Source organism: Colius striatus, chromosome 1 (genome assembly GCF_028858725.1).
Source record: "Colius striatus isolate bColStr4 chromosome 1, bColStr4.1.hap1, whole genome shotgun sequence".
NCBI lineage: Eukaryota > Metazoa > Chordata > Aves > Coliiformes > Coliidae > Colius > Colius striatus.
The window spans coordinates 91,526,619-91,659,538 of NC_084759.1; the positions used below are offsets into that span (position 1 = coordinate 91,526,619).

General features: G+C 40.4%; 2 protein-coding genes and 1 long non-coding RNA gene across 3 annotated transcripts; 1 reads left to right on the top strand and 2 right to left on the bottom strand.

Annotated features, from left to right (window-relative positions):
* Nucleotides 1-45,283: 45,283 nt before the first annotated feature.
* LOC133624680 (uncharacterized) lies at nucleotides 45,284-50,321 on the bottom strand. The gene is made up of 3 exons (XR_009818042.1): nucleotides 50,232-50,321; nucleotides 49,471-49,791; nucleotides 45,284-45,471 (listed from the first exon to the last, which is right to left on the bottom strand). It is a non-coding gene; the product is annotated as an uncharacterized LOC133624680 (long non-coding RNA).
* Nucleotides 50,322-50,386: 65 nt separating this feature from the next.
* TMPRSS2 (transmembrane serine protease 2) lies at nucleotides 50,387-71,922 on the top strand. The gene is made up of 15 exons (XM_062000915.1): nucleotides 50,387-50,499; nucleotides 56,804-56,959; nucleotides 58,196-58,266; nucleotides 59,161-59,356; nucleotides 59,667-59,750; nucleotides 61,144-61,263; nucleotides 62,464-62,593; nucleotides 63,694-63,804; nucleotides 64,622-64,665; nucleotides 65,575-65,749; nucleotides 67,503-67,678; nucleotides 68,685-68,780; nucleotides 69,672-69,814; nucleotides 70,342-70,494; nucleotides 70,686-71,922. The coding sequence occupies exons 3-15, from the start codon at nucleotides 58,252-58,254 to the stop codon at nucleotides 70,695-70,697; spliced, it is 1,455 nt and encodes a 484-aa protein (XP_061856899.1). The 5' UTR covers nucleotides 50,387-50,499; nucleotides 56,804-56,959; nucleotides 58,196-58,251; the 3' UTR covers nucleotides 70,698-71,922.
* Nucleotides 71,923-72,918: 996 nt separating this feature from the next.
* LOC104550336 (interferon-induced GTP-binding protein Mx) lies at nucleotides 72,919-91,392 on the bottom strand. The gene is made up of 14 exons (XM_062005556.1): nucleotides 91,180-91,392; nucleotides 89,392-89,587; nucleotides 88,354-88,491; nucleotides 87,219-87,373; nucleotides 85,456-85,594; nucleotides 84,780-84,978; nucleotides 83,940-84,018; nucleotides 82,229-82,351; nucleotides 81,345-81,486; nucleotides 79,533-79,691; nucleotides 78,578-78,654; nucleotides 76,857-77,099; nucleotides 74,129-74,355; nucleotides 72,919-73,030 (listed from the first exon to the last, which is right to left on the bottom strand). The coding sequence occupies exons 1-14, from the start codon at nucleotides 91,390-91,392 to the stop codon at nucleotides 72,919-72,921; spliced, it is 2,202 nt and encodes a 733-aa protein (XP_061861540.1).
* Between the last annotated feature and the right edge of the window lie 41,528 nt (nucleotides 91,393-132,920).

Genomic DNA, 132,920 nt, shown 5'->3' on the forward strand with positions numbered 1-132,920 from the left:
AAAAATTACTCCCTGAACAGGAAAAGCTGGACGCGGCACATATTTCTCTCCATGATCTAGCTTTGTAACAGTAAAAGGAACCACTAGCATTAGCTAACTGAATGTACTTGGGCTGTAAAAGTGCTACAAAACCAGAAGAGTGCAGCTGAATCTGAGGACTTTGCTAATTATGTGAATTTTGTTTCAAATGACCCCCTCATGTACCAAGACTGCACAAAGGCCAATACATTAGCACTGCTCAGGGACTCTGTGAATATTTGACTGCATCATACATGTCTCAGAGCAGACTCAGACATCAGGCTGCTTTTGTTTATAATTCAGAGCACCCTACAAAGCAGCATACTTTTTGTAACCAGGTTAGCAAACAAACAGCAGTGTATCAATTGGTCTAATCTTGATTTTAATGCTTTTTTTGCATTCCTGTGGAAGTGAAACATTTGAAATACAATGTGCTGGAATCTCAAAACACAAACAAACCCAGAGAGCCCATAGAGGAGGCACAAGCCTCTTCAGATACGGGCCATTCTTGCTGAAGGCTACATTTGCATTGCAACTGGACAGACGTTCTTTGTACTCTGTTCACAACTGGATCCTTCTGTTCCACTGCTGCCAAGGAGCTATTCCTTGCGCTTGAGTCTGTGCCATATCCTGAAGCAGCAGCTCACCTGTCTGTACTGAACACCTCTTGAAGGTCCACAAGGCATTTCAGACAAGGCTTTCCAGCTGACTGCTACACCAGGAAAGTCTACCAGCATGTTCTGGGTATAGCATCTTATGGCCTGTCATCCTTTTTTACCCTTTGGACTTTTGTCCCAGATAGTAACTGACCAGCTCCATACCATTCCTGAAATCCATGATTCTTATCGTAGTGACTTGGCTTATTTTTTGCTCAGTCAATTAACTCCCACTTTTGAATTGTTAAATCAGTTTCTATCAGCCAGGACAGGTACTGAAATAGCCAGTCCATTATTAGCTGCCTCCCATTTCTGAGTCGAGTTGTTTGCATCATGTTGGAGGAACCTGGCTGGCCAACTGCTTCTCCAACGGACCTTTCGGAGAGTGCTTAGCACAAGGTCTCATCCCTCAGACAGGCATGACAGCCATCTTTTGCAAAGAAAAAAAATAAAGTGTAAATGATCACATTCATCCCTTCCCATATCTCCTATCACATTTTCTTGTTTTTCTCTTTTATAATTGGAGGGTTTGTGTGCACGATGGCTTGTAAGGAACCCAGTGAGACAGTTTCTTCACAGCCACCCACCACCTAGGTATCAGGCACATTTGTACACAAGTCTCCAGAACAAATCGAACTCTATAGGAGGGATCTAGTTTTGAACACCGGATCTGACATTTCCAGCAGCTGTTAGTGATGGCACAGGGACCTGCTGGACAGGAGAGAATGGAAGTATGAACAGAGAACAGAAATTTACATTAGGGCAAAGACTGAACCATGAGCAGGTGTAGAATTAACAAAAAACACATCGAAACAGCAGGTGGATGGTCTGCTCCCCAACCAGCAGAGAGAAAGCTGTCTCTCGGCCTTTTTCCCCTCATAGGGTCTTCCCTTGTGTACGCTTCTCCCATTAGAGCTTATGCTTCCCTTACACCCCAGCCAGGCTTCCAACTTGTGTCCTTATGCAGCTCCGATTTCCTTGGAAAATGGGTCAGGAAACCTACCTAAACAGACTGTGACTGCCTCAGCACTTGTTGCTGCTGAGTCAGTAACACCAAAGGCAGTGCCCACAGCACAGGCTGAAAGGGAACGACTGTGGCCTGGGAAGCCACAGCTCTGGCACTGGCGGTGGCCTGTGTCCCTCAGTGCAGCATTGGCAGTCTTCCACCCTCCCAGGCAAGGCTTGTGACATGTTGTTTTACCTTTTATTGCCATTGCATCAGGACTGGCGGCAGGCACTTGAAACCTCAGCTGGTTACTTCTCCTTTCTAGGGTGTCAAGTGGAAGGGGAAACATAAAAGAAGATAGGCTCTGAATTTTATCCTCTAGGAGAAATCAGAAATTAAATTCTGGGTTAACAAACGTGTATTTCAGCTAATCTGGCCCCCCAAAGTAAGGCTAAAGGCAACAAGCTCTCCCTACTACATCCACATGGCTTGGCTGGCTGCTGTCCTGCCAGAGAACATGGGCTCCTCCAAGTCAATGTATTTCTTCATATTTGGTATCATCTTTTCCAGGTTATGTCCCCTCTGGCAGGATGACACAACTATCATTTTGCAACACATTGCTTGTATGCACACTAGCGTGGACCTTCCTCCCCTCCTGCCATAAACCCTCTCCAAACTGATGAGCTTTCCTTCTACCACAACCAGAGCTGCTGTTTTTCACCAGGGAAGGTACCTGTGCACACAAAGCTCCCATTGCACTGGGCTGGAGCTGAACTCTTTCCTTGCTAGGTTGATCGTGAAATCTGACTCTTAGCATATAGTTGCAAATCCTTCACCCTGATAACAACTTTCTTGGCATAGCCTGGTGCCCTATGAAGTCCTGAACCTCTGTTCCCCATCCCTTCTACTGAGCTTTGTCCAGTCTCTCTTTCCACCCCTTTGCCCCAAAGGATGCTCTGGGACTCCCACTTCCCAGCTCCATACAGGTCAGTGCCTGGCTTGAGGCAGCTCAGTGCTGTGTAGGGGCTATGGCATGCCCTGGACTCAGCAAGTTGATAAAACTGGTGCTGTGGGGTGGGCAAGAAAGGGCACACATGTCACTGGCTGTAGCTGTGTTCATATCTCAGGTCTGTGGGCATTGTACAGGATCTGGGTGATAAACAAACATGGACTGGTATGTACTATGGCAAGAGCCACTGATATGGTTCCTGAGAGCCCTCTGTGGCCCCAAGTAAGAAAAAGGTTTCTCAGACCACTCTAATCAAACAGAAGCCCTTCCCCTCCACTTTAGTTTCTGCACTTCACATATTTAATCTTCAGTATTAAACCCCAGCTTAATCTTCACTGCACCCACATACAGTATTTAGCCATGTTATTACACCTTTGTAGACTGCAGCAGACACACACTTCATTATATGAAAAATATAGGAATGAATGTAGTTGTTTTTAAACATGGCAGAGCCTCTAGCATCAATTAAATACTCAAAGGTACACATGGGAGATAATGCTAGGAGCATGAAAATGGCACTGGGCAAACAGCTGTTAAGGAACATGAACTTCTGGTTAAGAAAAAATGAAAAAAGCAAGAAGGCATACATAAAAAAATTTTCCATTACAGGAAAAATGTTCAAAATAATTTGTGTAAATTAATATAATAGAGATAGATTGGAGGACTTAAACTCCTAAATATTCCTTATTTTTTTCATTTGAATAGCATGTTTTGAAACATATGTCAAATATTTGTATCCTGAAAAACCTTAAGTAAACAAATTGGCTGATCAGATTCTGGAAATTAAGAGTGAAAAGAAAAGAGTGGAAAAATAGAAGGGAGCATTAAAGAGAAGATATTTCTCTTTGCCAATACACAAAGCACGATGTATTAAAAGTGCCAATTAAAAGTGAAATAGGAATGAGGATTTCTTTTTTGTGAAATGTATATTAACCTAAATAGAAATTCTAAGCAAATTAAAAGTTTTGCTCAAAAAACAACCACCTCAAACCCTTTGCAAAAAATATAAAGCCCAGCTCCTTGCATTTTCCTCAGTACTTTTGCTATTCCTCCCCAGCAATCGTGTGTAGGAGAACCTGAGCTTCCTGGCTACAAGAGACATGGGTAGTATTTTAAAGGTTTGAGGAAGCTCAACAGGAGATTCAGTTCTGATGGAAAGAGGAATAAGAGAGGTGAGAAGACAGGAAACTGTATTCCTTAAGGGAAAAAACTCTGTTAAAGTAGGAATAGAAAGCACTGGGGAACAGGAAGCTGAACAGCCTATGAGCAATGATGAACATTTCCAAAGCCTGACGCTTGGAGTAGTGAGTTGACACTCAGCTTTCACCCCAGCGTCTGTCTGCCAAGCTGAAAAAATGAGTTGGCTGATAACCTGAACATTTCCTGTACAGTTCACTTGAGAGCAGCATCGTTTACTTCACATCACAAGCTTTATTTAGACACCGAGTAATGAGCATGTCACATAAAGCAGGTCAAAGGCACTATTTGAAACACTAGTATTGATCCCAAGATATCCCCTCCATAAAATGTGACAGTTAAATATTGACATATAGGAAAGAATCTACATCTGGGACATTTTTCATTCTATAAGCTGCACCCAATTATTTTCATTATTGTATCACTTTCTGTCATTGATTGTTTTTTCTTTCTTTTGCCTTAAAAGACAGCTTTTGCCTGCTCACGTGTTGGCTGAACGCAGCCCTCCATATACTGTCCTCTGTTCCCTGCATCCACTGACTAGCAGATGATAAAAATAATTTTCCCATGAACTGCAACCAGGCAAGGAACAGGCTGTGAACTCAGTAACAGAGCAGAATGACTGGGCTCCTCTGCAAATAAACAACCTGGATTGAGAGGAAGGGAAGAAAAGAGGAGGAAAGGGGGAGGAAAGGGAGAGGAAAGGGAGAGGAAAGGGAGAGGAAAGGGAGAGGAAAGGGAGAGGAAAGGGAGAGGAAAGGGGAGGGGGAGGAGAGAGGAAGAAACAGCTATTGTGAGGACAGAACATAATGGCATGTAGAGAAGGTGTTTTATTTCAAACTTTTGCAGCATGGGGCCACCTTGGGTGCCAAGCTCTCTGAAGCAAAGGTCAGCTTTGAAGGAACTCACTTCACAGAGCCAAGTATGAGGGAGGGAGGAGGATTAGGGGGAAAGAGGAGTCCTGAATTGCATCAGAAATCCACAACACTGACAGAACCTCAAAAAAATCCCTTAATACTGGCAGTAAGATCTCCAAGTCCCACCTTGCTCATTGCTGGGTGGGAATGGCACCAGTGGGTAGCCTTGATGTCTCCGCGTGCTTCCATGCATGCACACACATATACACACACACGCTGATTCGTCATCAAATGTGTGAGCAGTTGTCACCAAGGACAGCTTATCATCAAGAGAGCTATGAGAAAATGATAAAGGCCAATATAATTATACCTGCTTGTCTCATCACTAGGCAAATATTGTGGGACTCATACTGAGGAGTGCTGAGTCCCTTAAAATTCATCTGAAGCCACCCTGCACCTCTCAGGATCTGAGACACTGGACACTCACGTGCTAAATAAAATGGATCAAAATATCGGAGGGGAAAGATTCCTAATAAAAGTTGGTTTAAATAGAATTAAAATGTTTTGCAGAATTGGTCTAAGTGTTTTCAAGAAAGGAAGAGACTAAACAGTTTTTTTCAGATTAACAAGATGGAACGAGAAAACTGTTCTGACACAGTGATTTTTTTAACTCTGTTGTCTCTATTAAAATATATTTACCTGTATAACAGTAGGGTGTAAGATGTCCATACTATCAAAATGAATGGTTTCTGAGAAATTTTCATTAGGAATAACTGGGTTTTATTTTGCAAGAAACATGAACTTTATTCCCACACAGTATTTCAATGGCAACGCTGGACTTCAGAACAGAAGTACTATCTTCTTGGCAGCTCCACTACTAAAAACATGTTTCTCCCGACTAAGTTTTGTGGTAATTCCTGTAATAAAGGCAGGAAACAGACAAAGATGCTTTTGATCAAGGAGAGGCGGAAACCTCTGTAACACATACTTGCTTGGAAAAGAGTTACAGTTAATATATCTATACATTGGCATATTCCTTATATGGACAGAGATTGGACAGAATTCATTGGGGGAAAAAAAAACAAACCCACAAAGAAAAACCATGTAGCACACACCAAGCACAATTAATTTCTCACTTTCCCACAGAGAAAATTGGCCACTGGGCGTTTTCAATCTTCACATCTCCAAGTCATTACACCCCAACCACTCACAGGATGAAGTTCAGCTAATTAGATCACAGACTCCTAGGTTTTAATCCTTGAATATCATTTATGCTTTATACCATCAGACCAAAAGCTCCTTGAGACCGACAGTTTCATTTGCTATCATTGATTGCCCCACTGCCACATTAACCAGATGGGCTGTAGAGTCAGAGACCCACTGAATTAGCTACCTGTGGTGTAATCTTGGGTGCGTAATACTGAGTTTTGTATTAATAAAGGCTGATATCACCATGATGCACTCCTGAGGCAGATAGGAGATGCTGAAATGAGTGGAGTAATGAGAAACCCCACCCTTTCCATATATACTTGTTAATAACCGGTTTCCCTTAATAAGGCTCTTCTAAAGGACAGGCCTTTTCCTCCCCAGCAGCCATACATATTACCCACATAAGCATAAATGGAGATGTTTCTTCCAAAGGACTGCTCTTACGCAACGTCAAAAAGTTTATCTCCATCAAGGCAGGGGCACCTAAAAAGAAAACCAATATTAAGCACAAGAAAGTGAAGTCAAAGTGGGAGGTTTCCTGTCTGTGAATAAGCCCTGTAGTCAAGGTATTACCTTCCCACATACCCCACACTCTTTTTCCAAGGGTATCTCTTCACAGAAGACGGGCCAGAAAATGGCTTACGCCCACCCTGGGTTCACAAGATCTTGGTGCAACCTTGTCAGCATTACTGATTTCAGGAAGTGGGCTGGACAATGCAGAGCAGCAGCTGGGATGTACCTGCCTCTAGCAGGCAGGCAGAGCACAGAAAGGGACAAACAGCCACAGCTACCTCTCCCAGAGCTCATCTGTCACTGTCCTTGGTCTTCTGCCTATTACACACAAGCAACACAAGAATCAAAGCCAAAAGTTGCACACTATGTTTTCGTGAGTAATTTCATGCTAACTGGCCTAGCAGTCCACCATGCAGCCTGCTTTTGCTGTAAAATCAAATCTTTTTTCCTCTTTGTCCTTTGCTGTTGCCACAGAGGACGACATCTTCTCTCAAGCCCTCCTAAGACTCCCCCTCCTTCTTGCTGTGCTAGCTTGCATTTAAGCTAATTGGAAAGAGATCATCAGCCAAGTGAAGTAAGGTCTGAACACAGCTGTGTGTCATATCTCTCCCTCTGTCTGTAAGATAAAGCTGGGTGGAGCCCAGAGAGGAAAAGAGAGCAGAGGGGAGCTGCTGTGAGAGATCCAGGAGGAAAACCCAGGAGGAAGCAAGATGCACAGAGTTCCTTGCCCCCTGCAGTGAATGGGAAGCAATGAGAGGATGATGAGGGCCCCTGGTATTTAAGTTAGGTATGCAATCCATCCATGCATTGGGATGGCAGAGTGGAGGGAGAGTGATGAAGGGAAGTGATTTGAGTAGAGGTGTGTGAAAGGTCTGATACATCCTCACAGACCAGAGGCAAATGCTTAGAGCTGGAAAGCGTGGGCCTGGGCACTGAGAAGTGTCTCTCCACACAAAGAAAAGCATCCAAGAAAATCACAGCTCTTTCATTACCAGTCTTGAGGGAACACAGAAGGAGCCCCAGGTACACGAGCCCAAATCCTGTACAAATGGAACAAGCACGTGCACCTGCCTCCAGGAAACTATGTGATGTGATGTGGGGGACTGAGGTAGCAGGTGGCTACGGCAAGGCTGGTGACAAGCACCCCAATACCAGCTGGGCCTGTGCCCATGTACTAGCCTTCCCCCCCCTTGCTGCCCAGCATGGGGAAAAAGCCCAGCAGGGCTTTTGGGGAACAGTGTGTAGAGGACATGGCCCCAGCTGCCTCCAGTTAGTCTGCTCATGAGTATGGAAAGGCAGGGGAAGACAAAATGAAGGAATAATGAGAACAAGTGGGCTGTGATCACTCAGATATGCAGCAATTTCCACATAGCATTACCTAGTCGCTGTGGTAATTTCTGTAACATGGTGCAGTGATGGAGGGGCTTGCAAGCAGACAACATGAAGACGCCTACGAGGTTTTGTCTCCTCTTGGAGAGGATGGGTGACAGCCAGGTGCTGTGCCAAGCCCTGCCTTGACTCAGCAAAGCTGTGCAAGACACGCACCCAACTGAGATCAGAAAGTACCTTGTGCTTGTCACATGGAAAGCACTATGACAACTGGAGGGGAACACAGGAGGAACAGAGGTGATTACTCTGACCTTACTCAGTGGGAATTTTGCCTGAACAACAACTGAGTAATGACTTTGCGTGTTGGCACACACATGACACGCCATCACACTTTATATGGGAGTTGTCTAGATTTGTAATTAGTTTGCACTTGTCCTGGTTGTATTTTGACAAAACAGTACTAGACAAGCCTATTTTGTTCTCTCCCCTCCTATATTTAAATAGCATCTATGATACACCTAGAAAAAGCCTCCATCAGGCGTGAGCACTGTTGTGTGAGGATGGACCTTACCCACCACCTCCTGTCCTGTAAAGTGCTGCAACTATGCCAACTGCATGCAGAGGTGTGATTCTTTGCAGTCTTTGCTTAAGGCTATGAGGACAGATGTGGTTTGTAGGACAAGCAAAGCCCTTGAACACCATCTGGTCACCCCGATTCCAGCTCTGTCCACAAGCAGACATTTATCACCTAAAGCCTAGGTCCCGAAGCACTTCTTTATTCAGCTCTCAGGACAACCCTCCTCAGCACTGCCGACAGATTGACCAACTTTAACATGTTTTAATGCTTCTCCACCACCACCACCACATTTGGGAAGAAATCCTAAAGCAGCAGTGTCTCTGATATGACTCTGCTCCCAGAGTTGGAGGCTGACCGACCTCCTCCCCACTGTAAGCAGGTGCACACCCCAATGCAGATCTGACCTGGGATGACTATTCTCCCCAGCCCGATTTCCTGGTCAAAGTTCTCTGACTCCTCTGAGCACACACTTAAGTTATATAATAACACTTGCTAAGTGCTGTAAAGTGTTTCAGCATCACTGAAATGTTTTTGAAGATGAAAAATAAAACCCCATCACCCCCACAGACCTCTGTCACCAAAAGTTATTGCAGAAGTCATTCCAGTCGAGGCTGAAGGGAGAACACTGCAAGTTTTACAAGACAGCTTTTATTTCTTTCAATAGACAGAAAGAGATTCCTCTTGCAGGCACCTGCAATTTTATTTATAAACTCTAAGGAAGATACCTGTGTATAATTATGCAGGAACGTGCTTTCAGTCAGGGATTTAATAGTAAGATACAGAAAAGAAAAACATCATGTGTGTCAAACTAAATATTGTCCTTATGAAACATGGTGATAACAATAGATCAAACCAAAGACCAGAGTGCAACACATACTCCAAACAGCCCCAAAAGTCACATCACCCCGTACAGTGGGTGAGCTTGTGTTCCTCCCACAGCCTCACTGAAGCTGATGGGAGTATGAAAAGCATCTGAGCCTGATGTTACTGTTCAGTCTGAAACCTCCCCCTGTTGTGACAAGTGTGTTGTTATAGGAGATATACTGCAAGCATTTGTCACCTTTAAAATCTATTTTGATCTTCAGATAAGATCAGTTTACTGAAACGATCTCAGAAATTGCAAAGGTCTCCTTACCGGCTTAAAGGAGAGCAGTTCCAGAAATGCTTTCAAGGGCATGGGTCAAGCATGCAATGCCAAGTTTAATAGCAGCAATTTAGGATGCTGTTACCTGTTAAGCTGTCTGTAACCCAGGCCTTTGCACTGCATGGCCAGCCACCTGCGAGGCTATAAACCAGATCACATGCTAGCACCTCAACCTTGCCAGGGCTGAGCTCGCAGACTAGCTCAGGCCCTGTTACAGGCAACCACTTGTAACAAAAACAGCCAAAACACAAGTCTGTGATCTCTCTGCCATTAAAGGCAGACTTCTGCTCCTGAAAGCCAGTTTGCCCTTAAACCACTGTGGCCATTTCTGCTCTTAATACATATAATCTCATTTTATTGAGCAACTGGTACAATTAGCAGCTAGAAATAAACACAGAAGCAGACTGGCACATAACAGCTGAGGGGTTCCTTTCCAAAATGTGGACCTCAAAACTGAGTCAATGACTTGAACTTCAGACTCTTGCTAACTTTGAGCCGTGGCCAAGGTTCCTATCCAGCTCGAATGCATGGTAACAGCCCTCCAATCTCATAAAATATATTTTTTTGGCATCACTATTGGTCTCATTGAACTTGCTCTGTAATCTGGCATTTTATAGAATAAGTATGTGGACATGTATAACTCTCCTTGACTGGCAAGGAAGTTCACACTGAATCTATTTCTGAAGTTACCACACAAGGCAACTCAGCCACATTGCAACAGGATGTATAAATCCCTGCATACATAAACCCTTAGGAAAAAAAAACCCCATTACTCACTTGAGTATTGTCATTGTTTGACTGCTTTACAGACTACATGCAGGAGGCAACAAGCATACGTGCACAGTTACACAAAGAAAAAAGTCTCTGCCATTTTCATACACAATAAAAAGGCATACAAGCTTGGGTTTCCTGACAAAAACATTTTTGGATGAAAAATTACTCTGACCAAAGAGTTTAAATTTTTTTATTTTTATTTTGCACAGTTTCAGGTTTTTCTGGGCAGCTTCATACCACCTTTCTAAGGTCAATAGCACAGTACAGAAATCGAGGTATTCCATGCCCATATTATTTTCTGCCAAGCTGTACTTCTTCCAGCAGTTAGATTTTTATGACGTATTTTCTATCCATCCAAGCCATACAGTATTTCCCCAATGGAGATGTTTTTGAACGTAGACCTTGATCCTAAAAGAAGAAAGGACATGATGTGCCCTAATTTCAGTTCTGGCTGAATACCTGAAATTCCAGTAGCAGCAACTGACAGGCTCCAATCTGAAGCATTTCTGGACCGAATTGTTGTTGTTTGTATGATTTTTGTTTTTATTTTTAAAAAAGTTTTATATTCAGCACAAGAACAAATAAACTTCTCAAACAGATGGGAGTTCACCTGTAAATGTCTACTTATCTGTTAATATCTGTAGAGATACAGAACAGTCACCTTTCCTAATCGTTGACCCCTGTACTTATTCTCAAGACATTCCTGTGCTGACAGTAAACTTGTGCTTATATGAAAGGCTTCCTTTGTTTCATGCTTTTATAACAATCCAACACTGCTGATAATAAAACACTATGATAAAAAAAAATACGAGTCTCCTGTCCCCTGAAAAATCCCAAGTATTTTAAGTGTGGATGAGTACTTTGTGTGAGAAGGAGGAAGACAATGTGTCAACAGACAAGTTGCCATCCAAAAGCATTAATGTTTAGGGCAGAAAAACAGATGTGGCAATAGAAGCGTTTCGAGGGCAGTTCGTTCTCGAAATTAAACTGAGACACTCGTCAATCGATGGATCTGCTTAGTGTAGGTAGTCTCCCTCTCCTGAAGAATTTCAGCATGAAGAAGAAAAAAAGCATAGTAGAATGTAATTAAATGATCCCTTAAAACCACACCCCACAATAGCATTTCCTTCCTTTGCTAGTTGAAAAGTGCCCTGCTACATATTTCTCAGCTTTACTTTTTTTTACATATACTTTTTTTTACCTTCATTGTGGATTAGCACTGAAGTAAATAATTTCTCTGGAGAGAGGTTTAGGAAACAATGGTGAGAAGGAGTGGCTTGTTTGGAAACATAATGACATAGCTGGACACACTGAATGTCAACAGAGATTTCAATGCACTTGCACAAGAAGATATTACGGGAGAGGTCTGCACTGCAACTGGGTGAAATACTTCTGCTTCTATCAATAATGTATCATCATTACAGTGAGAATTGGTCTGTATCAGGTTCTGCCTCATGGCACCGGGACAGACATTCATTATGAAGCTATCCTTGGTCATGAGAAACAAGAGGTCACTTCTTTCAGCACCCCATTAGTGACTTGTCTACAAATACTTGAACTCTCAGCTCCAGCACACAGCTGGCATAACAGCCTTAGAGAGGATTACTTCATTTAAGAAACAAAAGTAAGCTATGCCTATTAAATAGAATTCTGTATTGAAAGATATCATTTTAAAGTCTATGAACTTCTTGCAAGTTACTGAAAGTTCTTGACAGACTCACATTGTGTGTGTATATAGATATAAATATATATCTCTCTGAAAAAAAACCACACACATACATGCATATGTAGAAGCAGGGTTTGTCCTCTTTCCCCCACTCCCCATAAAAAACCCATCACACCACAACAAACCCCAAAAATGTTATTGAAATAATTGTCGTGCTTCCCCCACTGGGAAACCTGGTATTTGGAAAATGATTTTTGTAATGAAGGTATTTCAAATCATATGCTGAAACCAAAGCAAGAAGCCTCAAGAAGAAGACATGGACTATTTCAGATTATAAATACTAATTGTCAGTGTTTGTGAAGGTCATTTACATCGTCTCGTTAACTCAAGAAATTAATTAATACATTTTTAATTGGCCTTCATTTCTTTGCTTTTCCTCTTTGGTCTCCACATTACTGTCCTCCCAGGCTGTTCTCTTGCCCTCCCCACAAACAGCTTATCATAGAATTTTTTTGGGGCACAGACTGGAGGGTTGTCACCTGCTCCACCAGGCCAAAGACCAACATCTCCTCCCAGATCTTTCTGTGCAGCCCAGGGTCATGCCTCAGCCTCAGCTCCGTCCAATGTCAGGGTGACTGCTGCCTCTGCCCTTGCTCTGCCCTTCACACTCCTTGCCCTGCTCCAAGGCAGGAGTTCATGTCAAGGCTCAGTAACTTGTTGCTATCAAAAGTGGATGCTCCAGCTCTCCTCTCTTCTTCCTCCTCTCTCCACCCACCCCATGGCAGGTATCCAGGCACAGGACACCCTGACTATTGGGGTGTGCAGAGGAAGGGTAAAGGAGGGCAACCAGGGTTTGGCCTGTGGGCAGTCACCTCTTCCCTTGCTTGCTTAATACACGCCTGGTCTATACTCTGCTCTTTCTTTGTATGAGAAGCCCAACAGTCATACACAACTTCTGGTATTATTTAAGCACCGTGTTCATCTTTGTGGAAATCAATCTTGCTGCTGACTCTTGGTGGGAGTTGACTCAAGTGCACCATTTGCATAAATAAGTTGGTTTAATGCTATATTCGAAATATCCTCAAAACAAGTGTACCTCAACTTCTTGCTCATGCTCCCTACTTGCATAACTAAAGCCATGAGTGGACTTTTTTTCTCTAGAATCCACCTGGTATGCAAGCAATCCTAAACTTTATGGAAACCTAGAGCCTTTCCATGGATATTAAGATTTGGCTGGCCATCTAAATATCAGTCTCAGGGCTACTTCTGAGTGTAGGCCCAATCTACTCTTCACAACAGCAGAAGAGAAGCTCCAGAAATCTCAGGACCTGAGAAAGGAAGCGGAGCATGCAGTTTGTAAGCTTACTTTGGTCTGGGTAGAAATCCACGTGCTGTGTTAGAGGGTTGCTTAGTTTTTCTTTGTCTTTTAACTGACAATACTCTAGTCCACATTTGTCAGAGGGGAGGCCTGCCAAAAAGAGAACCAAATAGTCGCACATGCCCAAGCTTGCAGAGGTCTCCAAACACTGACTCAGCGACCAGACCTCTCTTGGCCATGTCACAGCAACCTTGGCACAGCAGAGTAACAGCAATGACAGTTCAATGTCAATATTAGTTCTTTAACAGTTGGTCTTTTCTGTAGGTTAAGCTAAGACTGTGGTAGGTGTGAAGATCATAAAGAGGTATGAAACTCCACAGAGAGGGAAGTGCAACAAAAGGAGAAGAAAAAGACATGAAAATGGAAATGAGAGGGCCAGGGCATGGAAGGAGGGAGAGACAGGAGGCGACAGCAGAGTCAGACAAATCAGCAATAGTAGCGACCTAAAGGGCTAGCTTGTGAAGAAGCCATTAAAAATCCCACTAATTAAAGACTGGAGAAAAAGAAAATCCTTGCTCCCTCTAGGCAAGCTACTTCACGATAACAAGGATTCTTCTACAAGGACAGACCAAACAATGACCTGACCTTACATCTAGCTATTCCTATAAAGGAACTACAAATAAATGTACTGTCTGCAAACCAGAGAGATGAGACTCTGGGCTGAGCCCCCCTGAACAGTTGAAAGAGAGCAGCCATAGCACACCGTTGTATTCCCAAAGAGCAAGTGCCTTGGACAGAGCACATCTTTTGGAGGTAGATGATGTGCCAGCTTCCTCTGTCAGTGCAATTAGCTGTGAGCCACTGCAGGTGTGCCTGCCTCCCAGCAGGAATCATAGCTAAGCTTTCTGCTCCAACCTGATGTTTGCCGGAGACTTTCAAAACATCCAGAAATGTGATAAATAATTTATCTTTCTCTAACACAGGTCAGCTCTCCTCCTACCTCACAATACCTCAAGGGCACAATTAAAGCCTTTCTGGATAACAGAAACACTCCCTGGAGTGCTAATCACACTAGAAAGATTGTTGGAGCATTTAGAAACCTAAAGCTTATCTTCTGTACCATACAAAAGGAGATCTGCTTCTGCAGACATACTAATCTGCTGGATTCTATTTAAATTTCAGCTGATTCCACGTCCCACACTAGGAGAAAGAAAAGACTGATTAGAAGTTGGCTGAATCAATATGTGCTGAATGGCCTAGAGAAGTAGGAACATTCACTTTGGCACTAATAAAACTGGGAAAGCTGTGGGTGGATGACTAAAAGGAACAAAGGGCTGCTTAACAGCATTGAGCTGGGGTAAAAAGGCCAGGAAGAGAAGCACTCATAAAACTTTATGACTAAGATTAGAATGAGATGAGAAATACACTGGAAGATGTGTTGGATCAGGAAATGCGCCACTCAAAGCCTACAGTGAGTCATGTTGTGTCCTGCCTTTTAGAACAGGAGGTCTGCCTTGCTGAAAGGGTCCAGTTCCCCTCTTCTATACTCCAATGAAATGTCTGGCTTCCTTCAGTGAACTCATGCGACCACTCAAGGCAGGTCTAAACTCACATTTCAAAGCAAGATAAGCACAAAGGCGCCAGAGCTGCTGGTTATTCAGAGTTATATACATTAAGAACATCAATATTAAGAAGAGGGGGAAAAATTACCTAGAGGAGGTTACAGGGCAACAGCTGTGCCCTGAAGGACAGCTTCAGCCATAGGAAATAGAGACCTAGCTGGAAACAGGACGACCTGGGGCCAATGTTAAAGCACTTTGTCAGGGCCTGTGTTTCGTCTGCCTTTGCTTTATTTGCCCTGTGGCTATATGGAGAACTTTCTCCTGCAAAGTTGTCGATTTGCAAGTCTCATGAGTGTTTAACTCGGTTAATAATCTGGGTTTTTGCTAATGTGTATTTTGAGATGCAGTCTCTCTTCATTAAAAACAATTTTCTTCTAGAAGTATAGAAGTGTTTCATTTATTTTGAAACAGCAACAGATGAGGCCTCATGTTTAGCTTGTGTTCAGGCTTATTAAAAAGATGTCTGAAACATCCAAGTAAGATTGTTCTCTTATTATATTTCAGAAGCAGTATTTAGTATTAAAAAAACCCCCACAGCACTTTGATAGATACTCAAAGGCACTTGGTTTTGTGCCTTGAGTGCCTTCTGATGGTTTTGCCTTCTCCCTCCTGCCCCTCCCCACCCAAACCTACAACCCAACAACCTTTGGTACTGATGTGTAGTAGACCAGAAACATCAAGCACAGATGTGTGATTCCGGGCTCTGTCATAAGGTCACTGTGCCCCTTACAGAGCTTCAGTTCAGATTTTTATTACCTTTAAAGATTTTTTTCACAAAACTCAATAGGAACGTTAGCACAAAGTTTCTGAAACTATATAGAAAACAATCAGTATGACTTTTAGAGTTTTATTTTTCAGTTGTTTGTATTTAGCAAGGCTAATTTTGGGTGTCAAGGCACTCTGAACCATAGCCCTTGTCAACATGTTCATTTTCTGCCTGAAATACTTCAAACCCCTTTGCTTTCTACAGAGATTTTAACCTTCTGCTATCAACACAACACAAAAGTCAATGAACAGGATGAAATATCTTCAGTGAAGCCAAGATGTACTTTGGAGTGCTCTGTACACTCCCCACCAGCTCCAGCAAAGCAAAGGGCAAGAAGCTGAAAACAGCAAAACTACTGTCTCACCAGACAGTAGCAGGAAAGCAGTACTTGGAGTATTCCTAATCCTACAGTAGAAAATGAAGCAAAAGACTCAGAAGAAAGACTCTGATTTCCAGATGATCTGCATTGACTCAAAAGGTTTTGCAAGTTCAGGTGAAGTCCAGTTGCACACACAAGCAATTGCGTTTTTTCAAACTAATGGTGATAAATACTGAGATTCCTTGATTGTTCATGTTCATTGATTATTGGAGACTTATTTGTGCTGTCAATGAACATGAGATTCTTCAAATCTACTCTTTCATCTGGCCTTTAGGATGAACAGAAGGATCCACGTGCTTGTAAGCAGACAACACATCTATGGTGTATGTCAAGACGTGTTCAGAAGAACATTCTCTTATATTTAAAGGCATCTCATCGAAGCATGGAAACAGCAATGAGTGCTTTGTTACTGACACAGGTATGCTCTCAGGGCTAGAACCGACTCTCACTGCTGTTTTGCAGGCATGTGGAGGAGGAGGAAAGCCACAGCCTTCCAAACCGCAAAAGGCTGCTCTGGCTTTATTTCCCACACCTCAGACTACAACTCTATGAGAAATTGTAACTTCTCAGGTTAAATTACTGGCTGAGGACACCTAGTGGGGCTTTGCTCAAACATCACCACCACAAAAAATGTCTCTCGGAGACTGTTTTCTTAAAAGCCATAATTAGCATTAAATCTTCCTTAAAAAAAAAAAAAAAAGTGCTTGTTTTCTTTTAATGTAAAACTCAGTCACTGATGCTACAGAAAAAAAAAAATCCAATCTACTTTGCCAAATGTTTTCCAAGCTTGGTCACACCACTGTGTGCTGCTCTACTTCCCATCCCTTTCCACATTCTTCGCTCAGACCGGTGTTTCTCAGAGTTTGAGGTCAACAGATTGCTGACATATTTTGAAAGTGTTTCACGAACCTAAACCCATCGGTGGAGTAAATCAGCATTAGCAAGCTCATCAGCATTAATGGTTAGAAGGGCTCCATGGCTTCAAACTATCAGCAGAGTCCCAAACTGCAGGACAGCAACCAATAATTTAAACTGGAGAGCGAGAGAACTTTTCATTTTTATCCATTTGTAATGACTAGAGTATTATCCTGTCAACAGCAAAACAAATAAATACTTGCCCCAGTCTCTTACTATTGAATCACTAATATATTTGAGAGCAAATACGTTATTGGTGCAGATGGCTGAGTTTTTACAGAGGATGCTGTAAAAATCAGTTCACAAGTTGGTTTTTTTTTTGGAGTAGGAATAAGAAGATGAAGACATTTTAGGATGTAATCTGATTGTTGACTGTTTGGGGGGCGGGCGGCTTTTTTTGTGGGCTAAAGCACTTCTATCCTTTGAATTTATCTAAGCTGAGCACTTTTGGATTGGATTACTGCAGCTGCGTGAGAAGTTTTCAAAAAAGCCCAAGTCAAATAATGAGTACCACTTTATGATTCTTAGTGCATCTTCTGCTTTAGTCCTGGAACTGAGCTTTTATTAGATCAGAGCTCTGGAAAAGCCATTTCCTATTCTCAGCTCCTCAAGAGTATTGATTTAGAGCAGTATCTGAAACCGTAAGACATGAGCAGGTGAACTAATGACTTTATCTATTTTATTGCAGATTTAGTAAAAAAAAAAAAAACACAAACAAAAAACAATTAAGTCCCCAGACAGCCCCTCTTGAATACCCGAGGGACATATGCTGAGTACCCACACTGTTCTTTCACCTCTCCAAGTAGATCATGTAATGATTGATAACTCAGCCTGTGCTTGAGCCTGCCCCTTAATTGCCTTAAATACCTGTTTCATCATTTTCCCTCTGCTGGCTCCCAGGTTTGAGAGGCCAACGAAGGCAGGCAATGAAGAGGTTTCACAGCTTCAAAGTAAAATAGAGGCAAACAGAGACAGGAGAACTTCTTCCCACCCCTCCCAATCAAGGATAAACATACTTCTGAAACATACTTTAGTTAGGAGTGGATTGGCTGAGGAGGGTCATTGCTCTTCCTCTCCCTGGTGGGAGTACAAGGCAAGCACCAGCCTGAAATGGGTAAGAACATCTAATGGGGGAAGATAAACGATGAGGCAGCCCTAATACAAGTCTAATGTCAGAATTCACAATAGAAAAAAGAAGGGGGAAAAAAAGCTTAATTTCAGATCTCTGTCTAGTATGAAAAATTATGGGAAATTAATAAATAATAACCCAACAGCCATTTAGTCTCTGGGTAAATTCACCTGACCATGCAGGATAATTCACTAGTACAAGACAGTACCGTGAGATTTTTATTGTGCAAAAATCAAATTGCCTTTCATTTTAAGTGTCAAGTATAGAGAGGGAACAAGAGTGAGCATACATGCATACTGAACACGGCAGTATGAGGAAAAGAATGAGGAGATGGGATGAGCCACCATGATGACTTGCACACTGAAGCCCTATGGCTAAAAAGCAGAGTCATGTCCCTGGCTACAAAGCAAGCTTGAGATAAGGACACTGCTCCTTTTGGGAGCTGAAGGATGATGCACTTTCCATTCACTTGGGTGCTAGGTCAGCCTTTCTAAAGGAGATGATTTTCCTTCTGCCCACACTGTGTTTGTAGCTGTCTTACTAAATGACCTTTCATTATCAGGTACTGATAAGAGTAGGATACAGGCTTCATCATTAGCCCAATTCTTCATGTTTTACAGAGAGATTTGTGCTAACATTAACTGAGCATGAAGTTCATGCTAGGAGAACAACACTCTCTGGCCACTCATGCCAAGTAACAAGCTGTGACATTCAGAACCTTGATATGAAAAGCAGACGTAAGACAAGCTCATCAGAGCATGAATTAATACCTCTCAATGCTGTTGAATACTGTGAACACCAAGCATGATATCGTTTCTCTGACTAGGCATGCCTGTTCACAAGATGTGAGCTTCTGTGATAAATCAAGAGTCACAGCAGCAAGGCATCATCATTTTTTCCCCAGCACTCAGGAACATGGTGGTCAGCCATGTGACAGTAATGCTCACCTATAATTATACTACAACAGAAAACCAGAGACATGCTGGCTTATCTCCTTTTCAGATTTAGCACAGCCAATAGTTTGCTAAGACTTTGTTCAGTGCTATCTAAAATACCTCTGAGAGCTTTTCCACCATGCTCAGCAGTGTTAGGCATGAGGATCCTTCCAAGAAAAAGAACAAGACTTGCCCAGTTCCTTGTTCTGAGCAAGTAATGAATCACCATTTAAACAATACAGCCTGATAAACAGACTATCATGGTCTCAACTTTTGCCTTAAGCCTTGTGGATTCTCCCTAAGCATGTGCTTGGCACATGGTAGAGTCTGTGCCAGCATCACCCTTGCCCTGAAAAGTATGTGCACTTCTAATTTGTATCATGATAAGGAAAGCTTATCAATAGATAAGAAGCTGGTGATTGAGAAGGATTAGCCTAGTAAAGAGCATGAATAAAAGGCTTTCTCAATTGTTTAAGATTCATATTTTCTTGTGCTTGCAATAAGTATAGGTGACCTAAAATCTCCCCTCTGCATCCTCTTACTGCAGCTGGCCATCTGTAATCCCACGGGGTTTCATCATCAGGAAAGTCCCCACACAAGTTATTCGCATCCCCTCAGCAACTCTTCCCTAGCTGGCTTCAAAATTCAGATGTGTTGCCAGTTCTTATGATTCTATCACAATTGTCCCATGTTGTTGTTGTTTAATTAAAATCTGAACTCCCAAAGGCAAGCAATTATGCAGGAATCTCAAGTTTCATTAAAAAAATTTCCAGACCTCAGAAATGCTAAGAATAAACTTGAAAATGAAAACATTAAATTCTAAAGGTTAAAAATGTAGAACAAGACACAGAAACTTACACTTTTAAAACATGAAATCAAGACTATCAATTTTTAAAACTTTTTTTTTTTTAAGTCAAAGAATTTTTCCCTCACCTGGAGTGACTAGGGGATGAAACTTGAATGCGTTTTGACTGCGTGGGATTACTAATACTGAATTTTACAATTAATTTGACAAAATTTGATTAAAGAGGTCAAATAATCTCACATGCAAAGAGGAAGGACAATTCTGAAACTTGTTTATTGTTCTAATCCCTGTTATGAATGCCTCAGTTTAATTGAAAATTAATTCTGCTTTGTTTTTGCTATTGTTTACACAGCACTAAGAGAACATCAGACACTTTATGAATGCTGGAGGCTGACTTAAATAACTGAAATATGAATACATATCCTTTATATGAGGGGTGGAAGCTGAGCATTCTTTAATTATGTTCTCTGACTGATCCCAGGCTGTACCTTTTGCTCAGCTGAATAGCATTAAAGATATAAAATGCGTGCTTTGTGGAGCACTGGCACCAGAGGAAAATAAGCAGATTCAGGTCCACAATAGCTTTTCTGTTCCTACAGAACAGCTAGTGCCTTCACTAGCAAACTGCTTAAATATCATCAATTCCTTGCGTGTGTCTTTGCTCTGTTACAGTTATATAAACTCAAACAAATGCATCACTGGGATTACTTCACCTGATGGACTCTTTCAAAGAGTTTATTTATTGTGACCCTACAAAAGCACTACAAACCTTTGGGTGAGGACATCACTATACAAGGCATCAATCTAAACAATCAGCACAAAGACATGCTCTTCCACAGAGGACCTGAAGTACACAGCCTCAAATTTGGGTGACAATATCCCAGGCGAGAAAGTGGACAAACAGGACTAGGTGGAGAGTAAGTTCACACACTGGTCTAGACATAGTAGCCACTAAGGAGTTTGGAATTTTATTTATTTATGTATTTAATTAATAAGATCCACATTTGCAAACTACCACAAGACCTGAACTCCTTCAGCTCTGTAGCAATGCCATTCACTATTTCAATGCATAACACTCAAAGAAGCAAACACAAAGCTAGTCAGATCAGAATCAGACTTTCATAATGAGACTCAGTCAAGTGAATTCTCATCCAAGAGCTCTCTAAACAAGGTACAGTTAGAAACCTCAACGTTGTATTTATTGGGGATGTGGTGGTTGCAATATTCCACCTCCTTGTTAAGCAGTTCTGTAATAATATGTGAATGCCAGATAATGACAAAAGTACACAGAAAGCATGTGACATGCGGATTCCCATGATCCCTGCTGCAGCTTTTTCTTAATCTTCTCCAATCTATGCAATTTAAAGTTAAAAAGTGAAAAAAAATTGCTTTGCATCCAGACTCTGCACCACTATTTGTTCCAGTGTCCCAAATAGGACTACTCCAACACAGCAGCACTGGAGCCCCTGAGATGGTGGCCAGTGTTTTTTACCACATCTCCCTTCACACAGGATGAGCTCTGGAAAGCCCGTAAACAGCACTGAAGTCTATACAAGGCAAAAGTGCTTTTCTTGTAGCTTAGAATCTTGACTAGGGACTTGCATGTACCACTCAGGGAAAAAATTTAAAAAGACCCTAAAGGAGGTAGAAGTTTCCTCCATACAGCATAATGGCAGGCAACGATGCTTTTGTCATAGTTGCGCAGGGACTCTCCAATTTCCACTGCACCCTGTGCCCCACAGCGCAGCACCTCCAGCAGCGAGTCCCCAAGGGCAAGACTCTCTGTGCTTCCATCAGATCCACTTCAGGAGAAAGGCCCATGAATGGAAGCCACACACACACATCCCCCAAATAGCTGCAGAACGTGTGGCACATAGCTCACCCTTTCCTGCCCATCGAGCTGCCCAGAGCCCCTCATGGTGTGGCTTTTTCCTCAGGGAGTGGAGCGGCAGCTCTGCTTTCCTGCCCAGGTTGCCCTGCTATCACACACACAGGCCACCTATTGTAGCCCCTCATGGCCAGCCCAGGTGATCTCAAGGCAACAAAGGCAGACAGAAATTAACGCAGACAGAAATACAAATAGGAAGTGTGTTTGTTGAGGTTGCTTTGTTTGTTTGGGCTTTGCTTTTTTTTACACTTGTTTCATCTTTCACGCCCGATCGTTTTGATGACACGGTTCCTCCAACCCTCCCCCGCCAGGGGGCGGGCAGGGGCACCAGCCCCTCAGGTTGGTGCGGGAGAGCATGGGCGTCAGGCCGCGGCCGGGCCGGTCAGGGCGCTGTTACCGCCCGCCACAGCCCCATGGCCGGGCCGGCGGCGCCCTCTGCTGGCCGCACCGGCCGAGGGCCGGAGGACTGCGCCGCAGGCAGCGGCGCGGCCATGGGGGACGGCCGAGAGGCAGCTGACCGCTCACAGGGCGGGCCACACAGGTGGGGACATCCCCACCTCACCACTCTTAAAATCCGACGTAGTCAGTAGTAAGGAGGCGTCTCCTTTTCACCCTACAATGCTATTCCTAGGAAACAGAGATTCCTCGTAGAGCCACAGGCTGGAGGGAGCTTATAGGAACCCTGTCAGACGCCCTGCCAGGGACTCACCTTTACAAATCAAGTGACGCCAAAATAACTGGTCAAGGCTTGAACGTCAAGTGTATCTGCATAGAGCAGTTCTGTGTAGAAGTGCAACACTTCCCTTTGATTCATACTAGTTTGAGAATTGATTGACTGTTGCACTTCTCACAACATGTTAACTCATGGCGATGCCACAGCAGAGAGGCAGAGTACTTTGCAGAGCACCCGAAACCCACCTGCTCACCTTCTGCTTCAGCATCCCCCTTCCTGCAGCCACCAACAGGCCGGATCACTGAAAACAAGACATTTCCTTTTACTAAAGCAAAACACAACCCTTTCACCATTCCTTTATTTTGAAAGCAGGGTGTTTCACAATGAAAAGACAAAAGGCAAGATCTATCAAACAAGAAAGAGAATAACCTTAAGCAGTTTTCTTTTCCACCTGCTGTCCTGTGAACTACTCCTCGGAGGATGAGACCTCTCCCGATAATACCACAATGTGGTACTTCCATCTTGTAGCCCAAAAGACACGTTGACATTTGTAAAAGGCAGCATTGTGCTACAAGCTCAACCAAAAACAGCAAAAGAGAAACTCCCTGAAACCTGCTCATTCCTCACCTTACACTAATTCTGTAAATATTGAAAAGAAAATACAAAGCACTTGGGAAGCCCTTAAAAATCACAGCTGTGGGGAAGTTCCTCATGTGATTGATCTATAAAGGTCTGGCTCTGGAGAAGAAAGGGCTTTCAAATGTTTTTCAAGTTTAGGGCAAGTCACAAAGTTGAATACAGGGTTGCATCACAATTTTGTTTTTCTGCAGTGACCTGGATGGGCCTCTTGCAATAGGCAAACAAGGCAAGATGGTTTTCAGGGTTGTCAAAATTAGCATGTAGAGATACAGTATGTGTCTCCTCTGTGCATGCACATCCAGTGCGTGCTCTCCCTTGATCCAGAAATTAATGGCATTTGGCACAAAAAGAGAAAGCAGCTGCTAGGAACTTTCTGTAACAGACAACTGGTGTGATGTGGTACTACAGCCTGCCCTGCATGTATTTTAAAGTGAGAGGGGTGTGATTTCTTCCAGATGAGCTGAAACGTTGTCCAAAGTGAAAACAACAATACGAGGTGAATGTCCCAGAACAGCAGATGTCATCATAACAGTCTATAAAATGTTGCAGTAGTTTGGGGTATTTTTTTTGTCTAGCTAAAGACTGGGGTCAATTATGCTTGATAGAGTATTTGGTCTGTAACCTTTAGATACTGATAGGTCAAATACCTCTCTCATTTGAGAAGTTTACAGCCCTACTGTGGGCAGTGGCTTAATTTTCAGTCTCTTGTTCTAGCCCTCCTTCTTTGCATCACTTCACAGACACCTTGTTTTGTGTATGGATCCTTTTCCAGTTTCTGTCTCCTTTAAAGCATCTCCCGTTCAATTCACATGCCACTTCCCCACACAAACACCTTACACACAACTTTGTTCTCATTGAACATTTCTCCTGCCCTGCAGATGAAACTTGCTACATGCTCCTTTACTTCCTTCTACCACCTCTGTGGTTTCAAGACTCTCAGTCTCCAATTTCCATCCTCTCCTTCTCTCTCTGCAGTACCTGTGGAATTGAAATACATGAGGCATAAGTTATTTAATTCTGAGATTAAGGGTACGCCACAGTTTCAGACATCAGATAAGTGTATTTTAGTCAGATGAGGGCAGTGTTACAAAACATGTTGGTTCCCAGTACCAGGTTTCACTGCTCCTCCTCCCAGTACAACTACTTAGGTCTCAGATTTGCATTCTAAAGTGATCTAGACTAAGAAGAAACAAGTTAAAAAATAAAAAAAAGAAAATAAAAGAAAAAGAAAAAGTGAGATGCCAATTAATTTAAGAGATCCAGGTTACAACAGGACCACACTGACATTTTTGCACAGGAGGCAGCAAATACTGTGTCCTGGGAGTGGGTAGCCAAAGATAGGAGACGTTTCTCAAGCAGAAATTCTCTGCCAAAGGCAACGTGTTGCTGCAGCCAAATATTTCTGCACTTCTTTTTAATCCTGAAATTTGAAATGGAGTTGATTTGGCCCCTACTGCACACTAGAGATACTTTGTGTGTACATCACTCTTTTATCTCTAGCCCCTTTCCCTTTTTTCTCCCAAACTGGCTGCCACAAATCCTTGTGTCTTCCATAGAATGGTAACTTCTTTCTTTGAAAGTGACAGAGATGACAGTTCCTACCTCAGCACACAACAGATGCCAACTTGGGAAGGAGAGGGATCATGTCAATGGAAATTCCCTTCATCAAATCTATCTGAAAGCACACTTTGTCAAGGTAGAAGGAAAGTCCTGTGCATTTTCTGAGCCATTTCTTTTTAAAAAGTCCATTTATGACTTAGAGTTCATTTTCAGTGCAATATGCCAAGAAGCAGCCATGGAATTCCCAGTGTCAGTAATATAAATGTTGTAGCTAATTGCATTGGAAAAGAATTTCTTTCCCAGGTTAATTCAGGCTGCATATCTTTAATTCTGCCAGTCTAGGTCTCAGGGGCTTTTTCTACACATAAGGAATTAAAAAGTAGTAAGAACTGCTCCCAAAAACAACGAGTAGCTGGAATATAAAGTAAGCAGACAGCTCAAACATCTAGCATTTCATGCAATGGACTGACTACAAGATGGATTAGTAGAGGCCATGGCTGAAGAAGGATCGCATGAATGATCTGGATTGTAAAGGCTGAGTCTATAGGTCAAGGCTTTACCAGAAGCTGAAGAGGAGTCCCTAATCACAATCTTCACACACATGAGTACAGAGAACATGATGTTCCTTCCAGTAACCAAGCAAAATCACCAACAAACAACTTGTCACAGGTTTTCAGGGACGTAGATTGTTTACGCAATTCTATATGGAGATGGGTATTGAAACTTAGGCACTGCCTTGGAGATATTTTGGCCTACTGCTTACAGATGTGCCCACAGAGCACTTCACAATCCACTACAGTGTAATATCTCCAAAGGCAGTGCCTAAGTCTCCTATTTTTTGAGATATTTTTAGGATAGGAAAGCCTTATTAACTTTGTTTTACAAAACAGTAAGCAGAACAACTTGGTGGCAGAGAAGAGAGCAGCACTGAAGAAGAGGTGAACTGCTCTCTGTTGCAGTTAGACTCACAGGAAGGGCAGAGCACAGCTTTGTCACCTGTTGGGAGCACTAAGCATCAATGTGGCTTAGTCCATAATAGTTATTAGTTGGGCTGGTATGTCATGATCAACTGATTTAACAAATACCCAGGCCCCTTACATAAAGCCCTTGCTCTTCCACTTTCTCCCTTTTGCATCTATGCATAACACTGTGTTTCAAAATACAGTCCCAAGTCAGGGAAGCAAAATCAGTGCTTGAGTTTTTACCAGTTGTTCAATTAGTTTATCTTAATGTCAAACTTCATCTCCATATGCTTTTTCTTACACAGTAGCAGCTACTAAATGTTATCTCCCTGGAATTCAGATACTGTAACATAAATAATGTATATGATTAATACTGACACAAATATGGAATAAAATAACGGAGTTGTTAATTGGAGGAATTTTTACTGAATAGTTTACCCACAGGCAGAAAGTAATATCTATAAATTACAAATATACTGTCGGTTAAGAATATTGCCTCCTTGAAATATCATACAGAGATAATTTCTCCATCATTGGTCAGGTACTGGCCTATTTGCGCTGGTGGTGGCTCCAAAGGGTGTACATTGCCTCTGCAGTTGCTAAGTAACAACTCCATAGTTCAGAGGAGTGCAGCCCTCCCCATTGTTCTGTTGTCACTCACCGGCAGGGTGACATAGTGACATCATCTGAGGTTTATAAACATTTATGCAGTTTGTGTGCTTTCAGAAAAAACAATTACTGTTTGAATACTGTTTGGTCTGCAGATTATCTCCAGGGTATGTATGTCAAAGAAATAAAAATGAAAGGATGCAAAATCCTAAAGTGGTGCTAAAACTACTACACCTTCCAGCTTCTATGCACATGTAGAATTTATACTCCTTGACTACTTCTACTTTAAGCTGAACAATAGTACAGTATTTCCTTAGAAGTCCTGGGTAGGAGGCTTTTGCTGACAATTCTTCCTGCTACTCTCCTCTGGGCTTTTTTTAAATGTACTCTATCTGTTCCTGAGATATTGCACACGAAATTTCAGCCTCACAAATGATAAAGCATAGCATTGCTGACTGATGCTTAGCTTTTGAACTCCTGTAGACTTAGAAGCCTTTTCTACAGAATTGGCAAACATTTTGGTAGTGAAACACTGAAAATTGCTCTTGGGGCACAGTACAGCAGATCAAGCCAGTTTTCACTCACACTCTGCTGCAACAGATTTTCCAAGATTTAAATATTTTACTGACTTATCTATAGAAATGTAATCAAATAAATGGCTAAAAATAAGGCAAATATAGAATCACAGAATGGTAGGGTTTGGAAGGGACCTCTAGAGATCATCTAGTCCAACCTCCCTCCTGAAGCAGGTCCACCTAGATCAGGTCACACAGGAACATGTCCAGGAGGGTTTTGAAGACCTCCAGAGAAGGAGACTCCACACTCTCGCTGGGCAGCCTGGGCCAGGGCTCCCTCAGCCTCACAGTAAAATAGTTTTTTCTTATTTTTAGATAGAACTTTTTGTGTTCAAGCTTCATCTCATTATCCCTCATCCTTTAACTAGATACCATAGAAAAAAGGGATGTCCCAACATCCTGACATCTATTATTTACATACTTATAAATATTAATGAGCTCTTCCCTCAATCTCCTCTTCCCTAGACTAAACAGCCCCATGTCACTCAGCCTTTCCTCATAAAGAAGGTGCTCCAGTTCCCTGATCATCTTGGTGGCCCTGTGCTGGACTCTCTCCAGAGGTTCCCTGTCCCTCTTGAGCTGGGGAGTCCAGAACTGGACACAGGACTCCAGATGAGGCCTCACCAGGGCAGAGAAGAGGGGGAGGAGAACTCTCAACCTGCTGGCCACACTCTTCTTGATGCATTCATATGACATGAAATTAAATTGTTACAATAAAGCAATGCTGTATCTGCTACTCTAAAGCAGGATGTGACCCTTGAAAGCGAAGAAGACTGTAACCTTCAAAACTGAATCCAAAAGCCTTACTCAGGTGAGGACAGAATGCCAAAAATAGAGAATCGGCCCCAAATGCAAGTGTCTTAAGCTCATATTATTGACTAAGACTGCATTATATAATGAGCAGTTTTAGGAGGGAAGCTTACCTCACATGAAGTCATCAGCACTTCAGGAACTTAAATTTAGGTATCTGTACCTGGAATCACATCCTACCCCTGTCATTCTTTCTATCTATCTATCTATCTATCTATCTATCTATCTATCTATCTATCTATCTCTGCCTACTTTGTCTCTACAAAGCCTTTTCCTCAATCACAGAGGGAAATGAGACTTGATTTGTCATGCAGAAGATCTCAGACTTTTAGAGTTGAAAGGTGGACTTCTCTTTCCTAAAATCCAACCCCTAAAATCCAATCCCTGAGAATGCCAGGCATAACTAAGCCAGCATCAAGATGGAAAAAGCTCAAAATCAGCAACAGAAACACTATGAGCTGACATCTTTTTTTATTTATATGCATACCATCTCCATTCTTCTCCCTGAAGACCCTTCATGCAAATCTGCAGCAATCTCCAATGCAGATGCAAAGGAATGCAGTGTGAAGGCAGGGTAGAAGGTGGAAAAAAAAGTAAATCCCCAGTTAACCCTCTTCTCTGACTAGTGTTACTGGCAAGAGGGAGAAGGGGGAGGGAAAAGGCCATGTAGCTGGAAGCAGGATTTATCACCTCAGCTAGAACTAATTCCATTAACCATTAGCTAAGGGGAGAATTCAGGTGCCTCCCTTGGCTATAGGAGCTCTCCAGAGTCATAGAAAGAGGAAACAATGTGGGCCCTAACACAGTTATGTCTCCAAAGTGCATGGATATGGCTCCACACACAGCTAGGCAGATGGGAGAAAAATAATGGCATTTTGAAAAATGTATAGGACTTTTTTCTTCCCCTAATATTTCTATGTTATTATATATTTATAGTTAATATTTTCTACTATTTTTATACCTAACCTGCAGTTTAAGATAACATGTTTTATTATTCTTATGCTTCAGAGATTATTAACCATGCTACTTGTTCTCCCAGTTTTGACCAGAAAATTGAGCAACACGGAAGGAAAGGCAGAAAGATGAAGCAGATCCAAAAAAGACTAATGCTAACAGTGAAAATGCTTGTGATAAATTATAATAAGATATCTCTAAGCTTTTTTACCCATTCTCCTACACATCAATTTAGATTAAAACGTGGGGGGGAACAACACTTGGTAGATCTACCATCTTCTTGAAGGAGAGGGAGCACTGCCTGTACAGCATTTCTCGATCAGAGGTGCTGACACACATCCCATGGATCAATAACTGCTTGGTGGCAGATTGGCTGGGTTGGTGCAATGCAACACCACTGCAGATTTGTGTTACAAGCATGTTGTTAGGCCAGGTGAAGCTAAATTTCTCCACTCCCTATCTTTCCTTTTATTTTTTGCTAGTATACCCATCTGTTCCTTATTTGTATAATAATACCTTGATCTATTTGTATATCAAGTATTTGTATATTTGCTGTTTATTTATGTATCGAGTATTTGTATATTTCATATCTTATTTGTGTAATAATACCTTGACAATCTACTTTCCCCATCTTGGTGTATGGATGCTGTATTTGTTGCATTTATTCTCACAAAACCAGGCAGGCAATTGTTTTCTGCTCGCATTTAGTAGTTGAGAGAAGGAAGCCAAGAAAAAGTGAGGTCAAGTCTCATAGTGCCAAAGTACTCAAATACAAATTTCCAATACTGCTGAAGCCCCTCCAGGTCCCCATCAGCTGACATATATCTCTCTGTACCTCTTAGCTGTGTGACTCGGAGCCCTCAGTCATGCTGAACTGCAGAGAAAGCCAGGGCCTGTCCCTTACCAGTTTCCCATACCCTGACGTGCTCTCTGGATCAACCTCCACTCTTACACATGATCAGATCCAGAGAACAGATACCCTTAATCAGTGGGATGGGCTGCAGGTTGAGAAATAGGGAAGAATTTAGTTCTCCTCCCATCTGATCTTTGAATCTTGAATGTGGATCTTCCCTATGCCAGGATGGTGATTGCTCCACAGGTGTGAAGGGTGCCCATCTCCATATTAATAACCTTCCCTGGGGCCATCTTTACCCTCATGCTTAGTGGTGCTTTCCTTGAGATTCCAGCAGTTCAGAAGACTCCTGGTACTTACCTTCTTTCCTGGTTTCCTGTTAAAATGAAGACAAGTGATAAGATGACAAAGCTCAGGCTATACTTTACACCCTTATGATGGAGTACCTTAGCACACACATCAACTCCTAGGGATATCTCCAAATATACAATCCCATGTTTTCCGCTTATGGTTGTATAGTCTATTTGAATACATTGTCTCCTCCTAATAATGACTTCCACGAGCTCTTTGTCAAAATGCTTGTTGCACATTAAATTTGTTCTATGTAACTTGAACTCCTGAGAGTTCCAAAACCCAGCACTTCATAGGCACAGTTGAGTGGGAACATGCCAGGAAGAAACAGAGTTATGCAACTACTAATTATAGGATTATAAAATAATAGCACTCTATTAGCAGAACAGCCCAACAGAAATGTTACTGTTCAAAGTTTTGACTTATATTACGAGGCATCAAAAGGCACCTTCAACTCATCCCTATATTCAACTGTTAATATCCTTTATCATGTGATTGTAATTCTTGAGGCAACCAAACAGATGTGAAAAACATATTCTCTTCCTTAAGACTGATGGTGAAATTATGTGCTTTAACATCAAACTTCAAACAAAATTACAATAATGCTTATGTAAGTTAATATGCAAAATAATTCTGCTGCAATTAGGTTTTTGTTTAACCTTGTGGCAAAACCAACTGCTAGGTGTATTGCCTTCTTCATTAAATTAATTTGGACAGAAAACTGAATGGAAAGCAAAGCTCCAGAGCTTTTCAGAGCTTGCTAAAACAAGATCTGCTTGGATCCTAAAGAAAATCCCAAATAAACAAAGGAAACATGGAGAAATAAACCTAATACTCTTCTCAAAACTCAGGTTAGGTTTTCTTGTTCTTATGACACCCCATAAATATGTCTTTGCACCACACTTTGCAAATTACTCCTTCCCAGGCCTTTGATGATTTTTCCTCTTGCCTTAAGAGTCCCAGCTCCCTCTACCTATTCTTATATGCCCTCTGACCATTTTGGTGGCCCTGTGCTAAGACTTGCTCCTGTAAATTCACATGTTTCTTGTACTGGCAGCCCCAACCTGGACACAGCACTCAAGATGTGGCCTCATTAGTGTTGAACAGAGAGGATCACCACCCTTGACTTGCTGGCTACACCCTTGACAAGTTCCATCTGAGCAGCAGCCCTACCCTCCAGTGTATCCACTCCTCCTGCAGTCGAAACTTGCAGTGCCCTCTGCCTTGTTGCCTTGGTCACTAATAAAGGCATAAAACACCACTGGTCCTAGTGTTGATCCCTGAGTCACACAGTTGGCAACTGGTTGCCAGTTGGACTTTGTACCACTGATGGATTATAAATAACCCTCCTAGCCCTGCAGTCCAGCCAGTTTTCCATCCACCTTATCATCCACCTATCCAATCCAGATCTCACCAGTTTGGCAATAAAGATATTGAAGAAAACAGTGTCAAAGGCCTTGCTGAAGTCTAGGAACATGGTGTCTGCTTCTCTCTCATTATCCAGCAGAGCCAGTAGTATCAGCATAGAAAGCAGTCCAGCTGGAAGGGCACAGTTTGCCCTTGTTAAATCCATGTTGGCTGTTACAAACCAACTTCTTCTTGTTTGTGTGTTTGGAAATGGTTTGTGAGAGATTTGCTGTATGAGCTCCCCAGGGAATGAGCTGCGGTTGACCAGCCTCTAGCTCCCTTCTTGCCTTTCTTAGGGATGGGTGTGACATTTGCCTTTTTCCAGTTGTCAAGATCCTCACTGTGACTGATGACAGAGGGTGGCCTTGCAGTGACATAGCCCAGTTTCCCTAAACTATCTAGATGCGTCCCACTTGGTCCCACAGACTTGTCTATGGCTAATTAGCCCAGGCACTCAAACTCTGTCTCCCTGTGAGTCTCTTTTCACTTTCACAGACTCCACTAGTGGTTCAGACATCTCAGAGACCAGAGAGCAAACCTGACCAGTAATAAACAGGGAAAAAAAGGCATTGAGCATCTCAGTCCGTTTTTTACTTAGCATTAAGTCCTCAACCCTACCAAACATCAGGTCCACATTTTTCTTAGCGTTCATTTTACTGCAAATATAGAAACCTTCCTGTATGTACTTCACATCCTTTACTAGATCCACCTTGAGATGAGTTTTGGTTTCGCTAACTCCATTCTTGCATGCCCAGACAACACCTCCATATGCCTCCCAGGTAGCCCATCCCTGCTTTGTCCTTCTGTGTACTTCCTTTTCATTTCTAGAGTCTCCTGAATTAAGACCACTATACTAATAGTTAGAGCTTTAGGCTATCTTACACAGGCATCCCACTGCAAGTTCTTACAGTCAACAGACCCTTTTGATCCTAAATTCCTTTAGAAGTTTTCTGATTTTTTTTCCATTCCATTTCTTATTACCTCCCATCTTAATTTAATTCTATGATTTTCAGCTCATGTCTTCATTTTCTCTAAGTCTCTTAATGTGGCCTCACCCCTGATATCACACCACCACCAAATTAAAAATTCACAAAAGTTTTTTTTAAAGTAACATCCATATATTCCCTTGAACCTATGTTGAACCAATGTAATTACAAGGGACTGAAAATATGTATGCATATGATGCTCCAACGAAATCCTTGGATAATTCCATTGTCTTTAATTGATTATGCCTAGGGTTCTTTTCGTCTAGTGTCCAACAATATGAACTTGCCACGTTTAACTGCATAAATCAATATTAACAAATATCTATTTTTAAAAGCTTGTGATGCAGCCAATCTGACGAGTCTTTACCAGCTGCATCTTACTATGTAGTAAAGGTTCTTGGGAGAAGGCACAGAGGTCTGTATTTTCACATATCATCAAGCTAATGAATGAGATTTTCTTCATTCTGCCTTTTAAACCACAAAGAATACCAGGTGGCTATACCATTTATTCTCCTTTACTTGGAGTTAATGAAGTGATTAACAGATTTGGCTAAGTTTCTCAGGAAGTAACCCCAAACAGTGGGTAGCTACTCAGAATCTGTTTTTCAGGTGAGCCAAACCATCTCAATCTCCACTGAGACTATGTGGGCCTTTATACTTCCAGTACCTTTGGAGGGGAGGAACCTGGTCCAACTTGGCACATAAGCAGAAGAGCAATGCCTAGTGCAGGATGGACTCTGGGGAATTCAGTAGTATTACTCAGCATAGTTACTCATGTATATCAAGGTTTGCAGTTTCAGCCTTATAATCCTATTAAGTTTCTGATCACGTTACAAAATGCAGGTCTGGGGAGAAGAAGGAAGTCCAGGTTAGACCTCCTCCTCCCAAAGTTCCATTTCTCTCTTCTCTCACACACCCATAAGCAAAAGCAAACTATCCTTCTAACATTGCCCATAGTTTTTATTATTGTGATTCATTCTGCTTAATCATGCAGCAGCGTGCATGTGCATGTGGAATGTAAATGTACTAATCTTAAAAAAACTATCACTTGATAATTCAAGGACTTATGGCCAAATAAAGGATCTCCAACAATACAATTGGTAATATGTACTGTTTTCTGTGCACGTGGTTCCACTTTCAAATAACCCTAAATAGTGTAGGTACCAATTAAAGTAAAACTAAATAATTAATAAGAAAATTCACACCTCTTGCCATAATTTTGATCATTCATTTCTGCTTACTATCAGAAGAGAGGTGGAGGCAAACCCACATATTTCATCCTTCCAATTTTCTTTAGCAGAATACCAGCTTTAACAAGGCATACAGTACAAAGTATGAAGTACAAGGTATACAGTACAAGATACGTACAGTACAATTATGTGTATTTTTTTCACCTTTGTGCAGGAAAGCTCTTTCACTATGGAATATTGAGCAATTAGAATAGCAGTAAGTTTAGCACTAATACCCCTCCACACACACTTCTTTTCATCAAAAACATGAATCTGTCTATGTTTGTATGTATCTAACTATTTTGGAGTAAAAATGCAGGTCTTTTGTCCTCTCTACAGCATTTTTTCATATTCAGCAAAACCAATTTATTTCTCTTCACTTTTTTAAAAATAGCTTTTCAATTCCTCCTCCCCACGAATCATTTTTAAAAACCTTTTTCACCTTAGGTAAATCTTGGTACTGATAAATCCAACAACCACAAATTAAATTTTAGGGAGGAAAATATGAAGAAAATCTCATGGTGTTTATTTGAGTATTTAGGAATGAGGTATTAAATTAATTCTATTTTTTTAAAAAAGAATACATTTCCCAAATATCTGGTTGGCTTTTGGATTAAAGGGAGAAAAAGAGGGGGAAAATTTGACTTTCTGAAATTCTCGTTTCTGAAAGCTGAATCAATCTTAAGGTTTTTGGCCAGAAAACAATGAGAAGGTGGGAAAAGTTAAACAAAAATGAAGCTTTGTAAAATCATGCTCTTCCTTGTAGCAACTGAGTCAAAACACTTTTCTGAAGAACAAATAGATATTGTAAATAGCCATAATTTTTGTTAATTTGTCTTTAATTAGGCCATGTCCCCCCAGATCATTAATCTAACCTCTTAAACGCCCAGCTCTACTTTGAGTCAAGCCTTTTAGCAGTCATTCATTGTGTCTTTGATGGTGATTTTTGTTTGGATTTTTGCATATGCTCATGATATGCAAAGCAATGGCCACCCATCTGCTACACATCACCTATCCAAAGCTTATCATAACCTGGAGCAGTGCAGTGCTGGTACCATCCCATCATGCCTGGAAGGTGTCCTAGCTCTAGGCAGAGGAATGTCTGGGACCTTATCTTATACTATGAAAAAATGCCTGAGGTTAGAAAGCAGAGGTCTCTCCAGGTTCAGTTTATTGCCCTCGACATTCCCCACCCACCACAGAAGCAGCTCTCACTGCAGCAAAAGTTGTTGAAGTCAAGCACTCCTTGGGGGCAGCACCCCCAGCAAGGGGCCCTCGCCTCAGAGCCTCTGTTTGCTCTTAGAAATCTCTGTTCTTAAAACCAATAGTCAGGGCCACGTTGCAGGTATTAACTGTGTTGCAATCGAGGTCAAAAATGCACCTCTGCAATCTTAAACTTGTGCTTTTAAGCAAGATGTTCCACCAGATTAACTGCAAGAGGAAACAGTCTGTTATAAACTTTGCACACTTGTCCACACTGAGCTATTTAAGAGCAGTCTTTGTTGATGGAGATGAAGGTGCATGGTATTCCTTTAAAAATGGGGTACCTTGCTTAGCAGTATGATGAAGAAACAAAATGGATTTTGATGGAGCTGGCAATTGCTCTTTATTTTCTATGTATTATTTTTTGTAGTTTCAGTACAGCCTATGAGAAGCTGAGTGCTTATTGTGGTTATATATTATCATACAAATAGTCTCTAAGATCTACTATTAAAATGATTTAATATAAAAGTGGATTTGGCAAAAGTGCAAGTGCAGTGGGTTCTGAAACCCTCTCTCTTGTGGACAACACACTCAGAGAGATTTCCCCTTCCTCTTTTGTTAATGGGTGGGCTTTTGTTATGGAAGTATATTTTCAGAAAGGCCGGAATGGAGCAATATGACAGTCTTGGAAAGTTAATATAAGGAAAAAAAGACAGGAAGAGAAAGAACTAGTGCAAGAGAGGAGGAAATGGGAGAGGTCATCTATGTTGGTTTTGTTGGAAAAGCAAAAGATGGATGTGGATCACACAGACAGGCAAATGTGAAAGAGAGGCAGGCCTAGATGGTCAGCAAGTAGCTCATGTCACACCTAGGCAAGTCCTGCTGACATATCTCAACCTCTGTTACTGTGACCAAACAGCTGCCAGGCTGCTCTTTTCAACAGCATAAGAAGGAAAAGAAAGCTGCCAAGGGACACCTCTACACTTATTTGCTGCCTAGATCCATGTAACAACAATGCTCCATCAAGCACACTCCCTCTCACACAAGTGAGGTTAAAAAGATGGTCCTCTGCAGTCACCTTGCAGGGTGGGGAAAAAAACCTGAAGGAAAAAAATGAAGTGAATTGCAGTTTACCTTCATGGAGCTGAACAGAACAAATAGAGATATGCCAGCTACACCGCTTTTATGATACACAAACCATGCAGGGCTATGTCACTTTAAGTATTATAGGTTAAATCCTGGTTTTATTGTAGCCTTCACCGAAATAAATTTTCAGAATTGATTTAAGGATACTTTAAATTGTGTAAAGAAAGAAGGGAAGAGGAAGGCAGAAAGACAGTCTCAAACAGCATACCAAGTCGGATCCTTGGGTGAATGAAGAGCTGTAGCATACACCCATTGACTGTTACAATATATCAGTACTTTTCCCAAGGCCGTAACTTCTCACTTTATATGACTTCTTCACTTTATATGTGACACTCTGCTCACTTCACCTGCTTGCATGGCCCTGAAGGCCCCAAAGCATGGAGAAATTCCTGTGTTTTCTTAAAAAACCCCACCTTTGTAGCCCAAATTTTAGCTCTTTTATTATCCAGGGGAGGTCTCAATCTGCAACCTGTGTAAAGCTCGTCAGTCCAGTGTTTCTTAGTGGCTTAAAAGAACTGCTGACCATGAGGCCTGATGCTCAGGTTAGCTCCAGGCTTTTTTCTCTTCTGTGACAGACTTTGCAAAGAGAACAGCCAACAATGAGAGCTGCCCTTCTTCTACCATAGGCTTCCACAGGAAATCCTGCCATGCCTGATGTAAATTCAGTTAGGAATAAGTGAACACTACTCACAGTGTAGTATATTTTAGAGATAAAAATTTATGTACATATTATTTCAACTTGGATAACAGACGCAGTCAACAGTGAGACATGAAGAGGATTTAGTGTACTACAGCTACTTAGATGTGTGAAATTCTATGTTAGACATGAGTTTTTCTAGTTGCTGCTAAGGGACGGATGACACTAAAAACGAAAAAAACAAAAAATGTGTGCAGGCACAAGTGATACATGTTGTCTTAGCATCTCACACCTCAGACAAAAGTGTCTGAGGGAAACCTATGGAAAAACGTGTCCTACAAGCTTGACTTACGTTTAGCAGGTTGGGTAAGACATGCACTAGTTTCTGAAGCGCAAAAGAGCACGTGCTAGCTTTAGTCTCGCTAACTTGCATGACAAAAATTCTATTGTGTGACAAAAAATATCTTTCTTTCTGTTTGTTTCCCACACAGCTCTACTGAAACAAGTCTTTCAAGTCATCTTGTGGCAGACTGTTTTATGCAATACTCCTTTAAATGTTTTTCAGTTGGGGGTTGTTTCTACATCCTTGTTTTTTTCTGAAGTTAGTGCACTCGTAGGGTGAAAAGCCTGTTCCAACTGTCTGCCCCTTTGAAGCTGATAGAGCCAGGCTGCCTTCCCAAGAGGACATCTGTCCATCAGTCAGTCTCTGGAGAACGTGGAAGATTTTTTGTAGCGAACTCTTTATCTTCCATCTGTCAAACCATCCTGCAGGAGCTCTATTCCCTAATTTCACCCTTGTATGTTGCTTTGAGTTCAGATAGTCTGGGACAAAGCCAAACAGAGCACACACAGAGCAGGCAGTGTCACGGAGTCAGCAGGGCTCTTCCCTGAAAAAAAATTCTTTTTATTCATCATCCCAGGACAAAGTCAGTCCCCTGAGCAGGTCACAATGCAGCAGTTCAAAGAGACTTGAGAAACAGATAAACAGCCTCCAAGCTCTGAAGTGTAGGGATCTGCTCTAATACCCCTCAGACCCCTTCTCATTGATAGCTGCTGTTGCTGCTCTGCTGCAGAGTGGGATGTCGGAAAGTGGGTTGACAGTTTGTCAGCAATGAGAATGGCCTACCATTAGTTGGGATCTGAGACAGGTATTGAAAGACCTTTCACCTCTCAGCTCAGCAATAGTAGAGAATTACTTCCTTCGAAAGGATGACAGCACTCAGGTGAGTCTTCCCAATCCAGTCATGACATTTCTAGATTCAGCTGTGTGTGTTTTAAAGACCCACGTACAGCTCTGACTCCTGTGCACTTCACTGGTATATTTAGCACACTTGATGCATGTGAGGTCCATTCTGGATCATCTCCATATACCTCCTGAGAGAAAAACAGATTCTCCCTTCCAAAACATTCATTTTTTTTTGCATATCAGGATTGGTCTTTACTGGAGAGACACCAATTTTTCCTTCAAAAACTTGAATGCCTTTTTTCGTTTGTTTCATCATAGTGATATCCTTCATGGAGCCTGTCACTGCAGCCATGGAAGGCAGAGTAATATGAGATGGTCCATCTGTAAATGCCCATGGGGGAAAAAAAAAAGAACATACTTGCCTCTTTATCCTGAGTAAGTGAGCTTTGAGACAAAGACAACTGCTGCTTTGACAAATGCCAAGCTGGACTTGACAGTCTCCTTCAGGAGAGCTTTGACCTTGGCTAGTAGTGCACTTGAGCAGTCTGAAGCCCTTATTTTGCACTGAATGCAGATTGGGAGCTACAGGTAGGACTCACAGTGCCTTTGGTGACCACATAAATACATGAAGGAATACTAAGAACAAGGTGTCAGGATGAGGTACATTTATGTTAGACTTAGATGTGGACATTTATACACTGAATAGTACCTGTGAGGACAAGAATTTCGGAATGATCTCTTCATTAAGACTGGGATCATAATGTACCTGACCTTTCACAGACATTTTAGTAACTTCTTAAGACAGGCCTGAGTAAATGTTAAACTGGTATTGACATTCCTGAAGAAAATGGATAAGGAAGCCCAAGGATTAGTGGAGATGCCAGCTCTGCACTTGTCCTCAGACTGAACATAGCTCTTCATTTATGGCAATGCTTCTCAAAAAGCCTCAGGGGCTTTACAGTCTACATCTCATCTTAGCTCAGAGGTTTTCTGAGTGCAGTAATGAAAATATTGGTAAAGGTTTCACACAAATACACCGAGAGCTCTGTCTGCACCAGGAAAGAGAACCAGGTCCTTCTTCTTTTGTCATAGATTTGTAGTCCTGGAAACTTGTCTGTTTTGTTTTTCTCCAGGCAAGGTCACAAAAGATATTGACAGGGTTCTTTTATGCTCTTTTATGAGCTGGCAAAAGCCTGCATAGACCACATGAGGTAAAGAAGGGTTGGGAAAAGCTCTTGACTTCAGGTTTAAAGTCTAGCCTACTCTAAGCTCTCCCATAACATTTCCATTGGCTAAAATAGGCCTTTTACAGATCTGCCGTGCCTATCTACCAGCCTTTGAACCTAAGATGGAACATATTTGAATACATTTTGGTGTCTTAAATAGAAACATCTATTATAGGTCTGTTTTTCTTAGGGACAAATATTCCTAGGATAGAGTGGGGGGAAATCCCATCAAGGCCTGCCTGTGACGTTTCCTAGGATGATTAGCAGCAGTTAGTACCGTTGCTCTACGCTGTTGTACCTCTTCTTTCAGCATATATTTTACAGTTCAGTCAAAATGCCATACAAGCCTAGAACCCTGGGTGGCTCAGCCAGCAGGCTTTTGTGTGTTTAATCCAAAAGCCAGATGTGAAAATCATGTTTCTGATTCACAATCCCACTAGACAATAGCCTCAACAGAAGGTAATTTGCAACTGCTTTGCTTCCAAGGGATAGAAATACTGCCCTGGGAACAGTATGTGCTGTTAGGTCTTACACATAACCAAAGCTACACTTCAAGCACTCACTCATTGGAACAACGTTCCTTCCAGTTGCTTCAGTGCATACTCACAATTATGAGGTAGCTTCTGACTTGGACAGTCTAGAAAGAGTAACCTAAAAAGCTTCAATGTTCTTGTGGGCACCTAACCAGTGTTGTGATTTAACTCCAGCCAGCAACTAAGCACTTCGCAGCTGCTCTCTCACTCTTCCTCTCCACCCTTTGGGATGGGGAGGAGAATCAGGAAAAAAAAAAAAGAAGTAAAGCTTGTGGGTTGAGATAAGAACAGTTTGCTAACTAAAATGAAATAAAATATAACAATAGTGATAAAATATTTAAAATAATAACAATAATGAAAAGGATTATAACTAAATGGAGAGAGAAATGATTCTCAAGAAAAAAACAAGTGGCACAAGGTGCAATTGCTCACCACTGACTGACTAATGCCTGTGCAGCGATTGACCCCTTCCCAACACCACCCTCAGTTTGCATAATGGCCATGACATTGCATGGTATGGGATATCCCTGTGGCTAGTCTGGGTCAGCTGTCTTGTCCACTCTCCCTCCCAGCTCCTTGTGTCCCTCCAGCCCACTCTCTGGCAGGGCAGGGTGAAAGGCAGAAAAGGCCTTGATGATGTGCAAGTCCTGCTTGGGAACAGCCAAAATATTCCTGTGCACAAATCCAAACTGTAGCCCTGTACAAGCTACTAGGAAGAAAATGAACTCTACCTCAGCTGAAACCAGGACAACCAGGAAAAAAAAAAAAAGAGACCCTAAAAAGGATCAGAGACAAAACAAGGTCCTTCAATTTTCCTTTTTTTTTTGTTCCTACAGTCTAGTGACTTGTACAGTGACTTCACTGCTCTGAAGGCCCTGTAGAGCACAGCCATGAAAGCTGTTTCACGCTATGCAACCAGTTTGCTGTGAAGCCGGCTGAGATGCTTTTATTTTGTGTGTCACAGCAACCTTTTTCTAACCTTCCACTAAAGAGATTATCTTCTTGCAGGTTTTAAACCAATCTGTGGGCAAGAGTGCGTCTACAGCTCCTGCTGTTAAGGAAGTAAAACTTTCAGGCATCTATGAGAGAGGTGCATAGCTTTTCTCTTGTCTTCTCTTTTATGCTCGCTTTCCTTTTATTTAGGTGCTAGGCAAGCAATTGGGACATCCCTCAGTTTCATAGTATTAGGGATGCTTAGTATTTGTATTATTGCCAGTATTAGGGATGTTATCCCATAACAGGAGTGACAGGCTACCTGCATGCTACTTTGTGGTTTTAGCTTTGGATGTATAGCTATGAGCACAACAGCATCTACAAAAAAAAACCTCTGACACGTTATTTCAGGGATGCCACTCAGGACATCTGGATATGAAAATTTCCTAGCTGAAAAGAGAGACTGTTGCTCCTGGGAAGGAAAGACTGGTTTGGCGATATAGATCTAACCTTTAAAGAGATTTTCAAGGTTGCTTTCCTCTCTGAATTACCAAATCTTTCTGGATCACTGTGCTTGCATGCAGCATCTGACAACAAGACATTCTACACTGTTAATAGGTACTGGAACTATCAACCTACACCTGTTTTTGTTGATACTACATTTCACAGCAGCATAGTCCCTGTGGGCACTACTCTGACCCAGGAGGAGCAGACTAAGATCTCCATCCTCAGCCTATGGGTCACATTTTCTACTTACCTCTGGACAACCTACATTTAGATTTATCATGATAGTCTGCTGATGCAGATGGACAGATACACAATCCTAACTTACTGGGCTTGCACCACAAGTCTTTCCTGTCTGTAAAGGTTGACTTGTGTGCTTATGTCCTCCAGGGACATGTCATTGCCCCTCCTTCACAAGACAAGAGGGCTAACCTCAGCCAACTGAAATTTTGCTAGCCTACTTTCTTCATCCAGAAGCAAGCATCTGAAGAAGCTGTTAAAGAATTATTGTCGGTCTTTCTGGGACCCCTTTGAGGATAATGATGAAGTTACTCCATGATGAAATACTGTCATTAGGCTCCTCCTGTTCACATGCAAATATGTGAAACCTCAGCAGGGTCAAAACCTGCCGTTCTTGCCCCATTTGAAGCCTGACAAAATAGCCTGGGAATCTCATCTAGGTAGTATTCTAGGCAAAAAGCTCTACTGTCCAAAAGGTTATTAGGACAGGATTGTCTCCCTCTATGGAACAGGAAATAGACATTTGTAGCCCCATCACGTAGTGCCAGGATTTTTTGTGTTATTGCAGACAGGTTGCATTCAAGATACAGACAATCTACTTATTCTGGGTGCACAGGACACAGTGAACCCTGTGGAGTCCTTGAAGTCTTTTTTTTTAAGTGAATAACCAAATGGTTGAAGGTCAACCAGATTGTACTGAATAAAATGACTAATGGTCATCTGGACCAATTTGTCACCTTTAGCATATCTAAGGCAAAAATTCCAAGTTTTCTCTGATAGGACTCAAAGGAGTGATATTTTCTGAAGTATGTTAATAGCTAGCTCCATACCTGCCCTTCTGAGGCATGTAATAGGCTGCTAAAGGTCTGGCTATTTTGTGGATTCTTTGCCTTAAGGTCATCTAACAGTTCCCAACAATTAAAGGGTAAATTCCTCTACTAATCTCAACTCTAATCTCTGCAAGGATACCAGGAAAATAATATTTTCTGTGTGGAATCCCACAGTTCTTGTTTTGAGTGTAGTCTAAAGTTAAAAGATTGTGTATTGACTAGGATTTTATAACAAATCTCACTAGTATCAGGACACACAAACATAAGCAGGATAACTTTATAAATTTAAGATTTTTTTTGTTTTATAAGCCATTGGAAAAAAATATTTTAACCTCTACATGTTATCTAGTCCACTCAAGTGTTGCCAACATCTAAGACATGCACTATGGTGAAGTGTCCACCTCGGCTTTTTCTGCTGCTCTTCAACAGTTAATCAGGCTACCCAGCCCCATTGGAATTAGTTTCCAGTGTCTGAAACTTGCTGTGTTAAACAGTTGATCCTCCAGCTTCTGTGCTGGCACTCTCTTGATAAACCAGTCTCCCTGGTGAAAGAAGCCGGAGAGCTCAGGAAGCAGCAGGATACAAAAGGACCAAGCTCTTGCATCACTTCTGAAGAACTCCATCTGCAATCTGAATTATAACTCTCTTTTGCTTAAGCACAACCTGTTTAAGAAGAGGTTATCTCCTTGTTTTCATACAACGGGCACCTTGCAGCACTCAGGTTGTGTTTAAATCTGTGAAAATCTTCATTATCAGTCTTGCAGTAGTTCAGTACAACTACCAGAACACTGGAAACAGAGCAGAGGTTTGTTTTATCTTGAAGATGTAGCAATAGAAGAAGAGAAAATAAAACAAGGTTGTGTTTTTCAGGTATTGTTTAGTTAATATTAACTAATATACATAGACACTAGTAGAAACAAAACAAAACCAGAACCATTAATAAAGGAGATTCCTTTTTTTTAAAGATAATTAAATATTTACAATTGCCTCCCACAAAATTTGAATAATCTGAGAATGGTCTTGAAGTAGACTTTAAAAAATAAAACAGGAAATACAACTCCCCTAAAACAATTACAGTGTACTGGCTCAGACATTTGTTATCTATGGGATTAGATAACAACAAAAATATTAATCCAATCCAGATACAGGGTCACCTTGTACCACAGACAATATTTTTATTCCTCAAGGAAATGTTCTTGCAATATTCTGTGCATTCCTGGGTACTGCAGTACCTATATCTCTGCAGGGACAGCTATGCAGTCAATAGCAACACAAGCTTTATGAAGGCTGGAGCAATACATTAACACTATTAGAGGAGGGATGCTTTTCATACAGTAGGACTAATTGAACATAATCGTGTGAAAACTGAAATCTGCTTACAAATATGTGAAGGGGGAAAATATCTGTGTGAATGATAGAAAAAGATTGGAAGAAAGGGAAAATTACTCGAGCATAACAGGCACATAAGCAAAATGGTAGAAACAAATCTGGGAACATGGAAGATTGTCCCCAACAGGATTTTTTCATGGTAAATAGGCTAAGTAACTAATTTTTCATGCTCTTTTTCTCCATAACTTTCCTGCAGATAATAAGAATATGTAGTCTGAAACGTTGTTTAGTAAAACTACATAAGGAGCTACTATAAAACAAAACAACTGCTAACTTTTAAATTTTTCACCACAAAAATATTACAGGAAAATATGGGTTGGTGGGAAGCAAGTAAGATTTCAAATAGCTGTAGCTGCAGGAAAACAGTTCCAAAGTAACCTGGATTTTGATTAGTAAATTATTGCAAAGATATTTACTTCGTACTTGAAGGGAAAAAAAAAAAAAGACAGGCAGGAAAGTTTTATTTCCAAGTACCTCAAATATTTACCAGTTCCTGCAGCTTGTATAGTTTTCTGAAACAATATGGTTTACCTATGGTGATTTTTTTTTTATATGTTATTATTTCAGATGTAGCATTCATATGTCTCAGATGATGCTACAGGTGGGGGAAAAAAGCCCTGAGTACAGACACAATATCTAATGAAATTAACTATCAGTCAATCCACTTTTGTTACCTGACTTCCATCTGTGCTATCTATTCTGGGTTTGGTTTTTGCTTTTTTTAAACCTGTGCAGACAGAGGGCAAGATAATCAGTATTTCACAAAGAAACTCTATGAGCCACTTGGCCAATTAGTACTAGTGGTACAGTGTTAAGATCTAAAGCATAGGCTTTGTCAGATCCCAATACTTACAGAAATACTCATTTCCCAAAGACATTTCCTACAGTGTGTATGGAATGTTGTCTAAGTGTTTTTCATTGTACTTATAGGTTGAACAGTTCTAAGCAAAATAGAAGTGAAGACACCAGCCCTAGCTGGTATTTGGTTTATGAAGACGGTTGCTCTTGTTACCATAGAAGTGTCTGGGACAAGAGGTTTCTCACCAGCAGAAACTTGTATTATCCAGCTGATACTCCATCTAGGTTCTTTAACTTTATATGAAGCTTTGACACATTTCAACGTGGTTGGAATTTGATTCCAAAAGTTACGGGAGTAGTAAGGAATAGTTTGGTAAACAAGCAGTTAAACTAGTATAGAAATTTCCTCTTCAAAACTTTTCTTTCTTAAGCCAAAGTGTTGACAATTAAGTGAAAGTAGAATTGAAGCATCAATCTTTTACCTCTTAGAGGAAAATAGTTATGCCACAGTTCTCATTAGTCACCAGAAAGGATTGGTTTTCTTCTGTTAAAGAAGTATTTTGTCTTTGTTTTATTTCTCCCTTCAAATGCAAGACTTCTTTACATAGTCAGCAGGCAAGCAAACATAGTTCCTTCATAAGGAATTAATGCAGCCACTGAACCAGAATAAACCAAGGAAGAGAGTCAGACCTAAATTATGAACAACACAACAAGATAAAGACTGTAAAATCTCACCTTATGCACAAGTAAAAAGCCACCCTCTGAAAAGTTACGGACAACACATCTCAATGCTTCCATGGAAAGCATAGCTTCCCGAATGTCAAGGAACCACAAAATTCCCCTCACTAGGAGTGTTTATTGAGAAGTACAATTACAGAAACCGAAATCTTGTATTTGCATATGCAAACAGCACAATTATTAGAATAATCATTGCAATTAAAGATATTGTTTTCTGAGTTAATTGCTGTCTTGCTGAAGAATATAAACAGGTGAAACTGAATTGCATTTTCACTTGCTTATAGGATGCCCCATCCAGTGAATCGGATCAGTATTTTGTTTGCAACCAATTGGTGATTTACAATTTTATTGCTTAATCTGCAAAGTTTACCGTGAATTAGAACAATGCCCAATTGTTGATAAAAATCAAGTACATATACCTGACGTGGGAACAGACCATAAAAACTTTAGCTGCAGATAAATATAAAGAGGACACTTTATTGTTACCCTTTTATAACAGGTTAATCAGCAAGTCTCAAGTGTTTTTAACAAATATTTATTTAAATATGAAATCAACTGTATTCCAATGTATATCATCTTATAGAGCAAATGGAAGTAAATTCATTAAAATTATACAGTAAATCTGGAGCTGAACTAGGATTGAAAGTGAAAAAAACCCACCTCTACCTTTATTATTCAGACAGACAAAAGGCAATTCTTTTAGAACAGGATTTATCTCTGGTTATTTCATGCAGGTATGTAGAAAATTCAGCTGTTCAAAAGGTCCCATTGCATTTTTTTTGTTGTTTTTTTACTTCTGTAGCATAGAACTATTACCACAGAAATGCAGATCAGTGGTCTTCCTGGATCTGTAAAAAATAAGTTATTGACATAAGATGTCATGACTAACAATCAAGTTTGTAAAAAGAAATTACAATTTGTTTGATCAGTTCAGATCTGGATCGACTAAATCAGAGTTAATTTTGTTCAAGGTTATTTTTTTATTAAAAACATTACTTTTTGTTTCTAATGGGGAAAAAAAAATCTTAATTTAATAATTATTTGTGTTTGCATGTTTTTTTTATTTTCCCAATCAGTATTTTTCTGTATGCACCAGCAAAACTAAATATATTTTATTCTAATTTCTACTGAAAACACAGTTTTCTCACCAAAGTTTAAAGCCAATTGAATAAGAATTGAGTAATTTTCCTTTTGCAAACACATATTAAATAAAAATGTTTGTGTAATTTATTTTTATAAGGATAGTGAGATCAGGCTGCATTGAAATTCATATTTACTGATGCATTGTACTTGCTTCAAGCCTGTTTGCTGGCACAAAAGTAACTATAAACCTGGTTAAACCGGAAGAGTAGTTTGGATTTATGGCTGCTTTGTGTTAAAAGTGCAAGACAAAGCTAACAAACAGATCAGTGGAAAAAAAAAAAGTCCCAAGTATCAGGAAAGAAATTGTACAATAAATTACAGTTGTCATTCAATTTCCATGCCACAAAACTATCATTATTTTGATATAGACAGGAGGTCAAATTTGTAGGCCAAATTATATTCTGATAAAGGAAAATGCAGCTATATTTACATGTTACACCCAGAAAAATACAACAAAGAGCAGTATTTGAATTTTTATTCTCATTTGTTTTACAGTAAGAGACAAGAAGCCCATTAAAACAACATGTATTTCAAGGAAAGTTTAAGTAATTCATTATTTCTGACAGTTTCTTGCCTCTGGGAGAGAGAAAAGAATTTCATAAGTCTGAGACTTTCTTTGTCCCCATACTATAAAGTTAAACTGGGAGGGAGGGGAAAAAAGCAGAAAAAAAAAAGAAAAAAAGAAAGGGGAAAAAAAGGAAAAAAAAAAAGATAACCAAGAAAAGCTGGGTCAATTTTCTGGGGTTTGGGGTTTTTTTTCATCTGTGTAGGGCTTGAAGTTCCTAAACAAAGTTTCTGGAAGGCTGGGAAAGAAATGAGAATGCTCACAGGAACACACCTACTAATCTGCAGATGCAGGAGAATCTCCTAGTTCCCAGATAACAGGGTAATTGGTTTAAGGAGTCACGTTTTTTTTAGCATATTTAGTTAACACCTTAACAAAGGATTGGCATTCAATAGTTAGGAAAAAAAGGATGATTTTTGAAGATGTCTGCCTATTTATTTTGATTTTCAAATACACCTGCAGTAGGTAAATTTATGTGTGCGTATTCTTGGTAATGCCAGCATATGCAAATGTACTTCCAAAGTCAACATACATTTAGTTTAAGATTAGTTATTGAATGACTAAGTTCCCAGCTTTGATGCAGTTTTATGGGTGAGTCTGTTGCAAAACTCCTACTCTTTGTACCAATGGAAAAACACATGAGTAGAGGACTCCACTGCAGCAGGGCAGATACCTGATGCTTAAAGCTTGGTTGTGAAAACTGTGAGAAGCTGTTGGGTTGTGTGAGCTAGTTCCTGTGGGGTTTTTTTCCCTCTCATTGTGAGATTTAGCACTGAATTTCCCTGGAGATACCTGTAATTGAAACTCTATTGCTGTGGTAAAAGGAAGTCTTGTGCTGTAGCCCCAAAGTGGCAAATGCAAGCTCATTCTGACATGCTTTCAGTAAGTACCCTGCAGTCTGGCTTTAGAGAGACCTTATCTCCTACTCCCCTGGGTTTTTGATTGGACGCAGGCAGAAACTCATAAGTATGAAAGAGGAGGGAGCAAATGACATGTTAGGTGTAGAACAGAGTAGGAAATGAACTGTGATGACAAGAGCCACAGAAGCAAAGTGTTATGACTAATGGGTGGGCAGAGCTATCTTAAAGAATAAAGAACATGTTCTAGGAAGCCAAAGGCATTATGTGTTAGAATGAACAATGGTAGGTGCCAGACACTTAAAAACATCAGTTTCCACAGCCTATAGAAAAAGTACCTTGTGTGCCTGTAAAACATCCAAGCATCATTCACCTGCCCTGAAGGCTCATAAATATGGAGGAGGGAGAGGTTCATCGAGGAGCATTTGAGAGAAAGGTGTTTGGAGTAAGTGCTGGAGTAAGTGCATTACCCTAAGTCATGTCAAAGCTCTCAGACATCCAGAACTAGGCAACGAATTCTGAGTTCTTCAGCAAGAGAAAGTCTCTCTCAAGCAGAAAGTCCCTCTTAGCCAGGGAATTTCCCTGTCCCTCCCAAAGTGTGCAGCCACACTGAAAAAAACCAAAACTTGCCCTGATCTCTCCTTTAAAGGTGCTTATAATCCATCAATAAAACGAATACTCACCACCCTGCTCTGCAAAAGCCAGCTTGCACGATTAAAACACAATAATACATACATACAGCTATTTTGGAAGAGATTACAGGGTCACAAGCTCAGTCCTCAACTAGAAAATACAAGCTGAACAGACCTGACAGCTTCTGCTGCCAAGAGGAGGCAGTGTCCTCCTCCCCACCTCTTCCTCCTCAGCTACTCCAGCTCTCCTGTTCCTTTGACCTTTGTTAGAAAGAGCAGTTAACCTTGGGGAATATTAATCCAGTTAAAAAAAAAAAGAAAGGCAGCTTTTACCACATAGAAAGGCCAACCCTTTAGTGAGCCAGTTAGCAGCCTGAAGGAAGGACAGAAGAATTGGGGTAAAGAGGATGGGAATTTATTGTCCACCGACCAGCTCAGTCCTCTCTAAGGAAAAAAAAAAAGTGTTAACAGGGCTAATCAACAAGCTGTTGATTTATGCCCAGATCTTTAAGATCAGAGTGTCCTTTTCTTAATGGAGTTGTACTGAATCCCCACCAAGGCAGGTCTGGCATTGCCTCACAGTGCACAAAGAAATGTGCACTCTCATAGAGTTTAAAACTTTTCTGGTGGAGGAGCACATCACACCACTCCTCAGAACAATGTGTTACCTGTTACCAAGTCCTTCTGCCCAGTTTTGTTCATAGTACCTAAATGGATGTAATACTCTCAAAGTGGTTACATATAGGCAGCATCCACTTACAGAGGAATCGGCTTATATATTTGCTATCTCCCTTTCTCCTTGTCTGTGCAAGACACTCAGGCAAATCCAAAGTCAGATCCAGGATATACTTAAGCTCAAAATAAATACATTTTTGAAACATAAGTAGTTAGATATCCTAACAACTGAGAGCTTTGTGTTGGAAGAGGAACTAGACATCATTAGTATAGGAGTACATAGCTTCCACATTACTTTCAAAGAAAAAAAAAAAAGTGAATTTCCAAAGTAGAGAAATGTTCAGATTCTCCTGTAAGACCAGAACAGATCTTGATGGACCTCTCTTTGATGATGATGTGGTCATCTTTCCTTGTGGCCATGAGGTCAAGTGACAATTTGCAGGGACATGTCCCACTGTCTTGGTAAGGAAACTTAATATGGAAACCTTATGACTAGATACCTTGCTTCCAACTTACAATATCTCTAAGCTCTGAAGGCCACTGACAGAATTAAAAGGTGAAGACATGTTACAGGAGCACAGAAGGTGACAAAGCAGTGCATTTTGGTTGTAACTTGCAACAACTTTACATTTTACTTCAGGTTAAATTTGAGGTCCAATTCCTGCAACTGGATCTATACTGTAAAAGTAATGAATCTCACAGATTCATTTTGGGAGACTGTGGGAAGAAACAGACCTGCAAAAAGGGTTCACCTGAAAAGCCCAAGCTAAAGTTTAAAGCTTCAGCTGATACTCCTTATGTTTTTGTACTAAAGAGTCTGAAGATACATAGTTATATTTCAATAAACACATAGAGCTGGGAAAATACTAAAGGTATAATCTTGGCTTCTTGGTGCACTTGATGTAATTGCTTGATATCCATTTGAAAATACAAACAAGTCCCAAGCACTTATCATACCAAACTTGTGTACTTTACCTTATCTGTAGTCTCTGTACCGAGATTTTAAGGGTAGCATGCAGCAATATTGTAGCCACTTTCGAGCTGTTTTAAAACCTAAGTGGAATTTCTTCAAACACCTGTATACTTTTTCCAGTTGTACTCTGCGGTTTTGGGATATAAGTGTTTTGTTTTGTTTTTTTTTTTTCCAGTGGACCTCTGCTTTGGCAGAGAAATACCTCACTCATTCGTAGCTCTGCTTAACAGGAAAGTTAGCACAGGTCACTAGAGCGTTTCAGTTTCAAGTAATGTGACAATTAAGATTGCAGTAATTTTTCAGTGTCCCTTTATTAAATGGACCTAAAAGGCAAAACAAAAAGGAAGTAATTTTCACAGTCCAGGCCCTTTATGAGCAATTCTTATCAGCTCCTGACCTGCACTGTTTGGGGAAGCCTTTGGGCTTCTTATTTGCACACAACACCCTGAAACGCAGGCTATTATGCAAGGTCAAGAAAGGCACGGGCCCCCCAGCACAGCACGCCTAGGCTCCGGGAGCAGCAGCAAAGCCTGGGACGGGTCCGTCCGAGGGGTGTCGGCACCTCCGCCCCTGGAGGGGACTGTACACCTGTACTGCGGATGCCCCTGGAGGACTGCGAGACCCCAGTACTCTCTTTCTTTCCTCTGGCCTCTTTGTTTTGCAAACAGGGAGGAAGGGGGCTGAGGGAAAGGGGATCCCGAGTTCGGTTCGGTGCAGTCTGGCTGGAGGCGGCTGCAGTCCCTAGCTGGGCAGGAAGGGTTACCTGTGCTCCCCCGTGGGGGCTGGTGGGCGCCGTCCCGGGGACACACCGGCTGCCTCGGGGCGAGCGAGGCGGGCCGCGGGCAGGGCCCCTCCTCCGCGGCCGCGGCGGCGGGAGGAAGGGGCCGGGCGACGCATCCACCTGGCGGCACCTGCCCCTCTCCCGCTGCTCCCCCCGCCGGCTAACTCCGCCCCGGCCGCAGCGGCTGTTCCCAGCTCGGTGTGCCGCCTTCCCTCCCGTCCCGTCGTCTCTCCGGCGGGGGTAGCCCCAGGTAAGCGCGGCGCTCCCCGCCGCGGCCCCTTCGCCCCGCGCGGGCTATTCTCCGAGGCGAGCGGAGCCACCTCTGGGGCCAGGGGTCGCGCCTGTGGTTTCTGGCTTTTAGTTAAGGAGCTTTGGCTTTGCTTGGGAGGAGTAGTGCGGAGCGACTCCGGGGGCAGCTGAAAACCTCCGTCCCGCGGGCGCCGGGGAGTCGGCGCGGTGCCCGGAGCGGACAGCCCTGGGGGTGCTGCCTTTTCTCTTGAGAGCGAGAAAAGGAGGTGCCGGCTGATAAAATCGAGTGGGGATGTAAGCTCACCTCTCTCAGCCATGTCTCCCTCTGCTTTACCTGGCTCCCCACTTTCCACAACCAGTTTCTCTCCTGGTAGTTGCAAGGCGAAAAAGTTGCGCTCCGCGGCGGGGAGATGGGTAAGGCAAGAGGCAAAGCAAGGCAGGAGCTGAAACTAGCTTACAAGGGGGTGAATGGGTGTTGTGAAGTGAATAACGCGATCTGGCGAGGTACAGGAGGAAAGGTGACGCCAACGCTGCCCTACCTCGTTCTTCTCGAGGTGGAGGTTGTCCGTTTCTTGCCGTTGTGATAAAGAGAGACGAGATGGGGTGAGTTTAGGTAGGATTTTCAAGGTCACGGAGTGAGTAGACTCTGGACATGAATAAACTAAACCATCGTCTAGTTCTGGGGCCTCTTCATTGTTTATTAACGTTACTGCAGCTTTGGTTTCTCACAAAAGTGCAGATTTCTGGTTACAGTTGTCACAGCTCGTCAAGTAATTTTGGAAGAATAACTTTTAATAAGTGCCTTTCCACAGGAGCCATATCATTGGAACTTTTGTGCCAAAGCTTTGAATGCTGAAACCAACCCCCCCCGCTCTGTGCCTCCCCTCAGGTGGCTTTACTGATGATTAAATCTTACCTGGCTTTCAAATTTGACCTCGCGTTTCTGAGTGGGTGTTGGTGGATTTAAGGGACCATTCTCACGTTTGTCTGAAGTATCCGTATTTGCCCCGAGTAAAGTGACACTAATGCTTTCAGTGCTTTAGAGCCAAAGGAAGCAGCTTCACACCTGAAGGATAATTTACATCCACTAAGGTAGTATTAGGCAGGGAAAGAGATGGAGATTATGTGTGGCGAGTCAGCGAAACTCGGAAATTATAGCAGGTGTATGGGTAGGCAGTTACCTTCCTACAATGTAAACGTAAAGTTGAAAGACAGGTGGACTAAGATAAAATTTATGACAAAGTAGGATTTAAAATGGCTTGCTTCCTTTTGTTTTAGAATTGTTAAAAATTATACTGATACATAGGAAAATCAGCCTAGAGTAAATCTGTCATGGCAGTGTAGCCTGAATATGGAAAGAAGTTGAAACTATGTTCCTGGATGTTGACGGAAAAACAAAGCAAAACAGTCTTCCAGGACGTTGGTCAAAATATTTCTCTCAGGAATTGACACTCCTGAAGATACGGACTTGTCCTCTTGTGTTAGTCAAAGGTCAATCCACACTGAGTAGTTTCAGTACTGCGATGGTAACTCACCTGTGTCCATACTTCTGCATACTTCTCCCATGTCTTTAAAGCTTGGATTCCTAAACCTGTTGCTGGCAATAGGAGCCTGCCCGTGGAGTGAATTCAGACCTCCTGCCAGCAGGCTTACTTTTCTATTTGCCCTAGACCCCTTGGAAGTGGTTTACAGTTCCTTAGGATCTGTAGTTCACAGGTTGAAAGCAGCTGACGTGGACAAATATCTAAGTAAGCCTGATATGTTAAACATTGCTAGTTTTTGTTTTTCTGTGGGGTGAGTACCTACTGGTACCATATTCATGCAGTATTTATTTGCAACTTGGATATGAAAAACAAGTGTTCTTGAGAGCTTTTTTTTCTCTTGCCTAAGTCTTTCAGTGCCATGGAGAGAGGTTTGAATTTTACTACTAGAAATTGAGGTTATTTGCTTCTGCCATGAAAGGAGAAAAGCAGAGGCAGAACCAGAGATGTAGTATAGGGGAAGAAAACATCCAAAGGCCAGGCTGGCTGTTGCTGCAATAATGTGATGCAGCAACAATGTGTTTTGTGTGCATGAGGTGGGGAGTGCTGTAAGCAATGGCTGTCTCTGCAGTTGTTACCTGCCCAATTGGTCTGTCTCCTACTATGCCAGCAAATCTGGTTCTTCTGGGCTCTTGGACCTTTCTATTTCAGAAATGGGGTTTTTTTTGAGGGTTGCAGCTTCTGGCACTCATCATCCATTCAGCAAAGCAGTAGCTTTTCAGCCTTCTTTCCTACTCCTCTGTCCAACCAAAGACATGTGATGTACATGTGACGGGCTGAGTTTCACGGTAATTTGTCTTCAGAGAAAGACAAATGGATGATTACTTGTAATATGAATACATAATTGCATAACTGTTTAAAATGAGACTGCTGCGCTCAGAGCTTTTTAATGCCTTTTTTTTTGCATGTGAAATTTATATTAATTTTTGTTTTGCTGGCCTTGGGAATACTGTTGTGGATTTTATTTGAGCTACTAGGTAGTGCTTATCAAGAGGCACTGATTTTGACTTTTGTTGATAAGTAGTTCTACAGTTTAATGGTATTTCAGGAACTAATCTAGACTAGGTTCAAAGCTGTTTCTTAAGAGATCTAAGAATGCCAAGGCTCTATGTCAACTTTTCATATAAATGTTTGCATAGTCTCATATAGTTCTCTGCAATGTTACTGCATAGATACACTGACTAGTGCTTACCCCTATAAAGAAGGTTAGCCTAAAGGCCAAGACACCAGGAGAACATGATTTTGATGACTTTGAGACATTCAGTTGCTTATTGATTTGTCTTTGAACTCTACCAGAGGATAATTTTTACCCTGTGGAGTAAATTACATTGACCTTTTTAATCATCACAATAAAAATATTCAGTGCTACTTCCTGAAGAAGTTTCAAGGACATTTTGTTAATGGAGTGAGATGAAAATTCTTATTTAGTTTCTTTCTTTTTTCATACATAATTGGATTTTTTTTTTTAACCTTCTATATGTAATTTGCAAGTCGTGGTAATTTTTAATGCTCCTTGTTAAACAGGAATCTTGGCCACGTTTCATTTCTCTTGTGCAGATAGCAGAAGCAAGAATCACACAGCCTGTGTAAAGATCATGTAAATGAATTTAGAATCACCTCTTTGCTTGTTTTCTCTCTCTCTTTTTTTTCTTCCTTATTGCCTCTTCCCGCTTTGCTCCCCACCCCTTACATCCTGGTTACATAGTGTTTAAGGTTGTGCTACCGAAACTTCTAAGGTGGTCATAAAACAATTGGGAATAAAAAAAATATGAAACCATAATTCCTTTCTAACGTCATCAACAAAGATAATAATTTCTTGGCTTACCCCTTTCTTTAAGGTTGAGCTTTGCACTGAATTTACTCCTTTGCTGCCTTAATGAGTTTTGCTGATTTGTTCATTCATTTTCCCGTGCTGTATTTGTTTACCTGAATAAAGGGAACTGCTATTTTTTTTGATGTAACACGGTGTTTGTTAGTGTTCATACAGAGTGTTTGGATGCTTTTATGCTTCCTCCTTTTAGCAGCTGGACTTGACTTCATACATTTGTCTTTTTACTCTTCTGTCCTCTCCCTTCTTCCTTGTTTGCATGCAGTTGCTTTTACATAGGTCTAACCATGAAGTTTCAGTTTTTCTGTTGTTTTTTCCATAGAGCTTAGCAAACAGCTCATGGTGTTTCTATTTCAAAGAATAGGACAAAATATTTACTGAAGTAATATATAAATGCAGGAAGTATACTGTGGCCAATATAACTGACTTCATTGGCCAAGTCCAATTCATGGTGTTCTATTAGGATATCTGAAGGTAATTATTCTACTCTATTGACTTAGGTGTCCAGGCTTGTAGACAATATTTATTGATCTCTGTATAAAAGCTTGTGAAAATGAATATAGCTAGTGGTACTCGTGAAAGTCTCCGCTTCCAGAGCATGGTACTCAATTAACAGTTACGACATGTTGGGTACTAAGGAAGTACCACTATTATATCTCTCATAGAAAACTAGAGTAGAAGCGAGCAAAAGACCCCACAGAATCATGGTTAAATATTTAGGGTTTCTTTGCATTTTGTTTTTTCTATTGTCTTTTGGAGGTGTTGACTCCTGACTAGTGAAGGACACTCAGTACAAAGGAGTGATGATCTGATGCTGCTGTAAGCAGGCAAATGGGGTGGCTTACCTTTGTCCAGCAGTTGTGAGGTGAGAGGCTTAGGGGGATCATAGAATCATAGAATGATTGGGGTTAGAAGGGATCTCTAGAGACCATCCAGAGGTCTGCTGGATGCTAAAGCAGGGGCGTCATGCAGGAGTGTGTCCAGAAGGGCTTTGAAAACCTCCAGAGAAGGAGACTCCACTCCCTGGGCAGCCTGTGCCAGGGCTCCCTTACTCTCACAGGAAAGAAGCTTTTCCTTGTGTTTAAGTGGAACTTTTTTGTATTCAAGCTTATGGCCATTACCCTTTATCCTGTCACTGGACACTACAGAAAAAAGAATCTTCTCATCCTCCTGACACCTACCCTTTAGGTACTTATAAGTGTTGATGAAGCCTGCCCTGAATCTTCTCAGGATGTGGCAGTGAGGAGCACTTACAGCTGAGCAGCACCACTCTGTGCATGGTGCCTTTCTGGATCAGAGAACAGAGTGACTGTCACCATGGTAGGGAAGAGGAGCAGCCTTTGGAAAATCAATAGTCTAGGAAGCCTATATTCAATTAAGGAGTAGTTTATCAAATACAGACCAACTGTACTGCAACTTTTGCTTAAATATGAAGAACTGATTTGCAGAAATTGATTCAATTTGTTGTTAATCTAATATTTCAGTTTTTTAATTGTTGTTTGGGTGTTCTTTTTCATTCTGACAACTTTTGTTGGAAAAAATGATGTATTTTTTCAGTCTTTTTTTCAAAACATTAGTTCTAACATTCCTTTCCATGCAAGACGAATGTATTTCAAATAATACCTGCAAATAATGAGGCAGTACATTTCATTGCATTCATCAGTATACCATGTCAGTGATGACTATGTGTTTTATACTCTTATTATCACTTAGAAGCAGTACCCTTATTTCTTTATGTGAAAAGTTATGAAATATAAGCACACTCAATTTTGGAACTTCTGTGTTGCTGGAGGTCTGAATGCTGTCTCTGCTCCATCCATACTGGAGTAAACTGGAGTTTTTAAAATTTAAAGGCTTAACTGCAAATGAGTGGCAGATCTCTCTCATTCTTTGGGTATAATTTTTCCAAAGCCAGAAAGTGTTAGCAAGCTAACCTACAAGGCTCTGGCTCCCTGGACCCTGTCTCTTGCACACTCAATCCTGCTGCAGGGGTGAGCTCCAGCGCTGTTTCCTTTCCCCAGGACCTCTGTACACTTTAACTCCACCAGCTCAGTTTAAAGAACTCTTAAGGTGTGTTTCTTCAGGTGTAGTGTTTCCCAGTAAAGTCCTGTTATAGGTGGACAGCCGTCAGGAGGAGTGACTGGCAGTGGGAGGGAAGGATAGGTGTACGTTCTCCCTGAGCTCTTTTGTGCCAGAGTGGGTTTATCATACTTTTGTATGGGATCTATTTAAATGTCTGATGAGTGAGGTGAGTTAGAGGCCAAGGTATTTGGTGGAGGCAAAACCGACCAATCTCTTCTAGCTCTGTAGTTGTTGTCATGAGAAGTATTTGACACTCAGTTTGTTTCTTCGTGACCCAGCTTCCTTATCTGTGGAAATTGTTGCCGTTCTCTTGATGCATTTGTAAACATTTTGAGGTGTGGATGTTTAAGAAAACTAAATTATAACATCATTTGTTGCTACACATCGATTTCTGCCTTAAATGTTTGCAAACTGATGGGAGCCCACCGGTTTCAGTTTAGTCTGTTTCTAATGCCCTGGCAAATGTGTGTATGTAATACCACAGAAATCTATATGTATCTATGACTTTCCTGTGTTTTGTGTTGTGATAACGGAAAACTGTTATTAATCAGAAACTGGATGGAAAATAGATTAACAAGAACTGAATTGGGAGTGATGGTTGAAAGATAATTAAGCAATACAGATATATTTTTCCCTCAATTAGTTTTAAAAAAACTCCAAACAACCAATAACCGACTCCCCCCAAAAAAGTGTGGAAAGCTGTCATCTGCCAATTTGCAAACCCTTTTAAATGATAATGTAAAAAATATTTTCATTTTTCTTTGGTCATAGTACCTCAGAATCACTATCTAGTATTCTTCTATCTGCTGTCACTAAACTTCCTTATCTTTTTTTTTTTCCCCTCCTTTACACAGAACAAGGAACAAAAGTATCATCCTAGGGCTTGTTATTTATTCTTTAAGTCTGGGCAGAGCTACACTCCCCGACTCTGCTGTGAAGAGCTGATTAAGAATGGATGCAACATAAAGCAGAAGTCCTGAAGCCTTAGTCACCAATCTGATGGATTTATTGTAAGTAGGAGTAAGACTTGTTTTTCACCTGTCTGCTATGCAAATAAGAGTTCAGCAGTGTGTTATTATTTACTTTTTCTTTGCCAGCTTTAATATGTAAATACCAGAATCAGCCTCCTGAACTGTCACAAAACGTTGGCAGGCTTGGGGTGCCAAGCTGTGGTTGAAACATGCTTCAAAGATACTTGCAGTATGGTTTGGAGTGAGATGACACTTTGGTATAGGTTTTGAAAAATTACTTTATACTTGAGGCTAAATTATGCTGTGTTTTAATGCAACTGTTCTTTATAGTCATGGCTTTCAACAAAGGTCATAACAGTGAGTCTGTGTGCAGAGTACTGCTCTGCAAGCTAGAGGAAGGTATTTCTCAGTGCATTACTTAGGCACTTCATAGGCTTCTCTTCATGTAGAGTAACATTACGAGAGAACTCAACAGGTTAAATGATTTGTTAAAATTATTGTTTATAACTGGCTATTTTAGAACTGTGGCAGCACACATTCAGTTGTTTCTTGTGTCTTTGCTAATCTGTGGTTTTACTTAATGTTAATATTTAACTTCAAAATAAACTGCTATATGCTTGAAACAGTGGATGTAGCTCCTCTCTGTTACTCGATTTGAAAAACTTCCATTTTGGTATTGCATATCATTTCTCTGTTGTGCTTCTTTCCATAATTTTGGTGTGGCAGCTCCAACACACAACAAAGAAAACAACTGTTTGCAATGTGGAAAAGCAAAAAAAGACGTGGCTTGTGGGGCTGTTAGGCATGGCATTGTCAAATGAGTTAGCTGAATTTGTATTTCCCAATGCTTTGTTCGTGTTCTCGTTTCTGTGTCATAAACCTCAGAGTGATACATGAGTAAGTGTTGAGAGAGACAGGAGGACCTGAACTTGGTACTGACACCGTGTGGGTTGTTGCCAGGATATTCTTTAACTCTTGGTCTGTCAGCGAGAGTGAGCACTAACTTAATCTTCTTGGTTTGTGTGGCGCTCGTGTTAATGAATAGTTGCCACTGTATAATGCTCAAGGTTGTATTGAGAGGCTATGGAGATCTGATTTCATGCTGCACCTTAATTTGTACCCTGTCTTCAAATACTTCCGTTTATTTTTCCGCCTCCTGCCAGGCTTGGTGTTTTTCCAAAGGAAAAAAAAAAAGACAAAAAAGGTGGACAAAGGTTCTGGTTATGATGGTTGTTTTTTGTTTTATTTTGTTTTCTTCTTCTTTTTCTAACATAGGTTCACTCTTTACTTCCAAACACTTGAATTGTTTCTGTACTGCTGACAAAGGAAAGATGACCTCTACTGTAGTAAGTAAACAGAATATTAAAAAATATTCCTCAATGGATTTTTTTTTTTATGGGCTTTTATTTCTTCAAAAGTAACAGCCTGTCAAGTGATGTCTTGATTAACAAGTCCTTTAAAATATAGAATATTTCTTGTGTTTTCTCCAAAAGGGGAAAGATATACTGAGAGGCAGATGTAAGAGGCTTGAATTAACAAGCATTTCAAGTGCTCAGATAGTCCTGGGAGAGATTTATGCTTTTAAAGCTTTTTTGGAGTGATAGACTGGAATGGCTTTTAATTAGTGCTTAAAGCTCTTCCAGGATAAAAGTTCCAGAAACTGTTAAAGGCCTGTGCATTTGAAGTAGCAGCTTAGGTATACCTGATGTTGTCACAGGACAAAATTGGGCAGTGAGTGTTTATCCTAGACCGAGACAACTGTACACACAAAGGCTGTTACTTGCCAGAGTTTCTTTCAATGATGATACTTCCTAAAACTATCCTTACTGCTTATTTCTACCCTGTCAGATGTTTGAGTGCAATGGCTTGTGTGGCCAGCTGGAGGGCTAGGTTCAAGAATCCTTCTTGGGTTTAGTTGCTTTGGATCAGGAAACTGACCTCTTCATATGCTTTCTAGCCTACCTCTCATGTTTATTATTCAAGGTGCAAAGTGTCAGACATGTATAATAATACATGAAAAATAAATGATATTCATAATTTATATAACTGGATATAATAATTGAAAACCAAATCAGAGTCACTAGTCTGTGTGTGCATGCAGGGTGTATTTCTGTGTGAGCAGAATTGCTTGTTAGGGTTCTGAATGTAAACATCACCTGAAACTTATTTTGTCCTAATTGCAGTCTTGTCTCTTGTTGTCCATCTTTTCCTGTTTCCTTCACCTCAACTTTATCATTTAGGGTCCACCGCCATACTATGAAAATTCTGGCTTTCAGCCAGAAAATGTCTATTCTGCCAGGCAGCCTGTAGGTGCTAACCCATACGCACAGTACTACTCAACAAGTGCTCCCTCAGTGCCAAGCTATGTCCCAAGGGTGGATACCCGTCAGTCCACTAGGCCAGTAGCACCTTCACCCGTGAGAACACGTGCATCAAGTAAGTTTTGTTGGGATTTCTTCCAGTTTTAGACCTAAGGTCTTCCAAATTAAGAGAAATAAAAGGGATGTTCCCTTCCAACTTCTCTATTGAAGGAGCCACCTCCACACAGACAAAGAAGGAATAGCTACCTGGGATGCTAGTGTAATGGAACAGGAACCTGGACATTTTGGAGGAAGGGTGGTAGAGAGGAGAAGAATCTGTCTGGCAAAAAATGTCTGGTTTTATTTCCCAGGGAAATAGGTAGTGCTGGTGGGTGGAAATTATGTTATTTGTGAACCTAATTTATCTTTTTCTACCTTATTTTCAGATGTAAAGAAAATCTTAATCATTATAATATCCATTTTAATAGTAATTTGTTGTGCAATTGCTGCTTTCTTCATCTGGTATTTTGGTAAGAAATTTTTTTTGGTTCTGAAAGAAAAGATATATTAAACTTTTAAGATTAGAAATATACATTCTTACTTCCGTTTTATGCTGAATTAAGGACAGGAAGTTCTTTGCTACCTGTCCCCTGAGAGATGAACTAATGTTGCTTCTAAATGGCTCCATTTTGTTTGTGTGAGGTTTTTGTATTTATTTATTTTTCCTCTCTTTTTAATGGACAATGCTGCAGTCACTTTCCTTTCCCTTCATGAAGGAAATACAATTTTGATGTTAAGTCATGTCATTAGCTTTGTGACTCTTCTGGAGGAGCTTATTCATGTGACTTCTCTGGAAAGCTTTCAGCTATCTAGCAAAAGGTGTTGCTGTAGAGCTGTACTGCACTGTAGCTGTTAGTAAAGAGTAGTTTGACTTCTTGCAAGGGTTTTTGCACTGGTGGAATAGCTGGAGCATGACTATGCACAGCCAACACATTATGAGGTGCATTTCATCAAAGAAGTCACTGATGTATATCCTTTCTGAAATGGAACTTTCTTCCAAATTGGAACTTCACTTAATTTCAGCTGAAGGAAGGCAACTGAAGTAAATTTTTACAACTTACCTGCAAGAGTGTAAATGTTCAAGGTATGTTTTTTTTTGGTGAAATGACATCTCCCTTGGAGCAGAAGTAATTCACATCTGTATATTTGTTTCTGTGAGGCTTTTGCTTTCAAACTGTGTTAACTTTGTGTGAGCCCAGCCTGTCTTGCCACTGTAAGCCATACCACAGATGATACGTTTGCCTTGGAAGTCATCCCCAAGCAGGATGACAGAGCTTTGAAGCTGAACTAGAGCAATTCTGTTCAGATTAGGTGAAGTTTGTGATGTGCTGTCTTAATTTTGTTTTCAATGAAGGCCAGTTTTCAAAGGAAACTAGAAAACAGTTTTCTGTGGTTTTAGGAGCCTCTCTGTTCTATGCAGTAAAAGAAAGGAAAAGAGAAGGGACCTAATTTGAAACTTTTATAATGACACATTGTGTTCTTATTGTGTGGGTGTTTTTTTTAATCTCACTTCAGTTTATACAGACTGAATGTAATCTTGTTTTAAGTGGCAGCAAAACCAAAAGTGTTGTGCTTTGTCAGTGTAAGGCTGTTTCCTTTTAGACAACTTAATGGTGCTTGCTTATTCAGGGGAGGTGGTGGACAAAATCCAATCAGCTGCATCAGTGATTTAATCTGACCTGTGACGTGAAGGACACAGCAATACATTTTCTGTTGTGTCAGGCTGGGTCTCTTCCCATCTCTGGCTTTAAGAGCTCATTGTTATGTTTTGATCCATCAAAGTGAAGTTCTCCTTAAGATGAGAGTTCACAGTAGTCTCCTGAAGAAAAGCTGATGTTTGTCCATGTTTCTCTCTTCCTGAAGTACAGAGTGGTTGTCTCAACTCCTTAATAGAGTGTGGATCTTCAGGAGTATGTGTGACAGCCTCGCAGTGGTGTGATGGAGTGAATGACTGCCCCAATGGGGAAGATGAAACCCGGTGTGGTGAGTACCAAAAACCATTTTAGCTTAAGTTATACCTCTAAAATGTTTTAGGATGTTTGAGCACTTTGAAGCATATAACCTAGAGATTCAATTTGTTTCCAGTCCAATTAAAAATCAGTTTTTAAAATATTACTTTTTAATTCGAATAAGGTTAGTGCAAAACTGAATGTAATATTGTTTCTGAAAAGAACAATCATCATTGGTTTCTTAGTAGAACCTGAAGTGATAACTTAAATGTAGTGAGGTTCAGTCAAGCTTGTCTCTTTCCACATATTTCACATTCCTCATTCTCCCAATAATGCTTCAAATACTTCATAACTCCTTTGTGTAACAAAACCTGATTTGATCAGTGTTTTCAACTGAAAAGAGGCCAAGGGAAGCTTTAGTGCAGAGCTGGAAGTAAAAGGCAGAAACATCAACAATTTGTCAGTTCCAAAGGTGTGGCATCTTGTTTCTAACATCTGTGTTGTGCTGGTGCCACTCTTGAAAGCTCTTGTTTGTGCTCTTTGGGAATCTTTATTCCGCACATGCCTCATGCAGGATTAGTATTTACTGGCATATGCTCAAAAGCTGTTCCTCTCCATTTGGTTGAATAATGGGTGTTTGGAGAAGCTTGTTCAATCTGTTGTTTTGCTTGAACTATTTTTAATATTAAATTCTTGTGCAAATAAGTAGCATAATGTGGTATGGAATGTCAGACCTAATTGCTTTTTGTTACATTCTTGCTCTACAAGTGCTTCTCTGAAGAAATTTGATATATTAAGGTATAAAATGTATTACAATAGGTTCCGTTTTATTTATACATGATATATGATATACTGAGAAACATATGATTGCGTAGATAAAATATAAGAAAAGTTTGGATGTTGCAGTCTTTTGTTAGTGGCAGAATTTGAACAAGAATTTTGGGCATTAAAGCTGAAATAAAAAGATGAACGCTATCTTTATACACTCACATTTTTAAACCGGTAATTGTTTTGAGTTGCCTTACATAGAAATATTACAATGACTTATTTCTTCTGTGTACTTGATGTTTACTAATAATTTGAGTAGAAGTCAGCATTAAACTAACACCAGTTTATACATACAAGCAAATATTATGGGTAACAATACTTTTCAGTACAGCAAGAGCAGTAACATAGCATGTGGTGTTCTTGTTTTCTCTCTTTTTTTTTTCTTCCCTTCTTCCTTTTCTGGCAGTTAGACTTTTTGGACCAAACTTTACCCTGGAAGTTTATTCACCTGTCAGTAAATCCTGGTATCCTGTTTGTCAAGATGACTGGAATGATGATTATGGGAAGATTGCCTGTAAAGACATGGGCTACAGTGTGTAAGTCTAACCTTTGTCAACCTTTGCACATACCTAGAAAGGTTAAAGTTTCCCTCTTGCTATTTTTAACCGTATATATCTGAAACAGAGAGCAGTGGCAACCTAGTTCTCATGAACCCAGGTGGGTCTGATTTTTAACAATAGTAGTTGTTATAGAATCAAAATTAAATGTTACTCCAACAAGTAGCTGGATCTGGCATGCACACAGTACTTAGTGGGGTCACTTGTATCCAATACATTCACTTACAACCATCTTCCAGAGCTTTCTTCATGTCTTTGTAGTTGCTCAATAACATTCAGTCTTAACCTGTCATCACCAGTATTATACCGAAAGCCTTGATGTTCTGAGCACACTAGTAACCCTAGCTCATGTGGAACATTGCCGTAAACATTCATGGCCCTGAGTGTTGCCTGTGTTCTCCCCATATAATGCCATAGCCCAAATTCTTCTGCTACTGAAGTACTTGACGTTGCCTCTCTTTGATACAGTTGGCAAATACTGTCTTCTTTTACACGTGGAGGAATGGAGTAAATTTATTGTCCAGGCAGGCAGAACTTGTGTATGCCCATGCTGGGTCATGGCACTCTGACTTCAGATCTCTGGACCAGCAATGATTCTAGCAGCTCCAACTCCAGTAGTTCCGACTTCTGTGAGTCAATGTGGCAGCAACTACGTAGAGCTGGTCCTCAGCTAGAAAGCCTGGTGGAGCAGCAGCACTTGCTACCCTTTTCGTTGTCCCACAGAAATGTGGCTGGCAGGATTTACTGAACCTGAACTTTACTATGCTGTGCACTGGCAGAGGCATCTCTTCATCTTGCCTTGTTTCAGGGGTCTGAAGATTCTTACTGTGCATGAATATTAGATAAAAATATTGTTTTAATCTATCTGTTTGATGTGAAACAGAACTTGACAAAGAATGTTGTTTAAAGAATCTGTCACTGTTCTACATCAACATGGTTCTATGTTTAATCAAAAAAAACCCACAACAAAATGTATTTTTAGTGTTATTCATATCAGAAGCTGTAGCTTGGCGCAGCTTATTGTCACTTGTTTGAAAACTGAAACTATTGGGTTTCCTAATGGACTTTTTGTTTTGCAGAGATACGTATTATTATAGTCGAGGAATAGTAACTGAAGTCAGCTCTAAAATCTACATGAAGATAAACACAAGTGCTGGGAATGCAGACTTGTACAAAAAGCTATATGCCAGGTATCTTGGTTTAATACAAACTTCGTTCCTTTTATCAGGGGTCTTTTTAGCTGTTGTAACAGGTGTGGCTTCTGCCCATAGCATAATGCAAGCACATCTTGTATGAGTGGGGATCATTAAAGGGAAAGAGACTTGTTCTTAATCAGATTGCAGCAATTGCTCTCCCTTCTATCTGAAAACACAGCTGTCACTTTTACATCTTTCCTCTCCTAAAAAAGATGTCCTATCCTCTTCCTTCTATGCTGTCTAGAAGGTGGCCACATCAAAGATAGTTTTCTAGGGCTCTTTGGCCATCTACAGAAGTTTCTGTACAGTGGCAATAGCTGCCAGCTGTAACACATTCACAGCAGCTCGTACAACTTATTTTTTCAGTCACATGAACACATAGCATGCAAAATGGATCTTTTGCTGAGAAAGCATCACTTTTATTCTCATCAACCAATTCTGAAGTGTCTGGTTTCTAAACATGAAGACTACTGTGCCTGCAAAGTTCCTGTGTCTCCTGTGTTAGGTTCTACTTCATAAATCAGCTCAGCTTTTTCTTATGCTGTTCTTCTTACTCCTCTATAGTCTTACAAACCTTTTGTACTGGTGACTGCAGTCTTCCACATGACAGTTTTACTGAATGCAAGAAATGGTAGAGGCCACATGGTTGCTGGTAGGGTAGCTGGAGAGAGTGAAAAAAGGAGGATGATGAAGGTGAAAGGCAGGGCACATAGCTGGAAAGGATAGAAAGAAGATACATGGTAACCTTTGTGCCCACCACTTGCTTCAATGTGTGCCTAAAATTCTGTTGGATGTTTTATTTCTGTTGCAGTGATTCCTGTACATCAGGAAATGTGGTTTCTCTGCGCTGCATAGGTAAGTGATTGTGTTTCTCAGACTTCTGCTTGTTCATGCTTTGAAATGGTCTGACTGGGAGCTCCTTTTGAATTTGCATAAATAATTGCTGTCTTTTGATGGGCAGATGATTTAACTCTGGTTCCCAAGTTTCAAACAGAGCAGTTTAAGGAACAAGGTGAGATTGGAGACAAGGAGGATATTGGATCCCCAGTTGCATTTGTCTTTACTGCCACCAGTTCCTTTAAATGACTTGTCTGTGGTAAAGCTCTGTAGCCCTTCCCAGTAGTCCATGGTGGGGGGCTGTGGTGCATCTGCTCCTCCAGTATGTGGACATTGGGTGAGCAGTGCATGCCAGGCTAAACAGGCCCAGGTCCCATAGCCTTTCCTCATAAGAGAGGTGCTTCAACCCCCTGATCATCTTGGTAGCCCTCTGCCACACTTTCTTCAGAAGTTCCCCGTCTGTCTTAAGCTGGGAAGCCCAGAACTGGACACAATACTCCAGATGTAGCCTCACCAGGGCAGAGTGGAGGGGGAAGATTGAGAATTGGGTAGAGAGGAACCTCATGTGGTTCAACAAGAGCAAGTGCAGAGTCCTGCACCTGGAGAGGAACAACCCCATGCACCAGTACAGGCTGGGGATTGACCTGCTGGAGTGCAGCTCTGCAGAGAGAGACCTGGGAGTTCTGGTTGATAATAAACTAAACATGAGTCAGCAACGTACCTCTATGACCAAGAAGGCCAATGGCATCCTGGGATGCATCAGGAAGAGTGTGGCCAGCAGGTTGAGGGAGGTTCCACCAACAGTGTAGAAGTGAGACATGGTCCACGTTCCCCCTCCACTATTGAAGCCTGAGCTGCAGAAGCCATCTTCAAGCCCAGCTGGCCCTTTAACCTAATGCCTGTGTGTGTGTGTAATTAACTCCTTAGAGTGTGGCTTGTCCACAAAGAGCGTGAGCGCGATGAACAGGATTGTGGGGGGCAGCGTGGCAACACTGGGGCAGTGGCCATGGCAGGTCAGCCTCCACGTGCAGGGCACCCACGTTTGCGGGGGCTCCATCATCACCCCGCAGTGGATCGTCACAGCCGCGCACTGTGTGGAAGGGTGAGTCTCTCCCAGCTTCCCACCTTTAAATGGAATTAAATACCCTTCCTACTCCTCTGCCTTGAATGCAGGTGGTAGGCACAGTATTTTATCTGCATAGCAGTATGGTTTTCAAGTATTATGGGATGTTTTATCCTGGAGGAGACTGGCTGTAAATCACCTGTCTGCTTTCTATAGGCAAGAAATTCTTATTTTACTTCTTAAAGGTGGAAACTAAATTGAGTGGCGGTGTTAGATATAGATATGCACCCAATCAAGGCACCAAACTTAACACCAGACAAAGTTTTAATGAAGATATTGAATTACACAGTGAGGGGGGGAAAAAAATCCTTACCCTTCAAGTATCACACAATTGTAGATACAGTCTCTTTAAAGATGCCCATATTATTTATTTCCTTGTGTCTTCATGCCACAGTGTAGTAAAGCCCAAGTCAGTATTAAACGCCAATGTATATCTGCTTTACGTAGATATTTACAAGTATCTAAATGGCTGATGTCAGGAGGTCGAGACATCACTTTTTTTCTGTCATATCCAGTGACAGGACAAGGGGTAATGGGATGAAGCTGGAACACAAAAAGTTCCATTTAAAAATAAGGAAAAACTATTTCACTGTGAGGGTGAAGGAGCCCTGGCCAAGGCTGCCCAGGGAGAGTGTGGAGTCTCCTTCTCTAGAGGCTTTCAAGAACCACCTAGACACATTCCTGTGTGACCAGATCTAGGTGAACCTGCTTTAGGAGGGGGTTGGACTAGATATCTAAAGGTCTCTTCCAATCCCTACCATTCTGTGATTCTGTATCAACAAGAAAAATAGTTGGTGCTTTGTACATTTTTAAATAATACAGGAGAATTGAAGAGGTTGTCATACCTTGTGTACAGTAGCAGAATATGTTTAAAACATGGCTGCTTCTGTGGGAGGGAAAACATACTAAGCAAAACCTTTGTAACGGTTGGTTGACTGGATCACAGTTTTGAGGCTAAGCCAAGGAAAAATAACTTTGTCCTTAACCTTGAAGAAAGAATGCAAGCGTTTATTTTTATGTGATGATCTTATCCCTCTTTTATTTTCTGATTTGAGCTCTGTAGTATGCAAAACCTTTAGGAATGGCAACCAAGCTGTAGCTTGAAAACTGGTTTTTCAATCATGATTTTTTTTTTTGAGGGAGGATGGCTTACAGGCACTACTGCCTTGGCAGCTCTCATGGAGGGAGGTTTAATACTTGTGGGAAGCTCTCTATTGAGCATTTGTAAACCTCCAAAAATCAAAACCAAATTAGCTTGCCCTGGCATTTTCAAGACATGAACATTTCTTTGCTAGATCGTGTGTTTGTTTTTTACAAATTCTGGCTTCTGCTGCCCTTACATGCTTTGAATTATACACACAAGTCACACCACTAACATGAGACATCTCAGAAATAACCACTTGATCCCTTAGCCATGGAGATCAATAGACTTGAGTGTTGCAGTTCACGCTATCATTTGCCTTGCTGAGTGACTAAGGGAATGGACAGGGATAGATCACCCATTTCAAAGACTTTTTGGAATTATTTATGAAATTTAGAGTCAAGCTTTCCCGAAATTGGTTATCTCGGAATTTGTTTACCTTGTTCTTCAGAAATGGCAGTCAAATACATGTGTGTTCTTGGTCGAGTGTGCATTTGACTGCCATTACTGAAGATAATTTTTTGCAGGTCATAATCTGTAACTTGTTGCCAGAGAAGCAACCTTTCTAACCATTCTGTTTTTCTTCTGTAGACAACTTTCTGAGGCATACAGATGGAGTGTTTATGCTGGGATTCTGAATCAAAATAAGATGGTCCTAGGAAAAGGATACCAAGTGCAACTGGTGATTTCCCATCCAGATTATGATACAGATTCTAAAGACAATGATGTTGCCCTTATGAAATTGGAGACACCGCTGAGTTTTAATGGTACGTGTTCTGCTTTTTTAAGGCAAAAATGCAATGACTACGAGCACATCTTTTACAGCTTCTGAAGTTCATTGAGAAATCCTTGTAGATACTCATGGGAAGAACACAAAATGTAAGTAGAGACACCGTAGACGTGGAGACAGGGTAGGGGTAGAGGTAGAGACAGAGGACACACCTTCTGATTTTCTACGTAGGATTTATTTAAATCTAGTACACTGTCAAGGAGTTTAGGCTCATCTCAGTAATGAACTTCTATCCCAGAAGGATGTATGGTACTTAAGTATTGCCAGTCCTATATGTGCAAATTCAGAATTTGGTGGTGGAGCAGCTGACTAAACCCCAAACCAAATTACATCAAATAACAGTTGAGGGGAAAAAAACCCCACCCCAACCTCAAAATCAAACATTACTAGAAGTTCCTTCCTTAAAAGTAAATGTAGGTAGTTTGTAAGGAAGCAGTAAAAAATAAGAGGACAAACTATTGTTTAAACTTGAGGTGCTTTTTATGGACAGTGCATCAGTTTAAAGCTACTAGAAGTAATCTGAAGGGTCTCTTCTGCTAAGAGCACAGAGGTTGTCTGTTTACAAGGTTTTTGTTTCACACCTCCCGTATATGGGCATTGAATCCTGCTTACATTGTGGTTATTTTCAGCAGGGTTTAGCAAAGAGAATGCAGAGGTGGTTGTTAGAAACTTTTCTTCTTTTTTTGTGTTCTGCTGATCAGAATAGCTGGTATTAATTGTTCTAGTTAGCCTGATGAGTTAATGTAGAACCAATAACTGTGCTTGTTCCTCATTTTGAGGTGAAGATTAGGTAGCCATTGGGAAAGGGCAGCTGATAAGCTTTCTGCTGCTGCCTACATTGCACAGTATTGCTAATAGGCAAGGAAGATAAAGTACAGAGAAAATTCATGGTGTGTATGTATTTAAGGGGTGGTCATGCTGAGATATTTCATAGGCATTTTTTTGAATTGTGTATGGACATCTATACTGTGTTTGTTTTGTAGATTCTGTACGACCAGTTTGTCTACCTAATCCAGGAATGATGTTCCAGCCTAATGAAGAGTGTTGGATATCTGGGTGGGGAGCAGAGTACCAAGGAGGTAAAGAGTGGCTCTGGAATATTTTGGTCATCAACATAAGCCAGTCCTCTTTGATCTATGAATAACTGATTAGAATCATGGAATCATAGAATTGTTTCAGCTGGAAGAGACCTTTAACATCAAGTCCAGCCTTTACTCTGGCCCTGTTGAGCAATTTGATCCAGATCTGTTGATTTCACCTGTTTCACAGCCTCTAATATTTACACAGGCATTCTGTGTCAAAGAAAGTTGTGATGTGTTGCATTCAGCAGACTGCAGGGGAGCCTCAAATCAATACCATGGTCCAGAAATATTCTCAAGTCTGTGCTCCTGCTAGCAGGGCCCAGTCTCCTGTAACAAGGATAGCTCTATGCCAAGCAAGTCCTCTGTGGATGTGGGAAAGGGCAAGAGCGTGCCCTTCCCACCACCTCAAGCTAAAATAGCAAGATGCAAGCAAATTTATAAGTGAAAACGAAGGGGAAGAAAGGTTTCTTTCTGTATCAGGGAGCAGTTGTAGAGCTGGACCCTGAATATGGGAATTGTTGGCAGCTTGTTCTGGACTATGAAACTCTGGAGAAGTCCTTTTTGGCTCTTGCAGACTTTGTGTGCTTTTAATAGCCCTGTAGATAACACAGTTGATTTGGGGCTGGAGTAGGCAGGTAGGTGCCATGACCTCTCACTTTACAGTATGCTCACAGCAAAGCAGAATAACTTACTGACCTCTTGGAAGGGAGTTTTAATGTCACAGTTGTCTCTGTATGATGGACCATTGCAGCTTCAATATCCCTCCTGATGTTTCTAGTAAGTTTATTTCATCTTGAACAGTACTACCTGCTGGGATTTGTGATAGCAATGTATGACGATGCTTGTTCTAATTTTCTCTTTGTGTTTTTGTACACGTTTCAATTCCAGGTAAAACATCAAATAACTTGAATTATGCCATGGTGCCCTTAATAGAATATTCAACATGTAATTCTGTCTCTATCTATAATGGCATGGTTTTGCCTACAATGATCTGTGCTGGAAAGTTAGTAGGAGGGGTTGATTCCTGTCAGGTAATTATTCTTAATTAACACCTAACAATGATCTAATTATTTTTATTCATCTATTAGTTACAATCAGATCCTATTAAAAAAAAAAAGCGAGCAACATTTTGGTTGGGCCCTGTAGTTTCTTTTGCGTTGTATCCCTTTTGTTTTTGTTTCATCTTCTGAATGGTTGCTAGTTCCAAGTTCTTGCTAAATATCCAGATAGGGTGAGGTAGTCCTTTCAAGGATGTTTTTGTTATCTAGTGCTTGGAAGTGAACAAGTGCTCCTCATAATCATGATGATATTGTAGCATTGTGCTTATGACCAGGAAAGTCAATAATACCTGTCTTATTTAGTGTTTAGGTCAAACAATTTTCATCCCTATTGCAAGCAGTCATCATTTTATATTGTAATTGCCATCACATTTTGGTTTAGTGACTGCCTTAAAAGGCTAGTTAACTTTTTTGAAATGTAACCTATATTCCTGAAGGTGGAACGGATTGTGTATTTTCTGGTGGCCAAGTCACTAATAATATGCTTGTATTTTGTGCAGGGTGACAGTGGAGGTCCACTAGTAACCAAGAAAAACTCCGTGTGGTGGCTGGTTGGAGATACCAGCTGGGGAACTGGCTGTGCTAGTCCCAATAGACCTGGAGTATATGGTAATATGACTGTGTTTACAGATTGGATTTATAAAAATATGCAGGTAAAATATTTTGGTGTTTTAAGTAATTTTAAATGCTCCCCAAAATGCTCCTGAAACTTGATTTTATTTATAAAAATAAGTAAATGTGACTTGTCTGCTAATGAAGCTATTCTATTGACAAGCACTCAAATAACTAAGGCAGTCTGTCATCAATACTTGAGCCTTTGTTTTTTGTTTTGTTTTTTAAACAGGCAAATAGATGATGACCCTATTTGTGCTTCTTGCTGATCGATGTTTCTGAAAACAAGAAAAGATGAAGCCATGAGTTTCTGGGATATTTATTCACTTTGCAGATGATTTTTTTTTCTCCTCTTTGAATTTTCTTTTTAAAAATAACATGAAGGATTGCACACTCGGTTCTGTGCTGGCTACAGTGACTGATCTTAATCAGTGAAGGATTATCACAATGAGCACCTTTCTTCTTGTTGTGCCTGGCAGAAAGTCATTGTCAACTGCTTGCTGAAATGTCTGCCTTTAGTTGAGTAACTTCCACTTGATAATCAGATATAGGCTTATAATGGCATTTTTAATCATAATTTAATTTAAGGTCTTCTTTGTGGGATGCTGAGTCAGTTGGTTTAGTCGTGTTTTAAATTAAATGTTAAGTGATGTGAATGTTGAATCTCTGAGCTGCTGGTTGGCAATTTAAAAAGAAATTAGTGGTTTTTTTGGTATATATGAAGGGATTTTTTTTCATGCACTATGGTAGAGACACAAACAAAAAATACTGTATATTCAGGTAGTTAAAAATCCTCAGGATCTCAACACAGCAAGTCATCCAAGTCAGATTGTTCCAAGTGACACCGATCTGACTGTCTCAGCAGTGAATTAAAAAGTGCTGTTCTGCCTTAAGCTACTCAGAACCCAAAAAGGGCAAAACCTGCCGTCACTCTTGATGTAGGCAATGGAGAAGGATGCTTTGGAGCTGTAGCAGGAAGTATGGAGACGTCCCTGGCTGCACATACGTCACATTGAGGCTTAAACTCTCTCTGCTGGGAAAGGCAAAGGGCAAAGCTTTTCAGTAAGGCTGTGTTGTGACCGATAGGCCTCATTGCAGACATGCAGATGTACAGAGGCTTGGTGTTTTATACAAAGAAACATAAATCTGCGTTTCCGTGTAACCAGGCGAACTACCTCATTTGTTAAATCTGGCTTTTAATTCCTTAGAACTCTCCTTTATGTATTTGCATATATGTTTTAGAAAAAGTGTAATTAATATCAGAGTACCACCTCAACTAGGATTTTGAAAATAATTTGTAATCATAGTATGGAGGATCAAAAAGCCATACCAAGTCATTGTTGTTGAGAAGGACAAATCTTTTGAATGAAATGACTCTACTGGTCTTGTTTTCTCTTTTGGTACTGAAATGCAATTATCTTGCATGTAAACACTGCACCAAATAAATTTCCTTTTTTTTTTTTTACAAAGAGTTGTCCTTAGTAGTGGTTTATATCTGCTTGCTTGGATTCTTTTGGAAGCAGTTCCTGGATTCAGTGTCTGAAGTGCTTCAAGAATCTAATTAAAAAAACCCAAAAAACAACACACAGAGAAAAATCCAACCATAGTAAAAAGCAAAAGAAAAACAATACGAGGCTAGTCCAAGAGATGATGTTAATTTCAATATTTCAATTCCTTGAGCTGGATATCCAGAAATATTAGATGCCTTTAGTGGCTGGGTCTGATGAAATCACTCTGACTCATGAAATTTAATTAAATGAGGAAGTTTAGCCTAAAGGCAGTGGGTTGCACCCTATTTTGTTAATACATTTCATGCTCCCTGAAGCAATATGTACCTGCCTCTCCTCCAGATATCAGACAGGGTGTTTTCAGTAGCCCATGATCATTCAGTGTGCCTTGCAAGATACCGTGAAGTAGTCAACAAACTTAAAGTACTTGCAAAATAGAAGTTAAATAAATGAAGTTGTTATGGTACCAGGCTTTTTTATGGCTTCTGGCCTGCAGCACTGCAAATCAGTGGCAGCAAAACAGTCTAGTGAAATGTAGAAAACTGCCTGTACTGCTAAACAGGGTTCAGAATCATTGAATGGGTGGGGTTAGAAGAGACTCACCTTCCATCATACCATATTCCTCAAAGCCTCATCTAGCTTGTCCTTGAACACTTCCAGGGATGGGCCATCTACTGCTTCTCTGAGCAACCTGGTGCAGTGCCTTACTACCTTCACAGTGAAGAATTTGTTGTTTACATCTCATCTAAATCTTATCGTTTAGCAATTTAAAGCCATTACCATTTGTTCTATCACTACATACCATTTTAAAAGGTCATTCTCCAGCTTTCTTGTCAGCCACTTTAAGTACTGGAAGGCTACTCTCAGATCTCCCTGGACATTGAGCCATTGACCACTGTTCTTTGAGTGGAACCATTCAGCCAGTTCCTTATCCACCGATTAGTCCATCTGTCAAATCTAGGTCTCCAATTTAGAGACCAGGATGTCACGCAGGACAGTGTCAAATGCTTTGGACGAGTCCAGGTGGGCAATGTCAGCTGTGCTTCCCTTACCCACCAATGCAATAACCCTGTTGTAGAAGGCCACCAAATTTGTCAGGCACAATTTGCCCTTAGTGAAGCCATGTTGGCTGATGCCAATCACTTCCTTATTTCCCTGTGTCTTACCATAGTTCTAAAAGAAACTATGTTCTTGCTCTGTGATCTTGCCAGCCACAGAGGTGAGACTGACTGGCCAGTAGTTCCCTGCGGCTTCCTTTGTTCCCATTTTAAAAACAGAGGTTATATTTCCCCTTTTCCCATGAGTGGGAACGTCACTGGACTGTCGTGACTTCTCAAAATTAATAGATTGTAGCTTAGCCACATCATCCACCAATTCCTTCAGGACCTGCAGATGCATCTCGACAAGTCCCATGGAGTTGTGCACCTTCCTGTTCCTTAGGTGGTCTCAAACCTGATCTCCTACAATGGGCAGTTCATTCTCACAGGCCCTGACTTTGCCTTCTGTGATTTGGGCCATGTGGTGGTGTGATCTTGGAGGAGGTGATCATTGAATATTAAGCAGCTTTCTCGAGGCCCTCTTCCCTCCAGGGCTTTCTCTCACAGCACTGTACCAGGCAGATCCCTAAAGAGGCCAAAGTCTGCTCTCCTGAAGAAGAGAGTAGCAAGCAGTCATGACCTTGCAGTCATCTTTTAGGCAATGGCAGGAAAAGGAGCAAACAGTGAGTCAAAGCCACAAAGGGGAATAGGGATCACTAGAGTTGCACAGTAATCTTAATTTAAGAAAGTTAATGACACTTTTTAAAATTTTTTCCTACAGTTTGAGTTATAGAAGACAAAGCCGTCACACTCATTTAAAAATACCCCACAACACAACGCTGAGAGCTTTAGGTTTTTAATAATTATTTCAAACATTCTACAGAGTTCATAAAGCAAATGTTTAAAGAAATGATAACATTTATTGAATTATAACTCCCCCAACAGAGCACTTTACATAAAGGTAGGTGTTTGCATATAACTGATTATGGAAAAAGATTGCTGAGCTGAACACTAGCAATGGATGTTAAAGGCCTGCGCTGACATTACATTTTTAGGAGATTTTACAAAGTTATTCAGTAATGATAGAAAGCAAGAATAGCAAAATACTTTTGAAAAAAGAAGAAACCTACCAAGTGAATTCTCTCAGGTGCTGGCAGGCTTTGGTGAGTCGAGTAACTCGTTCACTGAGGTATTTCCTTTGTTTAGCAGCTTCACTGTCCTCCTGAAGGAGATGGCTTAACTTGTCTTTCTCTTGCAAAAGATGCAACATTGAGATCTGTAAGTTATCCCCAAAATCATGAAAGGCAGAAGACAGGATGATGAGTGGTATCTGATTGGAGAGGCGTTTACTTGCTCCCTGCAAAAAGGGGAAAAAAAAGGTAGGAGACCTGTTTCCCAAAAAGAACTAAAAATGGAAGGGCCTATAAATAATCTCCTAAGAAGTGACTACATGTTTTTAAAGTGTTATATTGAGTTAATCTTCAAGAAGTGAGTGATTCTAGGAAATAAGAAATGTTTGCCATTAGTCTCCTTTGTGCCTGAAGATCTCAAACTGAAGTGTTATGGGAATCATCTGTTACTTATTCTCTCCAGCAAACTAAAACTGAGGCAGGCTCTCCCCTGCTTATTTCTGCCTGCTATCATTCGTAAGAGTTATATTGAGGACATATCTGACAAACAGTGCTTGTGCAGCCTTTCTGGTGTCAACTCTGAACACTACCAATCCATTATGGTACAGGAAATCAAACAGTGATCTTTCACAGAGGTGTTAAAATTCTGTATTTAGATGGTATTTCTGACATGGCTGTCCTTTTAAATGTAAGACATCTTTGGGGTAAGCTTTAGGCTTAAAGGAAAATGTCTTCAGCAATAGTGAGACTAAACTGTGCCTACATTATGCCTATTGATAGCTCAATGAGATTTTCTTCTGCTTAACCTGACAAACTGCCTCCAACCCTCCTGATACAAGGTGAGCACCTACAGCTGAATGGCTGATAGTGAGACACATGCTATCTTGTTTTCTTTTTGTCACACCTGACTTAAAAATGGGAAGACCAGGTAGAGGCACATGTGATTTATAGGTCCTGTAGATTTTAGGCAGCCCATTCCCAGAAAGTTTAAGGTATTTCTGCCTTTAGATACTTCCAGAGCTCTGCCTGCAAACCTTTCATGTATGAGGATGGGGTTGAGCTCAAGCTGAAAAATACCTAAGAGTAGATTTTTAGTTTTTCTTTTGAGTTTGCAGAAAATCTAGTCAAAAGCAAGCAATTTGGCTGAGTCAGCTAAAGAACTTACTGAGTCTATATATTCTCTAGGCACTACTGACTGTGGCAGTAGCCAGAGTGCTTTAAACATGGGTGTTTTTCTGGAGCCAAGTTCTACCCAGAATCTTGACAATCCTACTATAAGTGATGCAGATCAATGCATGCCATTTTCAAAGGTCATAGATGCTTAAGAGCTTCCATCTCATTCATAGTGTGTTTTGCCTTGTGTAGATCCCATGGAGATACGATGCTCTGGCATTTGTTATTGTTCAAAATGGTGCTTAGGATATTTACAAAAATGTATAACTAGCATGTAAAGCATTTGTGTTATAGAAGAGAACATAGGAAGGAGAGAGGGAAGAGATTCTGCAGTTCTACCTTTGTCTCTTGTTCTCTGAAAGCCTTGAGTTTTCTCCCCATCAGCCTGAACAGCCTGAACATTTAACTCTAGGAATTTGTCAAAACCTTGCTATTGAAATTCTGAGTGTGCTGCTGTCTACCTTACTGTAATATTAATATTGAACTTGTCGCTTTCTGAGGGAGTTTTACAAAACAAAGATCAAAAGCAAATCCCAAAACTGTGTGTTCCCTTTGCTGTCTTTCTTTAACATGATCCTTTGTTAAAACATCAAATTTGTCTTCAGAGACCTAACTTCTGTGGTGCTATACAGCCTACACACTGATCTCCGTAGATGGGCAAATCCATTTTAATGTAAAGTTTTATTATTACTCCTCCTGCTGCATTAGTTTAGGATCTGACTACAAGCCACTGACACCACTTTCTGCTGTCAGCAGGGATATGCAGAGGGGCTTGAGACTGACTTGAGCTCACACACGCTGTGCCAAAAGTGAAAGCGCTGTACATAATGCTGTTAAACTTGTGGAAACTAGTGTTATTTGAAAACCATGAGATGAACTTGCAGCATGGAGAGCAATCCCAAGACTGTTAACTCCTTTGCTGGAGAGAGGGGCTTCCCATCAACTCAATATCAATAACATAAAATTACAGGGCAAAGGGCTCTTCCCCATCCTGTCCTCAACTCCATGCTGGTTCATGACTGACTTTTACTCCTCCTGAAATATGTCCCATAGGAAAGCCAGCAAGAGAGCACTGTACTGGTGTGAGGCTGTGTGAGTAGCAGGGAGTCACCCCCTTCTCCATAAAAAGGCTGGAGGAGGGTGAGAAGAGCCAATGGTGTATTGCCTGAGCAAGGGGCAGCTGCAGCAGAGAGCCATGCCGGGCTGGGGGGTAGCTAACAAGGAGTTTAGAAGCCACCTGTCATTTTAGCAACCTGCAGGCTTTTCTGATCACCGCATCCCATAGTGTGCAACTGCTTCTCCCCAGTGACTGTGCTGACACAGACTGTCAGACCAGCTTTGTCCTGCCATTTTCATCACTGGTAAGAAGCTGCAATTCATTTGAACAGAAGCTGTGTGTGTATCTGGATGAGACACTCACACCCTCTGGCTACTATTACCTGCATAGTAGTATTGCAAGAAAGACTACTATTAACTGCAGTGAGATCTAGATGAGGGTATATGCTATAGCATTTGGGGTGCAGAAGAACTACTGTATCATAGTCTGTAAACTCACATTGAAATAGGCCTTTGTATGACAAACCATTTCCTGGACAAAGGAGGGGTCTTGATTTGAAACAGATCCAACGCGACCGGCTTTCCCATTGCCATCTTTGAAAGCGTTTTCAGCCTTAGCAAAGTTTAAATCATTAATGTAATGTTCATCCTGGCAGTATACAATTCTTTCCATTTTAAACTGGGTCCGGATATATCTTTCAGCCACCTCGGCTTGTTTCTCTCTAATCTCTTCAATTTTGTTCTAGGAAAGAAAAGAACAACAAATTCTCAGACATTTACTCCCTTTACAAAGGTGTCAGTTCTTATCAGTGTCCCCAAGGAATAGCAAGGTGGGCACAGTGTTCAACAGTCCTTGCTGCAGCACTGTCTAATTGCTAACTGGCTCTCAGGAACATGGAGTCATGCTTTAGATTCTTGTTCTGTTCTGAAAGAGCAGGAAAACATGTCAGTTTTGTCCTTTCCTCGAACATGAGTGGAAACAGTGAAAACCTGGTGTTTGGACCCCAAAGCACAATAGGAAGTTGACAAGAACAAGCAGCAATGGCCAGGCCTGCAGCCTGTCCTCAGTTTTTGTGTGCATTTTGTTTGCACCTCCCTCTTACAGTAGCCAGTGACAGCAGGCACTGATGAGAACTCTGCTGCCACTCCTGCCTTTCTAAAAAACCATGCTCTCCTATTTGTTGTTATCAAACCAGCCCTGTCTAACCCCTCATTGTCTGGTGTTTTTATTGCAGTAATTTGATGCTTTCTGGCTTTTTTGATACTTCTCCCTAAAAGTCTGTGGGAGAAGCAAAGTTCCTTCAGTCATCTTCAAATTCCTAAAGATGCTTTCCTAGCATCTCTAAGAAAACATCTTGTCTTTTTTTTTCTCATCTTCACTGTTTAACAGAACTTCCTCCTTCTTCATTCATCTCACTGTGTTATGCCTAAAGACCTTTGCTAAAGACCTCTGTGTTTGGCTGAAATAGTTTATTTGCTTGATGTCTCATTGGCCTGGGACCACAGTAGGGTTTAGGCATGCAAGTCAAATAGCAAACTATCTATTCCACTCACATTTGCCTTTGAGTTTCCTTTTTAAGCAGTACCCTGTGAATGGACTCTGCTTCCTGGCTGTCCAGCATTACTTCTCATCTTCCTCAAAGAGATGAGAAAAGATCTTCCATGACATCTGTATTCTTTAACTCCACCCCAAAACATGCAATCCCCCAAGATGTGAAGAGTCATCTTTTAGCTCTTTCAAAGTAGAATGATTTTTGGCTTTGCTGCTGCTCCCTTTTATCAAAGATGAGATTCCCATACTGGCTAACAGTCTGTCTCGCCTTTCAGAAAGGGAAACGCACTGTTTAGCACTCTGAGGCTACTCATACACTTACAAATCATTGCAGAACAAATTTGAAAATAAGCATAAACTTAACAAGGCAGCCATACCAAGCTTTTTTTTTGCATTGTGTTGTATGCATCAAGAATGTGACTGGAATGAATAAGGAACTTATGTTTTAGAACTTGTGAAAGTTGTACCAAAATACACTTTCTTTGGTGCCATTATAAGCATGCTATAGTTTTCAAGCTCTTCCTTATTTTTAAAAAAAACTGCAGGCCTGCAAGAAATTCCACACTTGCATAAAAGTAATGCAATGGATTAGGTCCTGTAAGCATGGCTGCATTTACAAATGTCATTCTGTCTTTCTCTTGTTTTATCTCAGGTTGTAGGTGTCTCACCATAACTACTTCATGTAGATTGTGGAAATCAATGAAATGCCTTTTAGTGAGTTCCATGAATTTATCTTCAACCAGTTCTAAGGAAAGAACAGACAGAGAAAATAAAGTTAGGTAAGCAAGAGAGGTTTTTAAACTTTTGTTAGCAAAAGTTAGTTTGAGACTTGGGAAAACTAACGATTTTCTCTGTTCACCCAGAAAAAGCTGAGTAGCTGTACTGATGCACTATGCTGTATGACCAATACCAACAAGTAGGAATTTAGATTTCTAAGTCCAAGACTAGGAGCCATTAAGGACCTCCAGTAGCCACTTAACACCTGAGAGATTGAATATCACTGAAATTTATTTGATGAAGCAATTTCTGTGCTTACAGCTGTATCTGACCAGCTGTGCCATCACTTGGCCATGTAAGTACATCTGCATCTCACCTCAAGTGGCATCCCCAGGAAGAGAGGTTAGTGCATACAGTACAGAGCACCGATGGCACAGATGCTGTAGCTGCCTTCTAAGGCAAACATGGGATCAGGACATACTTTTTCCTTGGGTGCTTTTTGCTGGATGAACTACGTACCCTTCCCCCAGCCCCAGCACTCACTGTATGATACATACAGCATCATGCAAAGAATTGGCAAAGAAACTGGGTTCCGAATTTGAGTTTATGAATGCCGCTCTTTGTGCTTGGGAATACCCAGCCAGGTACTTTTACCGTTCTATTTTCTTACTGTGTTATTTATTATAGTTACTTTCCAAGTCTCTTCCACCAGCCACTAGGAAAAGTATTAACAGTCCCTGAAGATCACATGAAGGCTCTAAAGAAGAAGCAAGCCCCCGGGCTGAATCACACAGTTTGAAGTATCTTGGCTGGAGCTCTTGCTCCAGCAGTGAGAACATAAGCTTGTCCTGGAAAAAAAATTGTCAGGCACCAATGCAACAGCCTTCCATGACCTGTGAGACGTACGGATCACGTGGTTCAGTATCTCAACGGCCGGCTCCTCCAGTTCTATGATTTGCTCTTTTATAATGTCTTCAAATGTCTTGTAATTGATAAAGCCTGGAAACTCCCGTCCACGATACTGGTCTTCATATTTCCACACTTTACTTGGTACTGTTCTTTTAACTGTAATATTAAAATAACATTGCTTTACTATTAAGTCACTCGATTTTATACATATCAGATTTAAGAAAAAAGTCTATTTCTCATCTTTGATGTGCTCTTGAGAAGAACAACTACTCAGACGATCTTGCAAGGAATACTGTTACCACAAAACTGAACTAACACACATTAACACTCAGTGAATGAGCCATTAAATGCACTGGATCAGGCATTTAACTGACAGAAAACAATCCTAAAATTATGATGGGACTCAAAAATACTGTGTCTTCTTGGAACTGCTGCATTCACAGAAGTGGCCATTACCAGTCACTTCTGAGTTTTAAAAAACTCCAGAACAAATAAAAATCTTGGTGTCTTATTCCAGGGAATCTACTGTTGATGAGCTGGTCAGTATTTCTTTGTTGACATTATATGAATTTGCTATCTTAAAAGAGTATCTTTCTTTGAATTGGTGTACACATTCAGGCACTTAGATGTATTTCTAAGTGTTTTGAAAGGTTTTTACATTGCCCTGTTTTGAGATAACATATTGTCAGCAAGGGCTGTGCTGTTGTAAGAGCTGCTGTGTGCTTCTACCCTCATACTATTATGAAGCCAGAAGTATTAGTTTACAACAATGGGGATAACCTGAAAGTGCCCAGAGGATTTCCCACTGTGTTTCAACTGCCGTGGGATGTCTTGCATATCTTCTGCAACTCAGGTGCTTTGTTCTCTGAAGAAGTTGTATCTTTCTCTTAGTGCTTTCTGCCGTTTTTACATCTATTTCCTTATGCCTTCATTGATTTTTCCTGTTATTCCTCTCCATAAAATCATGTTGATTGGTTTGGTACTTAATGAATGGGACATAAGAGATATTGACAGACCAGTCAGTCTGTCTGTCTGTTTACATACATGCATACATGTACTTGTCTCTAGCTGATGGCACCTTTGAAGCTTATTTTAGAGTCGGTAGTAATGTTGACATAAATGTGCATCAAAGACTAAATTTGTTCCAAGAGCTAGTGCTTGACTGACAGCTGATGCTATTTCTTCCCTCAGAGAAAATGACAGGATCTCTGAAATATGTAGAAAACATTATGAAGAAGATGTTGAGTGCACAGCAGAGTTCAGTCTATGTGTATCACCCTACACCTCAGATTAGAACTTAAAGTTCTAAGTTAAGCAATTAGCAAGGTGGATGATGCACAGAAAGTGGTACTCTTTACAAGGCTGTAGTTATTTCAGACTCAGAATTGCTTTCTTCACACCTTAAACCAGAGCTAAAGTAGGACATAAAGACCAAAATTCCAAAACTTTGATGATAACAGAATTAAAACAAATTATTACATAGTTTAAATATATTGCCACTATTGTTATTAATTGTGTTAGTGCTGTTATTCAGAGGAATGGGTCAGAGAATCACCAATCAATTCTGTGTCAGGGTCCACAGTCTTGATTTTACTGATTTGCTGTGAGGAGACATCCATTGTGGACGACAGCACTTAAGGCAAGCATAACGGACCAAAGCATAACTTGTCTAATACTGCAACAGATGAGTGTTCCTGGCTTCTTTTTTTTTTTCACTTTCTTGAAAATAACTCACTGATGATGTGTCTTGATTTAAAGAAAGGGAATGGAACCTCAGGTCATCTGGAAGTGGTGGTTTTCTATGCTTACCCTTTTCAGCACACTCTAGGAGAGTCACTTCCCATGTTTGGAACTCTCTACGGATTTTTGCATACAGTCTGACTTCATTTTCAAACACCTGTTCCTCTCCATGCATTGTCTGACAGATGTCTTGATTAAAGAGTTTGATCAGCTGTAATGAATTAAAGAACAAGCAAGCAATGTAGTAAAGTGGCATTTCTTCCGTCTAACTTCATTGTTAAGTAGGCCTGCAGTCATTTGATGTTAAAACAGTGATGTGGTTCATTGAAAAGATCCCTCCCGTATATCTTTTTTGTTTCAAAACCAAGACAGCTAAGGGAGAACAAACTTATTAATTTTTTTTTTACCTGTGGACTCTTAGAACCATTTACTCTATTCTATTTGACTAGACTTGTATCAAGTCTTTGAAGGCTGATGAGGTTTCCCAAGCACCTCTGCTGGCCTACTGAAAGCTTACTATGAGGGATTAGCTTCCCAAGACAAGACACTTAGACTTGCAAACCATATTTTGAAATCAGGAATGCATTCAATCTTGTTCAATTGCATTATAAATAAGGTAAATCCTTCACAATGTTGGGCAGGATGGAATATAAGTTTTCCCTCTCTGAGATGCTCGATTTTGACCAATCAGCTGAGTGGTTGTTCAGTTCTTTTTTCCCACAATCACAGGAAAAAATATTGTTAGGGGCCACAAGCTTCTGTGGTCTATTATTTTTGCAGTTATTATGTATTCCTGACAGGTTTGTCTGTGTAACTCAAAACAGCAGCAACAGATACCACAGGCTTCCTGGTGGGTGGTTCATGCTGACAATTTGCTAGCTTTAAGTGGTTTCTTTTTCTCCCACATTTAATTCATCACTCTGTTACATGACCAAAACAATATTGATACTTACATCTGTGAGGAACATTATCTTCTCAGACTCTGTTTCAGGTGTGCCTTTTCCATACTTTTGTAGATCCTGTATTGTTTTTCTGCGTACTTCACGTATTTGTTTCTTTAGTGTTGGCAAAGTTTTCTGTGAGGTAGACAGCAAAGAAGGATATTTAGGTAGGTTGAACATGTCTGGTTTTGGAAGGAATAAAAAATCTCTGTAAGAGTAACCTATACCTGCACATGATTTTTTCTGCTGTTAGGAGTAAATGAGCTCTTTGCATCTTGTACATGATAGTGGGATAGTATAGACGTGCAACTATGCATCTCATTGAAAGAAGGCAGGGAGCTAGAATCTCCCTGAGAAGTCATGTTGGAACTCACTGCAAGGTGGGCAGAGTAGCTACAGTATAGTGCAACATTTCACCTGCAGTGAGTCAAGTGAGCCCAAAACTATGTTCTCAGGTTGTGCCAGGGAGGTTGTGATGTGGGCAATGTACTGACCACTCCATTCCTAATGAATATCCGATTGAGCTCAGCTGTTTTATTGTCCTTCAGGACTGAATTTTGAGGTTTCCTGTACTTTAGAATTTTTCTCTCATGGAATATCACTTACAGATATATATATAAAAAATTAAAACCACAATATACTTACATTAGTATAGTAATATAATAAAACAAATAGATCTTACTTGAGATTTTGAAGACATTCACAGTTAAACAGAAATTATTGTGTTTTTGTAAGCTCATAGCAGTAACTTATCAGGCAGCTGATCAACACTCATAGAATCATAGAAGCATAGATTCATTATGGTTGGAAAAGACCTTTAAGATCATCGAGCCCAACCACTCCTCACAAACAAAAAGAAATATCATGACTGCCATTGAAAAGGCAGGAGTTATGAATCACAGGCAGATTAAACAGCATCCTAGCCTGTATCAGGAATAGTGTTGTCAGCAGGAGCATAGAGGTGATCATTGTCCTGTACTTGGCTTTGGTGAGGCCGTGCCTCAAATACTGTGTCTAGTTTTGGGCCCCTCTCTACAAGAAGGACATTGAGGTGCTGGAGAGGATACAGAGGTGGGCTACCAAGCTAGTAAAGGGTTTGGAGCATGTTCCCTATAAGGAACAGCTGAGGGATCTGGGGCTGTTTAGCCTGGAGACAAGAAGGCTCAGGAGAGACCTTATCACTCTCTACAACTACCTGAAAGGAAGTTATAGCGAGGCAGGGGTTGGTCTGTTCTCCCTAGTGACAAGCAATAGAACAAGAGGAAATGGCCTCAAGTTGCACCAGGGGAGGTTCAGGCTGGATATAAGGAGGAATTTCTTTACTGAAAGGGTTATCAGGCATTGGAATGGCTGCCCAGCGTGGTGGAGTCGCTATCCCTGGAGGCGTTTAAGAGTGCACTTAGGGAAAAGGTCTAGTGGTTGATAGGGTTGAGACAAAGGCTGGACTTGATGATCTTAAAGGTCTCTTCCAGCTGAAATGATTCTATGATTCTAAATGATTTGTCTATTGTCAATTTTCAGCTTAAAGGCAAATCTGGGGACACAGCATGGGTTTCTTCACCTTTAACTCTCAGGTCAATTTTCTCTTAGATTACTGAATTAAAGGATGATTAAGTACTCTGCATATAAAAATGCAGTTCAATTGCAATCAATTGTAATCCAAGGTTGAAGGGATGAACATTTTTAGATAGTAACTGACACAAACAGCACCTCTGTTACTTACAGTAATATGTCCCACAAGTTCATCTGTGAGCCTTTCTGCCAGATGAGGGATAGTAGCCTTTCCTTCTTTCATAAGAATGCTGCAAAAAGAGGAGAAGGTGATTTTGGATAGACTGCATGTATAGGGCAATGAGGCATCACTGACGCTTTGCTCTCTCACTAGTTCTAATACATGAATTGACTAAGAAAGGGCCCTCTGGGGTCTACTAGTAGTGATGCAACAGCAGCCCAGGGCTCTCAAGGCACCATGACTTCTATGCAAAAGTTGTTTGACAGCTACTGCTGAAGGCTAAGCAAGGGGAAACAGAGAAGAATCTGAAAATAGCAAATTCTAACAGCAGATTAATGTGCTGCTGTGTTATTTCTGCCTTTGTGAAGTACACTTATTCAAACCCCTTTTCACCTGCCATTCTATACCTTTTGACTGATTTGCTGCTGTGTCATCTTCTGGGGAAATCCATGCCCTCAGCATACATAGTATATTTTCTTAAGCTGAGTTTCACTGTGTTTTCCAGTGACTAGAAATACCCCGGTGCTTGACTTGAAGTTCTCAGAACTTAGGTTCTTTGGGACTATTCCGAATTTATGAAGTTTATTGCACTTCTTGCAGGGTTAAGGAGATATATATATATCTCAAACTTGCACGAAAAATATATAAAAAAAATTTACTTGACATATAAAACTCTTCTGGCTTACTGCAACTCAACACTATATGGGCAATGAGAAATAGCAAATATAATTAGTATCTGTTTGCAACTTGAGTTCAAATCTCAGCAAGTCAACAGGAAGCTTCGAAGTGACCTTAGCATGTTTTTCATTAGATCCTTTCTGTGAGAAGTACCTGAAATGTTTGTGAGTCTCAAAGAATTTCTTCTCCTGCTCGATTGCATCAGACAAGGCCAGGTTGTTTTGGATGTCCTGTTGCCCACGACACTTCACAATCATGTAGCCTTTTTTCAGTGGGATGGCCCTGTTGTTCATTATGTCGATGACAGTCTCTTCAGTTCCTCTGTCCACTAGGTCGGGTTTTGTGAGGATCCCTGTGACATTACCCAAACAGAAAGTTAGCTGACAGCAGGTGGGAGAGGTGCAGTAGGACACCCCACCACCAGAACCGTTACACTCTATTTTGTATTTTATAAAGCGACTTCATTTAATTTTCTTGCTCCTGGAAAGCTCTCAGCTCCCAGGCTTTCCTCTACAGTTGTCTTCCCACAGTGGCTTTTGCCCTGGAAACACTTTTTAACAGGCAGCAGCAAAACTTTCCTGCCATCAGCTCTGAAATTCTCAATTTCAATTATTTATAACATGAATACCAGCAAGACTCAAAATTGAGGGATTCTTAGAGCCACTGGGGTCATCTCAAACTTTGTAAATAGTTTATTTAGGCTGTTCTTTTTTGTTTTTCCTTCTTGAGTAGCTAATTTCATAGATCTGGTGTGGAATACAGATTATCACACTTTCATGAAAAAAAGATTTGCACTTCTGTTCAAATTGTAGCTTAAAAATTGCCTCACCTAGTGTCCTTTCTCCACTGGGGTCTACCTCTTGAGCCATTTTCAGTGCTTCTGTCGTTGCAATATCCACATTACATGGCACTACTACCAAATTGAGTGTCTCTTTGCAGTCAATACTTCTTCTTAGTAGCATTTTGATCTGCAATGCAACACAGCAGTAATTAAGATCAGTGAACTCAGATGCTTGCATATAGGATATGACTATTTCTAGCAGTACAAGCTACTGTCTTGTAAATGTCACATATACTGAGGATAGTATTATATGCTAAAAGACAGCATGGAATGGGTCAGCAGAAGAATGCAGACTGTTTTCCTAAGTCAAGGTTAATCCAAACATCTAACATGAAGGAGACCACTTGGTTGCTATACTTGTCCTGAAAGTTATGTAAAGTTTAACCTCTCATGCATATAAAATTTTAATTTGGAAATATTAACGATACTTTGTAAGTAATCACACATAATAAAACCAAATTCTGATGTCTAGGTACACACTTGTGGAAAGAAAGCAAGATAGGTTATGCTGATGAATCTCAAATCTATGTCTCTGAAAGCAGAACAAATGCCTGTCTTATATTTCAGTGAAGTATTTGTGAAAAAATAACCAAGTCACACATGACATCTGTTTGGCATTGTTTCTGCGTGTCAATGCCAACCAAAAAGTTTCTCACGGTTTGTGTTGTATTGCAAAGGGTTCACACAGCTCTATTACGCACATACAGAAGTAGGTTAACTCTTTTGTTTTGTTGGCTTTTTTTTTCTTCTTTTTTTTTTTTTTTTTCTGTGTTATGGTAAAGATGTCTCTTTTTTCTGCTTCACATCCATCCCAATTTCTGACATGCTACACGGCTATACCTGCCACCTCTGAAGCATGCAGGCAGCTAGGGACAATGGAAATGTCTGGATCACATCACACCCGCTGCTTTCTTCTAAGTAGAATAGAAAAATTACTATCTAACTGTGAAATGAAATTACTCTTCTTCCAGAGACTAAAGCCCAGACAATCCAATCTTGTCTTATTCTTGTTGATATGTCTAGTTTAATTTGGGCTACTCTTATTCCGTGTTCCTCTTTAAAGGTATTTTAGGAGAAACAACGCACCCAGCTCCCGCACATCACCCTCATATCTGGTTTTGTCCAACTAGAGTTTTGTTTGCATTCCCCAGTAGTTCTTCTAAAAGCAGTCAGAGGAAGAGTAGAGATCCACTGTAATGCATATTCTGTTTACTTCAAAAAAGCTCTCATGAGATCCCTTGACGGATTAGAAAAAAATGGGACTGGTGTGATTCTGCTATGCTATGCTAAGTAAGGGATGACAGAGCAACAAACATGATAGCTTGCTACAGAAGAGCTTCCAAGAATTCAGATCTATTCATTTTTGCCAACCACATCCACAGAACTGCTAAAAGACAGCTCATTTTGAGATGTATCTATCTTCCAGACTGTAGTGTAGCCAAAGAACTCAGGGGCCATATGGCCAGGTTATTTGATGCTGCCATGGGTAGGCTGTGTCAAGACACCTGAAGTGTTTCCTTTGTGGCTAGCACAGGCAGCTCCCTCCTACATGACTAAGCAGACAGGAGACACTGGACCTCACTGTTCCTCTCAGCAATTCCTTGCCTTAAAAATAGGCCTGTTTGTTAATGTAGATCTCTGTCTGGAGTTATTACACTGGGCTTCTGAGACAGTGTCTTACAGTAAAGTGTCGCATATGAGGTAGATTACAGAAGTTATCCTGTGCACAGATATGCATACAATACTTTTACCTGTGCCCCAATGTCTTTTGGCTGATCCCCCACTGCCACTCTGGCAATTCCAGGAAGATCAATTAGTGTCAGATCTGGGACATCTGGAGACTGAATTTCTAGGGAAATTAGCTCTCCACTAATGGCACCTCTAGTTCCAGCCACAACATCCTGGGCTGCAAGGAGAAAAGAGCAAGGCAATGAATACCAGTTTCAAACAATGCATCAAAGTGAAGCTGAGCTCAATGACTTTGAAAAGTACTTACCATCACTTAAGGTTATAAACACACACATATATATGTATACATGTACATGCATGTAAATTCATTTATGTATAAATCTAAGGAAATTATTATGCAAACATGGATATGTGGAATCCTTTTGGAATGTGAACTGTAATATTTTAAAGTGCCTATACTTTTGAACTGTCATATATTCAGACATGTAAATAAACAACAATGAAAGATATTAGATAAAATACTGGTCAGTTATCCAAATTCTTCCTCAACAGCAAGCCACTTTGTAGGCATTAATAAAACCTTAGCTGCCTTGAAAGATACATAGGTGTTCCATATTTTTCACTTTTTGAAAGAGAGGTTGAGAGTTCAAGTAATTTGTCCCAGATGTTACGAGGCAATAATGCTTGGACTGTGAATAGCCCAGAGAAGCAAGGAAACCCCATAGTCATTCTCACAAGACACATCTTTGTAATTAGCTTAATCAGTTCATACCACTTGTCTTGCTACTTTTGTAAGGATATATGGAAAATACCAAAACAATGTCTTGAAAAGCTAATGAAAAAGCATTAGGACAAATAACAATGTCACAGAGCTGTGCTAGTCAAGGAAATAAGGACAATCCAACTGTCATATTTAGGGCAAGCACTTATTCCCCTTTGTGTAAGAAAAATGTGTCCTTACACAACATGAAATACCATAAAAGTAAAATTGCAAAACGAGAAGGGCAACGGTTGAGGCTGTGGTCACGCTAGATGGCAGAAGCTCTATATGCCCTCTACTTTATCTTCGTGCAATTTTCTCCAAAATCATAAGATTTACAGCCATAGACACCTCAGGTATTCTCTGAGCTTTTGAAGTGATGATGGGAACCAGCAGACTGAGCAAGGTAAATCAGAAGGCAGTACACTACAGCTCACCTTCTCTTATTGCTTGCTCCACCTCAGAGGCATCGTGGAGCAATACGCTCTTGTTTCGGTAATGAAGTTTCCCTTTCCATTTCTGGGTGGCACTTACTCTTTTCAGTTTCAGTTCCAAGGGACATCGAGTAACGATACCTGCAACAGTTTCCAAGACAGAAGAGAACTCTCTCAGGAGTTGTTATGCATGATACACAGCCATGGACTGTGTACACAGAGTTGCATAATACTTCAAACAGAGATACAGAAACGATCTAAGAGACATTGCCAAAGGGCTTCTTGCTCAGAGTAGGACTGTCTTGGGCACTAGTTATGGCATTCCTCAGCTCTGTCCAGCAACATCTTGTCTTGCAAACCTCCAAGGATGGAGATCTTCACCTTTCTGTGTGACGTGTCTCAGTGCTACACCTACATCCTAAGAAAACCTTTTCCTCAAGTCTAAAAGACTAGATAGTATGGTGAACTCATGCAGAACTTACTGAACTTATGTGTCTGTGTATATGCACAGACAGACAGGGCTGGGAAGTGAATCTTCCTGAGCTGCAAAGTCTTCCAACAATCTTCTCTGACTTACATAATATCCAAGGCACATGTTTGTAAGTAATGACTTTATCTGTAAGAAAATCTTGTTAAAAAACCCTAAATTGACCCCAAAAGTAAATCTTCAAATTAGTCTTCTATTTGAAACAGATACTCCGCTGCACTATTCTTTGTTGGGAAATGTAGTCAGCTGACGCTATCTTTCAGTCTATCCATGGTTTGGGGCATGAACAACACACGTTCTTACTCCTTTCTTATTTCCAGTCTCTTGACCATCAGGATCATGTGCTTTGTTCGAGTTATACTTCAATACCCCACCTGCACATTCATTTCTCCTAATAGAAATGAGAGATGAGAAGGCTCTTGGTGTCTCACAATTTAGATGTAGTCTCAGTCAAAAATTATCCAGTCCTAGACTAAAAAAAAAAAAAACCACCTCAACCTTTCCATTTAATCAAAGTGAAATTCAGATGAAAACCCGAGGAAGTGAATTCTTACCATTGCCTCTAGGAAGAGCAATACCAGACAGGGCTTCTAGGACAGAGCTTTTCCCAGAGCTCTGGTCTCCAATTACTGCAATTGCAGGCAAAGCCAGGTCTTTTTCTATTCCAAGAGCTCTTAGGCTGTCGACAAGATCAATGCGGGGCCGGATCTTTTCCTCATATTGGTTGCACAAGGTATGTTCTGCTGCCTGCTAGAGTTAAACTTATAATGAATTTTCCATAATTTCAAAATAAGTTGCTTCCACAGAAAAAAAAAACAACTCACAACTTTTGGGCATCTTTTCCAGTTCAACATTCCTTACTAAACCTTATGTACTGGCATCAAGCTGTGTTTCATATCACTGTGCATCCTTGCACCTCTGTTATAAACAGATGTCTACAAATCCAAAAACATCAGTTGAGGTTGGCTCAGTGGCCATCCTTAGTAAAAATACCAAACTTTGTAAGCTAATCTGAGAGAGTAACAGAGTAAAAGGAGACCTCATTACTACGTGTGTGTTATTTTTCAATAGTTGCCATTTTCTTCCACTCATCTACAGATATGCTGAAGTATGTATATGCAAATAACTAGTCCTGGTGATAAGAGACTGTAGTATAGAATATCTTATTAAATATTTGAAATTTGAAGATTTAAATTGTATGCAGACACCAAAAGCATTCTGTTGTAGTGTCCTTAACAGGTGTCTAAAATGTTTCAGATCATCATGGCTCTTCTTTCTTTGCCTCATTTTAAGGTAGAGTTGGGGATGGATATGAGTGATTTGTTTTGAGTGATTGATGATTGTCATTTTTTGGTTTTGATACACATACCAATTATTAACATGGGCTCTCTTCATTTTCATGAAAACAAATTGAGTAATTTCCAGCCTTTTACAAAACCATTTCATCTGCTGTTAAGTATACCCAGCTAAAGAATGTAAAGATCAGCTTAGTCTCTTCTCCCTCTTCCTCTCTTCATGTTCCAGTCTAATTGTTGCATTTAGAAATGCATTTCTGAGAATACCAATATTTTACAGAACCTAAAGGGACAGGCACACTTGTACCTGATTTTTTTTAGATGAAAAACTGGTTTCCCACCATTACCTTTGTCTAAAAAAGCCACCTCTGAAAATGTGTCAATCAGATGCAATCAAACAGAACAGATTTTTATTTCAAGATGAGAAGGAGAGCACACATTACTGGATGAAGCTATTTTAAACCCTTATTTGTAACCTCTCCCTGCTATATTCATTAATGTTTACCATCTGGTAAATCCTAACCATTCTCAAGGAACTTCAATAACTATGACAGACTTAAAACCAATCTGTTTTCAGTCTCAAATATTCAACACAGGTTATTATTACAGAATCACAGAATGGTAGGGGTTGAAAAGGACCTCTAGAGATCATTTAGTCCAACCCCTCTGTTAAAGCAGATTTGCCTAGAGTAGGTTGCAAGTATTAAACTATATTTCTGTTGAAAGGGTCTCAAGTAAAATGTATCTCAGATTGTAGGATTCCTGTTCAACGTTTGCCAATTGTTACCAATGATACAAATTGCACATGAGACTGGATGCCAGGCAGCTGCCATCCTGCATTTTTTTTATGCCTACAGATTAATCACAGGTTCCTATCTTCCTAATTACACAAATGACTACTTGGCCCTGATCCCTAAAGTACTCCTCTGCTTAGACCTAACAAGTTCAGGTTGCCAAAAGAAATAATGGAACTAATTTCGAGGCACAAAGTGAAACATAGCAGTAAGAGTGAGGAAGATGTATGACCTCTTCCAGTATCTGACTTACCTTGTCCTGTTGTCTGTAATCGTTCTGCTCATAATTAGACTTTCCCTCAGGCATGTTCTCTGACATCAGATCTTCGTCATCTGACTCTGGTGGGAGAGATACTGTAAAACCTCCTGAAGATGGTGGGAAGAAAGGTAATAAAACATCCTTTTTCTTCAGGTTATTTTTGTTGTTTACAGAAAGTTCTTTAAATGCTGCACTCTTCTTATTCATGGTCTGATGATGTTTTGAACTACCTTGTGAGATTTCTATGAGTGCTTCACTATATAGTGATTACTGTTTGCTCCAATGATTCTTTCACGCAGCTTCTGAAATCAAACAAGAAGCACTGAGTGACTGCAGTTTGCAACAGTGATCATAGCAGAGAAAATCAAGCTCCACTTTTATTTACTGATTCCAATCCTCACTGGATATCAAGTACCCCAAGTCTTTTCAAATCCATGAAATTGCTCTCCAGAGGATAGACTTGAAACACTTCTCTTTACCTCTTTTATGCTTTCTTTGCATTTTCAAAAAAAAAAACCAAAACCCCAAAACAGAAGTTGCCACAGAATAAAAATATTGGGAGGGGAAGGGGGGGGGGCAAAAAAAAACCCCAACCAAACACTATTTTTTGTACTAGTCGGTTTTCCTCAATAAAATGTTTTGCTGAAAGGTGTTTTGACAAGCTCAGTAAGTATGGCAACTGCTGGGTGGGGCCAGAGAGTGTTCAAATCATTAACTTTAATCACCTGGAGTCAAGGCTGCAGGCTGCACAAGGAGAGTATGCATGGCTGGGCTGCTGTTAATGAGAGCAGAACACACCAAGTCATAGTCAGCTATGTGACCAATTTGCCTCATTTGTCAGAGACAAATCTTACAACTATTTCAGAAGCTCAGCATCTCAGTCCATGCCCCTCTTATTCAATTTTTTGATTGAATAACGTTTACAGGCTTTGTAAACGCTGACCCAAAACAGGTTGATCAGTCACAAAGTAAGTTATACTTTCAATGTGTAAAACAAGTTTAGAAAAAAAGAGATTAATTCCACATGTCATTCAGCTTTTCTTTTTAATAAAACAATATTTTTTTTTACTAGATATTCCTATCTCCTTTTATCAAAATAAAAAATAAATTACTATGGGGAAACTTCTTAATTTTGACCAGCAATAAAATATAACTGAAATACTTTAATTTGTTTCTGAGTGTTCATTTTACAGTCCGTTTTTCCACACATTATAGAATCATCATAGAATGGTAGGGTTGGAAGGGACCTTTAGAGATCATCCAGTCCAACCCCCCTGCAGAAGCAGGTCCACCTACATCAGGCCACACAGGAATGTGTCCAGGAGTGTTTTGAAGAACTCCAGAGGAGATTCTGTACCCTTCCTGGGCTTGTGCCAGGGCTCCCTCACCCTCAATAGTTTTTCCTTATGTTTAAATTGATTTTTTTGTGTTCAGGTTTCTTTCCATTACCCCTCATCCTGTCACTAGATATAATAGAAAAAAGTTTTGCCCCAACCTCCTGACATCCACCATTTAGATATTTGTTAACATTAATGAGATCCCCCCCTCCTCCAATCTAAACAGTCCCAGTTCTCACATCCTTTCCTCATAAGGAAGATGCTCCAGTCTCCCGATCATCTTGGTGGCTCTGTGCTGGACTCTCTCCAGCAGTTCCCTGTCCCTCTTTAGCTGTGAAACCCAGAACTGGACACAGGACTCCAGATGAGGCCTCACCAGGGCAGAGTAGAGGGGGAACAGAATCTCCCTTGACCTGCTGGCTGCACTCTTCTTGATGCATCCCAGGATGCCGTTGGCCTTCTTGGCCACGAGGGCACATTGCTGACTCATGTTCAGTTTATTATAATCTCTTTAGTAATTCAATATGAAATGTTTCTTCTTTCTATTAACACATTGTAAGATTTTTCTTCCTTGACTGGTGACTCAGTGCTTTATCTGCAACAAATATACATTCCCCATTCACTGGTCACCAGGTTCTTTTGTGACCTTGAGTTGCTGTGGGAAATAACTAACTTATAATATTTTTTGCCTTTTAATTGCCTCTCCCTTTCTTTAGCTTCCTTCCAATGTAATGAAAACTTCCCGTAAATTTTTAATTTAGTGTTTGTATAAATATTACCCAGGAAAAATTTTCTATCCCTTTTACATTATTATTTATATTTATTGGGCTATGTTCAGAGTTATTCGTGTACTGGTTTTAGAATACGGCCTCCTAAATGTGGATGTGTTCCCTTCAGAAAGAGGTTATACAGCAAGTTTTAGCCATTCTTATAACAAATAGGATGAAACACAAAAATAGAGTAGTAAGACCACTAGGGAAAATGTCTTGCAAAATAAACTTGAGACATCTGTGAAACCGAGACTTAAGTAGTCTGACAAAAACAGTGCCAACTTTGAAACATTTTAGAGCAAAGACTACTTCTTACCACATACCTAGCAGGTGTTTCAGCTGGGTTTACAGTGCAGATCACAGCATGCACACACAGATACACAAGCTAATAAAGTTACCTACAGTAAGCAGTAGAGTATATCAGCATGTGGAAATTTCTGGGGCTATCCGGCTGTTCTCCACTCACACCTGAGAAAGGTTAGATAGCATGGTGCAACCCTTCACTGTGCCATGCAGGCATAGTGATTTCTTTGTATACTGAGCCTTGACAACATCAGATGAAAGAAAGGAAGGAGAAGAAAAAAAGTCCTGCAATTTTAAAGTGCCTTTCTGAAAACTGGCCAGAATCCACGGGTGAAACATGACACCTGGATGACGTACTGATACCGAAAGTCTGAACATCCCCCATCACCTCAGCTAGCTGCAACATTGGTTTCCTTGAACTTTGCCTTTAGACATTTGCCTATGTATGTGTTTGTTAGAAACCTCCTGTGGCACAACATGAAACACCATATAGGCATGAAATACCAACCTGCTGATGGCCCTGAAGAGGAATTATGTGATTTTCTCTAAAAATCCTGACTTTGTGCTTTGACAAGTAATCTAAAAAATCCACTATCAAACCCAAAGCACAAAGCTGTGGCATTGAACCCCCATAGCTCTTGCATGTCCAGACAGAGGAGCACATGGACTTCTACCTGACATATTCCCTGACTTCAGAATATTTAGGTAAACTACACAGTGTCAGGGTTGGACTTATATCATATCATATCATATCATATCATATCATATCATATCATATCATATCATATCATATCATATCATATCATATCATACAACACTATATTATATTCTACAATACTATATTAATATAATATAATATAATATAATATAATATAATATAATATAATATAATATAATATAATATAAATATTTATATATTATATATCTTCTAGGTCTCTTCTCAGAAAAAAATAAAAGGAAGCAATGAAAACCGGATGATGCTGAACATGGATATTGCTGGTGACACTGTGTTGCTGAGTACATACTTAAAAAAACATGTTCCAATTTAAATGCTATCTCCCAGTTACCTTCCTCTAAAGTACAGATAATGTCTCTCCTCTTTTACCACCTCAGAAAACAAAAAAATCCTACTCCTGGCAACCTTGTTTAACCACACTTACTTTAGACTCTTATGCAGTCTTCTTACATGCAACAGCTAAAAGGAATGAAGATAACAGTAAAAAATGGCATGATTATTTCTAGAAGAAGGAAAAGAGAAAATTCTACCTGCGTAGTGTCCTGTAGTAGGGAGAAGGAGGAACTGATTTACAACTTCTGCTCCTTTTTTATCTACAAGCTCCACCTTCACATTGTGACAGGAATCAGGAGAAATGAAACTGAATCTAACATGAAAAGGAACTTGCTTTATGATAGCTTTGGAAAATATAATGATACAAAACAATGGATTTTTGTTCATTTTATTTTCTTGTACACCACCCAACTTTTGTCCTGACTCATCAATGACAAAAAAACAAAACTGAGGAGCACAGCTGGACAGCTCCTTGCTTGGATGTACTATGAGGCAGAGTGACAGGTGAAAACGACAGAGGTACTTGGGAATATTGTCTATGAGCAACAATTCCCTTACCTCCCCCCAAAAATCAGCTCACTGAGTCAGCTCGCTCACATTTTGGGCAAAATCAGATGTGTCAAGTGGAGACTGGGAAAGCTGCTGTGCCCTTCTCCCAGTGCTGACCCTGTGCCATCCAGGGCACCCTTTCAGTCTCTTCACTCCTCCATGCAAAAAGCAAAGAGACGCAAAGGGTGATTTATCAGTGTTATGGCTGCTCCAGGGCAGCTGAGTTCTTGAGCTGTTTCTTAGGTCCTTGTACTTTTTTCTCAAGATTACTGTGTCAGGATTCTCCTTCTTCTGATGTGTTTGCTCTCCTGTGCTAAGTTTTTGTGTTTTTATACGCTCTAAGTTGTTAAGCAGAATCAGCTTGCTTTGTCCAGTCAGGGGCTTTGCCAGTCTGATGTGTGATCATCCCTTATTTCTCACTTCCTCTGGTTTTGACTGCTGCTTTGGTCAGCTACTCTCAGTTCCTGGCAGTTTTTGTGGGATTCAAGCTGCCTTATTCTACTCTGTGGGTCTGACTGAACAGCAATTGCAGTGCTCATTAGAGCCAGCCCTTCTTACTTCCTTGTCCAGCAGTGACTTGGGGAGCTTGTTTCTGACCTCTGGCTGCAGGCATGTGTCAGGGAGCATGTGGATCCTTAGATGAGTTGGGTAGTATTAATTCCATCTGACATTATGAACCTGTTTATAAATGTTGATAGAGTCAGCAGTAGTAGTTTTGTTTACTGCTTGAACCTGTGGTTTATAATTGTTTAGCAGAACACTGAACATTTTGATTAAATCGCATTTTCTTTCTTGTTCCTGTTTATTTTGATTGTGTGTACCTCTACAACATTAAATTGGCATAGTGGGCAGGAGAATATCAATAGAGGAATTATTTCTCCCCCAGATATCAAAGAGATGAAGGAGAAGTGGATCAACCCAGCAGCAGTTGTAGAGAGGACAGAACAATACTTTGGAAATAGATGAGATGATAAAGACAAAGGAACTATGTGTGCCATCCCAGATGCCTGTTTAGCTGAGGCACAAGATCATCACATCTATTATAAAGACTAAGAAAAAAATAACTCAGGGAAGCGGATTGTTCAAAAGGAAAAATGGAAAGAGAAAGAGAGTGGATATGCCTGTTAGAACAAAGAATTGGAATCATGCCAGCACAAGCAAAACCAAAGTCCCTCAGAATTGTCCAAATCCAAAAGTTGATCACAGGTGCAGATCCCAAGGATTGTGACGAGGATGTTTTAGGAGACTCTGGGGAGAATAGTTCCAGAGAAGTGGAGGAAGCAGAGGAAAAGGATGTGTGACCTCTTATTAGAAGAGAAAGGTCCAAAGGTCAGCAAGGCGTGAACCCCTGAGATACCATCTTCATGACCCCTTGAATAGGACCCAAACTCAGTGAATTGCAAGCTGAGTTCTCACGTAAGCCTGGTGAAACAGAAAGTGAGTATCTGTGGAGAGTTTCCTTAACAGGGCAGGGACTGATTACTGCTGAGGAGTGAGGAAATGAGTGGATTCTGGGAAACACGAGTGTTTTTTCATGATGGGCTGATAGCTGACTAGTTGATAACACCCCAAGTGGCTTATCGGGCTGAGAAAATTGACTCTAAGGTTAGAGGGGAACCTATTACTATTAGGATAAAGGGGTTGTCACAGTTAACAAAAAGATTGCAAAAAAGCCACTTGTGTTCAGGCAATGTATGAAATAGTTCAGCAAGGGACACCAAATGCTGCACTACTTTAGACTTCTTATCAGAGGGTTACAGGGTGCTTTAAAAATTCATGTCCAGTCCCTTAGAGAAAGGATTCAGAGAGTCATCAAATGCAATCATCAACACCCTCAAAATCTACCCAGGCATGTATTGCCTTGAGCAGAAACATTACGTGATGTAGTTACAGGAATGAGATGAGGTGGACTGATCCCAGTGGTGGCTCAAACTTCAATAATAGAGTTTAACAGGCCAGTTGAAAACCCTTGAAAGGAATCTGAATTCTCCTTCTGAAGTCCAGGAGGGAACAACCTTTGGCATTGACACTAGGAAGACCTCCTCCAAGGTTGCATCTGCCCCTCCTGACAATAGCACAGACACAGCTCTTTCGCACCCCTGTGAAAGGAATGGAAGGAGTTAAAACCAGAAGTTTCTGATTGGAGTTTGGGCCACCCAGTCTGCATGGTAAATTCTTATTAATTGTCTGCTGCTAAGGAGCCTTGTGTACATATTTCTGTGAGCCCAAAGTGAATAAGTATAGAATTTTTAATTGATATGAGAGGCCACATTAATGTCCTAAATAGACAAATTATCCTAAATTGTATCATAATTATATCATTTTTAGTACAGCGCTGTAAAACTGTTAAGAGAACAACAGCAACAACAAAATCTCCCTTTTTTGCTCATGGCGTTGTTAGCCAAGGGATAGTTGGATCACAGCACACAGTGATCCTGTGGTTGGGCTGGGTTGGTCTCCCATATCAGGTGAATGTTGAACATTGATCCAGAAGGGAAGAGCTGTGGGCAGCAGCAGGGAAATATTATTTTGCTTCTTTCTCGAAGTAACTTGGGTGTTTGGAGAAGTACAGTCTCCCAGAACAAGGTTATTCTGCATCAAAGTCTCACCAGCCCTCAGCCCTTTCTCAGGAGAGGATTCTCAGAAGCATTGCTTGGAGTTGTAGATGGACATGGTTTTGTGAATGGGAAGACAATTGTGACCTGAACTTTCTATGCTGCTCACACACTTCTGTAAAATTACATGAAACAGGACCCCAGGGCCCTAGAGAAGAGGGATGAAAACAACCCTTACAGTTTGTTCATTTAAGCTATCAGAGGTAAGACATCAGTAAAGCAGGAGAGATCACTCTAAAGCTGGTGCTGGATATGTGCAGAGGTATTCTCAGACCAATGCTTTAAGTGGATGAAGTGAAGAGGGATGTGTAGAGTCTTGATACATTTTGAGGTCCAGACACTATATATGTCTCTAAAAATCACCCCTTATTTGTTTGTGTGGAAAAAGCTTTGAGTCTACAGGACTTTTCAGCTGATTAAATCACCATGCATGCCTGACTGAGCCTTTGAAATCTGCTTGTGATGACTAGTGAACGGTATAGCTTGTGTACTTGATACAAAAATCTACCTCAGATAGTAACACAACCATTCAGGAGGAATACCTCATTCAGAATAAATAAGATCCCTGCAAGAAGTCCTTTCTTCTGCAAAAGAAGGCTTTCAACATACTTGAAGGATCAATAGATGAGCCCTAATTTTATATCAAACGTGCACAGTGCCTTGAGAAGCATCCCTCAAAAGAAGCCCTGTACTCTAACCCTTTTCTGCTGGAAGCATCTGCTGCTTCTAGAAGTCTGAGCTATCACCTCTTTGAACTGTGCATTAAATATCTTGATATTCTATGTGATATACTGGAGTGACCCTGAGAGCAAGTATCAGTGCAAGTGAAGCTCTACTGGTATAGAATTACAAATGTTGTATGGGGCTGTAATAGCTGTTTGCTGAACAACTCCTCAGGCAATACTGTGTACCATGGTGGTAGTCCTGCACCTCGGGAGACTAGCTAACAAAAGCAGCAGTTAAGCTCCAGTTTTTACCCACAGGGAAGTATTTACCCAAATAGAGGATTATTTTTCTTTTTAATATAGGAAAGCAGAAGTTACTGTGAATGAGAGGAAGAGATCTGGTCCTGCATTTGACTCGTCAACAGTTTGAGAGCCCTCAGAGAAGAAGAGTGCTTGGCTTTGCCAGTCATTGTACAGATGGTTGTGGGTGAAAGCTCAATCATAAAAGCCCTCTCTAAATTGCTTTTTCTAGAGACTGCAGTAAGGGTTCATTTTATTAGCTTTCCACCCCAAATCTTGCACACTACAAGACATGCAGAGGCAGAACTGCTTTGTCCACGAGTGTATTTTGCTTCAGCTCTATGACTTTTGTCTTGCTTTTAAAGCAAATCTCAGGATCATCTCATGCATTTTGCCTTATGTCACAGGGGACAGTCATCACATCCAAACTGGATTGCTTTTGGATGACAGCAAGCCAGCAGATGTGCTCTAGGAGTGCACCTAGTGCACCTCAGTCACTCTCAGGTGTAGAGTCCCCGAGAGCAAAAAGAAAAAAGTTGTCCATAGCCAGATCTGTGTACAGTGAGTCCCTGGCAGTGAATATTTTGCCCTCCAGACCTGCCTCTGTTGGTCCGTGCTGAGGGAGCCAGAAAGGGCCAGATTGAACTGTAGAAGAACCAGGGCAGCATCCACCATCCCAGGGAGAGATGAACCTGAATGCATTTCTCAGCTTTGCCAGTCCATGGGTAGCTTTGTTCCCTAGTCATGTCTGGCAAACTGAGCTACCAGTTCATAAAACAGGTCTAACTATAACGTACTTGCACATGCATACCTATGATGGTAAAGAGCACTGTGCATTTTAAGCGGAGAGAACCAAAGCCTGTTCAGAAAATCCTCCATGTCAGAATAAAGCACCACAATAAATGTTATTAGATTCCTTGGTCTCTAATACAGGGCAACTACAGAGCAATTTTGGGTGGTGTCTCGGTTATAAAAGACAGAATCTAGAGGAGTCACACAGTAGTGGCTTCTGAAGGGGAAGAGACTGTTTGTTTTCCATTATTTCTGCAGAAGAGAATTGCTTTCATTTTGCTTTGAACACATCAGCTACTGAGGCAAAGTGAGCAACAGGTTATTTTCCATTCTGTTTTTTTCATAGCTCACTTGAATAAATACCTCTGTAGAGACACTGAATATTTGGTCTCCTGTCTCTAGACCAGAATTTAATGGCTGCTAGTGGAAAGAGTATTTAGCCAAGCATGAATAGCCTCTAAAATGACATCTCCTGCCTCTCAGATCCTGGGGACCAGGAGATCAGCTGCAAGATGCTGAACACAGAGAGAGCTGAAAAGGGCTCCAACTGGGAAGCTGTTGTATTTATAAGAGTAAAAGTTAGAGCATTCTGGTCTTCAAAGAGATTTACTGTGCACAGGGTGTGGTCCCTGCAGAGCTGCAATTTATTCCCTGGAGAAGAGCAGAGAGTGAGCAAATGAGGGCTGTGAGGTTAGCACAGAGAAAGACCGCTGTGTGCCCTCACCTCTAAATGGAGGGAAACAGCTTAATTCTGTAGACAGGGTTGTTACTCTGGGAACAAGGAAACTTTGATTAGGATTGTGTGAAAGGATTTTTCTCCTGAATACAGGCTTAGATTTTGTCATCCCAGGAGGCTCTAATTTTAAGGCTCGCTCTGCGCATTTTCTTTCTCAGCTCCATTTAACCTCATAAACTTTTCTAATTCCCTTTCCCTCCCTTACTGTTGAAAGGAGAAACAGGAGAGATTGCTTTCTTGCTTATAGGATCCCAGAGATGCTGCCATCATCAGGTGACAGCCTCTGATAGTGAGAGGGTCCCAAATTTGAGCACATGGATGTGTGCGGCAGAGCAATAGGGGAGTCTGGTTTCCATGACAGAGTGGCAATTTATGCTGAAGCTGAGCTCTGAGGTAACGTGGGCCAAGCCACAAGGCCTGCCCATTCCAGCAGCAGTCTATCTTCCTCATACCACTTCTCTATCTCCTGCTCAGTGGAGTTAATTTTCCTCAACATTGTTTGCACTTTGGTCCTTGGAAAAACCTTAGAAAAATAAGTTCATTCTTTTGTTCAAATATCATAGAATCATAGAATGGTAGGGGTTGGAAGGGACCTTTAGAGATCATCTAGTCCAACCTCCCTGCAAAAGCAGGTTCACCTAGATCAGGTCGCATAGGAACATGTCCAGGTGGGTCTTGAAGACCTCCAAGGAAGGAGCCTCCACAACCCCCCTGGGCAGCCTGTGCCAGGGCTCCCTCACTCTCACAGTGAAATAGTTTTTTCTTATATTTAAGTGGAACTTTTTATGTTCCAGCTTCATCCCATTACCCCTTGTCCGGTTGCTAGATACAATAGAAAAAAGGGATGTCCCAACCTTCTGACATCCACCATTTAGATACTTGTAAATGTTAATAAGATCCCCCCTCAGTCTCCTCTCCTCCAGACTAAACAGCCCCAGTGCCCATAGATCAGTGACATTTAGTTGTATGCAAGAGCCTGGACAAACAGGGTTACTGACCATCCATCTGTATTATGTATTTGAAGGAGGAGTGAGGAAGGATCTAGACTGCTGTAGAGAGGAAACTTAAAGGATGACATCTCCACTGCCAAAATTTCACTCATGGCTTTGTCATTATTTTCTCCAACAAAGGAGAGGGTTGTGAGGGGTGTGAAGAGTGAAGAGATTCCCAAACAGCCTCTCAGTGGTATTTGCCAAGTCATATCTCTAAATAAATCCACAGGTAACAGCCCCATCTGAACATGGAGAAGATACATACTCGGCGCATGCAAATACACACATGACTCTTAGAGTTATAACTTTATACAGAGACATTCTGTTTAAAATAGAGTGCTTCCAAGTCTGAAAAAACTGCTTGGTGTGGCTCAAAGCTATGAAGGTGTGGTAGTTTGATCCTTGCTGGATGCCAGATGCCCACCACACCACTCTATCACTCATCTCCTCAGCAAGCCAGTGAAGGAGAGAAAATGAGTCTCATGTGTTGAGATAAAAGCAGTTTGATAAACAAGCATCAAAGCCGCGTGCGCGAGAAGCAAAGCAAAACCAAATAAAGCTGTTACTCTCTATTTCCCATCAGCAGTGATGTCCGGCCACCTCCCAAGAAGCAGGGCTTCAGTACACGTAAGGGTTGCTTTTGGAAGGCCAAAACTGTATCTTGCCCCCCCTTACTGCTCCTCTCCCCCAGTTTATATTACTGAGCTGATGTCATATGGTATGAAATATTGGTTGGCCTGGGTCAGCTGTTCTGGCCATGGTCCCTCCCAAGATTGGGCCCACCTACAGCTATTGGTGAAGGTTGGGGAAGGAATGCTGGAGGGACAGCCCTGATGCTGTGCGAGCAGTAGTCATAATATTGATACCAACAGTAAGCACAGCACTGCAAGAGCTGCTGTGGAAAATCACTACCATCCTAGATCCACTACGGAAGGAAAGTGAATACTCGTAGGGCTGTCTAGTACATCCTCATGTTCTGCTCTTATAGCTTACCTGAAGAACTTTGTCATAGGCAAGAGGCTTTGTTCACTCAAAGAGCACGGGAAGGAATGCCTCAGTTGGGAAGTGCAAAAAGGAGACACAATGAAAGGCTATGAGAATTTGCTTCTTGCACTCCTAGCTGGTAGCAGAACAGGCACAAATTTCTACTTCTGCTGGCTACTATCAGGAAGAAAGTGCACTGTAAACGAGAGTTGGAGCACTCTTCCATTCAAGATCTTATGGGCAAAAAGCACACCTTATATATAAAATAAAACTATCAATTGATTATATATATAAATGGAAATCTTAACAGACTAACTCAACATTCATTATTATATGATCTAATTATTACAGAGAAACAAAAATCAGTACATGCAGACAGTGTGCTTATACACAAAAAAGTCACAATAATAGTAATAATACAATTAAAATTGCAACATATATTTCTTAGCTCATTCCTCCACGGTTTTATGCTTGTTGATGTTGGTGATGGGATATTACAGCAAGTAGTCAGCACTGGGAGTCTCTCCCAGGGACAAATGCAATGTTCGTGTCAATGGTTTTTTTTCTTCCTTTCTTGTTTCTTTTCTTTTTGTATTAATCTCTTCCTTCTACTTAGAGTCACATATATATGTATGTTCATAACTCATTACATCTTTCTCTTTCTTCATTGGTCTGCAGCTCCAGGTTATATCTGAATTTCCTATATATCACAGAATTGTTTCAGTTGGAAAAGACCTTTAAGATCATTGAGTTCAACCACTAACCTAATACTGGCAAGCCCACCACTAAACCTTGTCCCTCAGCACCTCATTTGTGTATCTTTTAAACATCTCTAGCCATGGTCACTCCACCACCTCAGTGGGCAGCCTGTGCCAGTGTCTAGCAACCCTCTCAATGAAGCAGTTCTTCCTAATCTCCAATCTAAACCACCCCTGGAGCAACTTGAGCCCATTTCCTCTTGTCCTATCATTCATCACTGGAGAGAAAAGATCAACCCCCACCTCACTACAACTTTCTTTCAGGTAAATCTAGAGACTCTCCCTTCAGCCAGCCTCCCTTCTCCAGACAATGATGACATTTACATAGATACTGTTAGATACTATTTCCTTGCTCTCTTTTCTCCCCCTAAAACCAGTTCTGTAGGTGAGGCTTTTTTTGTTTGTTTGGCTGTTTGCTTGTTTTAACTGACCATTAGTGAGTTGGCTGGGAAAATATTGTTCCTGTTTGCCACCTTTGTGATAAAGGCTGACATGCTCAGCTGATGGTGCTAATGATTATAAATTGGGGTGGGGGTTGGGATGGGGATAGGATTCTGAACACTTTTTGTTAAAATTTCAACTATTTGCAAGTAACTTGGAAAAAGATTATTGTGTTAATCGGAGGGCAGTGAAACATGTGAAGAGCTGTAGGAAAAATCAGGAAAGCTGAAGACAATAATTAGAATGCCATGGCATTTAGTAAACAGCACAATTCAGATCTCAGAGGATCTAAAGAAATCTTACCTTTTATATGACCATCAGTATATCATTTACTGGAGCAGATGATAATCAGGGCTAACACTTTTACCAGCTGGTGCAGCACTGCTTCTTGATGCATGAATGCTTTTTCAGGTACGGTAATATTAAGGCTGTTATTTTTCCAGTTTTTCCTTTTTCTTACAATGACAAAGCATAATTATAGGCATCATAAGAAAACACACAAAAACAGGACCAAAATTATGATCAATGAACAATTAAAAGCAGAAGAGATTATTTACTGCTAGGACAATGCTTACCAAGAACTAGTAAAATAAATATGGGAAAAGCCTGTCATTGTGTTCTCAAGAATCGTGTTTCTCCAGGTCTGATTAAGGCTCAGGTCCTATGATAAGCTACAGAGCTTAATTGCGTGGTGCTCTGCTAAGTGCTATTACAGGGAGCTTTGTCATGCTACAATGCCAGAAAACCACTAGCAAATGGGTAAGTTTAGGACCTGACTTGAAATCAGCTTTGACAGCAGTTGAGCCGTAGCAGGATGTTCAGCATTGACTATGTTAGTCTGCCAAGCTCCGTATTGCTATGGCTAGTTTCTGCGACCTACCCAGATCATGTAACTTTGAGCTGAAACGAAAGAGATAGCAGTAGTTTATCTATGTTAACTATGAATTTATACCTCCACGCAATACAACCCTTTTCACTTGAAAATTATTGATAGCATTTTCTAGATTTCCTTCTCAAGGAAATTACCAAGGCCTCACCAGAACAGGCAATAACTTACTACAGAACTGTTTGGAATTAAGGTTTCTTGTGGAAGGAACAAAACCATTCATGCAGCCTTGTGCCCTCAGCAGGCAGGAACACTTCACATCTTACAGAAATCTCCCTCATGAATGTGGAGAAGGTGAGGACAGAGGAGGGGTGGTCTTTCTCTTCCATTTTTGTTAGAGTGGAGATTTTGAACAGTCGAATGTTGAGCTCCTATTCACCTACCGTAAGGAATGCCTGCTCAGCTGGTGTGTGGAAACATGGCAAGTAGAGACTTCGGTGGAGAAGTGCATCACTGTAATGGATAAGTCTCACAGAAAGCAGAACTTTGCTACTAGGCTCTAGTTCTACCCTCTAAGTTATCAGAAGGAAAATCAGGAACTCATGTTTTCTGTTCTGGCTGCAAAATCCAGACATGCTCAAGGTCTAATTCTTCTACTTTCAGCACTTAAAAGCAAAAAAATCTGACCAGGTAGCACAATGCTGTTCTAGGATAGGAGCAAAACTGGAATTTATAGTCAGATGTGACCTCAAAGCATTAATAACCTTTTGGAAAGTCTTATTTCAAGATCTTATTTCTCTTTTCCAAGTCCAGTTGTCACAGACCTCCTGTCCCTGAGGGGAAAGGTTCAGATTCATTTCTGATACTGTTGGTAGGGAATACCCAGGAGTTAGAAAGCAGCTATACAAAAAAATAGCCACAAAAGATTTATATGAGAAGTATGACATTGAAATGTGTATTGCTTTTGGCTGAAACATAACTGTTTAAAAACCATTTTTTTTAGCCTTTAATGAGACCTGCAGTGGATAGTGGACAGGCTAAAGCATCTATCTCTGTGTTCTCATCTTTGGAAGAGGGAAAAAGTCATGCTAGAGCTGCTAGCATAAAGTTTGTATTTCAAGGAGGAGAATCTACATTTTCTACACTGCTGAAATATCCCCTGTGAAGGGGTAAAAAAACCCCTCACCACAATACAAAACAACCACCAGAAAAAGACTTCAAAGTCCCAGGAAACTTCAGAGTCCCAGGAAATGATGAATTGCGGTTGCTCCAACATTATTAAAACTACCCATCTTAATCCGCTGAATTCTAGCCGGGGTTCAGCATTTCACTTGCAGCTAAGAAGAAATCAGACATACGACGCATATATTACTTCCCACCAGGCATTATGTATAAGCATCCACTTCTCTCTGCTCTTCTAAGTGGACTACAGTCAGTGGGAGCTTTGCTTTAAGCACAGCCTGCTTGCAAAAGGGCATCTTTCACTGAAGAACTTTTCCTTTCTTGTATTTTTGTTTTAAATATAGTGGAAACTTCCCACTTAGAGGTAGATAGCATTACACAAAGAACCTAAAGAAGCAGTTACCACTAGAAAAGTGAAAATGTTACCTTTTGTTTGATTAGTATTTCCTACCACTGCCATCAAATTGGACTGCCAAGGATCCAGGGATTTTTGAGAGACATGTCAAGACCCTGAAACACTTCTCGTTCTCTTAAATAAAAAGATAAAAGAGGGCCTCTGTCCAGGTACTTCACTCTTCATGGAATTAATTGTCAGATTCACACTGGAGGGAAAACCAGGAACAATAACTACTTTTTCTAATTGCTTCTATCTAAAATATCCACCTAAATGCTCAAGAGGTAAAAGGGTCCTTCTTGTGTCCAGGTGCTGGTGGGGATATTTGAAATGGGAGCCTGCCACTGGAAAAGCACAGGAAAAGAGGCCTGGAATGTTAGAGGAGAATCTACTGGCTTCCCTCCCAGCCACAAGTGAAAGGCACGGTGATCCCCACCTGTGTCTGGCTTCCAGTGTCTCTCCAGGACACATTACCACAGAGAAGCTGGTTACTTCTACGGAGAGATGCAGAGTATCTGGAAAGACATTGATGATACCTACTATGTCATTTTGCTTTTAAAAATACAGACCCAAGGCCAGAGTAATGCTACAGACTAAAGCCCATGTTTTCCCCTTGCATTTGCCTATTAGGCTTAGAAAAATATTAATTGCTTTGCAGGTTTTAATGTTGTTTTATGGTGGTGATCCTGCATGCTGTACTAACCACCTAGAACTATTTCATAAGGCATGGTGAAGACCACAGCACCTACCTGGCCCAGAAGAGCACAGGAAATCGCTTCCTAATCTCTGCTTGTGGTTGGCAGTGTCACATGGCATCAACAGCATTCTCTTCCACCACTGCAGTTTGTTTGTGGTCTAGAACATGTGACAGAGAAGCTAAGAAAAGACATCAAGGATCCTACACCCTGTGGTCTTGCCCTCAACGACAATTAAATGTTTAACTTCATGATATTTCCATTGTTTTAAAGTCCAAAATTATTTAACAGTTGCCCATATTTACTTTTCAGAATTATAATTCCATGAAAAAATCTTTTCACTTCTCCCTAGAAGGTAGTTCATTTTAAAGTATTCAAGTTGCATGTGCAAACTTGAAATCCCACTTTCAAAACAGCTCTCTGTAAGATTGCCTCTAAGCTGAGAAGTGATTGAAGAAGTGCCACCTTTTTTGCTCAAGTGACCACTCTCGCACGATTTCTTGAGATCAGAGAGTTATCAAATTACTTAAGTCTCCTCTTCTTACCATATTTAAACATTGTGGCATGAGCACAGGAAAAAAAAGTTGATGATAGCTATTCAGCACTGCAGATTCTTGACTAGATGAATCAACTGTATCTCTGAAAAAGTGAAAACGTGACAGAGCTAAAAAACTATTTTGCAGGGACTTGTGTTGTGAAAGGTTCTCAGTTTGATTTTTGATTCCAATGATGGGTATGCATCTTTTACTGTTGATCATTTGTAGAGGATGGAATACTTGCACAGAGCAGAAGAACAGAGCAAATGTAAAGAACCGTGAACATGCAAAGAATGGAGTACTTGGACTACTTGCACAGTTCATGGTAACTGTTAAACAGAAATTGATGTAAAATAGAACTGTTACTGATGTAAGTTTAATTGTGGCCTGGGGTAGAAGGTGATGGCTTACTTACAAACTGTCTCAGAGCTTGGCACTTTGGGGACTGATGACCATTACTATTGTAATTGTGTTATTTTTATCATTCAGGCATGTAACAAAGCGTGATTAAAATATAAAGGAATAAATGTTCTGCCAGTAACAGGAGCACTGCCTGAAAAAATTACTGGTGACATGGAGCTGTACACTTACAAAAGTGAACATACACAAGTCATGCGTCTTGGCAGTGATCTGGATGACAGGAACATTGTCACTGTATCCAAAGCACATGAGAGGTGTAACTCTGTCCAAAGCACATGACAGGTTTGGTTTCACTGTTTGGTTTAATATCCCTAGGAAGCACCTCCAAGGCACCTGGAACCCAGTGCTTCAAATATCCCAAAGAATAAGCACTGAGGTCACCACTTCTGATTTTCTCCTGGCGAAAGTCTAGAGTGTGGGACTCTCCTAAGTAGCTTCATAGACCCATTTGAAGCAGAGCACACCAAGGAAGTTACAGCTGAATGAAGGTTTTAAGGTTGAGAAAAATATAAAGAAAGATTAAAATATACCAGGTAGGTTCAGTCTAGGGATGAGAGAGTCTTCAGATACATAGTAGAACAGCATAATAAGAGTCGTGATGAGTTATTCTCTGTGTAATTTACTTGGTTATTTTAGGTTAATTCAGTATCTTTGGGGAATAGCTAGAATAACAGTGAAATGCTACATAAAGCAGCTTAAACTGTGGAATTTGCCATAAGGGAGGCTTCTGAACAACAGGAAGACAACTACCAGTTAAGAAAGGCCTAGATGTAGTGGATGTGCTTCAGAAAAAGAGAAATTCAATAAATGGCTTCCATTGTGTCCTTACAATTGTGTGTTTGATTCTATAGTTAGCATGAAAAACATTTAAGCTTGCATGAAGTCACTACATGTTTTTAAAGTAAGTTAAACTTATAGGAAGAAAAAAATAATTAAAACAAACCACATATGATAAAGTGATTCCAGTAACTTGATTTTTATATTTTTACATTGCTGTTCCATTGTTCTGAGTTTGACTGGGATAGAGATGATTTTCACCACACATCAGGAGGGTATACAGCCAGGATAGATGACCTGAACTAATCAAAAGGATATTCCGTACCTTTTGGAATCACGTTCAGCATATAGATACTGGCCAGGAGAGAGAAGGGAATGTGGCTTGGGAACAGATTGGGCATTATGTTCCAGGTGGTGAGAAATTGCTTTCTGTAGGACTCATTTTGTATATTCTATTATTATTACTACCACTTCTTCTCTCCTTGTATTGTCCTATTAAACTGTTCTTATCTAAACCTATGAGTTGTTACTTTTTTTCTTCTGATTCTCTCTCCTGTCCTACCAGGGCAGGGAGGAATAAGTGATGCTTAGTTGCCATTTGAGCCTAAACCATGACATCCGTGTCGTCAATATCACTAAAACCAGCTCAACAAACACAACTGCTATTGCCATACATTTTCTGAAGAATCAGAGAATCACAGAATGGTTTGGGCTGACCTCAAAGGTCATCAAGTTCCAAATTCCCTGACATGGGCAGGGACACCTTCCACTAGACCAGGCTGCTCGAAGTCCCATTCAACCTGCCCTTGAACGCTTCGAGGGATGGGCAGTCACAACCTCTCTGAGCAGCCAAGTCTAGTATCTCACTACCTTGATAGTAAAGAATTTCTTCCTAGTATCTCATCTAAATCCACTCTCTTTCAGTTTAAAATCATTATCTCTTTTGTCCTATCATTACACATCCTTGTAAAAAGTCCTTCTCTGACTTTATTATAGGCCCCCTTGAAGGCTGCTCTAAGGTCTCCCTTGAGCCTTCTCCAGGCTGAACAGCCCCATTTCTCTCAGCCTGTCTCCATAGGAGAGGTGCTCTAACGCTCTCTTCATCTTTACAGCCCTTCTTTTGACTCACTCCAATAGGTCTATGTCCTTGTTATATTGAGGGCCTCAGAGCCAAATGCAGAAATCCAGGTGGGGTCTCAGGAGAGCAGAGGGATAGAATCACCTCCCTCGACCTGCTGGTCCTGCTTTTTTGATGCAGCCCAGGATACAGTTGCGTTTCTGGGGTGTGACTGCACATTGCCAGATCATGTTGAGCTTCTTGTCAACCAACTCCCTCAATTCTTTCTCTTATGGGCTGCTCTCAATCCATCCTTCACCCAGCCTGCATTTTGCTTGGGACTTCCCCAGTCTATATGCAGGACCTTGCACTTGCCCTTGTTGAATGTCATGAGGTTCCCATAGGCCCAAGTCTCAAGCTTGTCCAGGTCCCTCTGGGTGGCATCCCTTCCCTCCAGTGTGTTGACCGCACCACATAGTTTGATGCCATTGGCAAACTGCTGAGGGTGCACTCGGTCCTACTGTTGATGTCACCAACAGAGATGTTAAACAGTGCTGGTTCCAACACCAACCCCTGAGGAACACCACTCATCACTGCTCTTCCCTTGGACATCGAGCCATTGACCACCGCCCTTTGAGTGGGACCACCTAGCCAGTTCCTTATCCACTGACAATGTGATGTTACTAATAAGCTTGCAAATACTATTATCATAATAATTTGCTTTACTGGTAGTGATGTTATATTAAAATTAAGACTAAATGCTATCTGCATATTGGTTTTTAACAGGAACCAAACAAAAACATATACTAAACTTGAACAAACAAATGAAACCAAACCTCTAATGACACTAATGACACTCTATACTCACTTCCAAAAATCCTGGTATTTTATGACTGACTTCCTGAACACTGTAATTCTAAAGCAGAGTATTTTATTTCCACTTTTCATCAAAATACCTATTTTTTCACGAAAAATTTGTTTGCTGTTTAGAGCAAACCTCACAGAGGAAAGAAAGGTTAAAAACTGCATTTATAACTTGTGTTTCAATTATAGTTCAGATGCTGACCAGGTTCTGAAGGTAATTTACTGGAGTCTTAGATATAAACATATAGAATCCTCTTTATAAATAAGGAAAGCATTTGTTCAGGTCAGGTTGTTTGGGATACAACCTTCTATTTGGATTTCAGCTGGCCAGCCATCATACCTGTTCTTCTTTCTGTCAAAGTGATTTATCCATTAAAAAAAAAAAGAATAAAAAAATAATTTGGTTCTCCACTTACAAACCATTTTGTCAAATCTCATACAACAGAAGCAGCTAATGGAGTAGGACTTGGAAGCTAAGTAGTACATTGCACATCTCGCTCAATATAATGGGTGAAGATTCCACCAGTTTCTCTCTTACATAGAGTGTTTTATTTATCTCTCAGATGGCTGTTATAATATACACTAAACTGATACCTTTTACATTCAGCAGCTCTGTAATGTGAAGGAGATTGCAACAATATTCTGGGAAAAAAAACCCCCAAACATGGAAGTCTTTCATGCATTTGTAGGGAGTAAGTATCATCAAAGGAACTGACCTCTGTATAAGGTTTTCTCATTTCTGTCTGCCTCTGTCATACAGATGAGCACTGCTGGGTTTACAGAAAGCAAATACAACGAGGTCACAGATGCAAACAGAAATCTGATATAAAAAGAGTATCATTAAGTCCCCTTGAATCCTGAGGGCAAGCTATTCAGAAATGTTTTATGGTGCTGTATTTGCATGGCTAATTTGAGACAGTCCAATTTTCATATGAAAACCATATTTATTTTCAAGAAGTTCTAGAAATTTGTCCTCCCAGAAGAAAATGCAAGTCCCTGTACAGCATGCCAGGTTGGATACTTATTTTGCCCAATGTTTTGCCAAATAATGGGGGATGGCAGAAAGGACACAGACACCTATAAAAAGGTTAATCTTACTTTACTGTCTACTTAAAAATATTACAGAAAATAAGATAAAGCATTCAGTTACAACAATAAGCTTATGACACCCTTATTCCTACACAGCAAAAAGCATAAGCAAGGTAATGCACCTAATCATTGCTACAAGAGAATAGCAATAGTGATTAAGTAAGACACATCATCAATTGCCCTATTTTATACGTTGCCTTTGTCCAGGCCAACAGTCGTTGGGGTGCCCCAGGTGAAGCAAAGATTTGGAGAGCCTTTCCCAGCAATTGGGAAGTCCTGCATGGTGTGTCCACCCACAGGTGAAGCTACCAAAGAGTCGCTGCACAGGGGTCCAGCTTCATAGTCCAAACCTGGCAAGACAGGATGGCTTGCATTTTCTTTGTGCAGAAGCATCTGGTGTATCTAAGTTGGATCCCACCGAAGTCTGGCCAGGACTTAAAGAGGAACCCAAGGGAGTATTTTTTATCTTGTGGCTTTCAATTTTGTATTTCTCAACTGGTAAGTACCTGCTGGTGGCTGCTAAAAAGCTGGGACTATTAGCAAGTACTGCTGATAGCTGCTAAAAAGTTGACAGTATCAGCAAGCGCTATTTTGTAGGACCCGTCTAGAGGCCAGCTATGGTCTGAGGCCTGTTACCCAGGCCTTGGAATATCAACACTTCAAAATGGAGACTCTCTTGAATTTCTGGCTAGTTCTGAAATTTGTCTACAGATGACCTAGTGCTGGTGTGGCAGATGTCAGTGCTGTACATGGTCCAGATCCAAATCAAAGAATGATGACATGTCAGAGAACTTGCTTTTTGGGACAGGCTTACTGAGCAGACTACAATTATTCTAGCTAAACATAAAATCTGTATCTGGAGATTATACATGATACACAGACAAATATTAAGTGAAAGTAAAATGAACCTGACCGTTTCTTTTTGGATATTATCTGGCAGCTTGATGCCTTTGACAGCTATAAAAGTCTAGCTTGACCTAAACTTCATATTCAATATTTCTTTATTTCCTGGCTCTTCTACTAATATTTTGGCATTGTTATAATAAGAAAATGTAGTGAAAAAAAGTGTTAAAAATTAAAGACATGAAACATGATGAAAAAGAACACAGCTGATTCATGCTTTATGTCAGTAAGTCAGCAGAAGCAAAAATGAGTTTAAAGAAATCCTGAGAGCTGTCTTGGTAGCATGCCATTAACCTCACAGAGCAAAACACTACATTCCTGATGCTAATAAAATCTGTTTGTAATAGTATAGCAGAAAGAAAAATGTATCTTAAGTAGTATTTGATGGTTTGACCCTTCTTAGACAGGGACAAGGGCATCAAATGTTTATCAACTGAATAATTAAGTCTTTGCCTGTACACATGCTACATCATAAATTCAATTACCCCCTGCCCCAAGATTTCAAAAGCATTGGAAGAATTAGGTTAAGATTTAAGAAGGAATGTATTTAGATATATTATAACTGGGAGTATGGATATCTTCTTAATAGAAGATTGTGACCCAAAGGTAGCAGTGGTTACTCTCTATGAGGACAACTGGTGCTTTTAAGCAAATGTAACACTATTCATTGTCTTCATAATCATCAATATATATATGGTATGGGCAAGCACTGAATGGACATGGAATTGTGGCATAGTTACTTAAGTGGCCTGGAAATGAAAACTTATATTAAAACTTATCTTAGAAATCAACACTGTTCACCCAGTGAATGGTGTAAAGGTATAAAATCAAGAAAGCTTACAGGGTGGATACAGCTGTTGCTGGTATGTGAGTAATCCACAACACAGCAATTCCTTGCAAATACCATGGAGTGTGGAGCAGAGTGGAGGCTCTGTGGTCAGACTCTGTGACAATATAAGGAAAGGAGATGGTCCTCTAGAACTGATAAACAGCACTTTCAGTACCCTGAGCCAATGGTCTGCCAAATCTTGACAAAATGCTGTCCTTTGTGTGAACTTTGCTCATTATAATGTCATTTTAATAGTAAAACACACCTCCATCCCAAAGGCTACCTGCCTCCAAAGCATGACCACTCCTCCTGGAGTCTGCACCCTGAATTTTTTGTAAACTCTATCTTTAAATGCAAAGCGAGAGAATTTTACACCAATTGTAATAAAGGTATTTATGACTAAAGTCATTCAAACTCCACCTTGAAGGTAAAAGAAGGTATAAAAATGGTTAAAGGCAGGAGTGTTAAGGAAGACACCATCATGAGCAAGTCAGGCAAGCTCCTTTGCAGACTGCCTGTGACTCCTGGGATCAGACGATAGACTCAGTCCCTCTTCCCCCCACCTTGAGATGCCTTGGATGAGACTTAAACTAAGCACTTCTGTGGGAAACTTAGCAATCAAGCAGTACTTTTGTTACTTTGCACAGTGTTACTTATATAGCTATTTTTGTAATTGCTCTTTTCGTTTTATTTTTTTTCTGCAGACAATCACTATCACTGGCAATCCGTAAGAATCTGTATAACTGTTGCATAAATAAAACTGCACTGTTTAAGTAGCTAGTCATCATAGTTTCTCACTGAATGAGACCAAATCCTGGAGTGTAGCTGTGCTAGTTCATGAGCACGACTATATTGAAGGTGCAGTCCACTATCAGTGCATCCAGAGCTGGAGGTGAACGAGCCTGGACTGATTGTGGCAAATTGGGCATCATTCAAAAGTTAAACCTAGCCGCACCTAACTTCCTACCTTGATGAGGAGAGTTACACTCCTCATCACACAAGGCAGAAAATAAACACAAAGGGGTTTATTTTCTGCCATACCACTCCATCCCCTTTTAACATGACAGAATCAAAACCTTTTAGGCAGGAAATGAGAGAGCAACCCTGACTATAGAGTGAAATATACTGTTCCTTTACACCATTACACTATATACTTCAAGCTATTTGCTAGTCTGTTTCTCAGCCTGTCATGAGTAACTTGCTTACCAGGTGTTGCCATCATCAGGAGTCACCATCAACAGGAGGGACTCTTCTGCATTTTTCATGAAAGTCACCATCACTTCTCAGTGGTCTGTTGAATCAATTGCACAACCAATTATTCATGACACACATAGCATGTTCCACTTCTACTTTCAACTTGTTTTCAGTTTTTGGCTCCATCTACTCAAAATGAGACCTAATTAGTCAACTTTTCCATTTACAAGCAGAGGTTCTAATCCTGAAAGGTGCAGAAAGCTGCTAGCTCTCACTGAAGTCTAGGAAAGCATGGATTGATCTGCATTTCTCATCAGCAAAGACACTTCTGAACTTTTACAAAAGGAATTTACACCCAGGGGAACTGTACAGTTGGTTACTCATGCCTACTTCATGTAATATTATACATGCAAGCAATGCATGCAATAGCTCTGCTCTGGAGTCATTGCTATTCTGTGAGCCTCCTACTACCATGCTAACTGCAGAGCTGAGTTACACACCCCATTATCCACTCCCTCTCATTAAGTGGTAACCTATTTGCAGCAATAAGCTATTTATTGCTTTTGCAACTGCTAAACACATACAAGACACTTGTTTTCCATTAAAAAAAAAGTCATAGGCACCCTGAAGATATTACAGTCTACTTATTGTATATAAAATTGTAGCCCCATGATTAGTCCCAATGTGATTTCTATTCATGAATGTAAGGTCACAAGCACTCTTAAGTGGTCAGAAAATCAGCTTCCAGTGCCTCATAGTATTCTGTTTCTCCTTACCGATAGGTAGAGAAATTGTTGTTCAAAGTTTGGAAAATGTGCTAAAAGCTGTTCTTAAAGTAGATCATATTCCTATCTACATGGAAGAATGTTAAGGAGTCAGACTTGCATATTTCCCATGACAATTTTACAACTAAACTGGAACAAAATATGTCAGGAAAAAGGAATTTTGCTGAGTGACGTATCTGGATGTGGTACCTGGTAAACTGCTACTCAGTCTGGTAAACTGAAATAATGGAGGAAATAAAAGACAATTAACAATGGTAATTTAAATTAAAAAAAAAAAAATCCAGAAAACTTTAAAAAACCCAAACAAATATTCAAAAAGTTCTCTCAATCAACAGGAGAAATTCAGCTTTTCAGGCAAAATTTAGTATCAGATCTGGCCAAAACATATTTTATGAAGACAACAGCTGCTTCGTTCTAGCTGATCACTGTCAATAATACAATCACAGTCATTTGAAAGATATTTATATCAATACAAGTTCTTTCTTAATACTGAAACATTAACAAAAGCTCCATTGCACTCTTTCCCCTACTTCCTTCAAACATGTAAAAAAAATGTTTATATAATGGTTTATCCGTAGTTAAAAATAAAAGGGTTGTGTAAATATAAGCAAAAATTATCAAGTTCAATCAGTATATACAACATTTTCAGATAGACTCATAGAATGGTAGGGGTTGGAAGGGACCTTTAGAGATCATCTAGTCCAACCCCCCTGCAGAAGCAGGTCTACCTAGATGAAGCTAGACATCTTTAATTCTGGGCCTCTGAGTTTCGTTTAATTTTTTAAATTGGAAGGAATATGGAATGCATAAGTTTAAGATTTGGAAAGAATATTTTGTTTCATGTAGTTTGTGACTCATCAAATGTGACTAAACCATTTTTATAATGATTTAATTTTAAAGAAGGAATTTTTTACTCTGTGCTTCTATGTTTTTACATCTCTATGTATACTACGCTAGGTCACAACCATAAAGAGGAAAATTGATTAAACCTGAAACTATTTGAATGAGCCTAACACTATTCTGTGCAGTGTTTCAGATGTGCAAGTGTTCATACCATTTGAATCTCAGTGGACAGAAACTCAACATTCATTGCTACCACATCAGAAATTGGACATGCAAACAATTAGTCATTCCAAAACACTTTGAACAATATTCATTATTAATTGTGCCTCTGTTTAGACATCTCTCTTTGTTTAAACATGTACAGTTGGAAACACTTTTCAAATTTCTAAATCCATGCCACATGAGTGCACAGATTTTTGTTATCCAAGACCCAAGGTACAGGCTGTAGTGAGGACCTCAGAAGTCCACATGATTCTTTCTCTGTGTTGTTAGCTCAGGCTTAATAATTCTGTCTTCCTTCTTCCAAGATACTGTACTAATTCAGAGAATAAAGAGTTATCATCATGGAATAAGATATAAGTGTTACGCCATAGGAAACTTATTGAACGTAATCATTAGTTTGACTGATGTCATTACAGGACACAGAAAATATGTCTCACTAGAAATTGCATTGAGATCATGGACAGACTTATCTGCAGATGGTAAAACAACTGTATGTGTCATGAAAAAAATGGCTGGTTAAAAATGTGTAAAATTTCATATATCACTCCTTTTTCCTCAATGATGTCATATACAAAGATAATGCTAGTTTTCCTTATTCCTATTTGCTACAATCTTGCTTATGTGTTCAGGACAAGTATTTGCCCTTTTCCTCTACAGCTCTATGTTGCAAACTCATTTTTAGTTGTTTAACTATTATAACCTGTAAAGTTTTCATGATTTTTTATTGAAAAAAACCAACCCAGTAGTTAACTGAGGGAAAAAATATTGCAACAGATTCTTGTCTATGGTAATTATACACAGTGATTTCCATAAAGAAAGTCACTTCAGTAAAATAAAACTTACCTCAATAAAAAATTAAAGACACGTAGATGTGGTTCTTAGGGACATAGCTAAGTGGTAGATGCAGCAGTGCTAACCTTAAAGGTATTTTCCAGCCCAAGTGATTTTGTGATGCTATGACCAAGTCTGGAAAAGGAATTTGTGCTTTGGGGCAGAACTGCAGTTCTCAGTTACTGCTTGCCCCTTATCAGTGGAGCAGTCGATATAAAAAAATATAGTTGATATAGAAAAAAATACCATGATAAACTGTGGTTTTTTGGCAGTATTCTGGGTAAACTCTATCTATACAAAAGATCATTGCAAGGTTTTAAAGTTACTCTACTTGTCCAGTTTGAAATGCCATGAAAGAACCTGACTTTCAGAAGGTGTTGACCATTCAACATACTGTAAACTGCCTATCCTGCATCATGAAAAGTACGGATCATACTTGGAACTAACAGTTTAATGCAGCTTATGCATAGGAAGAAAGAAAATAACCTAAGATTAGATACTTATTTTCCAGAGAGTGAGTCAGGTTGGCAAATGGGTGCCTCCATACCTCTTGTAAGACAGTGGCCCACCACTATCACACATCGCTCTTTTGTAGTTGCACTAGATGTTTTATGGGGCTGCCTCATTCAGCTATAGCACCTCTCCTGATGGGATGTGTCTTTCCTCCTAAGTCTGCAGCATGGTGAGGCAGTTCTGCCAGTGCACCTCAGCCTTTGGCGGGGAAGTGTCTTTCTCCAGCTGGTCCTTGCCAGTGCAAGCTTCTGTTCTTCTACATTATTGGTCCCCCTCCCTTACACGTGTGCCAGAGAGGGAGTTTTTGGCTATTTGTCTGTGGGTCTGCTGCAGCCTGTTTTATCTAACCAGCTACCTAAGTCCTTCTCAGTCTCCCTGATGTTATGCAGCCTTCTCACTGTCTCCTGCAGCTCAGCCACTTGCTACAGGAGGTCCTCTGCCTGGGCATACCTTCTGCAGGTAGGTCTGCTGCCTGTCCCTAGCCCAGGAAAGAGGTCTAAGTACTTCCTTCAGCAGCTCCATCTGGGTGGAGGCACCAGACAGCAGATTCCATGTTGGGTATCTCCTCTTCCTCTACATCAGAAACACCAGCAGCTGTTCCCGATCTAGAAAAAAAAAATCACCACCTAATTTATGATGCCAAACAAGGAAATATCATGCTGCAGTGGTGAAACACTGATGTTTTGATGTCACGAGATACTTTGTGATCTATACAAAGAAACATGCTCTTGAACATAACAGTCTGTTAAAGTGAAAAAGGAAAAAAAATATGTTTCTTTCATGGTCTCAAAAATAAGTAACAGAATCAATGTCCAAAAACATGTAGTATATTCACTTTGCTAACCTGCTAGAAAATACTATGTACTACCTAGCCTAAATCTTCCTTGTAAAACTTTACACTCAAGAAGATATTCTCCTTCTTGGAATTGACTTTTATAAATACTAAGATTTCTGCCTTAACACTTTCTCTAGAATAAGGCCAAATTATTTACTTGTTCACAAGTAAATGTTTTGCAGGTCCTACCACTCTCCCATGGATTCTGCCCAATTGGTCTGCATCTTTTTACTACAGAATGGACACTAATCCAACATACACATTCTGGAGGCTCTATTTCTGGTTATTTGTGCTAGAAAGAAGTTTAACTTTTTTACTTAAAAGTAGACTTTATTGACTTAAGTTCTGTTTATAATCCACCGTACGACCAGATCTTTTTTTTTTTCCTGCAAAGATGGCATCTCTCTAGCAACTCCCTATCCTGTATTTATTCATGTGGTTATTTATGCATTCTACCTAGCCTCTAAAACATAAAAACAAACAAAACACGGCAGAAAACACAGACTAGTAAAGCTAACACTGAACAATACTATCATCTGAACTCATCTTCTTTATAAGAGCAACAAAAGTAGCAAATGACCCTCTCTGATCTAGTCATCCTTAACTGAAGCACCACTGTACTCCAGACTTTGAACCTCAGGAGCAAGAATGCAGATCACTATGAATATAGACGGCTGTTCTGTGAATAATTACGGTTTCTTATCTCATGCATCAGAAAAAAGGAAAAAAAAAACCCCAGAGGACATAAACCATTTAAGATACTGAGTTCTTAAAATGCTCTGTGTCATTGTACTTAAGAGTTGTGTATGCATTTGCATGACTATAAGGAAGATACTATGAGAAACGTACTATGTTTTCAGCAAAGGATTATGATTAAGAAAATAATATAAGCAATCTTCAGAAGCATAACAATCTATCTCAGTCTACTACTAGTAGTGGTGCAGATTTATTAAAAAAAACCCCTCAACCAGATTTATACACAAAATATATTTAATTTGTAAAACAGGCCAAGTCATCAGTTTCAAAGACAAAACCTAGGAAGAATTAAGTGAAAACTACAACACTTATGTAAAGATTTCAGAGATTATTTTTGGGGAGAGGGGTGTGCATTGTGAAGATCTATAAGGCTTAAGGAATCACAGAATCTTAACCGTTGGAAGGGACCTCACAAGATCATCTAGTCCAACCCCGCTGCCAGAGCAGGGCCACCTAGAGTAGGTCACACAGGAACTCATCCAGGTGGGTTTTGAATGTCTCCAGAGAAGGAGACTCCACAGCCCACCTGGGCAGCCTGTTCCAGTGCTCCCTCACCCTCACAGTGAAGAAATTCTTCCTTGTATTTCTTTGGAACCTGTTATGTTCCAGCTCATACCCATTGTCCCTTGTCCTATCATTGGACATCACTGAGAAGACATTTCTCAACTCTACTGCACAGTTTGTACTTAGTTCTCAAAACTGTCACAAAATATTTTCACTGTCAACCAACTCTTGGTTTCGCTTTCTTGGCTTCAGAAGGCACCAGAGGACTGCATTGACTCTATCTGCTGGACCTATCTGGATCTCTTTAATTTACTGAGGTTACATATCCTGCCTATGTATACCCTTTTTTGAGTACTTGCACAGACATACATAAAACTCTATTTAATGGCAGATAAGCCATAAGCTCAGAGAAATTTCAGATAATTAAGAGAGCTTAAGATCTGCTATCCACAACAGGAATTATATAATGCAAATTCTGGGTTATATTCCCAAAAGCCAGACTCTGCTTTTGCTGAGTTTAGAGGATGTGGTTCCTCAGCCTTTTACTTGGCTCCACCAAGGAGCAGTATGGGGATGATAACCTGCAGAGGCACTTGATTTGCTCAGACAGGTGACACAAACCTTCCTCACTCAGCTTCTGCTGTGGAGAGGTACTTGTGTGGAGATACACAGTAATATTCACAGTGCCAGATGGGAAAGAGTGCAGAAAGAAGTGGGAAGGAAGAAATTATGTGACTATCTGGATAATAGTACAGCAGGATGTGTAGGATAGCAAAGTGGAACAAAAAGAAAATGATTAACAGTCTCACTTTACATCAGCTCCCACTTTCCTTTCTCCCTCAGGTGCTCACTCACCCCTTGACAGCAACTAAAGCAGTAAGTGTAAGCATTATATATTTTCCTTTGTGCTCGGTTGACTTAAAATCCCCATGCTGCCACACCTTGCTAACACCCACCCACCCATATGCACCAGGGCTTTAACAGAAGGGGGAAAAAATAAGAGATTCAAAACTCGAGCTTAAATTATTCCAAATTGAAACACTGGGTGTTTATTAGTTTTCAGATATTGGTCTAGGGCCCAGTCATGAAGCCAAACACTGGCCCCTCTGCCCCGGGCCGGCAGCTCGGCCTGGGAAGAGGAGTGGCCATCTGTCATTGATACCATAAAGGCTGGTCTAGAATAATACTAAATTTTGGAATTTTAGGAAGCAGGCATTCTTTTATGCAGTGCTGGATGCATACTGTATGTTGCACCAGACAACGTTTATTTTACCCTGTTACATACACATGCATCAATTTTCTCAGTGTGGAGGCATATTTATTATTTTCTCACAAGCTTTTTTACATAGAGTCTGTCCCCTTTGGGCATGCACTTTTAATACAACAAGGATCTTTTGAGGATCATCATCTTAGTGTTCCTTCTGCACATTATCAGTTAATTATATAACTCTTTTCTTCTTTTTCACAGTTAGTAGTCCTTGACCACAAAGTTCCAATACTGTACTTTGTGTTTTAGCCTGTGTTTACATCTACATCTTGGATACCTCAAGATAGTTGACATCTGTCTCAGGAGAGTTGATGTCTGTTTTCTGGATGCCTTAAGATAGCTGAAGCTGAAACAAGCACAAGTCAAGCCTACAAAATTACGGCAAGAACAAACCTTTCTGCTTTAAGACCCTCATCAGCACTGCACTGTCCTGGTGCTGCTGGTGGCATGGCATAGCGTGGCATAGTACAGAGTGGCAAGGCACTTCTGGCCAAGCCCATACCCCACTGACTCAGGTGATTTCCCTGTCACGAAGGCCATGGAGACAGCTGCTGCCACCTCAGTGGATTAAGTTCTACAGCCAAGAGCAGGAGGCAGCCCTGACACCACCATTGTCTGGGGGAACCACAGGGCACCTGAGGGGAGCAGAGCTGGAGACTGCTACAAGCCATGGCTACTTTACCATTTACTGGTGTTGGGGAGGATTGGGTGGTGTTGAGGCCATGTTACCTCTTCACCAGAGGCAGTGAAGAGAATGCCTGGCACTTGTTAAGGAGGAGAGGGCATGCACAATTGGGGAAGGAGGATTCATCCACCAAACCAAGCCTCTTTTGAGCCATGGAGATACAACAGTAGACACCACCTAAAAACCCTAAACGTAAGAGGTGATGCTAAAAGTTATTTTCCACAGAAAAAAATCAAGTGGTTGACACGATCAAAAAAGCAGGCTCACAAGCCATCTGGCAGCCCTTTTGAAAACCTGTTTTCCTCCAAATTTCAGAATGAACCAGTTATTTTAAAGTCTGTTGAACCCAACACAGAAAGGAAGCAAGCAAGGGTTTTTTTCCTGTTGATACCTAGGGTCTGACTGATGTTTTAGGCTGTCAAGACTATGAGGCAGGGCCTCACTGGAGCCCCCCTCCTCCTTCCTCCACCCACTGCCACAGCACAGTGATGGCACAAGTCTTATCACAGGTAGAGCCCACCAGGTCGAGCCTGTGATTTGTCTTTTTTTGTGGTGGGCTCTGGCTGTACTGGGAGCAAGGTGCTGTGCACCCTTGCCTGGATGTTTCCCTCTAGGTGGTGTACCTTGGTGAGTTTCAAGTTCACATTGCCTCAAACTTGGCGCAGCTTCCACTCAGATGTGAGGCAGCATCCTCACTTCTCTCCTGCTCCCAAGCCTTCCAGATCAGATGTAAGTAGCATGAATCTACAGCACTGTGCTGGCAGTGCATGTTTTCTAGACTGTGGCAGGTAACATGAGATAAAAGCATTGTCCATCAGCAGCTCCACATCATGGGCCTACTTTTCTGTTTTCAAAGTTTCTAGTTTTCAAAGTTTTCTAGTTTCCAACATGCAGTGCTTAACAGGTGTTTGCAAGTCTATGTGGGCATTGAGCCTTGCCAACACCAGTCAGTTCTGACCCCAGACCAAGGAAATTACAACTCACATCAAGGACAGCTTCTAAGGACTGAAATAGCCACTCAAACGTGTTGAGGAAACTGAGCTGAAGACCTCCAAGTCAGGCAAAACTCAAACAAGGAAGCTGGTGGTTTTGTTATGAAAATTGGTCAGACTACACTGTGAATTAGTATTTGCCCTTAAAATCTCTGATTTAGTTTCCCTTAAGCTTCTTTGTTCCCTCTGCCTCTAATGATGCACAGAAATTATGTTTAGTTCAGCAAACAGATGAATAAAATCTTGCAGGAGAGCACATACAGGACCACAGCTAGACTGGGGCTTTTGCCTGCTCTGAGGACACCCATGAAAGCAATAAGTGTTTCCAGTCCCTGAAGAAGTGGCATTTCTTGTCCTCAACTGCAAGTGGGATGTTTCAGTATTCTATAAATTGCAGGTAAAACCTAAGGGAATAATCGCTGCTGGTTACTTTCAAATGTAGTCAAGCTTGGAAATGAAAAGCAACATCCAATAAAATCTAAGCATGTGAATAATTAGAGCGGTAGCATCAGACAAATAAACGTAAGAAATGAAAACCACAGGACAAAAAGGAAAAGCAGTTATGAGTGGGAAAAAGAAAGTGACAGAAAACAATATTTTGGGTTATTTTTTCAAATATTCAACTAGTTCTGCAGGAACTGTTATCCCACAAGATGGCACACCAGAAAATGATGTCTCTGCTAAATGAAAGAAACTATTGAAGAAAGCCTTTCTAGCCTTTCAAGTGAAAATAATGTGTCTTTAAACCCAAAATGCTCATCGTAGACAAATGAGAAATTCTGCTACTTTTACTAAAGCAAGGAAAAATAAGTAGGACTCAGGATAATTTAATATTTAAATAAACTTATTATATGAGCATTGGTGGGTCACAAACTCCATGGATAAAAAAATTAAGCCCTTAGGAGCTAAACACCTTCCTGTGAAAAAACCCTGATGATAGCCATGGGTGGCTACTGTCAATCTACCTGCTTTTACCCACGAGAAAAATTTATCAGGTTACTTCATTGTCATTACTGCCTAAACTCCACTGAATTACACCCAGGCATTTGCAACAAGACCAGGCAACACAGTAATTTGTTTCCTTGCCTGTCAAAGCCCAGAGATACAGTGATCTCTAGCTGAGGGGATTTTAAATACCAAAGGACTAGGATACTTTAAAATGTTTTTCATCAGATATCTCAGTTTTGTGGCTGCAAAACAAACATGATAGTGTTCTTTCTTTAGTAATTAATCAATTATGTGGGATGCAGAACACTTTTGAAGTATCATTTCTGTTCTTATTCTGTAACCATTAATTCTGTAATTTGAAAGCTCGAAGAAAAACATTAATCTTCGCTCTCAATGCTTGTGAGAATGTACCAACCTTTGGTGATAAGCAGCACAGGAAATCTACTCGGGAAAGAAATGACTCTTGCAGACACTAAATGAAACAGGTGAATGTATGTATATAGTGCTTATGTGATAGTCTTATGACAAAAGCCACAGTCCTTAGAGAAAGTTTATGGGCATTTGTTAACTCCATAAAATTACAACAGAGCAAGTTTCTGCTTGCCCTTTGAGCTGCTGTACCTCCAGAAGTATTTTCTGTACCTACCCAACCTGCCTAACAAATTAATCCTCATAGTTATTTCATTTACATATTTTCTGCTCCTCCAAACATGGCCAAAAATGTATTTTTAATCCTGATAGGATAAGTTAAAAGAATTTATTGATTTAAAAAGGATAGATAGTTTGTAAGGCAGAGCACTATACCAAATCTTTTCTTGTAGAGGTCACAAGGACCTCAAAGGCTACTAAAAAAAAAAGATTACCTATATAAAATATGTAACTGATGTTCAAGTTAAATCACTTTACTTAAGACAGATAAGAACATACACGTGGTGTGACAATGTGGAAGAGTAGTTCTTTAAGCTGCCATAACTCAGCCGTGCTTCACTGTATGCCTATGCCCATAATTAAGGTAGAACCTCAGCATCCTGAATTGTGGCAGCATGAAGAGTACAGTGGAGAAATAGGGATTTAAATGTATATTTTGACACAATGACTACCCCCCCCCCCCCCCCCGGTATACCATGCACATCTTTATGAAACCTAGAAACAAATACTTGGAAGAAGATGACAGCTTCTAGATACTTCTTTTGGGGATATGGTAAAATCTTAAAATCTTCCTCCCAGATATGCAAAAATGGATCATGTAACAAAAGGCAAAAAGCAAGCAATGATAACTTTCAGTTGATAAGCTAGAGAACCTGTAAAGCTAGTGAGTCTAGTTCCCATGGCATTGCTGGCCTCTGACCTGTTGAACGACAAAAGGGTGGGGATATTTGTGGTTTATTTTATGCTTTGTTAATCCAGAGATACAAAGGGAAAATATATTAAATTGCAGTTCACCCAGATAGACGTTCACTGAGAGTTTCCTCAGAATAATCAGCAATAGTGTAAGACATTATGAGTCCAAAACTATTCATCTTTAATTGGCAACAGTCCAAACTTTTCAGAAGAGGAAGGCAAGGGTAGAGAGAAGGGCAAAATGAGAGGGAGAAGAAAATCCTTCCATTAAATGCTATATACTTTGATATGGCTTTGCACTATAGGATCTCTGTTGTCTGTTTTCTTGAAACACTGCTGACAACACAGCCATTAGGCCTACAAGCCCCTATTGTCATAGATGTCGTGCAATCTCACATGGTCCACAGCCATGTCTGGATGTGAACTATTTTGCAAAGCCCACTCAAACAAGCAGAAATTTACCAGAGGGATCTGGATTCAAGCATTTTTAGCTTGATAACATCCTATGGTATGTCCTGGAGCTCTTCCTTGATCCATTTTGCCAATCAGGTCTCGCAAAAGGAACTTACACACACCAAGGTGATGCTGGAGTTCTAAATGAGCAAAAAACCGCCACAGTAAATCCACTTTCGAAGCCCAATCTGCACATGCAGAGTGAAAGAACTGGATTCCTTTCTAACTTAACTTCTAGAGAGGGGAAAGAGAGATAAAAGGTATCACCTTACCTATGGGGCAGGATGGCAACAGGCATGGACGATAACAGTGGGTTGACATTTCAGGACAGTGGAGGGAAAAACGTGGGTATAAGTTAGTCAATGCAAAGGAATATATGTGCAAACCAGAAGATTGTAAAAACTTACCAGCAGTTAAAAGTATATAAAACACCAGTATAGAGAATGGTCAAGATGTACAACATTAAAAGCTTCTCATACAGTAAGAATACTGAAAGCTGAATTTAATTTAAAGCTTATGATTAAAAAAAACTGCACCAAAGGATAAGTAAACAGTATTCTTATGCATAGCACTTCATAACAGTGCTGGATGTATGAAAATAAAGAATTTGAAGAGTCACAACACCTTGTTTATGCATAAAAAGTAGTTTTATCTAGCTAAAAACTGTAAAAATCCAGTATGCTAGTATTTGTGCATACACTGTCGTCATAGATTATTTAGTCTTAACAATAACCCGTGTTCCTCAGGAAATACTGTTGAATTTAATAGAAAAACAAATGATGTGTCAAGGTATAGGTAGATATGACCTGCAAGATTCTTTTAGAAGGGAAAAAAATATTCACATCCTTTACTTTCTGAAAAGAGTCTGTTTTGGTGCAGAAAAGGAAGAATAGTTAAACATTTATACTTTAAGTGGCAACCAGAATCACATGTTGTCCCAAAAAATTACACTGAGCATTGGAATTGTAAAGCTTGACATATTCGTCTACATTGCACAACCCATGTTCTTGCAATAAATTCTTACTTTCCTGTTGCATACACAAACTTAAAAGGTGTCTTGTCCAGAATGGCCAGTTTTCATGGGGAAAGATGAGCAAGAAAGGTGTGAATGAATAGACAGTTTTACTGTTTTGGATTCGATAAGCCTGAAACAAAGAGGGTGCTTTGAAGATTATGGCAATTTCAGAAGCATATGAGAAGTTTAAGTACAACAACAAAAAACCCTGAAAACTTGTACAGCACGTTTTGTGAGAAAAGCTGTGTAGGCTTCTCTGATAATACATACGCTTCTCTGACTTTCAGGACAGTAATAAGTGAAACCAAACAGCTTTCCAAGGTGTGAAATAAAACCACTGTATTAAACAGTTGGTGCTGTCTTGCTTGACCCATCCCCTAAGTTTATAAACATGCATAATACACCGTGCTACCTCTAAAGAGAAAAGCTTAAGGCTTAAAAAGAGTGGACTTTCTAAAAGAGGCTTCTAAGGGGAGGGAAAAGAGATATTTACTAAAGAATCAGGCGGCCCCAGGATAAGAACCTATGTAAGTTGGGTATATAAAAGAGTGAAAAGCTGAAAGTACTTTTAAAAGAATTAAAGCAAGACAACAGAAATCGCTGTGAAAAGCCTCAAACCTCTCCTGTTTGAAAAACAAACCATGTGCGCCACCTCCCGGGGTACAAACCGCAGAGCACAGTAACCGCCCTCCTCCCAAAGAAAGAAGCCCGCGCTCCAGAGTGGCTGGCTGCCCTAGGGACAGGGACATTCAGTTCACATGCCTTCTTGATTCACAGTTTAAGGACGTGGACAGCAACAGTCCAAAATAATGCCTGAATCCATTTCAGATAAGCAGAAGCTTCACCTTCTCATGTCTTCTGTGCCCGATTTTTGCCCAGTACTGAAATAAACTGATGAAAAGTCGAAGCAAGAACATCTCAGTTATTTGGGCGTAAAGAGCAAACACTGCCTTGCAGCTAAACTTGCCTGCCTCCTTCTCTCCTTGAAAAGTCCAGATGAGATCTAAAGCAGTTCTGCTTTCCTTTCAGAGCTGAAGCCAGAAGTTAGAATTGCAAGTCACAAAGTACTAGGAAGAATTCAAATGGATATAAATTATCAGCTTTGAAGTTCATCTTAACAGGATTTAAAAAGACACACAGAATAGGTTGAGAGAATTAATCGTTTATTTTAAGCAGCATAAAATTTGATTTTTTAACATAGTGTTTATCTGAAAATGGCAAGACCTGAAAGTACAAAGTATCAATTTCTGGAAAATTCGGTAATGAGACTTGACAGCAAGTTGGATAGGCGTCCTGAAGACTGAATTAGAAAGACTATGCCCCTTTTTTCAAGGTTTTGATACCACTTTCTTTTCAGTCAATGCTAAAAACATTATCTAAAAAAAAAAGTGTCAGGTAAAGAAATGCCTACAAGACAGAATCATTTCCTTAAAGGTGAAATCCTTGCCATGCTTCCTAAATAACTATCAAAACCCAAGCGATGTAGTGTTAAAGTTCTAAAAGATTTCTGCACCTCCATATCAAATTTTCAATTAAAAAAGTGAACTGTGTATTTCAGATAAATCCTGTTTAAACACTCAACCTTGTATAGTTTACACACACACAAAGTATTGGCTAGCAAAGCAATGTTTTTTCCAGGACATATTGCCTTAGTGCTATCAAGAAATTGTCAGTTGTCTCTTCAGCACCACTTCAACATGACTTTGAGTCCATTTTTCGCCCCAGAATTTTCCAAAGGACAGCACTGTTGCAAATATGGGCATTTAAACATTCAACTATGTAATTCCTCTCTAATAAAACAGGAACAGACATACCCTTTGCAGGTTTGCCATGGCTCTATGAAAATTTCCCTCTGCAAAGAGGGATGTGATAAGAGTAGTTTATTCAAGTATTTTGTGTAAGTATGCATGCTGTAAAAAAAAAAATCCCACATAGCTGTAAAATCAGAGCAGGTTGAGTTGCTCAACCAGAAAAAGCAGAGGTGTCTCAGTGAGCAAGAAAAGCCAACACACAGCAAGTGTCCACTACACCTGATGGTAGGACAAAAACCAGCAAAGCCTTCCTTCAACGAAGGCACTGTCATCTGCTTAAGGAATGGCAGTAACTCTCAACTCCTTGTAGTCCTCCTCTCTACCCTGGTATTTCATAAGGAGAGGGTACAAGACCAGTGAGGAAGACCAAGTAGTTAAGTATTTCCAAGTGGAAAGCGAAAGAGGTCTTGGAAATGTAGTCAAATGCAGAGAGGAGTTCTTTCCACACAGACAAATTCAGGGACCACTGACACAGATGAAGTTTTAGCTCTAATTCTCCTCCTAATGCTTATGCAAATACTTTCAACCTACAGTTAATTTCTAAAGCCTTACAAACTACTTTAAAAGAAGTCTGTGAATGGTCACCCAGCAAAATATATCTTTTGTTAGAAGGCTGAATTTTGGATATAGAGGTCTCTAGCTTTTAGGAATTTGTTTGCGAGGTGAGAATGAAGTAGGCAGAAGACATTCAGAAAAACATCAGGAGATTTACAGCCAGTGAATTAGTAGGACAATAGCTAAAGTAAAATACATTAAGTGATTATTATAAATTAAAAAAAAAAAAAGAAAGAACAATCTTTGAGTGCTACTTCCTTATTTACATGGTTAAAATTACCTTCTGTTTTTACTTTTTGACTAGTTTAAATGAAACTCTGCATGTGTCTTTACAGTCTATTCTAAAATGCCCAGTATTTCAAAAACTACTCCACCACAAAGACCCAGTCAAAGCCAAGATAAAATGAAAAGGCAAAAAACAAGTCAACAGAAAACATTCTTATATTACTACTGTACAGTCACCAATGTCAACATGTTTTAAAATAACCTGTTTTGTTGCTTACAGACTATTGCTAGGGATGAGACATATCACTGTGTGCTTTGTTATATAGAGAGGGGAATATTCACTCACTGACTAATGATTCTACTTAAAAATGATCACGTCTCTTACTCATCACTGAATGGATAATTCACAGTAGCAGCGATATGCACCTTAGAGTACATTGGCTTTCAAAATACTCAGAAAAGTGAGCCCTTACCAAAGAAACCAGGTGGCTGACTGACATTACACTTACATCATCTTGTCAGCAGCTGCAGTTACTCTCCCATTCTGCTCTACCAAGGAGTTTCTGCCTTGATCTGAAAGCCTGGTAGAAGATACAATTATTTAGCATCTCCAACATTTCACACCACCAGCCAGCTTCAGCTCACCATAGCCTCTCTGTCAATTAGTTCAAGTCGTAGCAGCGGCTTTTGTGGTACAGATCCATCTCATATCCAGAGGTTTGGCTGAAGTCAACAATTGTATTTCAGTAACATTCCCAAGCAGCCATTACCAGAACTCTGGATTACTTATAAGCCTGGCCTTATGTCTCATTAGACTCTAGAAACCAGAAAATCTTGACTGGCTCAGAAGATTGCTTGTATGCCATTACCAATCTGTCCTCACTTCTCTGAACTGCAACAAGAACTTCATCAGCCAGAAACGAACAATTTATCAGAGAGTCGGGTTTGACAGGAACTAATGTCTTGGTAAATCATACAGACTTTTCTTAAGAGGATCAATCTGTTATGCTCTTACAATTTTTAATGAAGTGAAGGGTAACTTCCTTATTTATCTTTCATAATTTCCTTTACTTTCACCTCCACAGGTCGCTGTACCAGCCCCCTTCATTATGCAACTCGTATTACTACTTTTTTATACATACTTGAGGCTCATGTTTGAGATCAGGATATGACAACGGACCAAATTGTCAAAACCTCTACAGAAATCAAAGAAGCTTTCAGCAGCACAATCATTCTGGATTACCTAAGAATGTGCTCTATTAGGCAACTCTCATAAGCCTTATTATAAGGAAAAGGTGAGTATACAAACAGCTCATCCTCCAGTGAGACAGAGCCAGGCAATACAGAGCAAGAAACTGGGCAGAATACCCATAGGTTGACTTTAGCTGATAAAGAGTTAATAGTTGTTAAGCAACCTGTATGTTAACGAGAGATACCAAAACCAATAGCTCTCTGATGGCCACATGGACAGCACCAAAGCTAAGAATGGGAGTAGATATATTGTGTTTAAGTTGATCCAATACATAAATCCTAAATACAAGCTGTTTCACCTTAAAAACAGAACAATCCCCTCTACCTAACTTCTTCTGCAGAGCCTAAAAAAAAGACTTGTTAAAATTCTTAATCTATTTTCTTCAGCATTTAAATTGAGCCAAAAAAGCTTGTGAAGGAAGTGGGACAGAACTAACATATTCTCATGACTGAACTCAGGTTTAGCTACATGAACTCAAATCACGCATTTTCAAATCCCTAATGATTGCACTGATAGCATCAATTATATAAAAGGCTGCATCCAATGAAACACAGCTTTCTGACATTTTCATGGTACATGATATCACATTCACATTAGGAGAACGCTGGCTCTGCAAGAAATATTGATACATGCACAAGGAGTGCTGTGATTTGGAGCATCCTGTCTTTCATAATAAACAGAGAATATTTTCCAGCACCATCTTTACTCTGTGTATTTCCAGCATTAGTTTACTCTTGTTACTAGTCTGGTTTTTACTTTTTTCTAGGTATGTTTTAATCTCATATCTGAAGTTAGTTAACAGGAGCATAAAATAGCTCACAGCACTCTCCTCGGAAAAAAAAAGGTATCGGGGAAAGACATCACCAGCAAAACATACTTGGTAACACTGTAGTCTGTCACTGTATTTCATCTTTCACAGAAAAATGCTCAAGAGCATTATTTTTCTTAATGTGCTGTAGGCTAAAAATGAACCCTCAAGGGTTTCTATTGCTCTTCTTGTTGCCAGAGCAACAAGGCAATGCTCACCTGAATATCTGCCAGTGTATCAATTTACAAGCCGAGATGAAGTTTCTGCTGCTAGCAGATGTCGCTAACAGCATTTTTATTATAAGCCAAATTTTAGTGGAAATGGATGCCAGGAAACCTCAATTATATATTACTATTTCATTTGTGCTCCTTGATTATTGCTCCTATAATTCAAGTGTTTCCATTAAAATGTCTTGACCAATGACATTCAAAGTGAAAGGCTTTTATATGAAATCCAGCACATGAAAAAGACCTTGTTAAGCAACGCAGAAGAAACCTTGCTTGTCATTAAAAAGCACACTAGGAATCTTTTGCAATAAATTCCTTTCTAAAACTCTTTGTAGTAAGGAGACAGGAGGGGCTGGGGAGAGGAAAACACCTAAGAAACATAACTGTTACAACTTTCTGAATTGATAAAGGGCTCATTGTGCACCACTGTATCAATCCAAAGATTGACATTATTTCTATTTGGAACAGGTGAAAGAAGCATTACTTACATTACCATACTGTATAAGTAGGAATACAACTTTGAAGCTATTTGTTATATGTAAAACCAAACCCTGGAGGTCGATACGGAACCGAATCTCAGAACTGGAAACATCACCATCTTTTCAGTGCAAAGTCCATTGCTTTAAGAAAAACTCAAGGGAACTTCTTATTATAATGTGTAGTAAAAATTCTAATTGTAAGACACTAAGAATGAGACATGGAAGACAGAATATAGAGAAAACACCTAAGCACTACAACTTCTTACATTCCCTATAATTCACCATTTTCCTCCTCTTAAAAAAGGCAGTGGAAGAAGAAGGCAACCTCTAAATTGCCTCCTCTTTCCAGCTCCTAACTCCAAGAGAAATAATTTTCAGATGTTGGATCACAACACCGATTATTTTACTCTATTCAGCCAAACCATCTGAAAGTGCAAGAATTAAAAAGGAAAGAAAACCACAGGTGCTTCCAGTTATGAAGCAAAACACACAAGTTAGTTTAAAAAAACCTCAGCAGTCTTTTATTTTTACACAAATTACGTGCATCTCTGTAAAAGTACCATTTCTGAAAAAAGTCTTTGCTCGTTCCATGCAGAGTCAGATGCAGAGTCAGTGTCAATCAGACAGCTATATGAAGGGATTATAGGCAGAAAATTTCCTAGGAAAGGGATTGGGGGATTCAGAGCTTAGCTTCTTTTTTTTTTTCCCCCCTCTTTTCCCACATAGATATGCAAATTGCTCTGCTATCAAAATGCAAAGGATTTTTTTTGCCTTTTAAACAAATCCAACCCAAATAACTACAAGTTTTCACTGGACTCCTCAACCTTGCATTGTTTATCTTTCAAACTCACTATGCCAGTATCACAGAAAATAATGGATGTCCTGCCACGCTCACTGACAAGATACAAGACAAATTGTCCTATCTGCAAAGAAAATACCATGTTCTGACCTCAGCGTTAATATTTGCGTTTGCACAATGGAGGTCTGGTCAAATACACTCTTTACTGCTCTCTCCTACTATTGTTTTCAGTCTCTACCACGTGTTTGTTTTCAGACAGTCAGTACACACACTTTTCATTTGATTGACACACCGGTGAAGTTCAACTAAATACCTCCAACTGCTGTTCAAGTTGAAAAACAAGACAGCATTAAGACTTTCACTTCACAATTTGTCCATGAGGACAGGTATTTTTCCCTAGAACTTCCTAGGTTCCTGAGCTCAGCCTTAAACAAATCAAAAGGGTTGTCTGTTTTATTTTGATGTTTCATTTTTGTTACATGCTCATTACAAATCCCAAAAGACACGGCAGA

Excerpts from the sequence above, each read along its gene's own strand:
- TMPRSS2 (XM_062000915.1), top strand. Across the intron at positions 59,751-61,143 it reads TTTCTTCATCTGGTATTTTG|TACAGAGTGGTTGTCTCAAC; the intron begins GTAAGAAATTTT and ends CTCTTCCTGAAG. Across the intron at positions 65,750-67,502 it reads GCCGCGCACTGTGTGGAAGG|ACAACTTTCTGAGGCATACA; the intron begins GTGAGTCTCTCC and ends TTTCTTCTGTAG.
- LOC104550336 (XM_062005556.1), bottom strand. The coding sequence starts at position 91,392 with ATGAATAAGAAGAGTGCAGCATTTAAAGAACTTTCTGTAAACAACAAA. Across the intron at positions 88,492-89,391 it reads TGCTCTTCCTAGAGGCAATG|GTATCGTTACTCGATGTCCC; the intron begins GTAAGAATTCAC and ends AAACTGTTGCAG. Across the intron at positions 79,692-81,344 it reads CCTAGAGTGTGCTGAAAAGG|TTAAAAGAACAGTACCAAGT; the intron begins GTAAGCATAGAA and ends TTAATATTACAG.